General features: G+C 37.5%; 3 protein-coding genes and 2 long non-coding RNA genes across 24 annotated transcripts; 2 read left to right on the top strand and 3 right to left on the bottom strand.

Annotated features, from left to right (window-relative positions):
• Window positions 1-448: 448 nt before the first annotated feature.
• Window positions 449-2,486, bottom strand: LOC104144480 (uncharacterized). 2 transcript variants are annotated; one of them, XR_011141674.1, is made up of 4 exons: window positions 2,347-2,486; window positions 2,041-2,129; window positions 986-1,055; window positions 449-580 (listed from the first exon to the last, which is right to left on the bottom strand). It is a non-coding gene; the product is annotated as an uncharacterized lncRNA (long non-coding RNA). The 2 variants fall into 2 exon arrangements; XR_011141675.1 differs by having other exon boundaries at window positions 492-623.
• Window positions 2,334-75,316, top strand: PPP1R13B (protein phosphatase 1 regulatory subunit 13B). 9 transcript variants are annotated; one of them, XM_068947190.1, is made up of 18 exons: window positions 16,046-16,562; window positions 17,448-17,587; window positions 26,468-26,615; window positions 33,664-33,783; window positions 35,750-35,817; window positions 56,368-56,469; window positions 57,511-57,685; window positions 58,082-58,278; window positions 58,764-58,928; window positions 59,788-59,968; window positions 65,234-65,403; window positions 66,370-66,871; window positions 67,461-68,227; window positions 69,829-69,966; window positions 70,051-70,184; window positions 70,882-71,048; window positions 71,985-72,184; window positions 73,791-75,316. In XM_068947190.1, the coding sequence occupies exons 1-18, from the start codon at window positions 16,535-16,537 to the stop codon at window positions 73,830-73,832; spliced, it is 3,444 nt and encodes a 1,147-aa protein (XP_068803291.1). In that variant the 5' UTR covers window positions 16,046-16,534; the 3' UTR covers window positions 73,833-75,316. The 9 variants fall into 9 exon arrangements, with proteins under 9 accessions (XP_068803300.1, XP_068803297.1, XP_068803294.1 ...); XM_068947191.1 differs by having other exon boundaries at window positions 16,520-16,562; window positions 58,764-58,904; XM_068947199.1 differs by lacking the exons at window positions 16,046-16,562; window positions 17,448-17,587 and adding an exon at window positions 2,334-2,563 and having other exon boundaries at window positions 58,764-58,904.
• Window positions 75,317-75,794: 478 nt separating this feature from the next.
• Window positions 75,795-91,793, bottom strand: ZFYVE21 (zinc finger FYVE-type containing 21). Of its 3 annotated transcripts, none has more exons than XM_068947215.1 (8): window positions 91,654-91,793; window positions 85,608-85,658; window positions 83,511-83,679; window positions 82,371-82,446; window positions 81,468-81,559; window positions 80,586-80,639; window positions 79,008-79,150; window positions 75,795-76,532 (listed from the first exon to the last, which is right to left on the bottom strand). In XM_068947215.1, the coding sequence occupies exons 2-8, from the start codon at window positions 85,644-85,646 to the stop codon at window positions 76,497-76,499; spliced, it is 609 nt and encodes a 202-aa protein (XP_068803316.1). In that variant the 5' UTR covers window positions 85,647-85,658; window positions 91,654-91,793; the 3' UTR covers window positions 75,795-76,496. The 3 variants fall into 3 exon arrangements, with proteins under 3 accessions (XP_068803316.1, XP_068803314.1, XP_068803315.1); XM_068947213.1 differs by lacking the exon at window positions 91,654-91,793 and adding an exon at window positions 91,246-91,431; XM_068947214.1 differs by lacking the exons at window positions 80,586-80,639; window positions 91,654-91,793 and adding an exon at window positions 91,246-91,448.
• Window positions 91,659-111,406, top strand: XRCC3 (X-ray repair cross complementing 3). 9 transcript variants are annotated; one of them, XM_068947205.1, is made up of 10 exons: window positions 91,659-92,006; window positions 92,585-92,666; window positions 92,791-92,826; window positions 93,465-93,534; window positions 93,891-94,028; window positions 94,931-95,143; window positions 101,702-101,856; window positions 104,295-104,507; window positions 107,573-107,619; window positions 108,725-111,406. In XM_068947205.1, the coding sequence occupies exons 4-10, from the start codon at window positions 93,480-93,482 to the stop codon at window positions 108,981-108,983; spliced, it is 1,080 nt and encodes a 359-aa protein (XP_068803306.1). In that variant the 5' UTR covers window positions 91,659-92,006; window positions 92,585-92,666; window positions 92,791-92,826; window positions 93,465-93,479; the 3' UTR covers window positions 108,984-111,406. The 9 variants fall into 9 exon arrangements, with proteins under 9 accessions (XP_068803306.1, XP_068803307.1, XP_068803309.1 ...); XM_009675539.2 differs by lacking the exon at window positions 91,659-92,006 and adding an exon at window positions 92,042-92,471; XM_068947206.1 differs by lacking the exon at window positions 92,585-92,666 and having other exon boundaries at window positions 91,754-92,006.
• Window positions 94,022-111,753, bottom strand: LOC138067532 (uncharacterized). The gene is made up of 3 exons (XR_011141676.1): window positions 111,646-111,753; window positions 103,021-103,108; window positions 94,022-94,638 (listed from the first exon to the last, which is right to left on the bottom strand). It is a non-coding gene; the product is annotated as an uncharacterized lncRNA (long non-coding RNA).
• Between the last annotated feature and the right edge of the window lie 2,477 nt (window positions 111,754-114,230).

The raw sequence follows: 114,230 nt of genomic DNA, 5'->3' as shown, positions 1-114,230 counted from the left end.
AAAAGGCCTGCCAGTTTATTAACTGCAGCTACTTAATATTCCTTTTCCCAATAAATCTGAGTTAAATACAGAATATCTTTTGCTACATTTTACCTATATACTCATTAATTTCAAATATTTTAACAAAATATTAAGATCGTAGTTTGTATGTTTGAATCAAATTCCAACTTCTAGGTGAAGAGCTCAATACAAATAACAACTAATGCTACAATAGTAATACAATAGCAAGTCTTCATTTTTTAATATTTAGAAGTTGAATAAACGTTAACTGATAGCGGCTTAAATTTGTAAAGATAAAGGGTATTTCTTCATGGTTTAAATACCAAGTAGAACGTAATTCAGAACAACACGCGTTAGAATTCATACCAACAAAAGAGCACAAAACCTTTCGGAAATCGTCAACAGAATTAAAGCATGCTTCACAAAGACAACATATCTGGAAATAAATAATTTGGGTTCTGCATCAACTCCAAATTCTCTTCTCAGGAATTCCAAAGTCATGAGGGCTTTCACAGAACCTCACTTACCCGAGAAAGCAACTTGTAGGTACTGCTGGTCCTTTGGCCAAACAAGATAATTTCTGCAAAGTAAGACCAGAACTTTGATGTGGAAATGCATGGACACTGAAAAAAACCCCAAAAGTACATGATTAAAAGTTATGATTTTCCTGCTCGCAGTAAACAAAACATTTGTAGACATTTTAAGTTGGAACCAGAAGCCTTTATAATGGTTGCAGTGTCCCTTGCCTGGTAAAAGGGTGGTTCTCAAAAAGATTCTTCCTCAGGAGAGATGTTGACAGTTCATTTACCAGGCTGCAGGGAGAATTTTAAGTCTTATGCTTTGTAAAGATTGGTCAGAATTTTACTTTGTGCTTTTCTCATTTCTGTGGGAAAACTGAGATGGGAAGGGATGAAACATGTTTTCTTTTCCAAGGGAAGTAGAAATAGGAGTAAGACCAGGCTTGCATATAAAGTGTCTACTACACCTTTTGAAGACGTTTCTTCTTAGTTCACAGGATCCAGTCTGTCTGGTTGCAGCATTGGTTGAACTTGCACCTGCCCAAAAGGAATGCGTCTCAGAGCTTGACAGACTTTTATACTGCAGGCCATTATTCCAAAAGAGAGACTGGATGGAGGAGTGCCTTCCCTCACAACGTCAACTGTCTGCACCATATTCTCCCAGCTTTCATTTTGACAGCGTTCTTCCCATTGCAAAGGAGAAGTAATAGTGGGGAAACATTTATTGTATTTTAGCTTTTTTTAAAGCAATCACTAAAACAGGGAGAAATCAACTCTAAAGTATATCCGTAAGTAGCTTTTAGACCATCATGTAAGAATCTTGGGCAAAAAATATCACCTGGTTAATGAGGAAGGCACTAATTTTTAAGGAAGGAGTATGGCAAAGGTTCATGATTCCCCTGTTGCTAAAATTATAACTTTGCCACAAATATCAAGAAACACAATACATTTCTAGTCACTGCTATTCTTCTGTTCACTAAAGAGGTTTAATACACATTTGATGAAAATAAAAAACATTCTTTTTTTTTTAATACAAAAGCAAAATGTCTTATAGCCTGTTTATTTCAGGTTAGCCTAGTTGCAGGGTTAATAATATTATTCTGAATAAATCCGAACTTTTCTCTTTTAGGTCAGAAGTATCATAATCTTAATTGTTTCTAAAGCTGTGTGTGGGAGGTGGAATCATAGGTTAAAGAAACAGTATAATACTAGTGTTATCATCAGCTAGTAGCACTCTGAATAGTACTTGCCAAGTAAACTGACAAAGCATTATCTTGTGATGCTAATAGTTTTTTTTTCCCTGAAGGACCAATTTACTAAAAGAAACAGAAGCTTTAACCAATCACAAAGATCAAGTCAGAGCCTACAAGCGCACTGACAAGAACATATAATGAAATCCTGAATGTGCGTATTTTCAATCTAAGTTACACAATCACCTATTACAGAACGTATGAATGTAAATTCCTATCTCAAATTTAACATACAAGCTTACGTTTGAGATTAACATGCTATTACCGCTTACCCTCAGAGACTCATACAAACAGCTCTACGTAGGCTCCTGTCAAAAACTTCCTAAAACGTATCATTCTTTCCCTCCTAGCCGAGATCTGTCTAGAAATAAAGACAGGGAATCAGCCAATAAACAGCTCAAGCGTCTGGTGGAGCAACTTATCTTCTCCACGAGGCCTGAAGACCCACGGCAACATGAAATTCGTCCGGGCCGCTCGCAGCTGAGCTCGCCCCTTTCCAAGCTGCTTCCCTCCACCCCCCTCTTGCGGATCTGCCGAACGAAGCGCCACGAACCGCAGTGACAGTTTTCAGGGCTTACTCCGAAACGGGCGGGCCGCCCTCTGCGTCGCGGGCCAGCACGTGTTTTGTGTTGGTGGTGCTTTTCCAGGCGGCGAACACGGTCACCTCTCGGCGTTTTATCGGTTACCGTCTCGTTGCCATCGCTATACCCTCTTTCCGCTGTTCCTTACCGGAACGTCCCCGGCCGAGGGAAACGGGACGGGCCCGGGCCCGGAGCGGCGCCACAGAGGGAACCGGTAGGACAGGCCCGGGCCCACGCGGGACACGGAGGGCGTGGACCACCCGGGAAAAGGGTCACGGCGGGTCCGTGAGGGAAACCGCCGCCAGCGCGGCCGGACGAAGGCGGCAGGGCGGGCCGGGCCGGGCCGGGGTGGAGGGGTGGTTAGTGCGCCCGCCCGCCCGCACCGCGGGATCACCGCGAGGAGCAACGGACGAACCCGCCGCCACCTCAGCGCGGCGCGGCGCGGGGGTCACGTGAGGCGCGCGCGCGCGCGCCCGCGCAGCTTCCTAACCCTCCCCCCTCCACCGCGCGCGCCTGCCGCCGCCCCGCCCACACCGCTTCCCGCCGCGGCCAATGGGGAGGGCGCGGCTGTTAACCCCTGGCTGGGCGGCGCGGGCGGAGCGGAGCAGGAAGCGCCGAGGGAAGGAGGCAGCGAGGCCGCCGCCGCCGCGCTGAGGAGAAGGGGGGTTGGGAGGGCTCGGAGCCCAACCGCCGCCGCCGCTGCCTCCTCCTCCTGCCGCCTGCCGAGGGGAGCGAGGCGCGCAGGAGGCACCTGTCACCGCCGGCGGGGCGAGCGCGGCGTCCTCCCACCTCCGCGGTGAGCGGCGGCGGCGGCGGGCAGGAGAGGCCCGGCGCAGCGGCAGCCTCCGCGGGGCTGGCTCGGGGCGACGGCTGCGGAGATGATGCCGGTGAGTGGGGAAGGGGCCGGGTCCGCGTCCGCGTCGCCACCTTCCCGGCCTGGCGCCGCGCTGCCCGGCGGCGGGACGCCTTCCCTCTTCCTGTGGGGCCGCCGGCGGCGGATGGAGAGCGCGGCGGCGCCGCCGCCGTCCTTCCCCGCGCCGGTGCGGGGCAGAGGGCGGCGGTGCGGCGGGCAGGCCGGCCGGGGGCGCGGCTCGCCGCCCTGCCCGGCCTCGGGGGGCCGTGTCCCGGCGCCCCGCTCCTCCCCGCCGTGAGGGGCAGCCGGCCCCTCGCCGCCCGCCCGCCCGCTCTCGGCGCGGCGCAACCGGCTGCCCCCGCGCCGCCGTGACAGGTCGAGGGCCGCCGCGTCCCCCCCCCCCCCCCCGGCGCCCGCTCTGCCCGCGGTGGTTTCGGCGGGCCCTGGGGAGCGCAGGCTGCGCTCTGCGGGCTCCCCGCCGGCCGAGGCCTGATGTGGTTCGTGTGTGTGGTGTGTGGGGGGGGGGGGATATCTGTTTGTTTATTTTGGATTTCCCTCCAAATACCGTCCCCCCCCCCCCCCCCCCCCGCTGCCCCGGTGTGAGGGAGGGGTAACCGGTCCCGGGGCAGACAGCTCCGGCCTTTCGGCCGGTTGTCAGGCGAGTGCAGAAAGCAGCGTGTCGGTCTAGGCACCTTCCTGGGAAAGGCTGTCTCCTTTCTCGATTGCTGCTAGCTCTTCCATGAAACTGTCGCTTATTATTTTTTCTCCCCTCTCCCCCAGAAGATAAAACCTTTGTATCCCCCTCAAACACCCTTGATTGTCTACCGTGACACAATCTCTCTGCTTCCTTCCACTCTTTCTCCCTCCTTCCCCCCCCCCTCCCCCCCGTGGGTTGATGCAGTAGTCAAAGAGAGTTGTTCTTCATGACAGTGTTCGTTTTATGACAGGAGCCTCTGAGGTTGAATAATAAACAATTACGTTCTTTCTGTTGATTTCTTCCTAAAATCTGTTTGGTCTCAGATGTGGGTTTATGAAATACCATATATAAGGGCTGACATGTTTTCTGTAGTTCCAGTAGAAAAGAGCTCTCTTATTTAAGGTTCCTCTGCAGTGCTTGCAACCAAAGGACTGCAGCAGAATGCTTTTCGGTGGAAAAAATTAAGGGTATTTGTTTTACAGCCTTCCAGTGCTCTAATGTTGCTTCATGACTGAGAGGAGGAAATCAATCTGAAATTTTACATTTAGTTTATAGGATTTAAGAGTACAGTCTAGTGTTCAAAAACAGGTATCAAGACAAGCTTTTTAGCCTGATGTGCTTTTTAACTTCCAGCTGCTAGGTACCAAAATACTCTGTTGATACTGTAAATGGATTTCTGTGAACTGGATACACTAGAAACCAGCAACAAAGTTCACTGAACTACTGGTTTGTTTCATAAGCATATGGGTATTTTGCAGTTTATTAGATAGTAAAAACAGAAACAAGATGACTGACAACTTTTTCAGCTTCTGTTGCAATTTGGGTTAAGCTTTACATTCATAACATTCTTATTTAACAGGTGGTATGCCAATGACCGGTTAAGTCAGAACAAATGTGTTTGTTTCCCATTACCACTTAACGTGTGTTTGAGTTTCAGGTTAAGAAGCAATGTTGTAATGTCAGTAGTTCAGTGATTGACTTGTACCTATTAGATTATTTCTGCCAGTGTCTTGTGTTACCTTCATACTTGTTTAAATATGGCAGTTGCTTGTGGTTATATGAAGGTGTTATAAGCTTCAGACTTTTTATTATGCTTTTGAAATGTACTTCAAAGCATTTTTAATACTGATGGCTGAGTTTTAATAAAAACAAATTGCCTTGCTGCAATGGTAGTTATGTTGCAAATTAGAACTTACTGAATCTAAATCCTAAAATAGTAAATATTTTGCTTTTTTGAAGAGCATTTAGATGCTATTATGAACAGTCAGTCATTAGGCGGTCAGGTATATGTATATGTAAATTGACACTTTGGCAGTGCCCCTTAGTTTTCCAGGTTTTCATCCCAGCTATTTTACTTCTGGACTGTGAGGACAAAAAAAAAAAAAAAACCCATTGGCAGGAATAATCAATGTATAATGTCAAAGTAATGTGAACATAACACCTGTACAACTGAACCACATGTTTTTTTAACTCGAGAATTCACATTTTGAAAAGTGAAAAGTTAGTGCTGTAACTTGTTATGTGATGGCATTGCTTGCAATCAAATCCATAGCACCTTTTTCCTTCCTGATCCAATTTTTTTCATGGCTAACAAAAAAATATAATGGCAGGAGTAGAGACTTTAATGCTGCTAGAACTGAGTTACTGTAACAAGCAGGCATTGCTATAGTTTTGTATCAACAAATTAAATTGAAGTGCTTAGAAGGTAACACTCTTTTCTATTTTCTTGTGATTTGTATTGATCAGACTTGAAGTAATTGATTAAGGCCATTTCTTGACTGGTCATATCTTTACATTCCTGATTTTTGGGATTGAAGTTGTATCTGAAGACTAGAAAATAGGAAAAAATGGATTGTTCCTTTTCCTGCTTTTTTTTTTTTTGGTTGGTAGTGTTTTTTCAGATGGGGAGCAGGATTACCTCTGAGTGCTTTTATTGGTTATGATCTTTTTGCCATCAATATACCTCTTTCTCTGTTCCATAACATCCTGTCCACATAAGTTTGTGTGAATTATTTTATTTTGTTCTTATGAAACATAAGAATAGCTATACTGGTGACCGTGAACACATTAAATTTTCCGAGAAGAAATGAGATGTAGACTGCATTCTTATGTGTGTGTTTTTTATTTTGTTTGTTTGTTTTTGTCTGAGAAGATGCATTCATCATAAAACTTTAACTGCCTTCAGGACATAAGGGTTATGTGTAGGACATGCTTATGATGCTACACTACATGTCACCTTTAATAAATACTGTACTGAAAGAGTTGCTCTATGTAGCCTTGAACATAGTGTTCTCTTTTTTTCACTGAAAAAGAAAAGTATTTATTGCATTCTTAGAAATAGCAAACCCAGAACTGTGTGATACTCTTGCAAACAAGAAATACTTTTGACTGAAGCAGCCATGGTGGTTGTTTTTGTCGCAAAATTATTGCAGATGTATCTCCCTTTTCAACCACATAGTCTATAACCTGTTTTGGAGAGCCTCATTTTCTTTTTATTTTGTCCCATAGGATTTTTTTTTTTTTTTGGCTGTACGTTTTGGAAAAATGTTGGAAGTATTTTCCTTAGTGAGTACAATTAATGCTTTTCTCTGTGGATGGTAGTTACAAAATTGCATGCCTCTGAAGATAACTGCTAGCCTTATTCCTTGGACACTAGCGAGCAGGCAAGAAAAAGTCACTTATGGAAAGCACCCAAGAAGAAATGCAGTGGAAAAAGGAACGGCTGCAGCCAAGCAGGATGTAATACTTCCTATTTCTTGCTTAAGTTTTGGGTATTGTTCTTTTATGGCATATATGAGGATAATATTTCGTGCCAAAGGCTTAGAGCTACTTATAGTCTGTACACTGTCAATAAGATGATAGGAGAAAGGGTGATGGATGCTATATAAAAAATATTGTGATGAACTGCATCTCTGAGGAGGAATATTTTTCCCTTGCACCTGTTACTGCAGAGCTTTTCTGGTTTTGCCACAGCTGAGATCTACATTTTTGAATGCATCTAGGCAGAATCTTTTGGGGCTTCTTGTAAGGTTTAGAGTAAAAAAGCGGTTGAGCATGTGTACCTGTATGTGTAGGGTAGGGTGGTTGTTTTTTTTGTTTTAGTAGCAGGAGTGAGAATATTGAAAAGTCTGGGGAGTGCTTAGTGGTGTTTGGGGTTTTTTTTCTTTTTTTGTCTAGTTAATTTTGTGTGAAATTGCAACTCTTCTTGGAAAGTTAGCCATGACCGATGTATGCTTAATGTCTGACTAGGCAATATACAAGTCACAGTGTGGAGCTCTAATATTACAGTGTGTATTAATATCTCTTTACATGCTATATATGTTCCTGAGCTATGAAGACAGATAACATGACTGATAAAACACAGACCAAAGGTGTGTATCTGCAGTAGTTTTCTTATTCATCTGGAAGATAATTCAAAAATAATAGCATTTTTTCAAATGAGTACACATTTGTAATGTATTCAGTCTAAAACCTTTCCTAACAAGTCCAAAGTGGGCATTGTTTATTCCTAATTTAAAAGCAGAATTGATCCGCATCCTTTCCTTAGAGAGGTTGCTACTACTACAGCTCTACGTTGTATGGTCTATAGTAGTCTATATATATAGACTAGACGTAATGTCACTTTAATACTCTTAAAACGCAATTTATTTTAGGAGTTTTCAGTGACGTTGAGATGAAATATATTGCAGTGAATTCAGAGATGTATAATTATTAGCAATACTGATGTCACCCTTGTTTGCTGCATAAATCTGAACTGACTGTAGAGAATAATTTGCAAATTAATCAGCCCTTATTAATGGCGTTATTTATTGCAACAAAGCTTAAAGGACACTTCATGTTTTTTGGATGACGTCACTTTTTCTTTTTTAAGATGATAGAACGTGGCCTATTCTATGATAAAAATAAGTTCATTAGATTCAGTATGTCAAAGAAAAAGTACTATTCATATGGTACTCTGATTCTACAATATTTAAATATATGCAGTAGATCTCTGTATATTATAGGTAAGCGTATGAGAAAAATTTTGAGACAAATGATCATGTCTGTTTGTTTCTCTTTACAGATTAATATAGGTCAGATTGTTGCCTGTTGCAGACTTTAGAAAGAATAGGTATTTATTTGAAATCAAAATGCCACTCCACAGGTTCAAGTTATGTTGATCTAACAAATTAGTTTGATGTGGAATATGGGCTTTCTTCTATATTGCAGAAAACATTCTAGCTTATTTATTATTTATTTATATTAATATAGCATACAGCTGTGGAAGAGAGCCCATTATGGTAAGAGTTGTCTGTACATAGAATAAAGATAGTGCCTTTTGTGAAGAATTTGTGGTCTAATGCTTACTGTTAAAGGTCACATTTATTTCATAATCTTAAACGTTCAGGATCGAATACTCTGGGGTTTTATATGCAGTTTTTTTTCCTACTGCCTTATATGTAGATGTTCATGTCATTACAAACTCTCAATTTCAAAAAATTGAGATTGGAGGATTAAAGAATCAAGAAAACTATTGCATAATTCATGGGGGGGAAAAAAAGTGGATTCTTCCCTGTCCGTCATGACTTGCTGTTAGAGCTTACTGGTCTTACGTGTATGTCTAACTTAAAAACTTAATATTACCATACATTAATTATAAGCACAAGGTAGCTTACAATATTTCAAATTTTAACTCGGTTCTAAGAAATTGAGTTGTTTTTTTCTTAAATTGGAAAATGATATTGCTAGGTGATTTAAAAACATTTTTAACATCTTTGACACTTCTTTTATGAACATCTTTCCCATCTATCCTGAATCATCTGGTACTTACTGATTCTTAAGTTATAAGACTCTTAAGTAAATATGATAAAATACTCGCTCTTAACAGTTTGAAGTGGTACACTTTTCTGGTTGCTTGAAAGTCTTTCATTAGAATCAGTTAAACTTGGAAGCATGTAAGAATCTAATGTATGAGGCAATATATCCAATTGAATATACTCAATGTTTTGAGTCTCTCACAGCCATTTTTTATGACAGCCATAATAGAATTATATTGTGCAATAATGGACACCATCCTTCAGAAGTAGATTTGTGTGTCAAGAACAATAATGCAACAAGAGAGTAAAGTGTAAATTCCATAATAAATCACACGGCAAACAAATATATGAACTGTTTGGTCAAGGAAAAGAAAGGTCATGAACATAAATTTTCAGTCGCTTTACCTAGATTATAAATCACTCTCTTACTTTTCTTAATTCTTGCTCATAAGCAAGATTTTGTAATCTTGCTTGTATTTGAGAACGTGGGTTTATCACTGTGGTGGACTAGGATGTTGGAGCAACTGAATTCCTTTCAAGGCTGCGGTTTGACAGTGCAGATGAGCTGAATTAACCATTTCCTGTGAGCGGTGGAAGAGGCTCTCTTTCCTTCTTCCTTCTTCCTTGCTGCTGGCTGCTCATTCCCACCATTTACTTTGAACATACTGTAGTGCTTGTATCAGTGAACTGATCCAGATCACTAAAAATATAAAAAAAAAAAAAAATTGTTGTATGTATGGTATATACACACACAGAGGTTAGGGCATGAATGAGTTAAATCACAATTACATTGTGATTAGTTATTATCAGTGCTGGTACAAGAGAGAGCAGGCTGAGAGTAGTAGCAGAGAAGGGGAAAGAGAAGTGAAATCTTCCCATTTCAGTATCAGTGAGCAGTTTTTTCAGGTTAGTTGTACTGTGATGCTGTACCCAAAGCGACATGTTTAGAATTTTGTTCTGTGGCTATTTCACTGTTCTGTTCATCTAGTAAATGAAAGTGAAGACCTCTGCAGTTCAGTAGTGTTGTTACTTAAGAGGTAGGTTACGTGTCACCAATTTTTACGTCTTTATTGGGAATCCAGTAATACTTTGCATTTTTCCCTGAAACGGGAGCAAGTAAGAGATTTTGGTTTTTGGTAAAAACTTGTGGTCTTTAAGGAAGTCTTGAGAAGCAATATTGGGAGGAACTTGGGATGGCAAAAAAAAAAAACAAATTATAGGATTTAAAATAAATCAATATAATGTTTAGGCAAAGGTCACTACTTTGCTGTCACTCTTTTTGTTTTGCAGTATTGCACTCCTAATTTCTGCGCATTATTCTCTTGTCCTCTAAGACTAGTAATGTAATTCAGCCTAGTTCTTCAATAGTGGAAATGCAATTAAGATTTTTTTTAAATTTCCATTTCTTTGCTCAGCAGCAGAATTATATTTGTTTATGAGGGAATTATAGCTCTAAAACTAATATTTTATTTAATGGAATCCAACTTTAACAGGAAACAAGTTCATCTAGTCTAAACTCCTGTGTATTGCAGACACTGAATTTTACTTGCATATCTTTTCGTCTACTTTAAATTTGATGAAAGGATTTCAGTTTTCACGTGACTAAACCATTCCTTACCATAGACAGAGAATGGGGGAAACTGAGGCTTCAGTTCTGCATAGCTGAAGCTCACCTAACTGCAGAGGCTGCCATAATCCTGCCTTCCCTGCTGCTGCCTCTCTTATGTTGGCTCTGGCATTTATCTGATTCTGTGCTGAGCCATTTCAGTATGCTAACTCAGCAGGAAGCTGTTTGCTTTCTTTCTTTTTTTTCTTTCCTTTTTTTTTTTTTTTTTCTTTGCCAGAGTACTTTTTCTGTTAGCTTAGTGCACTGAAACCAACTCAGTGCAGGGTCAGATAAGCACTGGAACGAGCACAAGAATGTTGCCAGAAATGTGTAGCACAGGAAGGATGTAATCAGTTATATCAGTTTAGGTTGCTGGGACTTTCAGCCTGAAAAAACTCCAGGGTGAAGAATGAGTATGGCGAGAATGTCTAGAAATTTTAGTGTGTGATCTGTGTCCCAGGTGGTAGGGAAGAGTAATTTCCTTGCTCTCTGAAATGAAAACAAGGAAATGGAAAACCGGTGCCCAAGGTCTGTGCCAGGCTGATCGAGGAGAATTTTCCAATTCCGAATCCCATGAGTTGATGCCATGCGCGTGAGCATGGTGCATTATGTAGCATCTAATGAAGGGAATTCTTTGTTCTGTTCCTCTCCTTGGAGCCAGTTTTTGATTCCTTAAGACTGGCAAACCTTGTCTTCCCAAAAAACAAAATGCCCTTGGTCAGCTGTGTAGTTTTATTGATCGACAAAAGTGAATTGCTGAGAACAGTTGTGAGATTTCATTATAGTTATTAGACCAAAACCAGTAGACAGGGGCTGCATTATTGATATGTGGAAAAAAAATATTGCCTGCATTGCTCTCATGATCTGTAAAGGAAAAGAAAAGAGTGGTTTGAAACTAGCAAAGACTATTATAGCCATTAAGTACCTTCCTGCATATAATTTTTTTTTTCTAATTTCTCAAGCATGGTTAAATTGTAGTTTAGAGTAACAGGTATATGCTACATTGAGGAGGTGCACTTTCAATGTACATTTACCTCAGAAAATCCTCTTCCAACTCTGTTTCCTAGTGCAGTTTGTCTACTGTGCAGTGCTGCACCTGTTGGTATTCTTGTTCCTGTTCTGATAATAATACTTTGAATATGGTTGAACTTCCTTTTTTTTTGAAAGCTTACTTCTTTTAGAAATTAGGCTTCCAAAAGTGTACATGGATATTTTGTAAAATCTTAACCGATGTGTCTAATATGCATATAGGTCAAAACCTGACCTGAATCTATCCCATCTAGCCAGACCAGAGGTTTTCCAGTTATTTAAGCTCAAAACATTGTCATAAAATATCATTAATGAAATGTTAATAATACTGTTTAGCTCAGTCACTTCCTTTAAAAAGCTGCCATATTATTTGGACATACACGAAAGTAAGTGATCTGAAAGCCATCTCTAACAAATCCATTAAGGCAGTATTTATAATATGTGGGTATACTAGATATTTAGTTTTATTAGAAATAGTCAGAGAGGGTCCTTAAAGTGCAAGCTGCTATTCAGATACCTTGACAGAGAAGCGGTTAGATTTTCCTGCTCTGAATTTAAAAACAGCAAGTTCTTAAAAATAAAACCACTGTGTGTTACTCTGCAGGTATAATGAATGGGTTAACTACTCTTTAGGCTCTGAACAGTTGGACTATATGTGCACTTTGGGAGATTACTGAGTTCTTGAAACAGTGTCTTAAACTAAACTGTGAAACTCATCTCTGGATGCAGCTTCATCTCTACATGCAGCTCTGAGTGTCTCAGCGTGCCTGATGTTTAATTTCCTTACGTACTCCTTTATTATTCCCAGTTATCTAAATCTTGGAAAATTTTGGCTGCAAGTCTGAATTGTGGTTTTCCAGTAGTGGAAAAAATCTGTAATGGTGGACCTCCTTTACGCTTCTAAATCATGTCAGAATGAATGTAATTATTTTAAAACTGTATCACATGGATTGGTGTCTATTCTAGTCCATGTCACTAGGAAACATTTTCAGTTCTTTCTCTCAGTAACTTCTTAGTGTATTAATGCTAGTCTGTTTACCATTTTATTGCCATATATTACCGTTTCAGTAAAAGCTTGTTTGATATGGGAACGTGCTATGAGAATCTGATCTTTACACTTGAAACAAATTATTTTCATATCTGTTTCTTGAACAAGAAAAAAACCTCAAAAACCTAACAAGCAAAAAAGCAAAACATAAAAAGGCAATAAAACCTCAAATTCCTGACAACAACACTTTTTTTTTTGTTGTTGTGGTGAAGAGCAGTAATATTTGTTTTTGTAACACTTGATAGCAGGTAAAATCATGAATTAGGTTTAAATCGATTTAAACTCTGAAGTACAAACTACTTCATTTACCTCCGTGTGCTTTTGGGGTCCGGCTGTAATAAAGTGGTTTAATTTATGTCAGCTAGCGTGCTTTTGTTCGTTTTTAAGCTAAACACAAAGGACTTCTGAACTGATTCACTTTTTTATTCCTTTGATCTACTTTTTACAGTAGAATGTTTGTATTTACAGTTCAAAATTATAGTCGGGGAAAAATATTTTATTCTCCAACTAAGCAGAGGTGTTTCGTTGAGGGGGAGAAAAAGGCCTTCCTGAGGCTACCACCTATTCTTCATTTTGCTGCCCTGGGAGTTCTGAAGTGCTGAAAGGTCTTGGCACAAAATTACAAGCAAGCTTGATCTCGAAGTGTGCATGCACTTGCTTGTAGCTCTTCAGAAGCAGAAAAAAGCTTTTGGTCAGCTTTTTCTTATTATCTCACAAATAGTATAGAACTTTTTCAAGCAGTGAGGTCTTGGCAGCCTCTCTTCTTCCAGTGCTCAGAAAAAAAGAGTATCCTGGTTGTGACTAATTTCTTTATAATCCTTTTTTTCCTTTCCCTGCCCAGCACCAAAGTCATTCAGTCATCCTCGTTATTCTGTTAAGCATTGCAGTTTTCTTTTGAGAAAAGGTGTCTTCAAATACATGAAGGAACACAGCAATGTGAATGTAGTTTTTTAGAGGGGGGTGTGTGTGTATATTTATATTCCAGTATAACTATACACACACACACACACACACACACACACACACACACACACACACACACACACACACACACGTGTGATGAACATATACACATGCGTAGACATGTGTATGTATGTAGTTATACACAAAATCTGATATGCTGGGGACTTAGAAATGCTACTATGTTTCTAATCTCATTTGGAAAACATTTGATACAAATTCCCTCCCCCCCCCCCCCCCGAAAAAATAAAGCATGCTAAGCATAATTTCTAGCTGAAAGCACATTTTTGAATTGGAAAATATTTGATATGTTTAATGTAACTCATTCTTTTTACCCTTTACTGGAAAAAGGGAATACGCTTACCACAAATCACACTCTGTCTGCTAAGGTCATTGAGCTTACAGTTGTTACAATATGATAAAACATGTCATTTTTAGCTCGGTTAAAATAAATTTAAGAAACATGTAAAACTGAGTTGATATCACTACATGTCTCTTTGTTACACTTTCCCTAGTATGAGCGATGGATTTTTTGATTGATCATACTGAAGGAAGCGTGAAATAGACTGTATATAAATTCAGCTGATTTTTTTTGTTTGTTTTGTTTCAGTTTTAGCTCTCTTCAGGTGAAACTCAACTTATTAAAAGTTGCACTTAAAGTGGTCTTGAGGTGTCTATTTAAAATTTCCACAGATGTGAAAATCTTAACTTTGCAGGGTGCTGTGGATGCACAAATATGTTTGTGTATCGGCCTGCCTACTCAGAAGTAGTTTACCCTACACGTATTTAAGCATCTGCACGTATTGTCCGCATTGATCATAGCACATTGGTTGTGAATAATCTTCTTTAGATAAGTCATCGTGGCTCAGAAGTAGAGTCTGGGTTTCCTTTCTGTTTCTTGACTTGCATTGGAGCAAGTTATCCATGTTAACATTTCTGTATGCTCTATGTTTCCTGTCTAAACAATTGGGATTTGGATATATAATTTTAACCTTTATTACCCTTTGGAATCTCTGGAGGAAAAATAGGAGTAGGAATTTAGATATGCACGCACAACAATCTTTACTGTAAATTTGAGTGGGGGGGGGGGAAACAGGAGTCCTATTTTATTTAAGGTCTGTAATAGTTTGAATTTCACTGTGACTTATTTCCAGTTGAAATAAGCTTCTTGCCTCTAATTTTGTTTTGTAAATAATTAGAAATGCAGTTGATTGTATTGCAGGAAGTGTCTCAATATTGAAGATGAGGCAGTATAGATTTTAATGAACAAAGCAGTATGTTAGTAACAAAAGTTAGTTTAGTATGTTACTAAAAATTAAATAGCTCAAAAACTTTATGACTTATTTAGAATACATTAGCTTGTATCAAAAAAAATCACTAAACATAGTCCATACACCATAATTTCAGGCTCTAATCATTTAAATGTTACATATAATTAAGCAAATTTAATAAATTATATATTTGCATATTAGGCACTCACTGTATAGCTTACGCAGCAGGAAGAAAGTAGAGACAACAGTGAGGGGAGATAGAGCAGCAAAGTGGACAAGTTATATAAAACAGGCAAGCCTTACTTTAAAGTTAGTGATAACATACCTGTATTGTTGTGTATTAATCCTTTTGAACTTTTCCTTTTCTTTATACTTGTCTATTACTTTTCAGTGTATTCTTAATTACTTACATTCAGTAACTTTAATACAAAGCTTCATATTAAGTATTTTTCCATTTCGTGTGTGTATGTATTACGATGATAAACTATACTTTTTAACACGTTTTACTTGCAGTTTTACTTTATATTCTTCTTTTTCCTACATTATTCTCTGTTGTTTTCAGAGGTCATGAGAGTCATCCTGTTAAAATGTTTTTGTAGGACCATAGACTAGCACTTACTTTTCCACTGAGTGATTTGCATAATCTGCAGGTATAGAATTTTGCTGAATATGGGCTTTGTTACACAGGGCAAAGCCCTCTTGGATCTCACATAGTTTTTACATTTAATATAGGATCAAAATTCATGGCTGTGAAAAACTGCATGTACCTTCCCTCCTTTATTTAGAACGTTTAAAAGCTCTTTATATTTTTTAGGGGGGAAAAATCCCTTACTTCTTAAATTTAGGACTTTAGAAGATGGTAGTATATTAAGCAACCAGAGGATATGATTGTAGTATCCTTCTCTTTCTCTCCTGCATATATGTATGCATATAGTCTAAATTTATAATTACCTGCCTAGAATTAAAAACTGGAAATCCATCAGCCAAATAACTGTACTGGGTCAGGAATTCAGTTTGGAGACAGGGCATCTATGGACTATATGAAAGAAAGGGAGAGACTTGCACTATGCTTGTATTACTTTTATTATTAGTTTATTTAATTATTAATCTGATTTAACAAAGTACATATAGGTGTTTTCAGTCCTTGTTAAGAAAGGGAGGGGAAATTCAGTGGCACAAATGTTTATTTTAGTCCACGTTCTTACTTTAAGAGATACTGACGGTTCAGGAGGAATGATAGGTTTTAGATTTGGACACTCCCATATAGTTCTGCTCTGCATGTGTATGTTTTGCATTTCTATTTTAAGTAAGGCTTTTATAAGTTTTGCTTTTTGTTTGTTTTTGTTTAGAATAATTCAGCTAGTAGGAATAGTTGGAAGTGTGGCACAATCTTTCTCTCAGATATTTATTCATGTGATATTTTGTTTACCTGGCAGATATAGATATGATCTTGTTTTGAAGAACAACCAGACTGCGATTGATCGATCGATCTTTTTCCTCTCATCTTTCCAAAAGCAAAGGAACCCTTCCCTTTTAAGAAGGATTCCCAGCCTCCCAGGAAAGTGTTTGCAGTTGCTAACAAGTTAATTTTTTAAGTTGATGCATTTTAGATGTCTGAAATGTTTCTACCAACTATTTTCCCAATAAACCTATCAACAAGATACATGTCTAGTGAGGAGGAAGGAAGACTGCATGGGATCAGAGAGTGTTTTTGTTTCCAGCATAATCTGTTAAAGGAAGATGATACTATTTCTGAATGTTGAAGCAGGCTAAATACAGTTTCTTACCAGCTTTTGCTTCCTTCTGCTGCTGCTAGCTTTTTGCATATAGAGAAGATTAATGCAACAATTCTGTGGATCACAAAAGAAGCAGAGAATTCATTACTTTGCCTTCCTGCAGTTAAAGCGTAAGGTTTTACGTAGAAAATGCAGCTCTCATTCTGTGGTAAGAGAGGTAGGTTGTTCCAGTTCTGCTGATGTTTCACAGTTTTTATTTTGTTTTCTTTCTGGGTCACTTGCTCACTCTTTTCCCTCTTGTCTGTTAAGAGAATGGATTGAGCTGCGGAATATTCCTCTGGCTTTGCTTATGCGATTGTAGAGTAAGAGCTAAATGCACTGCTGGTGCTTTTTCTCTGTCTCTTCTCCGCTGTGGACCCTGTATGGTGTTGACAGGAATGATGATAAACATTCATTGTCCTTTGACATGAAGAGGCAATCATAAACATAGTTTACTATTTTATATTCTCTGCTGCTTGAATTGCATCCAGCAAGAGGAATGATTTTTGCCAAGAATGGAGTAGCGCTTGAACTATAGTATTTTTAAGGCATAAATACGTGGCTTTTTTGTTTTTAGCTGATTGGTCTTTTTCAAATGTTTTATTGGTTTAAAACAATGTATCATGGAAATGTCTTTGGTAGATGTTAGGATCATTTGCTCTTGGAACTTCTGCTCTCGTCATTGCCCCCTACAACAGAAGACTTAAGTCTCTTGTGAGGCAGATGAAGCCTTATATGTAAATTTACTTAGGATGAATACTTAATTTTTGTCATAACTTTATTATAACATCAAACAAAACTTAATATTGCACAATGGGAGGATAGCAAAACTCCCCCAGTGCAACTTTGCCTAATTAGGTGAAACTTGATCTAGCCTATCTTATTCCTGTCACAACTGTGGCCTGTCTTGTTTCTTTAGAACATCTTATCACTGCTCGTCATTACCACTTGAATTTGTATGCCAGTAGACCAAAAATACTCCATTTAAGTAGTTTTTCAGTGTAGTTGTTGCATAGAAACTGTGCTAGGTTTTAGCTCTACACAATATATTTATATTCAGTAGTATTTACAGCTATCCACATGAAGAATATTTTAAGGATGGTTCTTCAGAATGTTATCAAAACATCAAAAGAGAAATCTTGGCTACCAGAAAAGACTGGACTGAACTCCAAAAATTGGAAGGACAGAGTTATAAAAAAGAAGGTGGGATTACTTTACTTTGTGTTTATTTGCTGTAAAATAAAGCATTGTACGTTTTCTTTTTGTAAAACCTAACGATGAATCTCTCTAATGGGTTAGAGTGTTTGTATGTGGAATTTTCCCTTGAAGTTCATAGATTATCACCTCATATTGATTTGTTTTATGTTTGAAATGTCTAAAATGTGTAAACTTACCTTGTATATGTTCAGTTTGTTTTTTACTTTCTATTCAGCCAAAGTGGAGACCCGAGAACAAAACAGAACAGTTTTTAAATGTGCCGTGTAGTGATAAAACTACAGACATAGTACTGGCAGCTGTTATTTTCTATTCTGTGCAATTTCCATTCAGATGATGGGAGGAAAACTGTCTCCAAACTGCCTCTCGAATCCCAAAGGATTTATTCTCTCTTCAATTTTTACATTGCTGCCAAGTTGGGTAACACTGCATCTAAGATTGAGCAGTTGGTATTGCCTGAAAGCAATACACCAAACAATCAGTATTTTGTTAATACTTTCCACTCAGTGGGAGAAAGCTGTGGCCGTCCCTCCTTATTTTGGTCTATTGAAAAGAAAGGGGAAGAGTAGCGATGATTTCCGTTGCAACTAGACAGATGGAAATCCCTGTGTCTGTAGATTCATAAAAGTTGCTTCTGGTTTGTCAAGTACAACAATGAGAAAGCAGTGTTCCGGTCCTACAAAATTGCCTTTATTAGTTGATGAAAGGTGCAGTGTCATTAGTGAAGATACTTAGTTTAATAGTATTCTTATAGGGTCATGAATGAAAAGACACAGATGTCTGTCTCTGTGGCCTATAATTTTTTTTTTTTGATGAGATTATTTCCTATGCAGTAGTTTTGTCAGTCTTTTCTGGAATTCAGTGTGTTTTGGATGACTTTGCTGTAGCTGTTGACAAGGTCAAACACAAGACTGTAGAAACATCAGCACCTCCCTTTCCCTCACCCTGGCCAAAATATTTTTAATAATAAGAACATTTAGTTCTCTGATACAAATTCTGTTGAATATTTCCGTCTCATGCAGATTTTTGAAGACTAAGTTGTCTTTTGGGAAAATAAACTCAAAACCTCATAGTTAGCCTTGTTCTTCTTCAGCTTTGCCTCATGTTGCCAGAATGAGTGGTCTTTCAAAGCAGATTATAGTATTGCTCATCCACATATGCAAAAACTGTGGATATTACCTGTCCTCGTGCTCTTCCACAATGAAAGTACGGCGTTTTTATTTTTTAATCTGTTATCTGTTCTTGAATCTTTGAGGCAGTTGCTGTTTGTAGTGTGTTTATTTGTTTTAATTTTGATGAATACAGCTTTTTCTGAATGGGAAGCTGAGATTCTTATGCAAGCAAGTGATCTCTGAAGCTGAGTCATTTTAGAGTCATTTTCTTTTGTTTTTAATTTATTGCCAATCTATGTGAGTTTAACAGCACTACAGTTACGTTGTTCTTCAACAGCATGTCTTCCTTGCGTGCTTTGTAAAGTAAAATGTTTAGTAGTAAATACATATTCTTGACTCTCCTTAATGGAAACAATAAATGTAATAGAAAAACTCTTGAGGCTTCAGAGCTGTTTGATTTGAAGGAGATCAGTCTTCTGTTTTACCCTCTGAAATTGGTTGATAGATGGCAAAGACTCATTTGGAGTAGTCCTGTAACAAATTGGAGAATGCCAGTTTGTAAGTTTAGAATGCTTGCTTGCCTGTGCTTGAGTTGTGAACTCAGTGAGGGTGGCTGGAAAAAAGCAGGATGAACCGAGTAGAGCCCTTCAGGAGTTGCCAGTTTTCATCTTTAATAGTAGATATGTATATTATGAAAGACAGCATATGGCCCATGGTCTTTCAAACAATGAAAGAGAGTGAACTTGCAGAGGAAATTTCAAAACCTTCATCTGGAAAGAATAAACATCTCTCCCTTTGTAATGTATGTTGCCTAATTAAGAAATGTGCTCAGCAATAAGTTGTTGGTGCCTCTAGAATTATCACCACACTCTGAAGTCTCTTACATGGTAACTAGTGTCTTGGCAGTCCTTTGGTAGAATTATTTGCATCAAGGAGCAACAACAAGAACTCTTGCTGTTCCTCCAGATGTAACAATTTAGGAATCAAGCCAACAGATAATATGATGCAGGGACGTTGAATTCATTCTGTAGCAAGTGCCAAATCACGTTTTCCACTAGCAAACATCACAAGAGGCATGTTTTACAGATTTCTGTAACTTCAGGCTGTGTTCCTCTTGCTAATGACATTAAATATTGCACTTGGATGAATTTCTTTTTAAATTAATAGTTTTATTTGTACTGCAACCTCTTTTACTCTATTAACTTGTCCCTTTTCAGCTATATGCCTTTTCCCTTCTATAGCCACATGTTGTTAACTTCCCTTCTTTTAATTAATTTATCCAAATCCCAGCTGTTGCTCGGTTTTAAAGGAACCATCTGAATTTAAAAGAAGGCATTTCAATGTTGTGACAAACAACAAATAGCTTCCATAAAGACAACGTGTGACGAGCTGGCTATGGTTTAGCACTGTGGCTTGACAAAGACTTCTGATATAACAAAGTATATTCTGAAATCTAGTATAGGGTTATAATGTCTAAAGGGTCATGTCACCCTTCTTCTGTCTTAGGCATATGCTGGAAAAGGTGTTAGAGGGAAGTATCCTCCTAATGAAAATCGCTGTAAGCAATACTCAATGTTTTTTACATTTTTGAGGCTTTTACTTGCAATAAATAAGACTCATGAACATATTGCAAGAAATTCTGCAGGAAATCTGTTTTTAAAAAGAACAGTTGTGTTGTGAAGGTAAATAATTATTGGAATAAAGCATGCTGTTAGATAACTTGTTTATTAGACTGACTTAACATGCTTCATTTTTAATACATGGAAGTGGGATGGTTTAATCTTCTTATGGCAGAGTTGTTTCATTACTGTATTTCTGGGATTTAGGTGTAATCAACAGCAGAGATTTGAGATATGTTTGTCCTGAAGTCTCTTCAGTATAAAGAAACTCATGACTTGAGTTAAGAACATATCTTCAGATGCTTTTAATTAATGCGGTTTTGAGGTTGTACTTTCATTGTTTGGTTTCTTTTAAAATGTAATTGCTTAAAGCTTCGCCTAATTAAGTCAATAGTCTTGAAAACACACAGTATTCATACTGCAAATAAAGTTAAATCCTGCTTTAGTACTTGAAACAACATAACTAGAATTTCTGCAGTTGTAGCTGATAACAGATTTACATAGGGACACAAATTCCACACAAGAGAACTTGCGTGAGATAGCTGATAATTTGTAACTTTTCTCTCTGACCGCTCTGTGTGCAGCACTGTGTGTATTGGACTGTGTGTCTCATCACCAAAGGGGTAATTTTTCACCTCTTAATATTTTTTTGCATCTAATTTTTCTAGTCACTGAAAGTTTCATACCGAATCGAAGTGTGTATTTGGTTGATGGGGCTTTGCCACTTCTCTGAAATTTGGTTTTCAGTATTTCAGTTAAAATTGACTTCTAACAGCATCTAGGAAGCTCCTGGGACTCCCAGCTCGGCAAAATCAAGGGTGAAGAAGGTTTCGCATCCGAGATGGAATGCGGTAACCTTATTAAAGCTTTTTGAGAAATATGGAGGTCTATACTCTTCAAGAGTTTTGCTTTGAGGAGTCTCTTCTCCTATGCTCACTGTTCTTATCATATAATTGTAGGCAGCCATGGACTAAACCATTAAATGCTCTGAAGTAATAAAGGACAAGATTATGAATGGGTTTTTGGGACTTTACTGGGGAGAATGCATGGTGAGAAGATAATGTCTTACTCCTCAGTTAAACAGAAGGAAAGACACTGGCATTTTTATCAGAAATGTATTCTGTACTTCTAAGTCTAATGTCTATCAGCCCTTAGTAATAAACACTTGATACACATGAAAAATCTGATCACATCTCTGCTGGAAGGGAAGAGGATTGTTTGTTTATTTTTTCTCTTTACCCTTTCACACTAAAGTCTCTAGGCTGGTTTAAAAAAACAAGGGAAAAATCTAATAAGACTAAGCAGCTGTGTGTGAGTTTAGCCATATTTAATATCCAATATACCCTTAACTCGCAATCCTATGCTTGATAATTCTTAATTTGGCAGAAGTTATTAACATAAGAACAACTATTGTCAAATGTAGCTTTAATACCATGTTAGCATTCCCATATCTAGAATTAGGTAAGGAAAACAGTGTGTATGAAAAAGGGGGGAAAAAAAAAACCTGTGTTTTTTTCAGTGTTTCTGTGTGTGCGTGTGTTCTTTATCCTTGTTTTAAATCCTCATATTTCAGCATATCCTGAAGTAGTACTTGACTGATTGCTCTCTAATAGCTTAAATAATAAAAAAAATAGTTTTAAAAGGAGGATATCAGAAGGAAAGTTCTTACATGGATTGTGTTAGACCGAAACACTGGTCTTCATTGTATTAACTATCTGTGTTAGTAAATGAATGCAGCTCAGGCATAAGGCAACAAATCGATTTCATATACTAGTTTTGGGAGTACAGTCTATTTCTTCTAATAGTCCAAGATGTTTCACACCTTGGAAATATGTTATTTGCGCTAAATATATTCTATGAGAATGTACTGCTTGTCCCCATGAGAATTGTTAATAAAGAGCATCTATTTAAATGTATATCCATTCTCTTTAATTTATGAAATAACAGGTGAACATCAGAAGCATTGTATTTTTTCCAGTAAGATTGTAGAAAAAGGATGAGGAAAAAGATTTCATTCAGAACTTGGAGTTTTTAGCTTTCTGGGCTATTTTGTAATTGAGAAACAATGTGCTACGTCAGCTGCCATCTTTCTTTTTTGTGGTGGCGTTACAGCTTTATATCTGTCATTGCATTGTACTAGGGGAGTGCAACTGAAGTTTCAAAATTCGAGTAGGAAAGTCGAAATGGATTCTAGGACAGCTTGAACAAACTCATCTAGAACAAAGGAAATCATACTTACTTGAAAGTGGTTTGGTTTGGTTTGGTTTTCCTTCTTGTCCCTCCGATATTATAGCATATACAGCATTTAGTTGTGGCCTTTTGGGATCCCTGCTGTGGTAGATGAATTATGAACACGTCTCTGCTGCAGAGCTCTTGGAATCTGAATTTCAGATGAAGTAAGAAATGAACTGGACAGCTGGAGAAGTATGAGTAGACAAACAATTTTTATCGGCCTGATTGGTAGCTCTCTTCAGCACATTAGAAACTTACTCCTGTCTAATATGTTTTGTAGGCAATACAGCAGAATTCAAGGGAAATAATGAGGTTGCTTTTCAGTTGCGTGCAAGGAGGTCCACCCAGGCATGATGAACAACACAGAAGGCTTCTTCAGCATATTCTTCAGCGGCACGTTCCCAAACTCCATCGATGCTTTTGTATTTTGTCACTATGAGATACCTCTGATTCCTATTCCATCTCCACCACAAACAGGGACAGCTATGACACTGACTTGAAAATGCTAATTAATATGCAGTATATTAATAATTTTCAATATTTTGAATATTTTTTGTGTATTTCAGGCTATCTGTTTCACAGCCTGTACTTCAGCTCCTCTGGTGTTACTCAGACAAGCTACTTTTTTTTTTTTTTTTTTTGAAGTCCTTACTTAGTCAAGTTTACTTGGAGTTGTATGACCACAGTTGGCTACAGCATCTTGCTTCCTAATTGGTGTGCCTGAGATGCCTTTCTCTGGGCTCTCTAGCAGATGATATCGTGAGTGACCCCCTGCTTTGGAGAAGGCAGTGCAGGTGTGGCCTGGCCTAGGAGACAAGATGATGTGCTTGAGGTGCAGCAAATTTTGGCCTGGTCTTGCAAGGGTGGAACTGTGAATTTATATAGTGGATGAGTGTTGAATTTATACAGAATTGATTGGGATATGTGGGATAACTCACTCCTAAGTGTGTTGGGGTTTTTTTGTTTTTCTCTTTTTTTTCTTTTTCAGCCTGTCTGGGGATGCAGACAGGTAATCTTGAATACAAGTTTTCTAGTGTGTTATCATCACAATGATTAAAAAATTGGAACTTGGACACTATAGAACTGTATGATGTTAAACCACTGTATTCTTTTATAAGAAGGTAACAGATCTTTTGGATGAACGGTAAGGAGGCTCTGTGCATCGTTTCCTGACTTCAGTAAAGCCAGTGTCTCATGGCTTTCTCATGAAGTTTGGGAAACTTGGTTTAGATGAAGTTGCTATAAAGTGTTATGAGGAAACTGTATTTAGAAGACTGGCACGAATAATCCCCTGTCAAACTGGTGGTGTTTAGATTAAACAGCTGTTCCTTACTACTTATGCATTCCCTTTAATGTAACTCCAGAGAAAAAGAAAACACTGTTTTCTGTCATCCCTGTGGCTAGGTGAAGAAATGGATTTGAGTAGTGGCAAGGAAAGTTTTGACTAGATTTTAAGGAACTCGGCCTTACAACAAGAGTCCTGGGTTTTTGGGGTGTCTGGTTAAAGAAACTGTTGACATTTTCATCATGAAAGGCTTTCTAGAACAGGTTAAATGAGCATCTCCACAGAATAATGTAGGTATAGTTGATCCTGCCTGAGGCCAAGAGACTGGATTAGATGACCTCTTGAGTTTTCTTCTAAGCCTATTTTTTTTTGTATTTTCATATAAGATTTTTTTTTTTTCCTTAATGAGGTCACATTCCAATACTGGATTCCCTATCAGATACCTATTCTGCAAAGCAATCCACAGGCCCCACTGAGTATTGAAACCATGTCTGAATCTTTTCTTTTAGGAGAAAAATAATTTTATGAGCTGTAAAGAATAGGTTCTTTACAGGCATTTCCATTATTATCTGTGGCTGCGTCCTATCTGTACTATAACTCCTTTTAATACTACTGTTGGAGAATCTTGGGCTAAATTCTAGTGTATTTACAGCTCTGCATGACTACTTCCTGCTTTGAAGTGTAGTAACTTTGAAAACTTCAGGATACAGTGTACGCGACTGGCAGGCTGAGAGAGAGTGGAGACGTGGACAGAAATAGCCTGCAGGATTGAGGGAGAAGACTGAGAGCTAGCAACCTGGGCTTTTGTTGGCGTTTGTCCTGTGCTTACTTCTAAAACTTGGATAGACCGCTCTCAGTCATTATCTAGCTGCTATTAACGCAAATCTCCAATTTGGTACGTGTAATATGTCTCATGAATGAAGTGTTACATATGTAGTGTACTTTTTTTTTAAGATCTGCCTATGCAAATTGAAGCACAACTGTTTAAGTGGAGAGTGTTCATTTAATGAAGAGTTCCTAAGTAATTAGATTTAATCTTTGTGGTTCAGCATTTTTAACTTGCCGCTTTCTTTAGGGACGTATATTATGTTAGTTCTGTCTTTTAAACATCACATCTGTTCCGTCCCTGTGAGCTTATAGGACAGTATTGTGCCCCGTTTATGCGTGGGAATCTGAGGTGCAGGCAGAAAGAGTGCTTGAAAGCATCTGTTTAATTTTGAGTAGGAGGGTAGGGTCAGGTATCTTCCAGAGGATTTAGTGTTACCTAGAAGTACATATCTCTGAGTACAGCATCTACTGGTTGTCAAACCACTGAGTCTCAGGGAAGAACGAATTACACTAGCATCGTTGTATTAGGACCCTGTACCTTGGTAGAATTTGTATTTGCTTGCTTCTCTTCTTACAAGTCCCTCAGCTATTAACTACGTGTTTCCAGCTTTTGCAGTAAACTACAGGAGGGCCTACAGAACATACACATTGAGAACGCTGTATAAAGTGGAGGCCCTTAGTAGGGGAAATGTAGCAAGTGAACATATTTTTAATGATCAGATCATAATACACATGCAGCATGGAGGTAAGGTGGGTTAAGTTAATATGCACGGTTTTTGAGTGCTTGACTTCGTAGGACGCTACATCTCTTAACATGAAGAGGGATGGGAATATCTCTGGGTGTATGTATTTGTGCACACATCTAATTTCAGGTGGAGCGAGGAATTTGAACTGAAGTTTACTTCAACCTAGATTAGTACCTGGGCTTTTAGTGCTGGGCTTTGTCCTTTCCAGATCCCATCCTACTCTTTCTTCTATTTCTTATCCTTTATCTAATTTTCATTCCCTTGTCATTTGAAGTTAGTCATCCTGAGTGTTGCAAAAGAGGGGGGAAAAAACTATTTTCTCTTTTGTGGTTGTCTGCTTTCCAACTGGAGTAGCTGGGAGCAGTAACTATAGGGAAAGTCGTCTTTTGATGCTGTGACTTTAAGTGAAGAGGGAGTGCTTAGTACCTCTGTGGGAAGGATGCCCATTGCAACCTTACCAATGCTGCAAGCTATAGGGGATAAATTAGCATAGAGGGAACTGACTCTTCAGAAATTGTAAGCTCTAGCAATTTTACTAAAGAAGCGAAATGCCATGCAAAATGTGATTTTTTTTAAATTTATTTTTTCCTCCTATTTTCTAAGGCTTACAATTTAACCAAATATCTTCAGACAAATTGTGAAATCGCCTCCATCGTGTGAGGGGTAGCCCACCTGTGAAAGTTAGGTTACTATGCCAAAGCATTAATTCGTTTAACATTTAAACGCTCTGATTTCAAACATCTAATATAGCCAAAACTCATTCCTTGCCTCCCAGCCTTATTCTCAGACAGAACCAAACCATCTTGACTGAAGCTTTAAAAAAACCTAACAACAACAAAAAAACACCTGTAAATTCAATGTACTAAGGATCACAAAAATTCAGCACAAAGGACTAGAGCTTTGGCGAAGTTACAAGACACTGAAAAGTACTTCCATCAGTAGAGCTAATGAACCTCAACCATACGTTTCTGCTTAAAGGGAGATTATAAATGTTATTCATGTCACTTTTAAAAATATTCCGCTCCTTTTGTTTTGTTGTCTTTCAGATGATATTAACTGTGTTTCTGAGCAACAATGAGCAGATTTTGACAGAAGTTCCAATTACACCAGAAACAACCTGTCGTGATGTAGTAGAGTTCTGCAAAGAGCCTGGGGAAGGAAGCTGCCATCTGGCTGAAGTATGGCGTGGAAATGGTAAGAAAAATGTTTGGTGGAAATTGATTTAAATATATATACCATATATAAAAAGATAAAACTTACTTTTATAAATGAATGACTTCTAATTTTATTTTGCTTTTTTGGTAGCAAACTTTGATGCAAAAAAGTAAGACTTCTGACTGTGGAAATTCAATATCTGTAAAGATAAATGCGATTTTTGACTTTTTTTTTTCTTTTTTATTTTTCCTCAGTGTGGGATATTTGATAAACGTGCAGGTTAGTAAGTTGTCTGTGCTCTGAATCTCAGATTCTCAGCTTACATAAACAAGTCAAAGGATTCAGTATGCCCCCTCCACCCCTCCCAAAAGGTGACGGTGGAGTATTTTCAGCTCTAGAGGTCCTTTACTTCAGATAAGCACACAACATAGGTAGGATGGGGGGGGATTTAAATGACAATACGGAATCTCAGTGATCTTCTCTTATAATAAGTGGGTGCAGATCACCACCTGTATTTCTTTCTGCTTTTGCCTTCACAGTGCTTTGAAGGGTGAACTTTCTCAAATATGTGGAGAATGTTATCAGCTAGCTTCAAAGGATGCCTGGAAACTACTCAGTGATCCATAACATTTTTGAGACACTTATGCCTTGCAACCCAGGCAAATACAAGCACATATGTTCTATAATAACTTCTAAGATTGAGGAAAATATTTTACTTGTGGATGTAACACACAATTTCTCAAAATGTTGAAGATTTGAAGTTAAAAGTTTCTATAGAGTGGGTCACTACAAAGAAATAATAAATAAAAATTCTCCAGGAAGATGCAATGGAGGGACTAAGACTAAATTTAGCTATCTACCACGTGAATTACCTGTCTGTGGTCCCCTATTATAATCAATAGAGATGTAGATATTACAGTCAGTGGAACACAGAGATCACTGATTTCAGCTAGTAGTTGTCTATTTGATCTTGAGCATCAGAGCTCGCGCTGTTCTCTGAAGTAGATACCTACATGCAGACACCTAAATTTAGCTATCTTAATGTGGAGCAGAATCCTGCCAAGGCTTCTACTTGTTGAATGAGGCTGTCAGACTGTTCCAAATGAGCTGATGACTCCAAGTTTCTTTAAAATGCACGTTGAAGGTGCCTTCATAAATCTAGCTTCACGTGCTTAAGTACCCTAAGTGATAACTATATGGCTTCCAGCTCATTAGAAGTGTGGAATAGAAAGGATGAAAGAGAACGAAAGAAAAAATGAGACGTTCAGATATGGGAACTCTGATCCAATTCTTTGATATCTTCTGTTTCTTTAGCTCTCAAACAGGCCAGTGTTGCCAGCAAAAATGATGGCCTGCACACTGGCTTTGGGTCTCTCTGACATTAATTTCACTAAAAGCATTTTCATTTGCTTTTCTTAGAGGTAGGGTACTGTCATAAAGTCTGTGTGGTGGTGGCTTTAGCTTCCTGTCACATGGTTTGGGGGTATGTAAGTTTCTTGGTGAAAAAACCTGAAGAATTTTTTTTAACATGGCAAACAATCTATTTTCCTTTAGCTGTTCCTTTTCACTGAAGCTTTTAAACATAATTTTGCCTGGAGCAGAGATCTAATGTATAAAACCTGAGTCTAAAGATTTAAAAACAGCAGTAACAAACAATTCAAACCATGGTTCTGAGTGGGAAGTGTGAAGCGATTTGCGAAGGAACTGTTATATGCTGTGGAAGAAAATATATAGGGAGAAATATATTATTTCTCCATAATAATTGTTCTGTCTCTGACCCCACAGGCCTGATCCTCAGAAGAGGTATGCAAATTATTTTTCAAAAGACATTTTGGAAAGTGAAATTCAAAACGACAATAGTGAAAGTCATAGATTGAATAAACACATTGTGTTTTTTTTGTAGCACACTATAAATGATCTTCTTTCTTACTAATCTCTGCATGTTGCATAGGTGATAAATCAGAGCTTTGTCTTTTTTCATAAGACCAGAGCGTCATACTTTTCCTCTTGCTAATGTGCTTACCTTCTCTGTTCTTCAGTTAGCTCTAGCCTCTTCTTTTAAATAGTCTAACTGAATAAATAATACATGCCTAGTTGAATTCCAAGCAATTGAATTTGTAGACTGTAGTTTCTGTATTAGATATTTAAAAAGAAAAAGTTTGTGTACCCCAAATCTTGTCCATTTTCTAAATGGTATCCATCGAATAAGAATGTTTTCTCCTGATAATCTTCACTTCTTTGTTGTATGTGAATATGTGGGTGCAAACAAAGAACTGAGAAATATGTCATTTTATTTTTAGAGGGTGACAGAACAGGCCATTCCCAGAAAAATGCTGTTGCTAAAATCCATGCAACTTTGGCACCGAAGATTATGCAAAATGGCTAGAATTGAGAGGAGGAGTGAGTGCAATAGCTTGTTTGTTTATTATCTTAGGTTTTTCTATGCTTGTTTATGTGTAGCAAGGAAATGACTGAGGCGCTTCCCAAGAGTTGGAAAATGGTTGAGGTATTGTTTGTTACAGTTAAGAAACTGATTTTTCTCAGATTTGCCCACCATAAGGGGATTTTCTTTTTTTTTTTAGATTTGTGTTTAGTTTCTGTATTTGGTTCTCAGTTTCCCTTCTCTTCCAGTTTCTTGAGATGATGAACAGTTGAAAAAGACAACAGGATTTGTGCCTAATATATCAGTTCATGTTGTAGCACGTTATGCTTTGTCAGTTTGATGTTTTATATATATATCTTTTATATATGTTTCTTATGCTATAACAGGAGAAAAAAAGCACAGAATTCTCCTCCTCATTCCCCAGCTATTGCAAATGGCCATTGGTAAGGAGATCCAAAGACAGGTGTAAGGGGAGGAACTTGTAGTGCATTTCAAAAGAAAATGGGTTTCGACCTTTAAATCCACCCATTACTCAATTACCTGCTTTCATTTACATCTGTATTGCCTTCAGCAATTGGTATGGTTGGTCTTCCTGTGTTTAGTTGCAAAATGGAGGTGAATGACTGTGAAAGAAGTAAGTGTTTACTGCCAGTGTACTTCTGCAAACCTGACCCGTGGGAGGGCAGAGGTGAGGGTATGCATTCCTGAAACCTCAGTGACATTTCTGACTAGGGAGATAATCCATTACCTTGTGTTCTGGTTTCATGTACAGCAAATAAAATCTGTTTATTACAAAACAGCGGGATACTTGTAATCGGGATAAAATTAGGTTCTGAAGTTCAAAAGTTATTATAATTTAAATAGCAAATATGTAGCTTCAACAAGAAGATTTTTGCAGTTCTCTTCCATCGGTGTGGTTAGCTGTGTTTTGGTTTTTCATGGTGTTTCAGTCATTACAGAATATTTAAAACTAGCTCATTCTCAAAATCTTTGCGTAAAAAGAAAGGATTCAAATTCACTTTTCAAGGTAGTCTTCCAAAATTTTCATCTAACTTAAAATCTAAGGCAGCTTTTGTAAATAATCACAAATATGTGTATCTTATGACTTTCCAGTTAACTCTTCGTAAAAACAAATATTCTCTAGATAAACTTTTAATGTCTTTAAAAAGTACAGTGATCCAGCCTATTTATTACTACTCTGTACTCAATTCTTCTATTTCACCTTCCCTGTTTTTTCTCTTCTATTTAAACTTTAAAATGAAAATTAAAGTTTGAAACAGTATTGGGAAAACAATTACTGACAAATATGTTTGGAGCTATAACAAGTGGGAGAAGTTTAACTGCAGTATTATTGATTATTAAAGAGCATGTGTTTCTGGAAAGTGTTCTTTAATGCTGTCTTGAGTAATAGCAAGTGTAAGATGATTCTTTCTGCAACTTTTTTCATTAAAGGAGTTAAACTAAAGGAAGGAACGTGGACTTCAACTCTCATCATATCTTATGTTAAGTGTTAATGTTTATTTCCTCTTCCTCCTCATTTGCTGAATCTGTTTTGTGTAGCTAAGTTGCACAGAACAATTAGTGCTGCTGCATTTTTTTTTCAGTGACGTTGTTATTCTAACCTTGTTTTCTGTCTAATTTAGAGCAACATATTCCAAGTTGTTTTGGTGGAAGAATTGCAATAGTAGTACACAATGTCTTTCCTTTTCTCTCCATGGACATGTTAGAAAAATATTAGCCTTGATTCTTCAAGGTACTTTATGTAAACAGAACCTGGTATTTTGAATAGCTTCTAGAATCAGGGCCTTGGCTTGGAACGGGAGAGCAGCCTAACCAGCAGCCGTGCCCAGCCCTCTTGTGGGTCAGACATCAAGTTTCTTGGTACTTTGTTACCAAGCTTCAGTTTTTGCTAGGCTCAGCTAGCAATTTTTCTCTTTGGGAAAAACTCCCAAAGCTTCGGTTCTTCTGCTTCCTAAAGTCTCTGAATTCAACCATTTAGATATTTTATCCATTATGATCTTTATAAGACTCATGCCACAATTTCAGTGGATATGCTTCAAAGCACTTGAAATCTTACCTCACCTTAGGAGTTGAAAAACCTGAAAATCATGTTTTTAAAATTCCTTTTCAAGAACAGAGCTGTAACAAACCACTGACCGTATTTTTGTGTGTTTAGGTAATGTTGACAATGTTTCTTGGAGTCCACTGAAATGAGGGACAAGAAAAAGAAAAGAAAAGCATCTCTTTAAGCTTTTTTTTTCCCCTCATCCATATAATTAATCTGTGATTTAAATGACCCTTCTCTGTTGAAAGTAGCTAGAGCTAACTGTTGCTTACCTGTCTTAGTCACCACATCTATAGTGTTAAAAGCTTGTATAGTGTTATAAAGCTTTTCTTTTTAATCTAGGAAAAGATTGAGAAGCTGTGTGTGCAGTGAATAGTAAACAAATAGTAGTGGTTAATCTGTCTCCCCCCATGCTAGTCTTTTGGATGTCGTACCTGAAGGTAAATGTAAAGGGACATTTCTGTTTTACTGACGTCTAACTCTGCTGTTATGATGCTTACTGCATTCGGTATCATTTTGTCCATATTCTTGGATATTCACAGTGTATAAAACTGTGAAAACAGACCAAGAAAAAGGCATACAGAGAAAGTTTGTTATCAGATTGAGGGGGATATCTCTGCCCCAGAGACATTTCAGTTCATTTCTCTGTGCAGAATTTCCTCCTTTTTTTTTTTTCCTTTTAAAGTAACTCCAAGCTTAAAAAGAAATATCTTCTAAAGCACATACTGTGGTAGCATTAGCAGAGCTGGATTTGAGAATAAAATAATTGAAATGAAAGAAAAATGCTGTTATAATAACAATGTTATTTTAGGTTTAAACAAACATATCGGCAAACGGCAGTGCCTGTTCTTCAGTTAAATTGTTCTTCAGATCAGTGTGCTGTGGTCCTGCATTCTGCCTTCCAGATGGCCGGTAACAGCGGTGGTTTGGGTGTTGAGATGAAGGGAGAAAGCAAGGGCTGGAGGGTATTCCAATAACAATATAAATATATTAATATATTTTTCATAATGTAGGTTCTGTTATATAAATTTGTCTGATGTGGTCATCAACTCCAAATTTTGTCATAATATTGGACTTTCTGTATCTTCAGGGCATGATATTTCTTTCAGTGAAAATGTTTCTGATATTGCTCAATGTTAATAGCAAACAGCTACTCCCAGGAGGTTTAGCTGTCCTGGAATTTTGTTTGATGTGTAGGAAGTGTTTGACATGGAACAGGACACAAAACCCCAATTTTTGTACTTAATTGGTTAAAGATATAAAGCCTTGGGATGTTTTGGGAGTTGGTTATAAAGGAAAGAGGAGGTCTTACTAAGATATTGATGAGGGCAGACTACTTGACGTGACAGTTTTTGTCCAAATGTTTACTGTATTAAGTATGTTGAGAATTAAGTGATGCAAATGTATTGTTTTTTGAATAGTACAGCTGAGTATCCCAAGACTATCAAGATGTGTACGCATGTATATAGTTCATAACACTTGTAGTGTGATTTACCTAAATTTATAAAAAGGTATACGTGGGGTGTTCCCCGCTTCCCCCCAGCTTTCCCCAAGATACCTGTTATAGCTTTGAATTATTTTGTCCTCTCATGTCAAATGTGTTAAATATGAAAGGGGTAACCAATTTTTAGCGGTGCTCTGCCTGATAAGAGGTAATGTGGTTTGGAGGTAGAGGGGATTTTGCTTTTAACAAGGAAGAATGTAAACTCTACTTTCTGGGTTCCATCCAAGCCTATTTTCCTGTAATAATCTTGTTTTGGCTGCTCGGAGCTGAATCTAGCAAAACTAATTAAAATCTCTCCTAATATCAGTGTATTCTGATTAGAAGATACCTGCTAATACTATCCTTAGTATTAGGAGGATCCTAAAAGGGAGGCTTTCCTACCTTAAATGAAAATATTTCAAAATAAATGCAAGTATCGTTATGGGAACACTAAAAAATTTTGTATCTGTGAATATATCTTTATTCTGAAATCCTAAATATATGGTATGTAACCTTCTAATAGTAGTATATTTGATAGATTTAAAAGAAATACTATAAGAATGTTTTGCATTTCTTCAGGGGAAAACAGAAACTTGCTGTTGTATAGAACTTAGCCTTTATTTGCTCTAAGATTTGCCAGTCGTTCCGCATATGTTAGAAATTATTGTCCAGCCTAGTGTATAGTAGAGCAGGCATACCTGCTCAAGTGCTTAGATGATGAAATATCAATACAATGATGTGTTTTTAATCTGAGCAGAAGCTGTGAGGTTCAAACTGAATGCGTTGTTTTAATAATAGAATAAAAAATTCATCTGGGAATGGGGAGCAAAGGCGCAAAGATCAGCTGTGTGAAAAGTATTTTGATAAAGAATTCCTGACATAACTAAATTCGTGCTGTGAATGCTGATGTTTTTTCATATGGTTTTACAAACTAGTTATGAACTGCTGTTAAGCAACAAGCGATGTTACAATAACAAATTAATACTTTTATTTTTTTGGTGTCTGTCTGTCTGTCTTTGACCCTATCTAATGGAAAATGCTAGATGTATTGAGTAGCTGCAGAAAAAGACATTCTTTTTTTTTTTAAATGAGTTCTATAAAGCTTTTCTTAATTTAAAATAGTTGAGTGATAGATATTTTATTTTTGTATTTCTAGAACGTCCCATACCCTTTGATCACATGATGTATGACCACCTACAGAAATGGGGTCCCCGTAGAGAAGAGGTAAAATTTTTCCTTCGTCATGAGGAGTCACCAGCTGAAAGCAATGAACAGAGTGAGTATTCTTATCTTGTAGTGGTGGTACCTAAGCATATTTAAAATATTTTCTGGAGTGACTTTGATTATTTTTAAACTATCTGTTAACAATTTTTAAAGAACATCATAATTTTAGCATTGGTCACTAATATGATCTGATGATGCATGTCATAAATCCTAAGCATTTTCAATGTAAAAAAAAAAAAAAAAATTAAAATAGCTCTGAAAAGTTAATCAGGAAATACTGACTTTATCTTACTTAGCTACTGTATAAGTATGGGACAGCAAAGATAAGAACCAAAGAAGCTGTTTTTGAACTTTGAACTCGTAACAACTTTCTCTTCCTTGAATTTACCCATTTGCTCTTTGAACCTTCGTAACATTTTGTTACTCGCAACATCCTGTCAGCAGTTGAACTCTGTTTTATGGAGAATCACCCATAATTTTTTTTTTTTGATTCCAACTCTCTCACCTACACCTGGTGTAAAAGAATCAATGCACTACTGTCTCCTTTAGAAACTAGATTAAAAATGTGTTTTATGGGCATCACTGGCAGAGGTCCTGGTAGCTTTACTTTCTCTGTACTTCATATATGTGTGTGTGTGTATACGTAGTTATAATTCAGTTCCTGAAAAATCTCTGGTCTGCTTGTTTCTGTGGAAAAGGTTTTTGTAGAAAATAGTGCTGTATTAAGTGGAGACTTTCTTAAAAGGCTGAATAAAGAAACAAAAAAATGATGAAAATAGTATAGCCTGTACTTAATTTGTGAGAAGACTTTGAGGTTGTGCATTATATGCTTTATGGCTGTCAGACTGTCTGAAGAATAGGAAAGGAATCTTGAAGTGAGATGTATATTTGCATGCTCAGATGATCCTTACTCATCCAACTAATCCTACTACTTCTGACAACTGAACTTTAAGTTTTGACTGAGTCCTTATTGCTTTAAGCTGGGGTTTTCTTTCATATCTCTAAATGGCTGCTGGTTGCTTTGAATGCCAGATGTAGCAAGTCTGATACAAAGTATGAAGGATTTTTGTATATATTAATTCTGTACTTGTAAAATACTCATCCTTTGGGCAATGTAGGAGCAATATAAATTTAAAGTATGTTAAGAAACTTAAGATACACCTGAAAACATAGTTTCATGTGCATGGAACACATGTCCCTTCTGAATCAAGCATACAAAATTTTTTAATCAATCATTGAACTATGGTTTGATTTGTCAGTTAAAGATCTGTCTAGGGCATTGTAAAAACTCTACTATATGCTCTTATAAGCTCACTTGGAGCTACTGCTTCTCGTGGATGCGGAAATAAGAACCTTCAGTAGTCACGCTCAGTTCATTCCTTTTCATAATACGGTTGCCTAAACATGAGTCAGAAAATTGGGACCTACAGGTCTTTACTTTTAACAGAGGAAGTCTATAAAATAAATGTTTCATTTCTGTTGACTGCACTGCTTACAAAGAATAACCTAAAAAAGACTTTGAACTAGCAGAGCTAAAATTCATGGGAATAAGCTTTAGGTAATAGCAAACAGAGAGGACAGTGCAGTGTTGAAATGAATAATAAGAATGATTAAGCATCTTACTTATGTAAAGTATGTAAAATTGCTTACGTAAAATTGCTGTAGTCCTACCATAAGCAAAATGAAACTGACTGCAGTAAGTATTGTTACATGTGAAATATTACTTACAGTATTCTATCTAAATGAAATTACAGAAATAAATCTCTTTTCCTCTCAGGAGACAGACTTTTGTATTTCCAGTGCACGGATATGTCATAAATTTCCTCTCAACTCTGTATTTTTTTTTAAGACAAGTCACCAATGACAGAAAAATGAAAAGGAGAACTCTATACGTTCATAAATGTGATAACTGAATGTAAAAAAAAAAAAAAAAAAAACATTTACAAACTGCAGATTCAAGAATGAAAACCATTTGTATTGAAAACTGAATTTCTCACTAAGTGATATTTTACTTTTAGCTGGTCGTCAAGCCCAAAATCAAAGAAATGGAATAAATATACCTGTGGAGAAGCGTACAGAGAATGGGGTATGTAATAAATAATAATGATTTAATGTTGGAGTGGTCAATTCCACTCAAATATCTGATGTTTAAAAAATTCACGTGTGAAAAGCAATTCATGCTTTTCTCTTATGGTGGGAACTAGTGAAAACACAGATCTTGTTCAGTTGTGATTTTTGTTATAAATTGAATGCGAGAACATCGCTTTTTTTCATGGACTACACTAAATTTTCTCTTTAGGGGAGGGGGGAAAAAAAAACCTCTTATGTCATACGAAGTCCCCAGTATCTAACTTTTGCATTTTTTCATCGGTCTTCCTCGATCGTCTTCATCCTGCGTGAGAAAGAACCAGCTATATTACTCTTGCATACTTGTTTTGCCTGTCCAAATGTCTGTCTTGTTTGATTTGCCTCACGATATTGGTTCATGACTTAGCCTCATATGTATCAACACAAACTTATCTATGGTTTAGGATATTTTCAGACGCCAATGGAAGAAGTTAAATTTCCCCCCAGCGCCACCTCTTTGGACTGATGTAATCTTACTCGATTCTTTTCCTATGTCTGTTTTCTCCCCCCCCCCCCCCCCCCCCAAACATTATCAAGTTTTGAATTAAAAATACATATAATATAAGATAGGCTACCAGTTAGGTAGTGTTCAGTGATTTCTGGTTTGATCATCCTCTATTTTAGAAGTAAAATATAGCATATCTTTTTCAAAACTACCATGGCTTAAAAACTTTCTTCTCCAGAGCTGAAATTCACACTGCTTTCTTCTCTTCCTTCTCATCTTCAGTGCCAAAAAAGACTCTACAAGTCATGCTCTGCTTTCATTCACCCAGGGTCGTTCTGCTGCTTTTACTCAGGCACTATAGCAACATTGGTCTATTCTTTAACACTTCCCCGTTTCAGGGAAAAAACTGGACCTTGCTAATTCATAGTTGTATTGTCCCTGCAGAACTGGTTAAGTGTAGCAGTTCAGAAAGTTGTTACAATAAGCCTATCCTTTATAAATATCTATAGTTTTCTTTTTCGGGGTAAAATATCACTTAAAAAAATTAAAAGCAAACAAAACTGATTACTTTCATGTTCAGATGTCTTAAAGAACTAAAAAATAATTTTGCTGCTTAAGCAATTTTATGTTTGTATATTGCCTGATGTTTGCCATCTAAAATTCATGTGCCCATTGAACAAAGTGCTCTTTTTTCCTTTCAGCTGTTCAGCAAGTTTTCAGCTCTTACCAGCTGTTTTGTATGTGGCATGTGGGGCTAGTGGAAGGAATTTTTTTTCCCCTATTCAAAATGGTTAATCATGTATTGCTCTCTGCATTTCTTTTTCCTGCAGAGAATGCTAGCTGATATCCTGTGTTGCACAGCTCCATTTATCCTGCTGCCATTGTCTTAGTGACAATGTAGTGAGATCATAGTGGTGTAATGTGCTAGGGGAACATAACTCTTTCATGACCTCCCCAAATCTTTGCTTCCATGTAAGTCATATGTCTCAAATGAGGCAAATGAGCTAAGTATCTTTGGAAGTTCGGGCTGGCATGTGCATTATGCTTTGTAATCTCATTTCTTGGCAGCACTGAAGTTTATGAAAATGCAGGTTTGTGTCTAGTTTGGGTTGCTGTTAAATATGTGTAAAACTCAAACCTGGTAATTGGATTAACACTGCTATCAGAATGCCATTCAATGTTTATTAAAAAACAAAATGTTTGGCCAAAAAATTCTAATTTATTAGACAGCTGTTCACTTTAAAATAGACTTTCAGCAGCTTTTTGAAATTACTGAAAACACAAGAAACACTAAAACGTGAAGAGGCTATATTCATATAAGTTGCGATGTTTTTTGTGCCAAAAATAGTAAAAAAAAAAAAAAAAAAAGTTGTGAAAAGTGTATAAAACTATGATTTGCAATTGTACAAAGTTTTAAACTAGAGGGGGAGGGGGGGGGAAAAGAGGTGGCTTCAGGATCAAGGATTTAATCAGCTTATGCTTACGTAATGTATTAGGCTTATTCATTGTTACTGGCATACTAAATGTTAGACTAGCTCTAAAATCAATACAAACCAATGGAACATTGAAGACAGCTAAAATCTTACCAAATACATTCAGGTATATTTTTGCTGTGTTTTATTGCTTTAATGATGAAATGTTGGGGTTTTATTATTGTTATTATTATATCTTTTTTTTTTTTGCTAACTTAATATCTGGATAGAGCTAAAAGTGTGACATGTGTGGAGAACTTTAAGATAAATGTTTGCTTCAATATTTGAATCAATAGTCTTGGATAGAATGATGGTCAATCTATTGTACTGGAATTCAATGTAGATAATTTTATGATTTAGCAATTTGTCATATGCAATGTTTTCTCTGTTCTTTGAAACTTTATGGGCATGGTCAGCAATTATTAAAATAATGGTGAGTTTAAAATCACAAGATTATGGAAATAAATCTTTAATTTTTTATCAGATTATCTTCCAAATAAAAATTCATTGTTTAAAAATAGAGTAGGTTAACTCTCTTTAAACAGTGAAACATGCATCGTTGTAAAAAGAGTACTTCTCTGTAAGTACTCCTCTGAGGGCTTTGCATTCTGCCTATAAGGAGAAACTATGTGAGATGGTACAAAATGACTAGTTCTACTCCTGAGATGACCTTTGAGTGGGCTTGCTTTTATTGACAACTTTCTGTCTTGGAAGTGGAATTATGCTGCAATTGAGACTTGATCTATTTTCACCTCCGTCCAGAAAGTATACGTATGTGGAGAGAAGACTTACATTATCTTGTCTCCCTGGCGAAGGAGAATGTTTGGTAGTTTCTAAGGAGGGATTTTTTTCTCTGAGAATAGCTGCCTCTTCCGTGCCTTTGCACATGTAAGTGAGCCAGTTTGATCTGGACACGTTTTAACATGAGAAATTTTTATTTAGATATTGGGGGGAAAAAATGTTTTTGTAATGAGAGTAGTCAGACATTGGAACAGATTGCCCAGTGTCTGTGGAATTTCCATCCTTGTAGATATTCAGAACTTAACCGAACGAGGTCCTGAGCTTTCCAAACCACTCTGAGTGGAGGTAATTGGACCAGATGGTTTCCAGAGGTTCCTTTCTGCCTAAATATCTCCCTCCCTGAATTCTGCCTAAATATCTCCCTCCCTGAATTCTGCCTAAATATCTCCCTCCCTGAATTCTGCCTAAATATCTCCCTACCTGAATTCTGTGATCCTCAGTATTCTGATACTCCAGATGTTCTTCTACCATTTAGTCTTGTTCAGTGGCCATGAAACAGTGGTCATTCAGTGCTGCCTGTTGTTTGCCTTCCATATGTCCTAGTGTGATCCAGGCTTCAAGGGCCAGTGATATGAAAATAATGAGAGAGAGCAAGTATAGTTCTAGCCACTGGGGGTCACTGGTGCATAGAAGAGGGATCAGGAGTCACCGGCAGTGGTGCAGCTGCCAGTCATCAGTAGGAAAAGTGGATCCGAGGTTTACCTAAAGGAAGTACCAGAAAGAGGACTGATCAGATGATGACCGTTTTCCAGATGAAAAGGTAATTGGATGACCAAGAAATTTGTTGGAGATGAGACGATGGGAAAGCAAATGGACATTAGGAGGTAAAAAGGACCAGGCACAGGAACGTGAAAGGAAAGTGTATGGGACAGAATAGAAGTAGCTTAGTGTAATGAAACAGTCCTTTTCTTTTCTTTTCTTTTTTTAATGAAGACAAATACTCTTCCATGTTGCTGTAGTTGCCTGACTTAAATTATTCTTCTACTTGGTAACTTGCTTTGGGAGAATAAAATATCAGTTCACAGTCTTCAGTGCTGTTCTCTAACTTATGTTGCTCTTTGTAATATTAAATTTCCATTCCCAGTTTAGAGAGAATGATATCAATAAGCTTTTTTTTCTTGATAGATATTGATTGAAGCCTGTGTTACCAGGAACTACAAAGTAGAACCTGATTCTTACTTCTCACTATAAAATTTGTTAGCCTTAATGTAAAGGAAACTTGGGAAGACGAAGAAGACTTCGTCACCCAAACTGGAAATTACATTCTTGGGAAATTTCTTAGTCTTGAAGCTTTGACTGATAAAGTTGAAAATTAAAATTTTGTGCTAATAGGTAACAGAGGTGAACTTCAATGTTTATGTAAAGTGGATACAATCAGGCTTTCAGCACAAGTTACAATAGGTGGTTGAATGGTTTTAGGAGGAACAGAATCTTCTAACTGCAGGCTGGGGAGAACTGTTCATGGAAATTCAACTAGCAGAAGTTAAAACTTCTAGGTTTATGTATACACAAAGCAGCTATGACTAGTACTGAATTAACTGAGGAGAGCATGAGGGATAAATCTGGATCTGTCAGATAATCTCGAATAATTTATCTGTCTTTTTAACTGTCCTTGAAAGTGTAGTGCTTCTCATCTGCCTGCAAGTGGGCATCACACGGAAATGCTAGAAATTCTTGTGACTTGAGAAATCTGATGGCCAGGAGGCAATGTAGCATTTTAGAGTGCATGAACATTTTTTGTTTTATTGCGGTACTCCTTGCTCTCTATTAAATTAAACTCTATTAAATGCCATTTAATGATTTATTTTGTTGCATGGTGTGCTGAATTATTGAAGCTTCTTGTGGGATACGTGCAGCAATGTAGTTTCATAAATGACAATGAAATTCAAGTTGTTTAACACTGTTATGACAAATGAGTGAAATAATTAAACTCAGCAGCATCTGAATTCTTATCTTAATGATTAAAAAAAAAAAAAGAAATAATTTCCTGAACCGATCTTTGAAGCATTTTAACATGCAGCTTTGTAGACATATTCTTTTCTTTCTTTTTTTATGAAGGAAGAAACATCCTTGGAACAGGCTGGCATTCACAAGAGAGAGCACATATGCAATTCGTTTAAAAATGACCAAGTAGAGAAGTTGTCAGGTTTGGGAATCTAGATTCTTTCAGAAGTCTCATTCTAACCAAATAACTTCATTAAATGATCATAAAAGGTAATTTAGATGCAAGGAATTCCAAAAATTTTCAAGGAAAAATGGCTTCTTTTTGAGGCAATTTTCTTGAAAGCTTCCTGGAGCATTTTGATGACACAGAAGTCTGGTGATAAAATCAGAACCAAGTACTCCCAGTTCTCTGCTGGAGCTTTGTCTGTTCCTTTTTAAAGGAGACAAAAACAATTGTGTCTGCCATTTTTCCTAGTGTGTTCCCTGGTGTGAGACATACGTTCTTAAGATTCTTCTGCCCCTGTGAGAGAGGGGAGCCTTGCTGCACCTATGCTTCAGGTGTCGAATTCAAGCCCTGGGCCAGCTTGATACAGTTCGGGTTCTCCTCAGATTTAACAAAAAATTGCATTACTCTATCTGAAACATTTTCCAGAGATATTGCAGTGTCCTGCTCTTCAGAAAAAACTAATCCCACTGTAGAACTTTAGGAAAAAATTACATTAGCAGCTTAAAAAAATACAATCTAAAAATTAATTCTGATCCATCTAAATAGCTTTTGAATTCTAGCGGGGCTAGAAATCCCAGGCTCTGTACACTTCAGTAAAGGATAGTTTACGCAGGGTGAAATATCTGCAAGACTAACTACTACATAATCTCGTAGAAAGAACTTTTATGAAACGGTAAGGAATCCAAATGCTGGCGTGTTACTCGGAGACCTTTTGTAAGCTCTCTAGGTAGTCATGTTGTTTTTAGGTTCGGAGTGTCGTGAGCCCTATTTTGACATGTCCTGTGGTATCACAAATGTGTTTCAATCTGTAATGGACGAAGTACCCAGATGCTTATGTTTTTGGAGGATAATTTAAATTTCATCACGTTACTTATTCTGTGAACATTTTCCTGTTATAAGTTAATGCTAGCTAATTAAAGTTATAACTAATAATAACTCCTATTATAACTAATAATAACTCCTAACGAAGACAAAATAATACTCTTTTTTTTTGGTTGCTAACTCAATGAAGCATGTGGAGAATTGCCTCCAATTGCTTGGCCTTTATTTAAAAAAAAAAAAAAGTAGAATAGTTTTGAATAAATGAATGCTTCATTTGACGCGTAATATTATACACAGTAGCTCATAAAATAAACCTTACCTCAAGAGTTCATTTGTTATTTTTCAAGAGGTATGGCTGTGCTTTCACAGTCCTAAGCCTTGATATTCACTGGCACTGCAAATTTCAATAGCTGTTGTCACAGCTGTATCCCTTTGGAGTTGTCTCAATATCACTTTTAAATTAATGAAATATTTTGATGTTAAATTATTGTAAGGAAGATAAGGTGTCTCCGCTCCTTTGTTTCCGTAGCTCATTTTGGGAGACAGATAATGAATCTCACTGCTTCTGTGCTGAACTCCTCAGAGCTCATTGTTGCTTGAGTTTTCAGACTGTCCCTGTGTCTCTGCTCAGGAAAGCTTGGAAAGCTGCTCAGGAAATTCTTCTGGTACTTAGGAGGCCAACTATTCCTTTTCAGGCCACCTTTAGAGTCATCTCTTTTTGTGTAGCTTATCTGCAAGTCAGTGTTTCTTCTCATCTTTTCCACGATCTTTAGGTGTTTTTTGGTGCAGTGGTGATGTGACCTCCTTTCTCTGACACACCTATGACATGTTCACTGACTCATTCACTTAGTTTCCTGTCCATCTAGCCTTTGGGCACCTAGCATACCTACTTCCCACCCATAAGTTTTTCCCAGACAGGAGAACATTTTCATTTCTCTACTGTTGTCTCTGCAACTGTCTCCTGATCCAATTGTTAGGTTTGTTCCCCCTCCAGTCTTCCTCAGATCAAAGTGGAGAAAATGAAAGTCCCTCTGGCTAATTTAGGAGCAACAAAGTTGAACTTGTTTGTCTTCTCATATTCCTACGGGACGATCTTGCTCTGTAGCTCCTACCCTTTCTTGCTTGCTAAAAATAAGCCTGTTCTTTATGCAGCTGGAATATTCACTATATTGTGCTTGGACATAAAATCCTTCAGTGTCCTTATGGAGACCCATTTAGCTGGATCTCTTGTGTAAGTGCACTGAATCATGCTTGCATTATTTTCTTAAAAGAACAAAGGGTGAACTTGCATGTTGTTCTTGAGTTTTACAAGGTAAATTACAGCTTTTTGTGTTGGTTATCTTCCACAATATTGGAATTTTTAGAGACATAGAAAGTTGGTAATGGGGTCTAATATTTTCTTCCATGTTTAATGTTTTAAAATTACCCTTATGTCTATGTTTTGGCTTGCAGCGTGACTCTTGCTGTTACACACAAGCTTTATTTCTGGCTCGTGTCTTTGTCTTTTTGTGTGCAGGCTTTAGGAAAAAGTTGAAGTGTGTAGGAAAAGTATATAGCAAACACAGCATAGGTTATTTACATAAGCGTATCATATTTATCTTGACTGTACTGTTTGCCTTTTATATAGCCTCTATTAATAAAGGAACATTCACACAGTTACATTTCACACAGTATAGTTTTCTGTCAATTTAAACAGTAGCAATTAAATATAAAAGTAATGACTTTCTTGATCTTATGGTGTTCAATGTTTGCAGTAACTTGTTAATATTACAAAAATAAAAATGAAACAAATATTTCACGTCCTTATTATAAGCTAAACTGTCTGTAGTCTCATATTTTCAGTTTAACCTGGTAACTGTGAAAGAAATGTGTATTGCTCAACATTTTCCATTGAATATGAAAAGTGCAATGAATCAGACTGATCATAGTTGACAGCTGGCTTGATAGTGTCATGATTAGGTCTCTCACTGCTGGCAAAATCCACTAGCCTTTTCCGTTAACTGATCGTTGATGAATGTAGAGAGACAGCTTTTCATATTGATAAAGAATTTGGGGAAACCTTTATCTGATATGGAATAAGATAAAAATATCCTACCTCCTCCTGTTGATTGCACTGAGCCCAAAGCCCTCCAGGAACTCGTAAGATGTGTATGGTTGTTGATTTGGCCTGTTCACAGCAAACAGTTAAGCAATTAGCGTAGCCAGAAAGTAACAGAAACATGGAGTTGAAGCAGGCTGAAGCAATGCAAGAGTTTACAGCTGATGGGCAATGCTGCAAAATAAAGATGTGCTCTCTTACAATTACATGGGAAAGTAGCGAACAGGTAATTAATTACTCTTCAAAATTTTAGTCTTCCACTTTAGTGGACATATTATTTAAGTACTGTATTGCTTTCACAGTTGACCTTAAATGATTATGGGTTTCATTGTCAGATGACCAGACCAGTTTGTTTTTGATAACTGCTTAGCTCTGAAATGAAATTCTGAGTAAATCAGACTATTGTTTGATGGATGCATTTGCTATTGCTTTGAAGTTATAAAATCTTATTAAAAGGTGGTTACTTCAAAATATCATGCTCAACTTTTGCTTTCAACAACTTAGTTTTTGTGGGAAGTACAAGTCATATGCTAAGCTTCTGAAAGTATCTTTCAATTAAAGGTTACTTATTTTCAGTACTTCTGTATTTGGAAATGTCTTATTATACCATTGTTATGTAAACAATGTCACATCATGACAGGAAAATGTGGTATTGAAAGCATTACTTAAGGGAAGAATAAACACATGTTTGATACTAAACATGTTATTCAGGAGATTTTTATTATAAGTGCGTTTTAACCATAATGGCCTAGCATAACAGTAAGATGTTATTTTTCTTCAATATCCTGAAAAATAAAGTTTCAAAAACCTATTTTTAAAGGAACTCGGGCAGTGTGTTTTGAAAGTTTGAGGCATGCCTATTATTTGTGATTACTCTGAGTATAAGGGTTGGTATTGTAAACAGGTCTGAAGTTCTATACACAGTAGTTAATACGAACAAGTTTAAGACTCCTACGGCTGTTACAAGTGTCTGCAAGGATAAGGAAAAAAGTGATATTTTAAACAAAGACCTCCAGATATTTGTGATACTGTAGAAGCCGGTTTGGTATGATGCACTGTAACAGATGTTCATGATATGGTTAAATCCATTTGAAATTTTGAAAACCTATTTTAACTTTGTTTCGCTTTTTTATTCTGTATAATTAATTTCTGGGATTATTTTAGCTGTTTTGCCCAAAATGAAGGGCCATCTCACATCTGAGAGTTCTAAGGAAACAGTATGAGTAAACATGGACTACCTGGAGTCTGTGGCTTATGCTGGACGGGCTTTAAGCCCTTATAAAAAGAATGAGCTATTTGTATCAGCAAGCTGGAGGAACTGGTAACAGGGTAGTCTAGTTTAAGGAGAGATACTGGGCTTTTATCAAACATAAAATGAGATTTTTTTTTCCCCCTCAGAAAACTCTGATATAGTCGGAGCATATTTAGTTATTCAAAGGTATTGTTAATGTGTTTAGTAGCACAAATAAAATAACGTTTTTGTTATAAATTTGAGTAAAACAACTAGATTACATGTAAATATTAATTTCAGGATTATTAGATTGTCAGCAGAAAGCAGATGCTAACAGCTTTTTTAATTCCCAGTATTCTGGTTGCCTTTTCTGGATTTGATTAGCTTGTTCATTCCCATTAAGCTAAAAAAGGCATGTGCTGTTATCGCTGGTTTCTTTAAAATGGATTTCTGCTACCGGCATCTTTCTGACCTAATTAGGAAAATGCAAGGCAGAGCTGTGGATAAAGCCATTAAACTGGAAATAATGTCATCCATATAGAGATGTGCAAAACTCTATTTTCATTTATTTAAAGACTGATATTTCTTTTGTCTTTTCATAGTATCAAATGCAGATTTTCACACAATTTTCAGGTTGTCTTTGTTTTACATGGCACTAGGACTAGCTTTTATGTAAAGTGTGGTTAAAGTCTGTTAGAATTCTTAAATTTAGGAATCTGTTTCTAGACTGAGGCTGAATATATTTCAGAAATGTAAGGAGGTCAGAGTCGATAAACTGCGGTGGATACTCCATCCTTTGTTTTCCTTTCGTACTCCTCAGTTGGCACAAAAAGGCCACGTGCATTCTGTATAAGGCCTATTTGATACAGAACTAATATAATAGACTCCTAGGTCTTCCATCTGTTGTCCCTATCCCTACTATTGTAGGGTCCAAAAGTGTGCTGTGGCTATTGTTCTCAGCAACCTTTAAAGACCTGTTGCTGGGCAAGTTAAACATCCCCTAAACTATATTATTTTGAAGGAGGAGGAAAAGACACGCTTGACTGGTGGTCTTCTGCTGCCAGAGTTGGCACGGGAGAATTAAGAAATCTTTTCCTTGATTCTGCTGGCAAAGAAAATTTTTTCGGTCTTTCTTGCTCTGGTCGCTGGATAGTAGTAGTGCAGTCAGAGCTTTGTTCTTTCTTTCCCGTAAGTGTGGCCCTGGGGGAGGCAGTGCAGGGATGGCCCATGCAGAGCTCCCTGGCTTTGGAATGCTGAGAATGCTCGCAGCCTTGGACAAACTGGTGTTTACTGGTTGAAGAAAGCTCCAGTCTACCCCTGTTCATGTCACGGCTGACAGGCTGCTTCATTCTGGAAGCATAGTCATTTATGTAGCGTGTTTCACTTCCTTCCGTATATTCTTACAGCTAGTGCCAGACCTGTCAATTCTGTGGGTTTTTATGCAGCTGTATAGGTTTCTGGGTTTTGGCAGCTCTGCAGAGATAAATCTCTCATCTGGAATTGAGTTTTGTTTTTCCCCATTTGTCCTAGAAAGGAGCAGCTACTTAACTACTATAGATCATGGAAAATTGAGTCTTTCACCATGTGTAGCAAAATCAGAGTATTTACTTTGCATTTTTATGTAGTCGTCGTAAGCCTTCCCAGGAGCAACTTGCAGTACCTTCTGGCGTTCGCTGTCCTCCTCTATTAGGCTGATGAAGACAGTATTTCCTTTTTGCCATGGCAGAGTTTTGTGCCTTATTAGGGAATCCCACATAAGGGAGTGAATTCTTGAAATCCTGAGTCCAAAGGAATTATTACTTCTTGGATTCCTCTCTGTTCCTTTTTCAGCTGCTGATTCAGTGCCAGTCCTGTCCTCTGCCTCTGTTTATTTTTTCCTGTTATCTCTGGCTCTTGAAATGTTGCTGTTCTTTTCCCAGCATTGATTTAAAAAAAAACACTTTCTTTCCCATTTGTTCTGTCTGGAGTTATCGTTACTTTTACAATTACAGACTATCTTGAGGGGGAAGAAAAGATGACTGATTGTTTTTTTAGTTGAAAAGGCCAATGTTCTCATCTGTACTACAATTTCAGAGTGGGCAGCCTATCCTGTATAAGGAATAAACAGTATAGCTAAGTTGTGAATGGGATATACACCCCATCACCTTTGGTATCTCCTCTGTGTTGGCTTGGTATAAAATTGTAGGTGGTTGAAAGTATTGGGATACAAGCAGAAAAACATTATTGGTAGCCCTTTCGATAGCCAGCATCAGGACCAGCCGTTCTGGGGTTTAAGGCAGAGCCTAAGGTGCAGACTTTCTCATCTCCTTGCATACTGCTTGATTTTTTTTTTTTTTTTTTTTTATGTACATTATATGTGTGTTGGACCTTGGCAATTGACGATTTGTCCTCAAAATTGTCTCTGTGACAAGTGTTAAAAAGAGAGAGACGGGTGGGCTTAAGTACTAGAAAGAGCAGTAGTAAATGAGGGAATGAGGATAGAAGTGATGGAGGTGAATGATGGAAAAGAGACTAGAAACCTTACGCGGAAGAGAAATAACTCATTTTACAAGAATACTCATTGGAGAAGGTGAAGCTTGGCCAGTTTCAGGAGGCTTGAGGTACTTGAACCTACACTGTCCAGTGCAGAGCTTTGGGAAGGGAGAGCTAAGAACAACTGTATGGTAGGAAGGTGTGAGGAAGAGCGAAGGGATGGATAAGAAAAGGGAATGACGAGGTGATTCTTGGAAACCTCTAGAAAGACCTGAAGAGAGAGCGTGTAGGAAATAGTTGAAAAATTCTGGTACCATTCTGGTTTTCTTTTTCAATTAACTTGTTAAGTTATGCTTTACTGTGGCCAGTGGCTGCTAGGAGTTGCCAGACCTAAACATGAGATTGCCAGCCATTATGATGGTCTGGAAAGCTTTGGATATATGTTGTTTGTTTTTTTTTTTTAAGCTCTTTCTCCTGAAATGATAAGCATTCTCGGGTGTGAGTTTGGTAGGTGTTTTATTATTTTTTTCGAAGTAAGTTTCTGTTCTTACTTTTTGATTGCTTTTGAATGAAAATTTCATTTTGCATTGGTATCTCTATGGTTTGAACAGGGAGGCAAATAAAAGAACAAAATAAAACTGCATCCTAATCGTCATCTTTTTAAAAAATAATCTATTTCAGAAAGTCAATCTCACAGGTTTTTGTTTTTAATATTGGCATAATTAGATTCCTCTTAAACTGAAAAGATAGTTTTCTGATGGAAATAAAGGCAAAAGACCATTGGATTGTTTCCCTGTTGCTTGAATGTCTGACTACAATATGTTCTTCTGCTTGTCAAAGTGTTGAGTTCAGCTGCAATTTTTCCATTACTGTTATGGGTTGCCAGTGAGTAAGCCATTTCTTCACAGCGCAGAAGTATGTAGACTGAATAAAGAAAGAATGAGGAGGTTGTGACAACAGAAAGAACAGCCTAGTCTGAGGATAGAAATGAAGGCGGATCAAGAAAGTGAACTTTCAGAGTAACAAGACTGACATGTGGAATTAAATATTGAAGGAGGTTCCTTTTCTTAATTAAATGTCTAAGGTATGACTTGTTTTGACGCTGCCTGTAAACGGGTTTCCACAGTATTTAATTACTGTTGTACTATTCATCTCACCTTTCTCAAATTATTAATCATCAAATGGCAATGTTTTAGTCTGTAGTGGGAGAGTAACGTGTCAGAAGCTGAAACTCCAGTTGATTAGAAATTCTGTCTCTCACCATGAGCTTTTAAAATGACATACTATATAAAATAAATAGTTTTCTTTAAGATTCTTGTCAAAACTAAGAAATTAGGCAGTGCAGGTGTAAAGTATTTTTGTCCATACAAGACATCCACAATATTTTCTCAGTGTCTAGTAATGCTGTGTTTGCTCTATAGAATTTTATTTAGGAGTTCATCTCCATGTCCAAATGTTCATTGAATCAATGAAAAGAAATTTACAGGTCAGCAAAACTGTCTCCGCTGATATATCACCGTGTAGCAAATGAGTCTGTGGAGTCTGGAGGAGTAGATATTTGTAGTGGCTTTTTTCTTCCTACTTTAGAAGGCAGTTCTGTAGGAGGTAGGTTCCCCTTGCTGGAGGAGAAAGGACAAGGTCTGGACCTTAAATGTGATAGGCTCATGTTTGTTATGAAAGATGAGTGACTTCATGAATGAAACAGTTAATGACTAGTATGAACAGTATAAACTTAGGAGTCTGAGAAACCAAAAACCTCATTAAAGAGCTGAGCGAGTACATGATACTCTTTGCCTTATGTAACAGTAGGTTCTGAAGAAGGACTTTTGACTGGTTTTGGTTTTATTTTATTTTTTCCCCTCCCCCCACCAATGATTTTATTTTCATACAGTTTATTATAAGCAAACTCAGTTAAGGTGAAATGCTCTAAGGAAACTAATTGATTCAACTAGATCTTTACAAGGCAAAACTCAGTAATATTCATGATCTTTCAAAAACAATGCTGCCTGTTTTGGAGACCTGAAATCAATTGCCGTCTTTCTGAAAATAGTTGACTTGATGTTGAAGAAGAATTCTGCTTGGTCTGTTGGCCACTTTTGCCATGTGGATGAAAAAGAAGCAACTGCGAGTGAAGTTACAGGTTTAAAACTTTTTTTCCTCAGCTGCCTCTTCTTTTCATTCCTAAATACCATGTTCATTACTTTAAGTGAAAGATGCACTTACTGGTATTCAGTATGGTAATCATTAAAAGATTTCTCATAGGGAGTTTGTATTTAAATGGTTAATTATCCTGTTTCCTATGCTTTTTTGTCTTGGCCTATATAGAAATTTTTTTAAGCATTACACTTTCTAAATGGAATATTTTAGTAGTCTTATGTGCTAATATTTGCATTCATCTTATAATTCATCTTCTGTTTTACATAGAGTAATAATGCAGTATTTTTCTAAGGCATTATAAGATATGCTTTCAAATATGCTTATTTAAAGCGGTAGTAGTCTTGAACTCTTGCATTAAACTTTTTTGTTTTCTGGTGCTTTTATAAACCCAGTTTTATTGTCATTATGCACTCCATGTTTCATTTTTCATTTAGCAAGTCTGTAATTTTCACTTGATGAGATTGCTTTTTTACCTTGAAAAATGTATAACTATATGGTTACCTCTTCTTGAATCTGCATGCATTTTTAAACAAGACTTCTTCGCAGAATAAAATGTTCTTCTATTTCTTGGACAGGGTTATTCTGAAAACTTTCGGACCATATTCACTTCTGTAAACTCCTATTTGAAGTGGTTTCAAAACATCTTTCAATAGATGTTCAATAGATCCAAAATGTTTAATTCTCTTTATTTTTTCAGCAATATTGACTGTAATGGGGGTAGAAAATGATGTAAATTTAAGTTGGTTTACTTATAATGTAGTCACGTGGTTTGGTGAAGATGCTACTTTGTTTATTGAATAACTACAATGCAGTAGTCTGGCTTCTGTGTTGATCCAATCAACTGGCTGAATTACATGTAAATACTTTGTAGCAGATATTATGCTATTCTGAACTTTCCAACTTTTTTGGCACAATTTTTCAAAAGGTGGTATTCGCTTTCAGTAAAAAACAGTGCAGTTTCAAGGCTGCAGTGTTATGTCCTTCCCTCCCCTTTCCCCTCTCTTCCCCCCTCCCCCCCCCCCCCCGGAATAGCCAAGCAGATATTTGGTTTTAGCTTTTTGAATTTGTCTTGTTACACTGCATTTCTTTTCTGAGCTCATAGTTCAATACAATGGCTTTTTTTTTTTTAAAGTAATTGAATGTGTAGTTTTAAATTAGCTCTTTTTGATTTAAAAACTATGAACATATTGAAATAGTGCATTTTTTTAAATGCCTAATATATGGTTTCACATATCATCACAGCATTGTATAAATTGGAAATAGTATTCAGTAATTATTTCTCTGCACTGATTTTGTAAAATGATTTGGTAGTTTTGAAATGCAAAGGAAGTGATAAACCCCCAGTAATTTCTCCTAAATATTCCATAAAAGGCTTTAAACAATAGTAACTTACTAAAAATTATGTATTTTTTTGTATTAGTTGCAAAGAGCAATTGTGTGAAGTTTTTAAAGAACTGTATTCTTTCTAGTCTCTGTATTTTCAAGGTTCAGAACTGAATTTGTCCCTTTTTAGCAGTGCTAAGCAGTCTTTCATATGCATACTAAATATAAATTTTTCTGCTTATATAAAAGGTAAAAGACTGTATTCAAGTCGAAAATGGGACGTCTACTGTGCCAGTGCAACAGTAATAAAGGAATTAAATAATAAAAGTTGAATCTGTGCCAGGTTTATGCCTTCGTCTATATCTCTATTTTATCTGTTTCTGGTTGCCCTCCCCTGTTTTTGTTTGTACTACTTTTCCTTTTGGTATTTGTCTTTAGTCTCTATGCTGCTATATCGCAGACCTACGCAGGCTACATGGATCTCTTAAGAGATTCTAACACAAGTCTGTCAAACAGTTTCTTCTGAAGCTGCACACAAACGATATGCATCCTAGCAGTAAATGAGATGGAGCATCCCAACTGTTTCTCAATGTTTTTTAACTGGCTGCAGCAAAATTATAGTCTCTTGTATGTTCTCCTGTTCTAAGCTGTATTGTTGGTTATTGCGCTTAAACCTTCATCTCGCTTTAGGCTTTTAGCACCTAGTCCATTGGTATGAAAATAAAAGCTTTAAGTCTTTAATAGGGACTCATCAGGTCAGGAGCTTAGACTGAATCAATGAACTTTCTTGGGGCAACCAAGAATTCTGTCCCCATGAGAAAGAAGGGCTCACGCATAGTTAGTTCTTCAGACTACTTTTAACTTTCAGCACTGGTGGGGAAAAAAAGTTGGGAGAATTCATTCTTGGGATCTGATGCCACATCATCAGCTGCTCCAGTGATTGTGAAGAACTGGCGTGTAACTAATAATGCAGCACTATTAATTGTTGCCCATTGATATAGGCCAATGCCTATCTGTAGCGCAATGCATTTAGGTCCAGTGCATTATTACTTCCTTCGTTACGGGTTCTTGCTGTGTGATAGACCTCTACAAAACCTTTCTTCACTTCTGCAGCAGAGCTCAGATTTCCCAGTGTTAAATTTTCATCTAATGCTTTTCCCCCCCTCCCCCCATGACTGCTGGTTTTCTCCAAAGTTTTCTTTTGTGACAGAGCTAATGTCATTGATTTAAAAAAAAAAAAAAAAAAAAAAATTTCTCTGCTTTGTCAACCAAGAAATCTCAAAGCACTAATCTAGATTTCAGTGACTCTACCGTGGAACAGCATCTCTTGCTGTAGAACTCCCTTTATGTGAAATCTTCCTGGAGCTTTCAACAAGATTTCTTTTCTAGGATGGCTGCCACTCTTCTTGGTCTGTCGGACGGATCAGCAACAAAATACATGCTGACATCTTTACGCAAAGGTCACGCAGATGTACATTTCCTACCCTATGTGTGCTGCCATTTGGGCACAATATACAGTGCCAATTTGATGTCCAAAGCTATTACAGTCTTAAATTATGGTTTTAAACATTGCTTATTTCAAGTCCAGAAGTAGATTTGTCTGCTGGGCTTGCCTCACTGGGCAGTGGGCATATACTACAGTAACAACTGTCAAATGCAGTTTAGTAGCTTACGTTTCATCTGTGCATGCAACAGCTGCATGGTTTTAGTCATTTCAATATCTCCTTAAAAGGATGGCAGATTACTGAATGTTTTTTTAGAACTGATTTTTTAGAGAGGAGAATCAAGCAGTATATGATTTCTCTTCAATTAATCTATAATTAAATTGCTGTGACTATATATAAGCAAAAATACTTACGACTCTGAAGGACGCTAAAGGCTGCTCTATCATAAATATAAATGTTCAGACCATACATAACCAGTTCTTTCTGAAACAGCTGAATATTGTTTTAAATTCCTCTTTGTTCAAGTTCTTTGTGTACTATAATCAGCACTACAAGACTTAAACTACCTGGCTTCATCTAAATCTACACTGAAGGAAAAGAAGCTTAAAGGATTAGATCACTTTGGTAGAAAAACATATTTGTTGACTGCTTTTATCATGTTGATAAGCAAGCTGTCATGCCTTGCTAGTCAAATAGAACTTTTTGGGATATCACAAGCTTCCTATGCATCTTCAAGCAGTTCCTGTCAGTCTGTTTTGGTGTACCTAGCTGCCAGAATAATTCTTCAGCCTACTCTAGTTGCACTGGATGCAAAACATCAGTTAAAAAATTTCTTGTAACGTAGTTCTGACTACATCATTTCCCGCCCTAAAGTCAATTTTGAAGGTTCATGTTCTGTTTCGCCCTGAGGATTCATTCTTGAGTTCTAGTTTCCCCATCCTTCCACAACTGCTGATGCAATTGGTTGGGGGACTGGAACTGTAATCCAGACTAGTGAAGTGAACAGGCATTAAACGTCATCTTTCTTCTCTGCTGCCCCCCCCCCCTTTTTTTTTTTTTAATAGGAGTGTGTGTGTTTGTTTTACTTTGGGATGGGGAAGAGGTTTTAACATGCATGTAAGATTCAATTTTTGGTCCTGTTCTTAGAGTGCAACCTTGCACTCGTTGAACTGCCATAGCAAAGGGGGCAGCAGTAAGCAGCCAGTGGGAGGGAGAGTTGGAGGACTACTTAAACAAGCTCTTGTCTCTGTAGAGAAGATATGCTAGACAACCAACTCAAGCTACTGTATAAGGAGAACCAACTGACAGCCATATCTTTCCCTTTCAACAGATAAAGATGTATGTAGCTTGAAGTCTAAAGAAACTGTAAACACATCAGAAATCTTGAGTTCAGCATGTGGTCTTTGGGGTTTTGTACCTATCCTTTAGAAATTTTTTTTTGTTTCATTTGTCTAAAATTCATTATCTTTACTAGTGAGGCTTCATGAACTGTAAGAGACACAAAGGGGTATGTGTGTGTGTTTGTTTTTTTTCCTTTTCTCTTCTGCAGCTTGTTGTGATGAGGAGGGATTTCTCGTCTAATTAAAGCAAGCTATTGGTTAAAAAACACAGTGTTTAAAAATTATTTTGAAAGGCTACATTATCAAAAGAGAAAGAGTTCTTATATTTGAACTGTGAATCTTGTCCGGAGACATCAAACAATTTCGTAATCAAGAGTTTCATAATCAAGAGCTGGCAGAATCTCTTTCAGCGTATTTTATTATGTTAACACATACCATATTTTATTTGCCGCTTCCAGAAAAGCAACGGAGGTCCACGTGACCATCTTTGACACACAGGCTGTGATTTCTGTTGCACTTCTGAGCTCTCATGAATGTAATGTTGCTCAGAGGAGTACTTTTAGTGTGCTGGATAACTTTACTTCTAGAAAGTGAAAAACTCAAGCCCTAGAGGACAGTAAGGCAGCAGTTTTTACATAATGAGACAGGGAAGGTTGAGACAAAGCTTTGTCAAGAAATGATTCTTTCAGGGAAGTGATGCACTTATTCACGTTGCCCTTGGTGTGCTTCATTTGCCAAGGGAAATCAATCTAGCAGACCGTGAGAGCAGGAAAATGCTACCATTAGCACAAATGGGTTTTGAAAAACTAAGTTTAATATCAGCTATTTCAGAATTGAGAAGTTCTTCAGTAGGTCTGTATGAACTATGAGAGAAGGAAATGAAAATTTATTTTCTTAATGAGAAATAAGTCTGGTACCCACACCAAGTACTGCTGTGATGCTATGAATAGATGGTCTGCAGCGCAGCTTTCTATTCTGTTGATTCTAATCTTCCTTCAGAAGATAGTACACAGCAGAGTATAAATGTTTCTCTTAATTCCAGTATAGCTCTATTTGGTTCTTGTTTGGGGTTCTTTAGATTGGTTTGTTGAGTTGTTCTTTTGCCTGTTTACATCTTGCGTGTGATCCATTCATGACGTCTTCCATTTTTAAGACCTATATTATGTTTCTGAGAAATTTAACTTTTACGCGTTTTCTTCTCTGTGACTAATGGCCTTAGAACTACTATAGTGGCATAGTGGCATTGTGGCAGAGTTGGTTAGCGGTAGGCCAGAATGCTGCGGATAATGCAAAATGGAAGTCTGTGTCATCTGGGGTATATGCATGTGTTGTTCTTCTTGAGGGAGGGAGAGGCTTTTCAGTGTGGCACTGGTTCTTCACTTTGATACAGTTGTTTTTGCTTTGGGGATTTTTTTTTTGTTTAATCCGGGATCATCTCTTAATTAAAGTTCAGTCAGTAATACCTACTTACTAATCCAAAGTGCATCAGCTTTACATCACTTCACTTTTTACACATTCTTTGAAGGGCTTATGTCAAATGTATCAATCTTACAGGAAATTTCACCTTCTTGGGATGTGAGCTTAGTGACAACCTTCATCTAAGGATTCTCTTGTAAACTTGTCCTGCGTTAGGTAGATCACACTAACCACCAATTAAAGCAGCTAAGGTAATTACACGGAAAATGTCAGGAATGGAAAGAAGCTTAAGGATCTAAGTATTGCTTAAGATACCTGCTTGTGTTACCACGCATGCCGTACCAGCGGTGAGTGCCAGTCCTCCGAAACATCTGAACAAAGCAAGTTTAGTTGTAGTTTAGGTTCTTTTTTTTTTTATTTGTTCTTTTGGCTGTTAGTGTTTTCCTCCATTTCATCTATTTTTCTTCTTTTACTTTTTCTCCCCTTAATAGGTGTGTGGTTTTTGTCCTTCCTTTCTGCTCAGAGCTTCCTTATTCACTGATACGTATCCATCATTTTTCTTCCTCTGAGGTTTGAGGGAGGGTGTGTGTGTGTGAAATTTTTGCTGCCAATGAGACAGCAAGTTCCTCCCTCTTTTAAGCTTTTCTGATAGATGCAATGGCAGAACGGATTGGAAATAGAATACTATCAGTGGCATACAGTCTGCTGGTGGCTCTGAGAGAATTCACAATAGTTGTATCATTTGGGGGGGGTCTAGAGTGCAGGAATTTCTGTCACAAGGAGAAACTGTGAGTTTTCTGAATACGCATGAAAGAAGCTGAAGACTTCATGGGTCTGAAAAGTCCTGCATGGCTGAAAGTACAGAAGAAAAATATTGAGATATTTAAGAGAGACTGCATGCTAATTATTAGAAATAAAAATATCTTTTTATGTCTTTGATTATAGAATAGGTAAGTTTACTGTATTAAATGGAAACAGTTGCTAGAATCATGACAATCTGACACATTCAGTAAGTTGCAATGATAGTGCAAATAGAACAAGTCTTCACTAGACAAAGTGTGTTCACAGTATTGTAGAAAGAATAAATAAGTAACCTATGGGTCATGCAATTCTAAACTGGTATGTCGGAAAATCTAACTTACGATGCTTGTAATGTTTTTAATGTTGCATGATAGGTGTGGTTCAAAGGCAGAAGATTACTAATTCTAAGTAGGATTACTTTAATATGAAACGTATTAAAGACTTCTTTTTTTAGCGTCTAGCGTCAGAACGTTCAATATACATAATCACATTCATGTAACGTTTTGTGGTCTGCAGGTTGGGAATCCTCGTGTTGAGCTCACTCTTTCTGAACTTCAAGATATGGCTGCCCGACAACAGCAGCAGATTGAAAATCAACAGCAAATGTTGGTTGCTAAGGTAATAACGTTAGCAGCAAACAGAATATAGTGATCATAATAAATGCAGTTTTCCATCAACATATGCAAACCTAACTTTATCGCTACAGAAAAATGCACTAATTCATTACATGTAAGCTAAAGAAAGAGGAGAAATCCGTAGTTTTAACAAGTTTATCTTAAATTAGACAATATAAAACATGTCAGTTTAATATTATAAGAATCTATGTCAAGCCAACAGAATTACGTGTCTTTATAGAAATTTTGGTAGATTTTGTTTCTGTTGTGAGGCTCTGTGTTAGACCAGGCTTAATTCTATGCTCATACTTAGGAATTTATTCACTTCAGTATAGTAACAGCGGAGTGAGATGAGAATATGCCCATGCTGCATATATTTATACGTTTTGTTTCCATAGTGTATGAGGTGTAAGATTCCGGATATTTTCGGATCTGGGAGTGGAGTTGATGTTTTTAATGTTATTGTAGGTGTTGTAGAATATAGTATGCATTAGATGCTTGGAGTTTAACATGATATTTTTAAAAGGAATCAATCTAACAATTCTGTTGTTCTTTTGGATGGAAATAATATAGAAGAAAGAAGCACCACCTTTGTGCTATTCAAAACTGGAATATTATCTTACGTTAGGTCAGCTTGTCTGAAACAGACTACGGGGCATATTTTGTCTTCTTTGGGAAACTGGGTAACAGTGTTGGAAGCCCGTTTTGCAACAGCTGGGAAAGTGTTACTAGCAGCAGAAAACATGCTGGAGGAAGCTTCACAGATGTGTTTGAGTGTTCAGGCTAGGATTGTTTGCACGTATGTGTGTAGATTTGATGCTTGGTCTGAAACTTTGAATCTTTGTGCTCTAAAACCCATTTGTTTATGTGTAAATTAATGTTAAGAGTTTCTCTAGGAGGGCTGATACGTGTTTTAACTAGACGAAGCCTTTTCTGATTTCTGGAAAGAAAAGTCACTAATCATAGTGATGGATTTTGATAAGTCAACTTTATTTTTAAATAAATGGGTAACAGGTGCCTTTTGTCTAAAACCTTGTTTTGCCAGGAACAACGTTTACGTTATCTGAAGCAGCAAGAACGTCGTCAGCAGCAGTCTGTTTCTGAGAGTGAAAAGCTTCAAAAACTTAAGGAACGAGTTGAAACCCAGGAGACAAAGCTGAAAAAAATCCGTGCCATGAGAGGACAAGTGGATTATAGCAAGATCATGAATGGCAATCTGTGTATGTGGAATTTTTAAGTAATTTATGTAGTTTAGTTTGCTATTCAGTGCATGACTAGCAAATAACAGTACGTACTGTAGCAGGATTTTAGATCGAATGCTTATTTTGTCTTACAGAGCCTTGTTTCTAGGAAATTTGTACATTAGGTAACTTTTTTGTTTTATGTGGTCAGCTATAAGGTTAGAATAAGTGGTCGGAGTAACTATTAGGAAATATTTTTAACTGTTTGCAAATTCCCAATGCATTATAAATTTATGTAATTTATATATTGCATGTATATGCTAGATTTAAAACTAATCTGTTATACTTGTCAATATCTGTAGAACTAAAAAACTAGCAGGTAAACTGTATTTTTGCTTGATTTTTTTTTTCTTATTGTTATTTTGTTGATTATAGCAACTGAAATTGAGCATATCAGTGCCATGTTCCAGGAAAAGCAGCAAGAGCTACAGGCTGCAGTGTTAAAAGTGGATCAACTTACTCAGCAACTGGAGGACTTAAGGAAAGGAAAACTGAATGGGTTTCAGTCTTATAATGGACAAATGACAGGACCTGCAGCAGTAGAATTAAAAAAATTATATCAAGAGCTACAGGTAAGTAACTGAGAGATGCTATTTAAACTCTATTTGTAGATTAACTGAAGTAATATTACTGCCCTCATGTTGTTAGGGCAATTGATTCTGGGACATCCCGTAAAGTGGGTATATTGGAGTGTTGTTAATGTGTAAGGTCAAAGTATGTAATCCTCACAAAAGAGAGTTTCATTAGCTTTTGGAGTCCCTTTATGAAATATCCTTATGCCTAGATGCTTCAGATCAGTTGCTGTATATTGGATGGATTCTGCATACACGTTTGTGAGTGTCCACTTGCTTCTTAGGAAATACTTTTTTTCGTTGTTTTCTTTTTAAGACTTGTTCTTGGTTGTAAATGCTAATTTGACTGGTTATGTCAAAGTACAGATTTAGAGACTCAGAACATAGCTGGTCTACTTTGCTCCAGGTTTTTTAACACCATGTTAAAAATAAATTTGACAGCAGATAAAATGAAATAACTATCGTAACAACTGCATTTTTTTAAGATTCGTAACAGGCTTAACCAGGAGCAGAACTCGAAGCTTCAGCAGCAGAAAGAACTCTTAAACAAACGTAATATGGAGGTGGCTATGATGGACAAGCGAATCAATGAGCTGCGTGAACGCCTGTACAAGAAAAAAGTTGAGGCACGTCAAAAAGAAAACATTCCTGTAAGATAAACTGTTAAAAGGGCCACGCTTTAGTTTTTCAAGAGCCTATAAAAACTACATAAAGTGTCACTTTCCTCCAGCTCAGTAATACAACTTCACCTAAAGAACCTACTTTAAGAATAGCAGACTCTTAAAAAATATTTTAAGGTTTTCCTTAGACGTCAGAAAACTCTTAGACAAAATGTCCTTCCTTTTATTTTTCTTTATGGTACAGACTATGCTGTATTAAGAGATATAGCAGTTTATATTTGTAGGAAGGAAAGGCTAATAATGGGCTGGTGCTTCAGAGCATCTATTAAGTTTGGGTTATTTATAAAATAGTAATCTTCCAATGTGAACATTTTAACTTCCATTCCTGGAGCAGAAAAGTGATATAAATGTAAATGGTCTGTGAAGTTAAGTCATAATAGTTGTCTGGGACTTTAAACAGAAATCAGTTGCACAGTAGACCATTTGTCTAAGGATTAGAGAGAGCACTCCCATACGTATTCCCAGCTGGAGGTAACACTTTTTAAAAAAAAAAAAAAAAAAAAAGCTATTTGATCATTTAAGAACTCATTTTAGCCCACTTGCCTGAGAAGAGGCAATGAAAAGAGACCTTGCACAGAAAAAAAGTTTTCTTCATGAAACTTATGTGCCGTGGCTGAGAACTTTAACTTTTGAGGTTGTTTATTTTAGGGAATGAAATTTGTCCTTCTACTTCATGTTTTTGTAGAAGCACGGAGTACGGTCATTTAATTATTATGGTAACTTAGTGACAGTGCATGCTTCCAGATAATTAAATTTAAACTTCCCATTCGTGCATAACAGATGCCTAGATTAGATGGAAGTTCACATATTTTGATTTGTCTGTTTTTAGTTGAACCGTATTAATGGAACTTCATCACCTCAGTCATCCTTGAGTGCTTCAGGAAGGGTGGCAGCAGTGGGACCTTATATCCAAGTTCCAAGTGCTAGCACTTACGCTGTACCAGTAGATCCGGTTAAACCACAGTCTCTCACCATTGCTTCTAGCTCAACGCATGGAAGATCAAAATCTGGTAAGCACTTAAGTGCAGCGTTTATTAATATGCTCTGTTTGGAACCGAGCGGTAAGGAAAAGGAGATTACCCTGTGTCAGGATAATCTCTGTACTAGAGGCAAGTTTTAGATATGTTGATATTATTCTGTGAATTGGACACTAGCCATTTGATATGGAGCATTTTTGCCTCTTTCCATGAATTTTTCCTAGGATACTGTGAATATTGTCTCTGTAATTTTGCTAGCTGGTACACCACCAAAAAGGAACACATGCTTCTTCACAGATTCCAAGTCCTATCTTTAACAGCGTTTCCATTGGTTTGAGTGTTTCCATGTAATAATGGAATCAACTTTGAGGCAAACTATATTATAAACGACTGTTTATATTATGTTGCCTTTTCTTTAGTAAAACAAAGCTATTGAACTAGTAAAAACAGTACCACTTCTCAGAAGGAGACTCCAGAGAGGACAATTGGTGGCTCCAGCATAGACTATTTAGAAGTATTTCTGAGTTGGGGTAACCTTAATGTGTTCATGCTGTTTAACTGTTTCTGTCTTCATTAGTGAAGGAGCCCCTTCAGAACACTGGCCATACCTTGCTCTCTGGAATTGGCTCCTATATCACCCATAATTAAAAATTCCATCTGTTTTGTAAAATAGAAATTACCGTTTTTTATTTACATCGGAGACTGAAGGCGGCAGGTCATGCCATTTGTGCCTTGAGTTTTTTTCTAGCAAAGCTCAGTTGTCTGCTCAGTTTATCAGTAAGCGTCTTAGCAAAAACAGAACGCTAAAGAAGTGGCTGTAAGGACGAACCTGCTTAGTATAGGTTAAAATGCACAGTCCCGTGGATCTGACCATAGGGCTTGGTTTAGGTGTTCTTCTAGGACAGATTTAAAAATGGGATAAAGGATGACCACCAGAGCAAAGCTGCTGCAAATTTCACACATTTTCCGGTACTTAAAACTGAATATTCCAGCTGAGCTGGCAGAATTCTTCCAAATGGGGAAGAAGAGATGGAGGGAGGACTGCTGAACGTTTCTGTAGGATAGACCCTAACAATTTAGTAAGGTCTCTGAAGGATATGTCATCAGTCCTGCTTATTCTATATGAGCAAATACTTGCCCAAAGTTTAATTTTCAGATAGAAAATTTAAGCTAGTACCCAAGTTTTGCCTGTGTCCTGTTCTTGTAGATGCATTTGAGATGTGTAGTTCTAGTACTCCAGTACGTAATCTACCAGTCTTTTTGAAAGAACAGGGGAAAAAAACAAACAAACAAACAAACACAGTCCAGGGTCAGGAAGCAAAACCATCCAAATGGAGCTGGGGGGGAAAAAAAAAAGTTTGTGTTTGATATGAGTGATATGATACTACCTTAAGTCAAACATACAAACCCCATCACTGTGTTTTTACAGGAAAAATCTTAAGAGTATAGAATGCCTTAATTGTAGGGTAAAATGGCAGATTTGGTTTTGGACATGTGGATTCCTCTTCCACATATAGGAAAGGGCAGTTCATAACTTTGAAATTCACAGACCAAAAATAATTCATTATTTTGTAAATATCAACCTTAGAAGATATATTTGCTCACATCTAGAACTATCTCAAGAGATTACTCTGTATGAGAACTTTTGATTTTATAAAAGGGATTATTCTACCTTCACACTGAATTTATGTTTATTAATCTGAACATATTTGAAGAAAAACCCTCGAAAGAGATCTATGTGAGGAGAAGTTTATCTACTTGGAGAAAGAAAAACAATTTCGAGGATTTTTTTTTTCAACTGTCATGCTTTTATTTCTCATTGTCTGAGTTTTCCTGTTCTAATGTCTCCATTGTCATTGTTACAATTTTTCCACCACTTTTTTTCTTTCTTTTTCTGTGTAACTGGATCTGCCTTGGTGTGTCCGGTAGAGACAGACTTTGGGTGTGTGAAAAAATCTCCAGACACCTGGAAGGTTTCTGATTTAGACATAATAGTGGATCCTATTCTGTCACCTCCCACTTCTCTTCAGTCTGCTGTTCACAATGTCATCCGCCTGGCACCTACTGTCTTTGACACCCAACACTGTGAGTCCATAGAAGATCTTTGGCTAGCTAAGAACTCAGTTTTTAATATGGTCCTCTGAGCTCTTGCATACAGATGCATATTAAACAGCATCTTTAGAACTTGTGCTGTGTTCTGGTATGCAGTAGATGCTGTTGAAATGTAAAATTGTTCAGAAGTTGCTTTTCTCCTTTGAGGGAAACAGACTTGCAGCAAATTCATCCCTGGAGTACTACAGTAGACCTACACTAAGAATGAATTTTCGTCGCTGAAAAACCCTGAGAAAGGAATTACTAGAAATTTTGTGCTAATCATCAAAGCATTTTTTAGGATAACTCAGATTAAATATAATAAATACCGGTTTAGTTTGAGTTATTTTCTGTGAGAGTTTGAGAGTTTTCACGATACGTTGGCCCAGATTTGGGATAAAAACTGACTTTGGCCAAGTCGATAGCAGGAATCTTTTTGACTTCAGTAGGTCCAAAATGTTATACTTGTTTTGTGCTTTAGTTGCTACAGTAACCATCTAGGATCCAAATCTATGAAAATATTTAGGTGCAATCAGAGAAAGTATACAAAAACCTTTTTATGTGTATGTCTTTCCTCACTGCCTTATTTACGTAAGCGCAAAACGAATTGGTGAGAGATGAAATACACTGGCTGTTAGGTAGTCTTACAAGCGACAAGAAGGTACATTTGTAGGACTAAGGTTAAGAGTAGGGGCTCATTAGGGCTTGTCAGAAGGGTGTTGTCATTAGATGGATATGAGCGTCTGGGACCTGTTCAGTCTAACAAAAGATAAGCAAAAGGCAGAAGCTGTTTGGTTGCCTCCTTGTAGCACCCATCGCACCAGCTTCTGGCACCATATGCTGCAGTTGCAGATTGCAACAGCAGCTTATTTAAGCACATGACATTCAGCCCGGGTTATGGGAATACATAAAAGGTGCACCCATACAGAACGCATGACACTTAGCAGGTCTGCCGGAGCGTAATATGAAGGACACAAAGATGGGAACAGTTAATGCTCTGATGTTTACAAAAGTAGAATGAAATGGAGAAGTTGGAGAGGGAGTCTGAATTTATTTCCAACATGTCGCCTCAGAATTCAGGGATGACCAGGCTAATATTTGGAACTCTCAGGATTACAAAAAGTTTTTGTTTAACTGTCTATCTAGTAGAAGACTGTGTTTATATATGCAGGTAAGAGAATTAAGTATTTTAGGATTTTTGCTGGTGTTTCTGTAAGCTAAGCTTATGAGTAAAGATGCTTCATGTTTTGTATGAATCGGTTGTAACGGCTAGTATTGCTCTTCAAAAATAGAAATAGAAATTTTACTGAACCGTAACCTCACTAGAATTATGGAACGTCCTGTGTATTTTGTACAGTGAATGTTAATTCGATGCATACTTGGAAAACTTGCTATTATTTAGAGCTAGAGTGTTTACACGTTCATCTCTTTTGGTCTTGCTCCTGTTAACCAGATAACTAAAAACAAACAAAGAAACAAAAAATAGGATGTCCACTTCTTGGATGTTGCCAGTACTAAGGTGGGCCTCTTCACACCTCTTTCTTGGCCGTTTGCAACTGTGACTGCATACTATGTTCTCAATGTAAAATAAACAAGTGTTGACCCTATTTCAATGACCAGCCACAAAAATATTCTTGCTTCAAAGTCATCCTCTCTCAGAATTCAACCACAGTTGATCTGAATTTGAAAGGTTAATACAATACTGTGGCAAGGAATGGTCTGCACATATGTATTTCAGAAATAATTAGTAGAGCAGATCATATGCAGAGGTATAACTTTGTATTTTTTGCTCCCTCAAAAGCAAGCTTATAAATAGGTTTATGAGCTAATAGACTGAATTTGTGCTCATATTGAAAACATTAATTGTCAAGAAATCTTCAGGTTGTCACTTCTGGGGAAGAAAAAAAGGGGATACTCAGTAAAAGAGGATAAGGCTTTTGGAAGGAGAGTAGAGTGCTGATGTGAAATTCACTATAATTAGAATATTCTTGTGCAGCTTATTCTTAGATTAACTTTTATAGTAGACAGAGAATGGCAAATAATTCTAGAAATAGTCTTGCCGATCGTGTTTTCTATGGGGTTTAAAATTGAAATGAAAAGAGAAGCTTTTCCAGAAAGTACCTGTTTTTTATTTGATCTCATGTTACTTTGGGGTCTTGAAATCTCAATAAATCTTCCCTTTTTCCCCACAATACGCTTCATTTTATTTGTCATCCTCCAGTAAAGTTAGTTATCTGTTACATGCCATCTGTATTAAGCTTAAGAGCTCCACTAAGATCATTACAGAGCAGTAGGGAAGGAGAAAACCGCCTCTGGCAGATCAAAGCCTTTGGATCTAGCCAAGGATCTATCTAGTTACTATAAAGCAGTTCTGATTATCAGGCCTTTTAAATTGCTTACTTAGAAATAGAAAGTAGATAGTCTCCTCCAGTTAAAGTAACATATCAAAGCATCTAGCCATTCATTAAGGGTTTGTTGCCTCAGTTTACGTGCAGCTATGCATGATATTTTTGCACACGGTGCAGATGAAAGCTCATGACTTGTATCTTGATGTTGTCAAGTCATGTTAATGCCTTGAAATTGTCAGCTGACTTTGTACGTTTCTGTAAAATTAAATCTCTGAGGCAATGCTGATCAGGTAAGCATGTTGAGGAAAAACAAAAGGTAAGTTAAAAGCCAGTTCCAGCAAAGAAATGTATGGTTTTGTTCCACCACATTGTTCAAATGACTTTTTACTTCCTGATATGATTCAATTAATCTAGTAACAATAGTTTAAATTTGGAATAAGTCTACTCAGAGCTTATATAGAATTAACATTTAGCGTATTTTGACAGTGTTTCTGGATAGTACCAAAAGAAATATTTTGACTGGAGTTTCTATAAGGATTTTTCTTCTGAACCTAACTTTAAGTTTGCCTTTTAACAGCAGAATGTGCAACCCTTACTCCAAATTTTTAACCTTTTTTTTTTTGATTTAGCTAGTTTGTAATACAGTTTAAATATCACAGGCTAATGAACTGTGTATTATATGCAGTGATTGAGCTTTCAGTATTGATTTCTGAATCAGACATTAATGAGGATTTATCTCATTCCTGGAATCAAATTCATCCTGTTGTAACCTAAACTATTCTACTTCGTATGTTATTTTGCTTGTTTATGATGATGATGTGAATTATCTTAAATATAATTTTTTTTTTCTATTTTCAAGCAAATGACGGAAATTGGCCAATACTTAAACAGAGTTCAACTCCTGTGGTAAAACCCCCTCAGATCTCCAACACAGACTGGAAAGAATCAAGCATGGATACTGCTTTAAAACAAGGAACTATATCCAGCCAGCCTTTGCCAACTTCAGCATTAGGAAGTACTGATAAGCTGGTGCGTTTCATTTATGCTGTATTTATAAATCTAGTTTACTGAAATTGTGAACCTTTGGGTTTTGTAGCCAAACTCACTTCAGATATTTACACATTTTATTTTCCTGCTGATAATTATTAAAAGCATCACAAATAAAATTGCCATTATATTCCTCCTTTTTATTTCTGCTCCTGGACATTAGAAATTTTTTTTTCCAACTTCAGTGGTTTGTATGTGTTCCTATTCTGTTGTATCACTGGTCTCCCCCTTTCCCTCTTTGCTTTTCCTAATCATCTTCCCCACCCTCCTCTTTTTTCTTTTTCAGTTTGTTGTTACTGTTTTACTTGGCATAGATTACCACTTTTTCAACATGTGCTCTTTTTCTCACAAAAATCTTTTTTAAAAAAAAAAAAAGTCATTAAATCCATCATTCAGAGAGCCCATCCCTGCTTGAACAGGGAGGTTGGACTAGATGATCTCCAGAGGTCCCTTCCAACCTAAACGATTCTGTGATTCTGTGATCCGTGCTGTATATCTGCACTGTTGTTCTTGTACTTTATGAATTCTTTAAGACTGTTATCTTTAACAAATAAGGACCTTGTCTTTAATTTGTTTTGGTAAAGTGTCACTGTTACGATGCTATCTATTATCAAATATATTATCGAATAAGTACTGAGATCCAGAACCTAAAGCTAGTAATTCAGGTTTAGAAAGTAGGCAAATAGTTTTTTATTCATATTAATGAATAAATGAAGATACTTTAACACATTGGCCCCTGTCTATGACATATGACAATGTCTTGTGATAAATTCAGGTAGAGTCATGTCTAGTGATGAAGGAACACAAATTGTATACATTAACTCCTTCACTGGCACATAAGATTAATAGTTTGCTTTGTTCAGTGTGAAATATTCTTGCTCACAAGTATTTATTTGATGAAATAGCGTACCTAATTTTTCATATGCTAGTTTTATTGTTCTTACATAGGCTCTAGATCTGGGGAAGGTGCCACCAACAGTTCCTGGTGTAAGCAAGCAGTTGCCTCAAAACTACGGGACCTATCCAAGTCCAGTTCCCTTAGGAACAGGTTCTACAAATTCTCTGGAAAGAAGGAAGGATGGCAGTCTACCCAGACCTGGCACCAGTATAACAAATCGACAAAGACCTGTTCCGCTTCCAACGGCTAGCAATATACACCAGCCCAGTTCTTCACAACAGATCCAACAGAGAATTTCTGTACCTCCCAGCCCTACATATCAGCCGTCTGGTCCCCCCTTGTTTCCAGGAGGAGATGGCAGGCCAGAACTCCCTTTGACTGTGGCTATCAGACCTTTTCTAGCTGATAAAGGATCAAGACCTCAGTCTCCCAGAAAAGGACCACAGACAGTGAACTCCAGTTCTATCTACTCAATGTATCTTCAGCAAGCAACACCACCAAAGAACTATCAACAAGCTGTGTACAATACATTAAATAAGTCAGTAAAAGCAGGTAGAGTATATTTTGCCTTTTTTTCCCCCCTTTGAAATAGACTGTTATTTGTTAGGCCTCATTTAATTTCTGTTCTGTATCAGTATAAAACACTTGTTGCTTGCAAATCTCATCTAAATTTGTGAGAAGAGGAAGGATATTTTTATGTATGCAGCATGGCAGCAAAATGATCCCATTTATTTTTGGAGTGATAGATAAGCATATATTCAGTTACCTTTTATTTAGAGCAAGATGCTGTTAGAACAATAGACAATATAATCTGGGTACTCTACATATACTTTCAGAAATAAATTTTAAAAAGTTGTCTAGAGAGGTTTCCTCCTCTTACTATTTCCTCTTGAAAGAGTAAATACATTCTGGGCATTACTTATTGCCATTTGTAATTGTAAGAAGCATTGCCATCAATAACAGATGAGTATTTATTCCTGTTTTGATGGACTCGTAACATAATTCATTTGATTTTTTCTCTATTTTTTATATATTAGGTTTGAACAAGTAGCAACAGAGACGCATGCAGTTTATTTGCAGATATTTTTATTGGGTAATTTCACAACAGTTCTTCACTGTTTTCCTTCTTTCTTTTCTTCAGTTTATGGGAAACCTGTCTTACAGTCTGGTTCAACTTCCCCCTCGCCGTTGCCGTTCCTTCATGGTTCTTTGCCTGCGCAGACTTCTTCGCAGCCACAATCTCAGCCTCAGACTGAGCTCTCTGAAAAAGATCAGGAGCTGGAAAATGTTCCACCATCCAGTGAAAATAGTAATGTGGAAAACATTCCTCGTCCTCTCAGTCCTACTAAGCTTACACCTATTGTACATTCACCCCTACGATATCAAAGCGATGCTGACCTTGAAGCTCTGAGAAGAAAATTGGCCAATGCTCCTAGACCATTAAAGAAGCGTAGTTCTATCACTGAACCAGAAGGCCCAAGTGGACCAAATATACAAAAATTACTGTATCAGCGCTTTAATACGCTTGCTGGAGGAATAGAAAGTGCCCCTTTTTATCAGCCAAGCAATCCGCAGGACTTTATAGGTATCTTAGCAGATGTTGATAATGGTAACGCTAGTACCAATGGCAATATTGAGGAACCCATTTCTGTGCAACCTACAGTTCCTCTTCCTGATGAGCCACCACCTTCATCAGATGCCAATGATAATGAATTACCTTCTCCTGCTATTGAGGAACTGATAAGCACTGAAACCACAAATCAAACATCTGAGACAACTGAAGATAACAACAACAATCCTGCCATAGTTCCTTCTATTGAACCATCATCCACTCCCACACCTGAGGTCAGTTCTCCAGTAGATGATGAAGCTCCTTTGCCACCGGCTCTTCCTCCTCCACTTCCTCCAGTAAGTGACCAAAAAAAAGACAGTTATATGAACTTTAGAATTAGCTCTGTGTTTAAGCATCACTGGAAGATGATGAGATTTTGCTAAATGGTATGCTGCACTCTAAGCTTTATGAAACTAAAAAGAAAACCAAGAGAGCACCAAGGAAGATTCTTACACGTTAGTTTCTTTACAAGTGTGGTGGTTTAATATGGAAAATATGCACACAGGCAACAGAAGATTGTGTATATATGTTAGGCTACAGAACAAATTTTGGGATATACTCCTATTGTAGAACTAATTCTGATATCTGAGATAACCATTAAAAATTTTTCATTTCCCCAGGACTGCATATAACTATTCTGTTCTGCTATGACTATTTGTACGAGCCTATAAGTAAGTTACTGCAGTGCGGCTTTTTAATTTGCAAACAAACTGAAAGAACTACTCTGGGAGAAAGAAGTGAATTCCTCTCAGTAGAGATGTGAGACCAGAGTAGACAACGCTACCAGCAACGCAGCTGACTTGTTTTAGCAGAAGGGTTTTTCTAATTGTCTCATAATTTGAATTACTTTCAATGTTTCTCCTCTTGCTGCACCAAAAACTTTTAAATACTAGTTCGCTTTGTCATTACCAAAATCTACAGCATATGGAGGATTGAAAGTGGGGAGAAAAATTAATTTTTAGTGGTTAACATTTTTCAATTTAACATTGATTTCAGAGACTATCTCTACTTTTTGATTCATGTAAAGCTATTATAAATTCTTCAGCAAAATCCTCAGATTCCTACTGCAGTTTGATTGTGGTGCGCACTTGGCCTTGTATGCGTTTCCTGTGAGCACAAGTGTCCAGGATACTTCCTGAAGAACAGAATATGTTAGTAATGGATATTACTCATATTGTGAAAGGTTTATTTTCCAAAGTGAAACAGCCATACTAAACAGGAGTGTAAATGAAAACAGTTCTAACACAGCTACAGAATAAAGCACTACATTAATAACAGATTGTTTTTCTGGAAACTGGCAAAGACACACGTGAATGATGCAGAACATTCTCAAAACACATTTAAATGTGTTTAGATCTTGAGAACGCTTCTCCTAACAGCACCAGCTAGAATCTCACAAAAAATATTTTCATGTTCTGTAAACTTTTCTTTTCCACAGCAAAGTTCATGACTTTTTAGTTCTGACTTGCAATGAACACTTGCTAATTCAAGGCAGGAGTTCTTCTGAATAGAGATTGACACTCAGGCTTAATTGGGTCATGTTTCCTAGTCTAAGCAAAAGTTTTGATAGTGTCTCAGAAAATCCACGTTCAGCTCATGTTAAATACAATTTTAAGATTATAGTAGTCAGAAATTGTGGATTAAAGCACTTTGTCCCTTCTAATAACTACCTTTAAATAAAGCTGTCTAGAATATTTTGGCATGCTTTTTCATTTTTCAGCTGAATAAAATGTATTAAGGTATCAAGCCTTGTAGTAGACTTTATAGTAAGTGTTTGTGTAGCTCTAATTAACATTTAAGGAGGGTGGGACTTTTTTTTCTAGTTAGAAAGTGACTGAATGGTTTGTAATACTTATGCAACCTGAAATGATGCCTTCCAATTTTCACCTCCACTCAGACCAAACGTACCAACCTGAAGAAACCTAACTCAGAAAGAACTGGCCATGGTCTGAGGGTGAAGTTCAATCCATTAGCCCTCCTCCTAGATGCTTCCTTGGAGGGAGAATTTGATCTTGTGCAAAGAATCATATACGAGGTGAGCTTCTAAACAAAGGCAAATTCTTTCAATACTTTAAAAAAAAAAAAAAAAGGCTAATGAACTATTTCATATTTTCAATAGGTTGATGATCCCAGTAAACCCAATGATGAAGGAATTACACCTTTGCATAATGCAGTGTGTGCTGGTCATCACCACATTGTGAAGTTCCTGCTTGATTTTGGTGTAAATGTAAACGCAGCAGATAGTGATGGGTGGTAAGTGTCAAGATTTTTAACCTAGCATCTGAAAAAAGACCATTTTGATGCAAATTCAAAAACAAAATTCAGTGGAGACCTGTTTTGGGAACAGTTTCCTTCCCTTTTACCCACAGCAAATGAGCACTTTCTAATCTCTGGATGGTGACAAACTCAAATGCAAGGTTACGTTGTGTTGAACTCATGTGAAAGCACGTTTAAGCCATAAATTATACTATATTTTGCTTTTACTTAATAGTATAGTTGAATTTCTTGTCCACATGCCAAAATAATTAAACTGTAAATATCAAGTGACCAAAATTCATTTGTTTAAGAAGCTTCATCTTCATATAATCCATCCGCGGATTTTGGAGGGCATCTGAAAGCTTACCATGCTGATCAGTTCCTCCCTCATCTTGTTTTACCTTTCAAATTTCCTCATATTAGGGAATGGCCTTTTATATCCAGCAGCCTTGCAAGATATAAAACTTTACACTTTTGAAAACATCAGTGCTTGGCTTTAGTGGAGTCAGGAATCCACTCCAGGCTGTCTTGACAGGTTTTGCACAATGCATAAACTATAATCGATAAGAAGACAATTTCCTTTAAAAAATGTATTAAATATTAATATAGACAGACTAAACTTCATATCGCAAGACAAAATAGTTGGGATTCCTGGAACATTTTTTCTGATGTCTTCATTTCTGCTTTACTTCAGGACACCTTTGCATTGTGCTGCTTCTTGCAATAGTGTTCATCTCTGTAAGCTACTTGTTGAATCTGGGGCAGCAATTTTTGCTTCAACTATAAGTGATATAGAAACTGCTGCAGACAAGTGTGAAGAGATGGAAGAAGGTTACATTCAGTGTTCCCAGTTCTTGTATGGTAAGTTGTGATGCATGTCACAAACCTTTTTAGCTTTTCTAAAATTCAGCCCTTTTCTATCCCACAGTATGCTATCCTTCTGTTCTGTATGAAATATTTTATTATCTTCTACTTAGGCCCTTGACTTGAAGATATTGCCCTTTACCTGTACTTTCAAAATGCTAATAACAAAATAGCCTTTTGGTTATTACATAGCTTATATTGCTTCCTTTCTTTGAGTTATTTCACAGGCTCTTTCTAATGTTAAATTTTTTTAAGATGAATTTGGCTTAATGTCAATGAATGGTCCCATTGAGAGGTTTAGACAGTGAGTTGTCAAGTATCTTGATACAGATACTGCAACTTCCAGATGCACACATTTCTAGCAGATCACATGAAGAAACATGTATACTTTACGAATAATTAACTTGCAGAATGTATAAGTCTCCAAGTTACCAAGATATATTTTACCAAAACAAAAAAAAAAAACCTTTGATGCAGCCGACAGATTTTTCACTTTGCATCAGAGAAGGATGTAAGCTTTGTTAAGACTTTACGAACATGACATTGTGCACGTTTTCAGAAGCTTCAAGTGTTACTATGTAAAGTGTTCTGCAGAAAGTAGGCCTATGAGGAACACCAGAACAGCTCTATAAAGCTGCTTTGCTGAAACATATGTAAAACTATTTTGTCCTTATTTGAGTAAGATCACTAAGTTTATATTGCATATACAATAAAAGGAAAAATCTCATGCTGTAGATCAAATATTCTGCAAGATGTGGTTTTATCATGCAGTTCAATTTCTGAGAGTGTTTCATTGTAGAAGTGCTGAAATTGTTTGTGGAATCTTATTAATACGAGACTAATATATTCAGGTCACAGCATCCACACTAAAAATCCCAGAGGGAAAAACAGGATATTTACCATTTACTACGCGCTCTAATTTTCTGTTAACAGGAGTGCAGGAGAAGTTGGGAGTTATGAATAAAGGAGTAGTGTATGCTCTGTGGGACTATGAAGCCCAGAATAATGATGAGTTGTCGTTCCACGAGGGTGATGCCATTACTATTCTACGACGCAAGGATGACAACGAAACAGAGTGGTGGTGGGCCCGCCTCAATGATAAAGAAGGCTATGTGCCTAAAAATCTGCTTGGGGTAAGTTCTTTTTAGGTTACCTTCTCCCTTCTACTTTTTACTTCCTCCTGAAGTAGGAACACAGACGGACCGTTGGCCAGAACCCATCGGTGCATCATCTTGATACACTACTATGAAGTGGTGCACAGCAGGTTGTCCTTTCAGGCCTCTGTGGTGTTATTGTAAACAGAAAGGAGAGGCTGTGATTAGCCCACCTTTTAATTCAGTAACTTTAGTGTACTTAATATATTTTCAGCTTTAATCTTTAGTAAGAGTTTTCCTTTGTTTAAAAAAATAGGGTCCCTATATGAAGCGTGGTGGCTCTATTAAGCAGCCCTAAGGTTTGGCCCGGAAAAGATACTTATATTAAGAAGGTACCCATTTTTAGGCTTTAGATCATTAGTGAGCTCCAAAAATCCGGAGATCTGTCCAGAAGGCAGATGTTGCCAAAAGCACTCAGAATCCTATAGAACAGGGAAGTTTCTATGTTGAATGGTAAGAAGCTACTTCTATTCCTTAACTCTTACTTGATCAAATTATTTCTTAAAAAACAAAACCAAAAACTTTATTTAAATAATAAAAGATATGATGCTAGCTAATCAATGGTATAGGGTAGAATTCTCCAACTAGTATGCTGTATTCAGAGATAACCGTGCAACCTACTGCCACACGGGTTTCCATCCTTGTGCAGCTATGTGCAGCTTGCAACTGACAGTGAGAGCTTCTTGCAAGGGGGACATTAACACTGGCCAGGGACTGAAGAGAGGCTGGCAAAAGCAAATGGGGAAGGGGGTAACTTTGCATAGCTCTACGTTTTAGGCCACACACTAAAGATGAGCAAAGCTCTGGACCTGCCGCTGCTGCTTTGCAGCTCTTGCCAGGTGCTTGATGCCAAGGGAACAGATTAGCCTGTGTACTTGATTTCCCCTTTTTCCACTCCCTTCTCAACATTGCTCCCATGAAGGGGGAGTTTGAGTTTTTCTGAGAATTAATAGAGTTAACACCCCCCCCCCCCCGTATCCCTTTTCTGTCTCCCTCAAAGTTCTTTAGGAAGTTTTTTTAATACTTGGCACAAGATAGGCAATACGTGTATATATATACAACTTAAAAACAGGAAAAAGCCCTGAAGATGACTGAGAGCTGCTTTTGAGCAACTTGCATGGGGTTGTCAACTTATGGAACACTGCTATCACAAGGAACTTCAGGCTGCTAAGAAGAGAGAGAAGATAAAATATGTGAAAGAAAAACTTACAGCGCAGGAAATAAATAAGCTCTCTCAAAGGCTAGATTTTTCTAATAAGGAGAATTCTTTTACTTAAAAGCACGTTTGGTCTTCTCTGGGTCTTCAGCAAGCCGACTAAGTAATTTTTAGAGGGGCAATCTTGCTGCTGCTGGCAGGAATAAGTCAGCCCTGGCCTCCTGCTGTTTCTGGTTGAATTTTTCAGAGGGTACCTAGGAACACACTGTAGCTTATGAAAAAAAACAAACAAGCTATAACCCAAAACACCCTGTATGAGCCAGATCTTGTACGTATGTACCCTTTGGTTATAATTAAATTTATTTATATTTAACCTGGTAGCAGACATGCAAAACTTACTTACTTATTATTTTTATTCTGTTTTTACAGTTATATCCACGAATAAAACCTAGACAGCGAACCCTTGCTTGAAATCTGTTGTACAAGAGTGCAATACCTTGCTGGTAACTGGAAATTTAAAACGTACACTGGAGCCATCATTTTCAATCATTTCACATGGAAAAATAAAACTCTGGTATTTAGTTTTAATGGTGCTTTCTCTTGTTAAATGGACAGCATTCAAGATTTTCAGGATCTGCAGTTTGTAAGTGAGGATTGTTTTATGTGACCCACCACTGATGAGGAGAGTGATACCTCCAATACCTACAATGTTCCTTCAGCTATAGTCTAAAGCAGCCTATTAAGTTAAAGTTCCATGGTAGGAGCTTTCTTGTGTTAAATGTTCAGAGGTGTCATTTGCAAAGTGCAGACATGCTGTCCAGTCTGCTCCACTCCCACAGTAACTGTCCCATGTCAGAATCTTGGCTATTTTGTTTCATACCAGTGAATGTTGAGTTCTCTCCTTACCGATTAACTCTTTGGGTTCTAGGACACAAGATTTTCACCTGCTAAGTGCATATGTAGTCACCAAAGCTTTACAAGGGCTAGGATTTTGTGTTAACATACTACACACTTAAATCCTAGTCTAGACAACCCCAATAAAAGCTTTACATAGTCTAGCCGCTAGTATTATTATTTGCATTTAGAAACAAGCTAGAGCACTAACAAAACAACAGTGTTTGTACACTTCTCAAAACCCCTACACAGTAGTTCACTTGGTGTTTTATTTTCTTGTTATCCAACTTACAGCACCAGTGTTACCTCTACTCCTGTGAAGGTTGCCCTACTAACCACCTGAGTTTGTTTGTTCTGGACAAAACAGTTAATATTAAACTTGCAGCAGCTTAAGGGATTTGTATGTCTGCATGGATGAAAGTGCAATAGTTGAGAAGGGGTAAGAGTCTGGTTAGAGTTACACTATGTAATTTGAAGTCTGCCTGAGTCAGTCTAGAAGAAAATATGAAGGACTGAATAGAAGTAGAAGAGGGCTGTGTAGATGCTAAGTAAGTCAAGGAGAAGAAAGAAAAAAAGGTTCAGAGATGTATTTAAGAAAGGCAGTAGCTTATTTGAGGACAGTTTCTGTGGTTCTTGGCAGCCTACATCTGTTGCCAAGGCAAGTTATGCAATAAACTATTCCACTACATAGTAGTTTCAAGCAAAAAAAAAAAAAAAAAGCACTTCACTGGAATTTTAATTGTACATGATTTTATATACCAAAAGTATATTTTGACTTTCCCATTATAAGTTGTAGCCATATTTCTTGTAATTTTTCTCCCGTTAAACAGTATGCAATTTAATTCTTCATGTACAAGTTTTGTGTATTATTTATATATCCATTTCTGCAGTGCTGTAACTTGCTTTTACCACAGGTTTAGCATTAACTGTATATATTGTGGTGAAAAGTGAAAGGGTATTATTGTTGAAGACTTTGCTACATGAATGTGATGCTTTCAAGAGCCTATGAAACACTAATTCAGAGAACATGTAAATGTGCACAATAAAGTATTGCTAAGGCATGGCTGTATTCTCTAGTATTTTTATGTAAGTAGCAACAGTAGCCATACAGTTTGTCACTGTCTACATGAGAAGACTTGAACTCCAGCTTGCTAAACCCTACTTGTTAATTTGTTTCTTCACTGGTTTACAAAACCATTTTTGGACCTCCTTACACTATAAACTCCAGTGTTCCAGCTGTGACAAATTAATGTGTGCCTAGGAAAGCTCTCAAGGGTGCTTTACATGCAATCTGACAACTGAGCCTTGTGTAGCTGTTTACTCAATTTTTTACTGCTACAGGAAACTGGAGGGCAGGAAGACACTTGCTACAGCTTGCGTAGCCAGAGGATTCATCCTAATAGTTGAGCAAGTTATCCAAGCTTAAAACTAAACTTAGGGTGTTGTTTGTAAAGGAAGTCAAAGGTTTCAGAGTTTAGGTAATGGCAAACAGAGTACCTCTCATTAGAGAGGTTATATATTATGAAAATAAATATCACCTTTTTAAATAAGTGAATTAATTTATTCCATGTTTGTACATTAAAACGTATACAATTCCAGATACATTACAGTTAGATTAACAAAAGCTAGTTACCAAAAAGAAAATACAAAACTAAACATTATTCCAGAAGCTTACTTATTACAGAAGGGAATTTAAGGTCATGTTTATGAAAGTCTGATTTTTGTGGTATTTGGTTAAATATGTTTAGAAAAACCAAGAAGTAATTTCTATAAAATCATAGCTAAGGCAGATTTTATTGTACATTGATTTTAAACATTTGGATAAAGGAGAAAACCTGAGATCTATACCCAAAAGCTATTCTCTGCAGAAGAGACATAAACCTTTGTTTGCTTCTTGTGGCAAACAGTATACATAATTGTTACTATAAAAGTTGTGCTGTACATTAGCTGTAGTGCAGGTCATTTTCATATTTAGCGCTGATAAAGGTTTAACAAAATATACAAAATCTTAAAAGGTGAGGCTGTTTAAAGCATTAATTGTATACATATTGCACACTATAGTGAATACTCATGGTTCAAAAAAATACTCACATTGCATTTGCCAGTTCTTACATAATGAACCGCATTGGAATGAGAAGGGGTCAAGAATAGCAAGTGTTACCAGCTGTCAAAATAGCAAAAATGAGAGGCAGGTCCTTAGAGGTTGGTGCCTTCCTTCAATTTGCCAACAATTTGCTGTTCTTACTGGTCCCGGGACTCATAAAGAAGTTTTGTTGCCTAATATAAAAACAAAATGGGATTGTCTTAACTGAAATTTCATTTTCAGCCACTTATCTCCCTCTATCCATCCCCCCCGCAAAATTCTTTAAACCCAAAAAGCTTTAAGTTCTTCCTATGTTATTTTCATTAGCTTAAGACAGCTAGCAGCATTCAAATAGGCAAAAGTAATTTTTGAGGCTATTGAGAGGTGTTCACGTGTAGAACCTGAGGTCACTGAAGGAGGTTTTAAATAACTTGCATTTGTTTCCTCTGGGTCAGAAATGGGCATTTTTGATCAAAGCTGTCTTGGAAAAAGTTAAAACCAATATTTCTGAGATTTCAGTGATCCGATTAAGCACGTATAGAAAATAATGTATTATTCTGTTTGGTATTCCTCCTACCCCTTCTGCCCTCCACCTTGCAAAGTTTTGGTGAGGTGTTCCAATCATCTCTCAAACTATAGTATTAACCAGCATCCTATGACAGGCATAACGTGCCTACTCTAGCAACAGGTCAACAAGTCCTTTAAATAGGTCATTCATGCAACACTTACTGAAAGGAAAGGCCAAGAGCTGGCATGCAACTCGCACATTCAGTGAGACTCGCACATTCAGTGAGACAGTGACGCTCCCAGGTGGACACATAGCTTTTACTTGCTTTAAACCTAACGTTTCAATACTAATCTTCATCCATACAGTCCACATACATACTTAATCATTGGTTCTACTTCTGCAACTTACCTAACTTCCATCTATTTTTTTCCTTCAAAGAAGTCTTTCAACTTGCATTACTACATTACAACACCCTGAAAAGCTTATGAGATTTATTTCTTTTAAGGTTCTGGATATGAGCTCTATAAGCATTCGGACATACTAGGGTGGTACATTAGCAGTGGAACCATATGCTACAGAAGAACTGTCACTGTCAATCTTAAATGGTGGCCTTCCTCCAAGTTGATCTAATCCATTCAAGTCTGTCTGCACAGAATGCTTGAGCACAGGACTGTCAGCAGCTGGAAAATACCTGCTCACAAAGCCTCGGAAAGAAGATAAAGCTTTAGGTAGAAACAGGTTTTTTTTGAATTCCCATTTAATATACTCCATCTTAAAGTCTTTACATTATTCTCAGACATTCCTTAAAACAGGAATTGGTTAAGAAATCCTCCTCATAGGTCAAACACAAAACAAAAGCCAGAGGAAGTTTTAGCTGCATTGTCATGTACTGCTGTGCAAGTCTGCAAATTTATTCCTCGATCTTAGGAACTCTAGCTTGAATGCTTTCATATCAAGATCTCTATCAGTTCTGGGGTGACCTTATTAACTTGAAAGCACCATCACAAAAACATTGCAATAAAAGTCACCTCACTGAGCAGGATAACGGAAAATGCAAGCCCCATATTTGAGAAATAAGAGTATGCAGTTAACTAGGGCCTTTGAAGATCTTGTGTACTCAGCAGTTAGTTACTCAAAAAAAATGAGCTAAGCTCATATCAAAGGAGACAAATTAGAGGTTTAAGTTTATCAATAGAAACACAGTAAGAGCAATATTTAAGAGCTGCATTGCTTGTGAAAGATAATTAGAACAGGAAGAGCTAAACTACATTCATGTGGCAATACAAAGTTTGAGCGCATTTTGCTGAATATAGAAGTTAAACGGTGGGGTTCGGGGTGGTTGGGGAGCCTAAGAACAATGGTGTGAAAGGAGCAAACAGAGCCAAACAAGTGCAGACAGCTTATCAGTTACGATTCTAATTGTCAGATAAAGTTACGAACCATTTTTTTCGTCTCCCGTAACTTTGAATTGTGAAATACAAAACTTCAGTTTCATCATGCAGTTACAATAGAGTACCTAACAGCAACAGAGGGGACTCAGTCCTCCACAGTCCTGCCTACACGTCTGTCTGTTCCTGTTTTAAAACTGAACAATTTCTCTGAGCCTTCAATAAACTAGTAAATACAATTATCTGATTGTAGTTCCAGAGAATATGCTGTTGTGCACATTATTCAATGAGTAACAGAGACCTAAGAAACTGGAAAGTTGAATTCCTACTTTCTTATCACCTAATGACATAGATAAGATCTTGATAAATGCTTTGTGGTATATCTTCTTCAGCTATCTAAGCACGAGGCTAAAGTCACGTCCATAACAAGCATCCATAGCTTCTGTCTTCTTAAGCAATAAGAAGTCCTTAGAAGAGTCCTTTAGAAAAGGACTCCAAAGGCTACATACTCTATCTACTGCTACCGAGTACCCTATGTACAGACAGTCTCCTCTCTGGAACCAGAACAAGCAGGTTTTCTTCATTTATACCAAAGCCCTTTCCTCTGATGTAGATGATGCTGTGGCAAATAAGTAGCTGGGGGAAAACAAGCCTTTTCTCCTCTTTTCTGCCAAAACTTTCCCCCTGCCCTAGATTTCAGAAAAGGATTAATTTCAGGCAATGTTTTTTTAATGCTCTTCCCTGCCCACACCCTCCCCCCCTGCCCAGCTTACCTTATGCATAGCTGCCAGCCAGGTTGCTGACAGCTTCTTGTTACAGTTGAAGTCTTCGCTAGCCGTAAATTTCATCTGTGTAAGCTCTTCTGATCCTGGTACCTTATACTGCAGAATCATACCTATGGCACGAGTATTACCTCCTGGAAAAAGAGATCGAGTCCTGAACCAGCAACATATTTTACCAACTAAGTAACATTCTACAAACCAATAAGCATGTTTGAAGAAACTGTCCTATCACTTAGTTCAAAGCACTAGCACTTCTCTCACTGTGTCCCAAGACCACAGGGCTCCAACATACCTCGGTAAACCCAGAACTGCAGCATCAGAGGAGGCAGTGACAAAGAGTGTTAATGCCAGGAAACAGAACATGCAGGCTCAATATTGTTAATTCTATCTGGCAATCACTGAGGCAGAACTTGTACAAGTCATCACAAGCAACGCCCCTAGTTACACACACTGAGAAAACCCTTGTATTTTAATATTGCCATCTGTTTTCTCTTAAGTAGACACTATAGTTTCATATTGTAGCCTACGGTTTGCAAACTGAACTGCTAGTGTCCAATTCGACTGATATCGAAGAGGGCTCCTTGCTTGATAAGAAGTCTGGCAGGACTGTGAGAAGTCCATCCAAATCTAGGAGAGGTTGGGAAAGAAGCTTCCCCAGCAGGTATCTCCTGCAAGGCCAACATCATCATTTACTTCACAAGGGGAATCCATTACAAAAGTCATTCCTCTAACAGTGTGATTTGCGAACAGCGGTTGCATCTTTTCTAATCTAATTGCATACACATTTCAAGATGAACCAAAGCAAAAATACAGAAGTGAAACAGAAGTTTGGTTTAGGATAGCGTATTGATGCCTTTACGCATACACTGCACGTACCTGGCGTTCCAGAACATTTACTGATTCAGGTAGAAAATGTCTTGTGCAACAAGAGGGTATGTTTATTTTAAAGAAACGTAAAAAGAAAGCCTATTAATTAACAGTTTAAAACAGAATTTCTAATCTGTACTCAAATTTTACCATATCATACTCTCCACTTATTTAGAAACTGTACCCATATTTTCTATTGTTTGAAGCAATCCTGTGGTAAACTATGGAGAAAAATCTTTGTAAGACATTTATTTATTCAGTCCAAAGCATTACTGGACAGTACACAGGAAGTAAAGACTTATTTTATTATTTATTTCTGGTATACAAAATTAGGGACAGCTCTGTGGAAGGAGGTGATGTGTAATACCATATACCATCAAAAATACTGTTTTGTCTCTCTCTCCTTCTTTCTCCTAGCAGGGATGATAGCATATCAGGTTTAAAGGAGGTCTGGAACATTTTAGTTCTTCTCCGATAAGTTATAAAACATTCATTGTCAGTTTATTTAATAAGAAAGATGGGAAGAAAAAGTATGAGGCGAGAGTTGTGCAAGTTATACATCTAACATTTGAAGAAATTTTTCCTAAGTCGAACATCAATAGAAGATCAAGCAAACAAAACAGCACTGCAGAGGAGAGAACAGGAAAGGGGTTGTGATAGCATGCTTGGGCAAGTCATGCTCACAAACGATACTGCTGATACCTTCAGTAATATGCTGGCTCTCCAGAAGGCTGGTATAAGTGTGAATATCTTTTTCTACCATCAAGAAGAAAGGCAGGCAGGCAAAAGATAAAGCAGTCAGAAGAGTAATGAACAAGGAATTATAGGATCATTAATTCAGCAACACATCTGGTTGATTAGAATACTAAAGACAGTTCATTAAAATTAACATGTTGCACTTATGAATACTGCACAAATGAACTATTCAATTAAAAAAAAAAAAACAGCAGTGACAGAGTTGTTACTAAAGAACAATTATGAGAACTCCTGTCCTTGTTTGCTCTCATATCAGTGAAATCATACTCATCAATCACACTTCCTGAAATACTACAGAATAGTAGATGAAGCAGTAAGTAGCTGCCCTCCAGTTCAGATGTTACCAGTTTCATTTGGCCATCCCTTCATTTTGAATGAAATTAAGAGAGTCTAGTTTTAATTTTTTTTAAACAGGTTAACTCTTACTCTCTTCACAGTTGTTTGTACCAACAGAAGGTAAATCCCAGTTGGATTCTGAAATGGAAGCTAAAGACTAACAGTTCTGCTATGAGCTTTTGAATCAATAAACATTTATATCCAGCCAAGAGAAACGGTCAGAACAGGTGGTGACCAGCTTTATCTAAGCCTATTGAGAAGTTCCCACATATCAGAGCTCAGAAGCAATCTCTGAATTTTTAGATCTTCCCTGAAATCCCACTAGCCACATGGACAGGCTTCCAAGCACTACATTCTATTCTGAGAACAGTTTTAAGCACGACAGTGGAACATGAGTTGTCAATAACTTAGAAACGCACTGTCTATTAGAACAAAAATTGTAACTTTGCATATTTTTCTTAATAATAAATGCTTATTCGATGAAAGATTTACCTCCAGGAGTAAAGCCCTCCGTAAGTATCTGAACAGTTGAAATCTGTACAATTTCAATTTCATAGTGGCTGTCTCCATCCAAAACCAGGTATCTCCACAAAAAAAGAAAACACACATTTTAGTATTTCCCATCTACAACATCAAGTCTGAATTACATAAAACAGAATAACCATATCTCAGAGTTCACTGCATTTCAAACAGAATCTCTCAGTGACTAGTTTTCTGTATGTTCTTTGGGGTGGGGAGAAAAAATCAAGCAGGAAGTCTTTTTCAGTGAAGTGCTTCACTTAAAACTCCACAAACACAAACAAAAAGAAACAAAACCCTATAGATTCGTTTGCCAGGAGACCCTTTCAAACAGACATTAAAAACAGCCTTCCAAAGCTCGGAAGGAAGAAGAGAACGCGGAGTTTGAGCTATTCTAGCCAACCGAGTTCTAGGGATGCCCTAAGCAATGCTTTGTCAGTAACGTTAAACAATATGCTCAGTGTTGGAGTCAGCATTCTGAAACAAGGTTTTTTCGAGGGGTTACAGGTATTTTCCCAGCTATCCCTCCTACGATCTTCCTATTAGTCGGCAAAAAGACTGTATTCCAACAGCACTGAGATGACTTAAGAAGCGCGCAGTTCCACTGTTCCAAGGCGTTCTGGCATTTCTGCCCCTTGTTGCTTCTGGAAACGGTCTTCACAATATAAAGCAATGAGAGTTCACACCTCTTGTGAGGGCCACTGACCTACACTGTAAATTCAAACTTAGCCCAATAAAATTATAGCTATCATTACAGAATATTCTCTCCAGGATTCTCACAGCAAGTTAGTCTTATTTTTTTTTTTTTTGGTTTGGGTTCTTAGATAATATTAATCATAGTTGTGTTTACACGTACAGTTTCTATTAATTTCTCACCTCTGATTGTTAGACAGTCGACATACCATTAGCTCAGATTTATCTGATGTTCCCAGAGTTACAAAGAACGTAGCACCTGGAAAAAGAAATGTATTATTATTCTAACACAGAGTTTAGGAAGGAACATTAAAATATCGAAACTGTTAAGCAATTTTATTTACTGCACCAAATAGACTGAGTTGGGTAAATCATTAACAGATTAATTGAAACATTAAACTGACTGACATTTTTAGAGCACTCAAATGTAAAAAGCCATCTTTAATTACCATGTTCTAAATCACATGACCTTCCACAATTACTATGTAACGTGAACATTTATCCTACACGTTGTGGAAAGGCAGATGATGTATAAGCAGAAACTTTAAAAAAGAGAATGAATTGGAAGATGGTAAAAATAGGCAATTAAAGAGCCTATTTTGTCACCGTAACACATAGTAGCACTACTGAAACTATTTTTTCAGTATTCCAAATAAATCCGTGAGAAGAATCAAATAGCAGGATGTGACCTTCAGTTTAATAAACATTAGTTTTTTTACTTAATCTAATTGGAACACCAATTAGTGTACCGCATGTGGTTTTAATGCTATTTAAAACTGACAATTCATGACGACCTGCTACCCACACAGGCTTAGGCCATGGACAAGGTCAAAGCTCTCAAGTGAGGCTTGAAGCAAGCACAGTACCTTGTTAGCAGTAGAGAGTATTTTTATGTTTTCTAAGTGTTTTTCATTCTTATTCAACTTAACAGGAATATGGCTAAAAAAATTCATTAGTATAATAAAAATGGCAAGCGCACACACATACACACACACTTCTCCAAGGCACTAAAAGTTTCTTTGATTACATCACACTTTGTGAACAATATCATTGTAAGAAGTAGACTTCTCTTCGAATAAGCTGAGAAAACAGAATGATTAACTTCAAACAAGTTAATTATTTCTTCAAACAAGAAACGTGACAATAGAAGAGTCTTTACAGCAGATATCTTAAAACTGCAACTTAATAGCTTGTCTGACAAGAAGAATTAGTTTTAAATCAAATTTAACATAGCATTTGAACAAACATAAAATCAAACCAGCATATATACATACATACACACACATATATATACATATACACAAACACACATACAGTACTTACCATTCATGAGCACTTTAAGCTGTTTGTCATAAAACTCTGTTTCTTTTTGAGAAATGAGGGCACATTCAGCACACTGGCGCACAGGGTCCACAAAGCACATGCGAGGCAGAGGCACTTTTTTACTGCAGCACTTGTCACAGAAGCACTTTCCGCATCTTCGACAGTGATGCTAAGTATGAAAGAATATTTTTTTTTATTCATTTACGAAGAAAACTATTAAGGAAGAATCTGATAAAGTTACTGTATTAAACACCTCCTCCCCCAAGAAAAAGAGCACAGTTTCTCGCATCTGAAACATACAAGTCGAGGGATAGGACAGCAGTCAAGTGGTTATAGAAAATTAACGGCTGTAGCAGCGGAAGTATACCTCTGAAGATTGAATTCCAAGGATTAAGTTTACTAAGAACAGCAGCACATAAGTCTCTGCTGGCAATCTATCAACAGGCTTGTTGCCATGTCGTATTCTTCTCATGGTAAAAGGCAACAACACAAACCAACAAACAAAAAATATCAATCTTCATACTCAAAACCTAAAGCTGTTCATCAAAAATGGCAGGTGACATAGTAAGAAATCCATGGTCGTTATAATAGCAGTAAAATCAGTAACTACTATTGCAACGCATTTCACAACCACTAAATGTTCAACAAGCGCTTGTGCTCCAAATCACTACTGGGGTGTGACAGTCACGGTAGCTCTTCCTGATCCAAGTTCTCAGGGGATGACAGTAACTCATGTAAGAACAAGTATTTCCAGGCAAGCAAGAACAGATTTGTGGCTCAAAGCAAGTTTGAACAGTTTGATACAAGCAACTGATATTCTGCAGCTTCGGTCACTGTTACACTTCTCTTCTAAATATAACGGAAAATTATCTCCTGAGTACCTATTTCCTATGGCTACCTCAATTTATTGCCCAGAGTTAACACAAGTAAAAATACAGTGGAATAACGAATTATTTTTTCTTCAAGTAAAATGCTCTTACCAACCAGCATCCACGCTCTTAACCCATGCAACTACAGTGCACAATACAGACCAAGCGGCTGCACACTATCATTTAGTTACCCTAACTGATATCCTAAAGTTCTTCAGGCATCCTGAACACTTATTTATCTTTTACAATACACAGTGATGCCTATTTTAACATTTCTCCTTACCTCTCCCTCCAAAGAATAAATTTGAAAACAAACATCAACTACTTCAATGCATTACAGGTCACATACGTTTCCACATCTTTCTTCACTTTCACAAGCTGCATAGCTAACAGAGTGTCAACACAGTTATACAATGCAACATTATTTCCTGCTAAAAATCACTGCTGCCCTTTTCCGGGAGGCGGCCTTCCTTCTCCAAGTAGAACCTCCAGTTTCAGCAGAATGCTTTCTGGTAGTAGTATTCAGTAAACTAGCATGCATTCCACATAGGTCTGCTTACATTTATGAATGAACATACTTCAACTCTAATGTCAATGTTTTCTCTTTATTATACAGTCTACCTAATTGTGGTTCACAGCAGTCAAGATGGTTCATAGTTTCCCAATTTAACCAGAGATTCTCTTTTCCGATCCTGAGACAAATCTTGTTTCACTTTTAGAACAGCTTTTTTTCTTTTTTTTTCTTTTTTTTTTGGGGGGGGGCGGGGGGAGGAGGGGGTCCTTCACACTTTAATAATGAAGTTCTTCAACGTAAGATTGCAATTGGTTGTAATTCAAAAAACTTTTTGCTTGCATTTCCACAACTGACTTTTATCTCCCAAAATACAATCAAATTAGTCGATTTGGTTTGTATGTTAGTGCTGACATTAGCAGTACACTCTTGTCATGAGTTGTTCTAACGCTTCCTTTGAATGTAAATCCCATGGGTACCCAGTATTTTGGAATAACCCTAGCAATGAACCAAAACCTCATTGTATTTCATACCGAGCAAACAAGCAGAACGTCAAAGGAACAGAATTAGAGCAAAAAGGATCTCTACCCAGAAAAGAGAGAACAGAAAGAAAAACTATTTTAAAGTTATATCAGGCTTTTCCATTTTTAAATCAGAAAAAGCTCATATTAGTATTTTGCAACAGTTAAAGTTTTATGTTTTATTGATTTCTCTTACCTTTCTAGTTATGAAGTCAAATTTTGTATCGCACTGCATACATCTTGGGCACTAGGAAACAGTACAGATTAACATTAAACTACAAAATTTCTGTATCTTTAATCCTACCACCATGCACAAAGACTGAGCTTTATACTATCACCCAAGAAGAAGCAGCTCCAACAAATCTCCATCTTTTATTTTTTCCTCAATGGATGGTTTTCATTTATTTTTATATTTAAAATATTGAGGTAGCAAAATGGTGTCATCTCCACCCGTAACTCAGAAAAACGCACACTCACCTGTCCTAAGGAGTATTGCCTCTTGCTAGCGGTCAAAACCACGTTTCAGAAGTTCACATCATGCTTAATACGTTTGGCTATCCAGACAGTTTCCTGTGTTTTCATGTAAGTTATCATCCTCTCTGTATTATACTGTGATGCTCTGTGGACCTCCTAAAACACTGTTTATGTATTTTAACACTCCCAGTAGTATACACACTTTTCAGACATGCTAGATTTTGGTTTTCTTCCAAGTCACCAAGACTTAATTTTTAGGCCAGCTACAGAATGTCACTTCCTGAAACATCTCTTTCTGAAAAAACACTTACACCCACACTCCTCCCAAAAGAAAAGCCAGAAAAAAAAACTCATGAGGTTTCCGTCTCACAACTAAACAGAAGTTTAAGGGCCAAAAGCTGTGATTTCTGAACTACCAGCAGAGATCAGTGATAGTTATAATAAAATTTTCTGTATAGAAAGTCACCTACCAAAAGACTGATACTCAGCAGTAGATCACCGGATTTTCACCAAGACTTCACATAATTCTACCCACTATATCAGAAACTTACTCTCCAAAATTTACAAAGTAACCATTGCTAAATTTGTTTGCATATATTAATGCAAAATTCTGCTTGTCACCCGAATCAGGAGAACATGGTTAGATTTTGCAGTGAGTTTTATAACTCTAGAAAATTAAACTCTTCAGATTATCTTAGATTTCAGCAGAATGTCATCTTAAAAACATGTTCGAAGCCAAGTATGTGCTATTCTGTAGTATTGTGCTGTTTTTCCTTTAATTAGTACATTTCAATACTTAACCCTTAACTACAGCTTCTGTAGTGTATTTCAGGGACTTCTACTTCAGCAGATTCCCAATCACTATCACAAGTACAACTGTAGTCAAGAAAAATATTGCAGCAGATAAATTAAAAAGCACTCTAGAATTTTTGCTTTTTGTGCGTGTGTTTAAGATTGTTCATAATTGCAACAGCTTATGTGAAATGTTCTGACATGTCTAAACAAGGTTTAACAACTCAGAGAATAACTACAGTTGCTGTAACGGAACATAATTAACTACTTGCAATATTTGTTACAATAAACTGTGTTTCTAAACCTCACACAGAAGAGAACTAGAACTGTTCTTGTATTGTTTCAAGCAACAAATTAAGGCATCCAACCACCTCTTTTCACAATGGTTGTATAAAAGCACATTTTAACATTCACTGATGAATAACCTTCAGCATTTGGTCAATGCAGCATTCCGTCAATGCAGCATTCCCAAAGTCTCATCTTTATAACAAGTAATATTGTACAGATAACATCACATTTTGCTCCATGCTGACCGTGATTTAGTGCTTTACTTTCTCACGCGCATAGTTTAATACATTGCCATGGGGGCTGGGCCTGGCAAGTATTTCAGTATGCCCTTGAGCGCACTAGGAGACTAACTCATTTTCTTAACGAAAATTTGGGGTTTCGGGGGTCAGAAGTCAAAAAGTACAAGCCACAAACTAGATAAGAAAACCTCTAAACAGTGCCTTAAATAGATTTTGTACATGATGTTTTGCAAATATATAAGTTGCTTCAGCAACTTCAGCAAGTAACAGAGTTATCCCTCTTCTTCTTTTCTGCTTTATATAAACTACGGGAAAAATCTTTCTGAATTCCAGACCTATCATGATAAAAATGATCAATACACAGAGCAGTTGTAAATAACTCACAAGTAAACGGCATACGGTAGCAGACATCACAGAAGGGGCTTTTCCTGAAAGGATGTTCCGTTTCTAACCTGATCAACAAGGCACTTCTGCTTTGTAAAGACATTTACTTAATATCAGCTTCTACTTTTTGCCTGGGAAAAGAACACTATGGAGGAATACCTTGACAAGTGAATCCTTCCTGTTCATCCACATGCTGACAAATTCATGGCTCAAGCTACATGGGTGGGCAAGCAGTTCAAGCGCAGCTCTGTCACACAGCTAGTGTTAACTCTGAGAACCTGACCCGTTAGAGGCCCCAGCTACATTTAACTCAGTTCCTTCCCGCAGTGAACCAGAAGGATCCCTAAGGAACCACTAGCACCTCATCTGTAAGCTTCTCAGATGTCTTACACATCCCAGCTCCAAGGTACACAGCGTGCCTCAGCCACGAAAAGACCCAGTACGTAGCTGGACAGTCATGAGGTTTGGCCACCTCTGCAGCCTAACATACAAATTTTTTACACACTTTCTAGTCCAAGATTTCTTTAATAGGAACATCATCAGCTGAGCTCTGGTGGTGACTGTTAACAAAGAAATTTTAGTTTATACAAGGCACACGCAGTGATCAACATTTTAAGCTCTGTCTCAAGTTTAATGATGCTCAGCACAAACTTACATGATATTATCCAACTCAACTCATTCATTATTTATATTATTTCAATTCTGATACAGAACAGACTAACAAAAATAAAGTTTTCTGTAGTCCTCCTCCAGCCTTACAATTCAAAGTCCTCATAATATAACAACCAATATTTAAAGACTGGGTAATCTTGTGATTTAAATTAAAAACCTGAAATAAAATTCAGTGTTATACAGTAAGTTTAGCACAACTACTAACTAACATCATTTTGGGATTAATCTATTTTTAAACATAAAAAGAAGAAAAATACAGCTACTGAATTGGTGACTTATTCGCCATGCAGCAGAAGCTAGTACATTTGAAATGCTGAATGAACTTTTGGTAATACTAGTCTCTTCTCTTGGACAAAGACAACACGTTTTATACTTTAGTTTACTGAACTGAAGTAAATGAATGGCTGACATCGTAACAAGAACAAATAATCTTGTTTAGGTCACTAGCTGCAGATAATACTGTCTCTTTAAAGTTGATTTTATCATTACAGACATGGTTTATTATTAAAAATATGGTTTATTAGCTTTCTTGTATGTTGTGTACTTTCTTTATTTAAGAAAAAAAGATTGTAACAGGATATTTGTAAATGTTAATCAAACAAATTAGAATGTGAGCACATCCACACATAAAGAAAACTAGTAAAATAATTGTTTTTACAAAATAACAAGAAATGTAAGATTAAGAATATGAATGAATACATGTATGTAAAGTGCATGTCTATAACATACTTCCTCTCAATAGCAATTACGACCAAGTTTGATGCAAAAGCAACATGCAGTCACAAACCAACATCACCAGTCTATTGTCCAACAGACCAGAAGAAAAGCTGATTCTTCAGGGGAACACCTGAGGTACAAATGTCATATAACAGTCAGAGTAGTAATATATAGATTGATTTGAGTTACCTAAAATTTACAGGCACATTTTCAAATAAATCTAACAAGTTTAAGTAAACCCTACCATAATCCTCAAACAACCTTCGGTTGAACTAGGATAGTGCTATGTACTAGACTCAGTTAGAAGCAGTATTTTTTTTTTTTTAATGGAAGCTGCTTTACTTTAATTACTGAAATATAAAGCTACATTTTCGAATATCAAAGAGAAAAGCTACTTTCAATTTAAGGCAAATGTTACACCAACGATATCCACTGACGATGATGTCAGCAATCAGGTTTCCAGGATGCTCAGGCCAATGCGCGCCGAGCACGTTAAGTCACATACTCAGCAAAACCAGACTCCACACAACACACAGAGAAACTACCTAAAGAATAATTCCACCACGGACTTTGCTACATGCCCCCTGATCAATACGAACCACATCTGCAGCCACCCCAATGCACCACACCTGATGTTCAATGCCAACTGGGAGTCCCAAGAGCTGAGGACCTGCACCTTAAATGACACTCAGCACTTGTCACTGAATATATTTTGTCTTACCTACACTTAATGCAAGAGATGCACAGTTGCTATCAATGACAGGGTTTTTTTTTTCCTTTAAGAAAAAGGGAGACTAACTTGATAGGACTGCATCAAGTCCTATCAACTTGATAGGACACGGCATTTTCTCAGATTGCTCGTTTAAAATGAGCCAAAAAAGTCGCTTTCCAAAAAAGAGAGTTGTTATTTTGGAAAAAAACAGCAAACCAACTTAGTAGCCACGCACCATAATCCAGGAAAGGTTAATCTCAGGTGCCTGAGCCAAGTAAACTACACTAGCAGAGTGAGGCTGCTCGTATAATTATTTTTACACAGGACTTTGCCTCAAAAGACATCAGGTAGAGGCGCAATTTTTTTCTTGTACCTAATCCAGTTAGTTATGACAGAAAAACGTAGCATTCCGACATAAGACAAACCAACCATATCAGTATCTGGCAAGGAATGGGTTTGTTCAATGACTCATTGCTTGAATTCATATCAGCTTATCACCATCAAAAATAACCTCAATTCTGCATCATATTTAAAGGTATTAACATGTATCCACCCCACAGACTGGTTAAAAAAACCAATATAAACAACTGATTCTGAGTTCTGTTAGTATCTATCTGTAGGGATTAGCAAAAAATAATGTGTATGACAGAAAATTTAGTATAGCATCATGATTACACAGTCTACTTGAAAAGTATTTAAAAGCAAAGTTGGTTGAAATTGTCCAAGTTACTCGATACTCATTTAACACTAAGAACACTCACAATGAAACGCAGAAAGGGCTACCTTGGCCTTTTACTATACTTCTTCTGTAAAATCAATATGGTGTTCAAAATCAGATTTGCTGTTTTATAAGCATTTAAACAGAACAAACGCTTCATTAGTGCCACACAGTTCGCAACACTTACCTCATTAAGTTCTTCACTAACTCTTGTGACAGGGCCTTAGTTCTATGAAAAAGAGCAACCCTCCTATCCTTTTTATCCCACTAATCTAACCGAAATAAAACTGCGTGGCTTACAAAAAAAAAAAAAAAACGTAGCCGGGCAAGTCCGACGTGCTGCCTTGTCAGCTTTTGACACGAGCTGAGCCAAGCTGCCGTCCCATTGCTCCGCCGTATCTAAACACGCCGGAGAGATCAGCGGGCTCTGACCGCAGAGTCGCGCACTGCCGCTCGCCAGCAGCCCCGCGGCGGCCCGGCCCGGCCCACCCCAGCAGCCAGCCAGAGCCCCGTCCCGGCGGCTCCGCGCTCCCTCCGCTTCCAGGGGGCCGCTGCGCCCAGGCGGCGGCGAGAGACGCTGCCCCGAACGAGCCGCTTCGAGACGAAGAAAGGGGAAGAGGCGCAATCGCAGCCGCCAGGTCCCGGCCGCCCGCTTCCCCCAGGGCAGGCGGGAGCGCGGAGGGGGGCGGCAGCGACCCCGCGGGCCAACGGTCGCCGCCCGGCAGCCGTTGGGACGCGGGCAGGGCCCCTCCGGGCAGGACGCGCGGCGGCTTGAGGGGGCTTCTCCGCGTCCCTCCCCCGCCCCCCCGGCTCCTCCACACCCCGTCCGGGCTCATACCTCCTTGTCAGGCACCCAGGGCGGCTCGTCCAAGCCGAAGGGGCTGCGGGCAGAGCGGTGCTCGGGCACCATGCGCAGCCCGCTGGGCGAGCGCACCAGCTTCTTGGCGTCGCGGGCCTCGCAGCCCGACATCTTTCCCTCACAACTCCGCCACCCCCCTCCCTCCGAGACCGGCAGCGCTACCGCCCAATCACCGCCCTGACCTCTCGAAGGACACGGCCAGGGACCAATAGAGATGCGGCGAGCCGCTAATCACCGCCCACCCGCTCCTAGCACCCAGCAGAGCACTGCCTCCGGACTTCCCGGCCAACCCCGTATCGCTCGGGGCGTGGTGCTGCCATTTACTAGCCCCACCCAGCCGCCCATTGGCGTCTACAGGCGCATGCGCAACGGGAAGAGCCGCCTCACCACCCGGAAACGAAGGACGTGCGCGCTTCAGTCAGGCTCCTGTATTCGGCAGTCGAGGAAGCTTGGTAGCCAATCAGCGAGCAGGAGCGGCTAGGGGGCGGGCTCCCCTGGCCGAGGCCTCGCGGAGGTGGCGCTGGGTGGCGGAGCGGCGCCGTACAGCCGCCGTTTCGGAGCGCTCGTCGAGCGGCCGGTGCCTGCCGCGGACACTGATCAGCTCTTCACTGCTGCCGCGGAAGAGAACCGCAACCGAGAGCCTCCTAGGCCCTTCCGGGTAGCGCCCTACCCATTGGCCGCTCCGCCGGGAGCGCTCTCTTTGGGGCGTCCTGATTGGCCTATACCTAACGACGTCGCAGGCAAGCCGCTTCGCCGATTGGCTGCGGCGTTTGGCGGCGGGCCGCGCGGGCGGCGGAGCGGCGCGGGGCTCGCGGCCGGCGCTGCGTCCCGCCGCGGGGACCGTTAGGACCGTTGGGGGGGTGGGGTGGGGGGGGGAGATGCCGAGCGCTGTGAGGCCGCCAGACCGCGTCTGCCGCGACAGTCACATGCAGTCAGCTTGTGCGCGCTACTGTCTGCAGGAGAGCGGTGTTTTCCTCAGTGCCGATGGCAGTGGTCCTGCTCGGGAAGGCTCTGGCGAATGCGAATTTGCTTTGTGAGGTCGCAGCCGTCCTATCTTCGCGGTTATACCTGTAAAGTCGTGTAACTTACCTGCCCGATGAGCTTATCCATTTATGCGTTTTTCCTATGCCTCCAACCACGAATACGAATCAGTACCGAATAGATGCTTTTTCCCCCCCTCTTCTCCGACTAATGAATGTCATACAGTTAAGTGCATGAGGATCTTGAAAAAGACTTTTAAAAACAAAGGTCCTTTGTATTTTTTGCTCCAATCCTGCTCTGCTATAATCGTTTCCTGGTAATTTCCCTCTCTTCCTAGTGCCTTAAGCAGCAGTGGCTGAATTTCAATGGCTTCAGATGAGTGAAGTCGACAAAATGACTTGGAATCCTTCAAGTCAAAGGTCATTATAATAATTAATTGCAATAAGTTTGGACTTTGAAACACTTGTCAGAAAGTTGCTTTAAATAAGTATTGCTTAAAAAATAATTGATTTTTTTTTTCTCCTACGTTCATTCTGTTCTCAGGATCCATGGTAAACTTCCTTCCCCTGTGTTAAAAAGGTGAATGTTCATTAAGTCACGTATTGTTATATAACTGTTAAGTGTCTGCCGCGGTCCTTCATAAAGATGATCTGCATAGTAACAAGCATCATAGTATTTTTTTCCTAGGTAATTATAATACTAAACTGTGGTGTTTTAGATCACAGTATTAAAATAGCATGTAATGTTGTTATTACTAACAAACTGTGCTTTAGAAAAATCAAAATACGTTTGCCTTTCAGATATATGACTAGTCTTATGATTATTCTAAATTGCATGTCTGAGGGTTTTTTTTTCCTCTTTAAAAATGAACAGTTGTTGCAAAGAATGGCAAGATAGCCAGTCTATTTGCGAGCTACAGTCCAGAGCAAATACCCTACGTGGGTATGCAATTAAAATGACCAGCAATACGTAACTACTTCGTTACTAGTTGAAGTCTTTAATAGCATATATGTAAAGAACTAGCTGAGAAGACCTTGGCTAACGTGCTGAATCATTGCTGCTTTTCTAAAACAATGAATAAATATATTGTTAAAAAGTAAAAATAGAATATTCCTACAAAGTTAACACATTGAGTCATACTTATTTTTGTATTGCATGTATGTCCGATAAAAATTTTTATAATAGGTAATAATTACCTGATGCTCTGTTCACCCCAGTTGCTGTATCAGGAAATGGACTGGGACCAGTTTGACTTGAACCCTAAAGTAATTGCGGCCCTTAAAAAAGGTAACTTAATCTGTGAATGTATAGCTGATAGGTCTTCCTTTAAATAATTGCATGTTTGTGAATATAAGCATATATACATACGCCAGCATTTTGGAACTGTAATTAAATGTTTCATAAGCCAAACTTGTGAGCAATTAGAAGTGATAACTTCTTCCCGTGAACCAGTGATTCCAAACAATTTTATAGCATGCTTTGATATGTTCAGAGTAAATGTTGCCTGCTTAGATCACAAGAATCTAATCCTGCAGTGTGGATAAACTTTATGTACATGACTAGTAGGAAGTGAGAAAACTTTTACTTTGTGCATAAGACTGTAATCCAGCCAAAAGTATTTATAAGAATTCCTCTAATTTCAGCTGACATAAAATCAGTGAAAGGGATTTTAAATCTTTCTGAAGCAGACTTACAAAGATTGATGAAACTCTCCAGTGCAGATATACAGTGTTTACTGAAAACAGTCTCTCTCACGCTGAGGAAAAATAGTATGCTTACAGGTAATACAGCTAATGCAAAAAAGGCCTTCTATTTAAATCATCAAATATATTGTTACTGGGAGAAGTTATAGTTTTGGCTCCTAGTTAGTAGGATTTGATAATGATTCTGAAAATGAAAAGGCAAATGTTTTGGGTTTTGCTGTGTAAATTATTTAATGATAGCACCTGTGAGATCCTGAAGGTAGATGGAAGCAGACAGGTGTCATTCTTCAGGATCAAGGCTGTTTAAAACACGACAAAATAATTCCCCTGCCTGGAAAACTTGATTAGGGGAACGTAAGATTTCTCTTTTTCTTGCTGAACTCTGTCTCTCATTATTTTTCCTTTTGGACTGAGACTAGTTGAAAAGCTTGTCTGTTATAAGCTATGTAAATGATGTGATACAAAAACATAATTCTAAATCTGCAGGATCTGACAGCTCCTCCTGTGCAAACGCTTCATGGCAGCTCCATGCTTCAAATCTGTTTTCTTGAGGTTTACATGTATCTTCAGGTCTTGGCCAGATGCCTGCTATGCTGCTTCATAGTCTGCTGCAGCTTTTCGTTTCCATAATTGCTCTGCTTGAACCATGTTGTCAAGATGTTCCATGTGTAGCTTTCCACAGAGACTCCTTAGAGGCAGAGAAAGGAAAAAGATCGAGAGGAGGAAAGGATACAGTGTAAATTATTTGTTTTTGAACATGGCATATAATTAATAGATTGTGCATGGGGAGGTGGGGAAAACCAGGCTAAATTAGGAAAATCTCCCATCAACAAAGAAAGTATCTTTTGGAGATAAAAAGCTGGTGTATGGCCTTTATATTCTATCGTTGTGTATTAGAAAGATATTGAATGGAACTTCTTTTTTTTTCCCCTCTTTCCCCTTCCCCCCCCCGCCCGCCCCTTAAAAATAATATCCTTCAGCACTTCAGCTCTACCAAGATAAACATCATCTCACCTCCCAAAGCCAGAAACTAAGCCTGGGATGTTCAGTACTAGATAACTTGTTAAAAGGTGGCATTCCTTTAGTGGGAGTCACAGAACTTGCCGGCGAAAGTTCTGCTGGGAAAACTCAGATTAGTTTGCAGCTGTGTCTTTGTGTGCAGTATCCTTACAAATATGGTGGATTAGAGTCTGGTAAGTACTGAAATGTATACGTTCATTTATTTGCCGTTTGCAGGAATATGCTCTCTTTAAGAGCATCATCTCCGTGTTGAAGTAAATGTTTTTATTCACTGAATGTCTTACCCTTCTGCAATAGCATTAGTGGTAAGCTAATTGGTAATGCAGCATTATGGAGCTAAAAGCATACTGTGTACAAGCCCTGCATTGCAACATAATGTGATATAAAATTGCTGTTGGTTGTTGTTTACCCACCTACCAATGTGAATAAAGTGAGACGCGCATGCAAACAACATAGGAAAAGCGTTGCTGTCATAAGTACTTATTGTCTCCTCAAGTAACAACCACAGCAAAATAGCTTGTCAAACAGGTAATTTTCCACAAACATCTCTGGTATGTGGTATATATTCCCTAGTCAGAGGTTTCAGATTTCAAATAATATTTAATCTGATTACACTAAAATGATTTACAGAGAAAAATTAATGGAAACTAGTTGAAAAAAAGCATTGTTTTGTACCTGCGATTTTCCAATTTTTGCAAAAATAAGTAGGTTTATTCTTTGAATATGGCTATTAACTGTCTTTATCACCTTAATCTAACTTCTGATACTTTCTTTTGAGTTTTCTTATGTCTTTTTAGAAAGAGAAAAATCTGTCTCACTTCCAAGAATTCACTGTCCTGGTGGTTTACTTTGGTTGTTTTTTGGCTGTGATCCTGCTCTTCTTTCTATATACCACGGGATTTAATTTGGCAGCCCAGAGGTTTGTTGTGGGGAAACTTCTTCGATCATTTCATGTACCATATCTACCCATGTGGAAAAATCCTGGACTGTCTAAAGGAAGATGCTGCTTAAAGGGCAGAAACGAGCCTTTGACTTGCCTTACCTTGCTTTAAATTACGTTATTAATCAGAGCAGGAGCAAATACATGCTGTTCAGTTCCTTCCTGTGTTGCTGTTAACTGCCACAGATAGCGTGAGTGAAAATATATTTTCATTCATGGCCGAGTGCTTCTCCTTTTTTTATGTTGGAAGAAAGGAACAAACTAGAACAGATTCAAAGTACAGAGAAAAGGGGCCAGCGTCCTACTGGCATTTTTCTCTCTTCAGTCTTCCTTTTAGGGCCACAGAATAGCAAGTCTGTTATTTGTGTGTGAAGATAGTGGCTGTTCCTTAGCACTTGGCTTCATTGGAGTTGCATTCCCCATTTACCTACTGCCAAGTGTTTCATGGAACAGCAGTAGGTAGGATGGTCATCCTATCAATTTTCCTGTGGGAGAACCAGAGCATTTTTGAAGGGCTGAGAGGACAGAACTTTTGAGGATCTTGATTAGACTACTGTACAAGTACATCAATAAATCCTTGTTTTTAGGAACAGGTAATGAATGGTACCTATCTTTATGAGATGTGTTAGTAAGAGCTGCAACGTAGCAGGTCATCATCATAGTATGTCAGAGCAGATCTATTTCAAGGTAAAATTTAAAATTCTAAACTGTGGTCACAGTATTACAACCAATATGTTGGATTTATTGAACTGTTTTGTAAAATTAGAATACCCCAAAATGAAGGGGGGGGAAATGATACAAAGTTAAAGGGTATTGCACAGCCTTGATTCTTTTACAGTCTATCAGTAAGAAATGTTCGGTTGCATATGAAGAAATACAGGAAATAAAGTAACGAAGAGCTTTTTTCTTTACAAAACTTGGAGGAAGGAGAACAATTATGCCTATTAATCATCACAGAAGTCTAGCTCGACCAACAGAAAAAGATAAAACTTCTTGCTCAAAGTTTACTAAACGTTTAAATTTTTATGGAGTTACTTTTTTAGTGCTAGAAACTTTTGCTGCCTCTTTGGTGGTGATGTTGAAATACATTTCTTGAGACAGTAAAGATTTATTGTGTATTTACTTCATTTGACTTTGTGCTATTCTTGTTTACAGTTTTCAGTGCTAGAAGGTTGGCAGCAAACCAAAAAACTGGGACATCCTTTGCCTCAAGGTTGTCTTTGTGCCATTCAATAGACCATAACTGACATTCTTAGAATATTGGCTGAATTTATATGCCCATATTTATGAGTAATAAATGAATATAGCATGACAAACTACTTTAGAATTCTGAATTAGAAAAGATATTTGCTACTGATTCTTGTTAAAAAAGTCAGTTTGGTGCATGGCAGATTATGTTTCTAGGACTGAAAACTCTTCTATTCCCTTATCTGAAGATCATTTACAACTTCTGAGATTTTTTTTTTTTTTGGTCAACAACCAGTATAGTACTCTCATCAGCCTAAATGACAGTGAAGCATTGAGATCTGATAAAATAGCTAGTTTCTATTTGCTTGTTGTAGAACTGTGGGGAAGGATGCTTATGTGGTCATTCAGGACAACTTCCTAAGCGTCTCCCAGCTTCTCTCTCAAAAGTGGTAAATGTCCATACTCTTGAATTGCTGCTAGTGTTGACAGCTTCCTAATAAACTGCAAATAGCATGATGCCACAGGCTTTCTTCTTTGTGTTGTCCTGATCTCTTATTTTTATTTAGGTTAGGACAATCCACCTATCATTAAGGTATTTGAGTACTGTTAAGTGCTTTGGCTTCATGATAAAACATCTGCCTTTACTGTTGGGTTTGCTTATCTGTCAGTCCCTTATAACTTGAACTCCTGTAACTGTACTACAGAGCACCTCTTGTATTTTTAATGCATGGGTGTGTGTTCTTGCTAATCAAATGTTTTTGTTGTAGCTCAAACTGAAGGTCCTAAACAGAAGCTGAAGAGTCTTTACAAAGGATAGAACAGAGTGCTACTCTCCTTTTACTGTGAAGCTTGAATTTTAGGCCAAAACAAAGTTCATCCACTCTATTTTGTGTGGATCAACTCAGGAAAGATCAGGATGAAAATTACATTACTGTCTCCTGAAATGAGCAGCATTTTGAGGAAGAAAGGACGTTGTCTAACTGTATACTTTGGAGAAAGCACAAATGGACCAGTTATGTACTCAGAGTACAGTATCTGCTCTGTTAGGTTTAACTGGTGTCATAGAAGTGTTGCAGCAGAGTAGAAGGTTGGCAGGTAACTGATTGGTATTTGCAAAACTGAATTGAGGCAGGAAATGCCAGTCAGTCTGTGCACTGACACTGTTCTTAAGAAGTAAATAATCTCTTTTGATTCTTCAACACAAATGTTTGCATAAAACAATTATTTAGCATGAGTAAATGTGATCATTCAAACTTTAAAATCCCTGTTGTGATTTTACAAGGGGTATAAAGTGTATATATTGGGCAGGTATTTTAAAACCAGGTTGCTGGACCAGTAGCTCAGAGAGGACCAGATTTTTGCTTCTCCAGCCTCTTTTTCTTCCCTAGAAGTATTACAGCTGCAGGATTACCTTGCTTGCCTTAATTTACTTGTTCATCACATACAAATATGAAATTGAGACTCAACTCAGTATGTTTGTGGTACAGTAGGGCTGGTTGATACTTTTGGTCGTCGTCTTTCACGCCGTGATTGTTCCTATCACTGTTCTTACTAATGTACTGAAGTTATCTATGAGGAAGGTCTTCATCTTCAGTAGAACTTTACATTTCTTTGTCTCCAGATAAGTTAGTTATACATCCCTACATACATACATACATGTACACACACACACACACACACACACACACACACTTTTCTCCAGCAAGAACGCTGTATTCTTTGTTTTGAAATGTATTGAATGGTGCAATACCTCTGGATTGAAATGCAAATAGCTAAACAATATAGTATTGCTCTATCTAGAAATATGAGTTTGCGTTTGAAAAGACATAAAACAGTCTCAAATAACAAACATTCCACCCTTTATGTAAACTGAGGAGTGTACAAAGGACATACTGCTTAAGGCAGGTCTGACTTTAAAAAGCACATATTCTCTCTGTAAACCAGTATTTGTGATAAAGAAATCCCCGTATTAGGCCGCGTTGTGCAAAAGCCAATCCATTGTGAATAAGAACGGTAGCTGAGAGGTCCAGAATGTTGTGCATGGGAACTCTTCTAGCCTTAAGACATTTCAACACAAGTTAGCATGGCTTTTGTTAGTATGAATTCAGAAGCACACTGGCGTAAGGCAGCTGCGTATCTTTTTTTCCCCTGCCCCCACCAAGTTTATCCAAAGCTGTGGATTTGCACCATAATGATTCAAGTTTTGTGACTCAAATGTTGCAAGAGATAATTGGCTTACCTGAGCAAATATTGATGCTAGATATACGTAACATGAATCAAATTCATGATTAGAAATTTGTCTCGACTCTCTGTTTTTTTAGAAATGATGAAACTGAAAAATCTGATTAGGAACGCATGGAACTGCTTTCAGTCAAGTTACACGCCTGCCTATTCGATATTTATCACTACTCAACTTGACAGTGACTGCTGTGAGAAACGATCCAGTTAAGAGAAAATAACCTAGGAAAATAGTCAAGAAAGTTAAAATTCACTTAATGAGCTGTTTAGTAGTTAGCTGTTTAACGAATTGTAGCAGTTACATGCCTACAATTTATTAAATAACTTACTGTGCTTTTCTCATCCTGATATACATACAAGTTAGTATTCAGCAAGCTGTGGATGTCACTGTAAACAATGTATTCAAGTACTGATGGACTTGTTTTCTGTTTTGATTTTCTTCTGTGCTGTGCTGGTGAAAATTTGCATGTATGCTCATTTGCGTCTACAAGTATTGCATATGAGTTCAAGTATTGTAATTATCAAATACGTTGTTTATGCCTACAGTTTCAAATTCAGAATTGCATCCACTCAAATAATATTTGAAATAGGAAGTGGGAGAAAAGTACAGAAACCATTTGTGGTTCAATTGTGTACTGTTTTTTTGTGTTACAGTACAGGAATCATGATCAGGTCATGGCTGCCCTGATCAGTAATGCTTTATTTTAGTGCTCGTTCAATGTCAAACGTTGTAAGCTGCTAAAAAAACCTGAGCTTACTCTGACATCAGTAGCGGTATATAATGCAATGTGGGAAATCGATAGAGACTGAATACATTAGTGAGAAAGGCTAGGGCTGGCAGAGCCACGGGAAGTGAAAAGATGCTGAAGTATACTTTGAAACTGTGCCTAGGTAGAATAGAAGGGTTGTCCATGATGAATTTAGAAATTGTGGAAATGTTCCTTTGGAAGGAGTGGATAATGAAGAAGTATTTTCCCTTCTGTTAATAGCTGAGGAAGACTTTTAAATCTCATCTGTCAAAGATTAACATTTTTTATAAATCAGTGGGCATGCGTGAACTTAATTGCTCTAGCTGATATTTTTTGCGTATTTGAAAACAAGACTCTCTGGGCTTTGGAAAAATAATGATTTTTTTTTTTTTTGATGCTTCAAAAAGGAAGTAGGATGATTTGTGAAAGAATTAATGGTGAAAGGATGGGGAAGGTTAAGCTGAAGAAGCAAGTTTAGTCTTCAAGAAAATTAGGCTTATAGTCATGCTTGTCTGTTCTAGAAGAGTACTCAAAATTCAGTAGCCTGTCTTATGCAGGTGTCCGTCAGCAAAATATTTTTATTTGGAATGGAAATCTGTTAATATTTCCTCAGTCCAGTCCTGTGCTCTTCCGCTTTCTAATATTGGGTATAGTTTCATACTTTTTCTGCGGAATATGTAGTGTATTTGGAGTTTGCAACTGGGAATGGGACTTTCTGCTCCCTGGAGAGGCAGTGTAGAAAATGGACCACTGGGGTGGGAATATCGAGGATATCTAATAATGCTAAGCACATCTGCTGCCGAGCTCTATTAGCAGCTTGAACCATTTCAGTGAGTGGGCTTAATCCTTAGATGTAATCCTATAATTATTAAGTGTTATTTTCAGACAATATTGGCTAACTCTACAATAATGGCAACATTTTTCTTATAAAGAAAATACTGCACATAATCCTTTTATTCCCCAAGAATTTGACATGTATAGTTAACTTTCTCTGAAATAATGCATAGTTGTTAACCAGAACCTGCAGTAAAAATATATAGGCACCACTCACAATAAGGTGATGAAGTATGATACTTTTTAATCTAATGTACCATTTTCAGGAAGAGTTAGTTGGAATGAGAATGGATGACTGATTCTCTTTAAACTGTTTTCCAAGTTATGACAAAGAGTACCCCTCCGTATATAAATGTGGTATCAAGAAGGTTCAGAAGGGTGAGGGAAATTAATCAGAATTTCTAGTCTAAGGCAAACTATGCAGTATCAGTATTATTCTGTTTGTGGTTGGATACGTTACAGTTACAATTCTCAATCATCCCGGTTAGGCAAGCGGCTATTCTGCAGCCATGCAAGAAGAGCGGCACCTAGTGGACCCCTGGGGAGTGCAAAAATGCAGTTGCGTCAGCAGGGACTAAAAAGGCATCTGGCAGCTACAGGAAAGTCATAGCAGCGTTTTCTTTTGGTTGTTCATCATTGATTCAGTAGGGATGTAGAAATTTCCGGTTCAATATGCTTAGCTTTTGAGTGCATAATGCATTGTTTTGTCTCTGCGCTGTTAACAAAATTGTGTCTACGTAAGAGCTGTGATGTAATAACAGAGGTTGTTTTCTGTATTGTAGGGGCTGTCTACATTTGTACAGAAGATGTATTCCCAAGTAAACGTTTGCAGCAACTCATAGATCAACAGCATAAGCTGCGTGCAGATGTTCCAACTGAAATCATTCAGAAAATAAAATTTGGAAACAGTATTTTCATTGAGCATGCAGCAGACCTAGTAAGTAGTAGCACAACTTACAAATACATCATTATAACACCATAATCCAGTTACCACAGGAGTCATCTTGATGTAGAAGAGCTTGCAAAAGACTACAAGTGACCTAAGATTTACATCTCTGCTTCTTTATCTCTGCAAATTATTAGTAGAAAACTGAGTCAGGTCTTCAGGAGCTAAGTCTTTTACTTTGTTTCATTGTGAAAGCTCAGGAGATATACAAAGATGAATATTCATCTTTTTTAGAATGAATAACGTGGCAGGTTTTATAAATAATTATGTTTATTAAAATGTAGTAGAGGTATTGCTACTGGTTTTACTACAGCTCCTAGAGAGCTCTTGACTGGGTTTGCAGAGAGGATACAAATACATATGCAGAGGGTGGTCCATACTTGCAATATAAGACTAGAGTTAATAAGTTGAAAATCAAGTGGATGGGAGGGAAGGATACAAAAAATGATGTCCAGAATAAGTAGTGGCACAGCATAACAGCTGTAGTGCTGCTATCTTTCTGCTTCTCTCGTTGTTAGACAACTTAGTAGAGCTGAGGGAAAAAGATAATAACTTCAGTTCCTTGTTCTTGCCTTGTAAAGACACATCTGTGTGCTTTCTGATTTCTTAAATGGCCATGAATGTGCAGTTTATCTATTAGAACATTAGAAGTTCTGTTTTCTGTAAGGTTCAGAAGTAGCACTTGTTAACGTATTCTGATTGCTGGGGCTTTGTTAATCTTAGTTTATAAGTGTAAGAAAATATTGTACGTTAGTATGATATATTTGCCACTTATTCACTGCAAAGTCCAGACAGGAGCTAAGTTACCTTTTCCATGTACCTTCCATTGGAAACATTAATTAAAGTTCCTACTGCAGTCTCTTGGAGCTATGGAGTATGTTTTGGTAAAAAGTCTGCACAATAACTGGAAAAGATCAGCTTAAAATAGTATGTACATTTCTCTAAAATGCCCTTAAAACATACTCACTAGTAAGTCAAGCAACTGCACAATAGATTTTTCACAACTTATGTATTTTTTTATATAGATTGTGTTCTCGCTTGCTCACTCTCTCACTCCATATAGATTACACATACATAGCAATATACACAGAATTGTATTATATATAGAGAGAGAGAGATTATAGCAGTTGAAGTAGACACTCAAATTATAATTACCTTCTGTATTTTCTTCCACATCAAAATTTTGAAATGCTTAATTCTGAAGAATCCGGTTCTTCATGTATTCATTTGAAAGGAATGAGTCCTGTGTGAACAGAAAGTTCCCATACGTTTAGAAACTGAAATGTTTGAAGTGAAGCATAGTTGCCTGTAGACATACCGGCAAGTGGACACCAAAAAAAATTCCGTTTTCCAGAACCCGAAGGTCGTATATTCTACTGAGTAATTTTTACTTTATTTAAAAAAAATGACTTTGAAATTATAATACTGTTGCTTTTGTCAGAAGCAGCGAGTTTTATAGAATAGATCTTACTGTAACTCAGACTTGAGAATTACAATCTAGTTTTAATAGCTGTGGAATGTTGAAAGATATTACATGTAATTTTGGATGCATGTAAGCTTTTAGCTGTGAGCCCCTATTTCTTTGTAAAGAATGGCACCAAGCAAAAGAACTGTAACTGTCTGGTTATTGCTTTTTCTTTTCTCCTCCCCGCCCCAAGTTGTCCCCGAATCATTGATATCTAGAAGGTAAGATTATCGTATACTTGCTCTGCTTTGTACTCAGCTGTTCTAGACCACTGCTAACGACAAGATGCAGCCTAGAAGGACCTTTGGCCTGACTAGTATGACTATTACGATACGATAAAAGTTACGCTCTGCAAAGTATTTGCTAGTAAAACTTCCTGCAATTGGAAAGTTTGGGAAACTTCAAAATATTCAATTGATAAAACTCTTTTTCACAAAAAGGAAGGAAATAAGTGGCAGATACTAACATTAATAGGACTTTTGATCAAGGCATGTTTGATACAGTACCTGTATGTTTTATTACCAAAATGTCATTAGTGGAACAGCAGTATAGTCTTTAACTTCTATTTTGAATGTTTCATGCTAGTGTTGAGTTCTCAGTGTTTCAGTGGAACCACTGCTGTAAAATAGGAGTGGTTCAGGACTGTACTATTGCTTTCCTGAGATCTGGAAACATCCATACATAGTTGATTTTAAGCAAGTACAGCTGCAAATAAGTTCAGTAGATTCCACATGATATACAAAGATTGCATTTAGTTTCCTTTGTTTGTTTGTTGGCTTTATTTAAAAGCATGAGGCACCTATTAAAAATTTTTACCAGCAAAACTTACAGATCCACAAACTCATTCTATGATTAGAAACCCCATCAGCTTACATTTAAGTGATGAGAACTGTAATTACTATCTTAATCTTAAAATATTGTTATGCGAATCATTTCAAAGTCAGATATTTCAATTTTGTGATAGGACACCTTCCACAACTGCATTACTAAAAGGATTTCTTTACTGCTCACAAGAGGCATGGTACGGCTGGTGGTCATCGACTCTATTGCCGCTTTGTTTCGATGTGAATTTGGAGTTTCAGATTCTGTTAGGAAAGCTCGGTATTTGCAGACGTTTGGAGCACAGCTTCACAGTTTAAGCACTAGATTCAGGACTCCAATAATGTGCGTTAATCAGGTATGACATCTAAATTACTTCTTACTTTCTATGGCAATTAAATTAATGGGGGAGGAGATTTGTGCAGACAGATTTGTTAGTGTTGCTTTTAAAGTGACACTATCAACTGAATCTTAATGACAGATAGAAACTTCCAGTTTCTTTAAACTAGTTTACTTTAAACCAGTAAATTTTAACTTTTTCAGAATTTAAGAATATCGTTTAAGCTTTTATAGACTGTTAATGTTCTCAAAAGTGGTTTTCATTAAAGCTAATGAAAATGGATATGCATAGTAACTGTAAAACCCATCAAACTGAAATAACAGAATTCTTTCTTCCTTTAGCTTCAGACGCTCTTATCAGCAGTGCTCTGGGTTGCTCTGGGAATGCTTCACGCACAAATATATTCGCTATATACAAGAGACAGTGAAACACTGGGGGCGTTGCTGCCAGATCAGTGCTTTCTGTATGCTCTCACCTGATAAAACTGCTGACTCTACTAAAGCATTAGCATGCATGCAAGAAATTAAAAATCTAAACTTCATACTAAAGTTATCTCTAATTTTAATAATCAACTTTCTCTCACATAGTCATTTCATAGCATCAGCTAACTTTTGAGGAAAATTGGAGTTTCCTTTAACTGCTTTCTGAAATTTCCTATTATTAGAAGCAACTTGCACCTCTTAGGAAGCACGGTTTGGATTTTGCTATTTGGTACGCAAAGGTTTGTGTGCTTCAGCATTTGCACTGTGAACTCAACCAATGGCATGAAATTCCTTGGCTAGTTTATGGGATCCTCTTTAGCGTATAGGCTTGTGGAAACGCTGTCTGCCTTTTTCCAAGGGTTTTTTGAGGGCTGCCACGTAGCAGGCAAAAGATCATCTGATTTAAGGGCAAGACAAGTTTATACTTACAGATCTCTGCGTTGGAAAGATTCTCCATGGAAAAAAAAGATTTAAGAGACCTTCTTAGAATTGCCTTGCCACAATGGGAGTTTTAAATGAAGTTGCTGATTGATGCTAGATCACAATAATCTGACCATATGCCAACTAAAGTAAGCTCCTTCAGAACTGTATTCTGATAGGTGTGGAGTTTGAAAACTAATACAGGTGCCAGTAGGTTTCTAAACTAGGTATGAGCATCCTCGAAGGAGATGACAAACTGAAGGAGCAGTGGTACTATGTTAGTGGAAGGATGCAAAGCTCTTGAGCAGCCTTGACAAAAACTAGAGTTGCAAAATGGAAAAAAGAAAAAAGAAAAAAAAACCCCAAACTCCAACAGCACACCGAAATGCTAATAAATGGTATCAGGTGCCTTCAGGCTACCTTAAGCAAGGATTCTGCCTTCCCAAGTGAGTACCTTAACCATTAAGCTGTAGAATCTGTTCATTCTTTCTGTGGCTGGCGGAGTATGCTGTGCAGTATTAGCACTTTTGGTTCACAACATTGGTTCTTCTCAAGTCTGAATCTGCCTTGCATCCAAACCTGAAGTTATGTGAGCACTTTAGCCCACCATTAGTGCACATGATTTAAGAAGGAACGGTGTTTACCTCAGAATATCCCTGGTGGCTTCACTGTTTGCTTAGCAGGAGGGACATGCAAGTTCAAATGTCATCAGGTAGGGAAAAATCCAGGAGTGCTATGCTCTGATAAATGAGCATTTAAATAAGATCTTTCTTCTGTTGTGTGTTACATGGAGTCAGAGTTAATAAACAGGCTCCAAGGATTTTCTACTAGATATAGCTCTACAGATAGGTAACTGAGTGCCTTGGCACCTGAGCTTTCTGGATTATAACTTGCTTCTGGTCATGGCTAGCTGTTCAGAGTGCTATTGAAACATCAGGAAGGAAAACTTACTTAAATGCCCGTGAATGTAAGGCTTTCTCCTGAGTTGGGCGAAAGCAGGGTTTATGAGACTTTGCATTTTAGGTATATATAGCAACACGTCTAAGTAGGAGGATTTGGGGGGATGCTAGCCCCAAATTTCTTTTCCTATCAGAAAAAGGCCTGCAGGTATCTTTGCCGTTATTATCCTCTCTTTGGGTTTCTGGAGAGTCGTTCCAGTCTGTCTGTTCCTGAGCTTTTGGCTTGTTGCACTTGGACTCTCTTTCTGTAATGAGGTGGGGCACTGGTATCATTTGGAGATTAAATTTTAAAATTTTGTATCTCCAGGGGATAGAGCAGCTGGGTTTGGAGACTGGTTGTATAGCCTCTAAATCATCTGAAACTGGAATGCTAAGCAGTGGAACTAAAATTTTAATTATAAAACTGAAGATAGAATCCACGCATAAGTTAAAAGCAAATCTTTTGGATAATGCATAAATACCTTTGGTATAGGCAGAAAGAGGAATAAGCTCAAGTTTTTGACTAGAGGATGTTCAAAATCATAGAATGCTGTGTTAAGAATAATTGTCTCCACTCCTTTTAAGTACATTACATTGTCTGTAGTTACAGGAATAAACTCTGAGTACAGTAACAGTGAAGAAGATTATGGCTGGAAAGTAATCTTTCCTGTACATTACCTTTAGAAAAGAAGTGCCTACAATTAAATTTGCTGTGGTTTTTTTTTTTTTTTAGTTTATGAAAAACTGGCATTGAAAAATGATACTAAAAGACAATATAGGGGAGTTGAGAGGTGTGGATTTTATTTCTGTCTTTAGCTTGTAGTCAAAAGCAAACTGCTTCATTAGGCAAGGACAGGCCTTCAAAAGTAGTAAATTCATTGGGAATTAAGACACCTTTTGGAGATTTGGGTGTCAGTGCCTTTTACACTCACATACAAAAGAGATATGGTTAACAGCTTAAGAATGGCGTGTGTGGTTTGTTTTTTTTTTTCCCTTGTGTTTTGTTTTAACAGATTCAGCATCTAATAGTTACATTCATATACACTTCAGCTAGCTAAATTGTTGAAGCACTGTAAACTAAGGTACTACTTCACAATTCCGTTTTAGTTTGCCTTGAACGAATACGAGTTTTATATATGTGGTTCAATAATTTGGATTTTATTGGCTTCATTCCCTTTCTTTCTGTTTGTCAAAAGGCAAACGCCTAACTAAGTCAACTTCAAATGTTACTTTTCTGATTTAGGTGACTGATGCAGTGAGTGAATCAGAAGCTGCTCAGTGCAATTGTAGGTAAGTCATCTTATGCAAAATGAAATGTAACAGTGTCATATGTAGAAGCGCTTAACCAGCATATTTTTCTTTAATTCCCATATAAACTATAGGAACATATTAAGAGCATCAGTGCATCTACCCAACACGTTGTATTTGCTGAAAAGCAGTAATAGCTACTATGCTGTAAATTGGAAAAAAAAACATAGTATACAGTTATGTGGTAATCCCTTACCACAGGGAGTAGGTTAGGGAAAAAATTCCCTGGAGTTGATGGCTGCTGTACTTGCTAACACAGGAGGATTTGTATCTCCTCTTGTCTCTGATATAACTGAATGTGTTTGCTGTCTGTTTAGAAAAATACAGCAACCCAACCTTGTGGGAGGGAGTGGTGGCTGTTGCTGTTTTAAGAAAAAATACTGAGCAACAAGAAAAACTGTCTTTTGACACCAAAAGGTTAATAGGATTCAAATAAATATATATTTTTGTTTGTATCTTAATGATAATTTATTACATAAGCTAGAAGTTAAATATATGTATTTTTTGAGAAGTTAACAGGTCCTCCTGATTCAGAACTTGAGAAGGAATAAGATAATTGTAACTCTTCACTGGAGAGGTTGCATATTCTCCAGGAAAAAGATTGTTTTAAGCTTGGATGAATTGAAAATTATTTATCTATATATACATACACCATATATATGTGTGTGTGTATGTATGTATAAATGTATATATATGATGTTCTATCTATTCAGCATCTTTAAATGTAGTTTATAATGGAATTCAGGGCCAAAAGTATTTTAAGTTCAAACATTTTTCTATTACTATTTTCCTGCCACAAGAGGGGATCCTTTGAGACAGGCAGGTATTCACCATGGCTAAGTTCGAAGAATGACTGAATTATTTTGTATAAAAGCACTCTTCCAGTTCTCAGCTGACTAGAGAGGAAGCTTAGCATTTAGTGTTGTGAGTTCTCCCCCCGTAATCTCTGTTTCTGAAGACCTACAGCTTTAATTAGAGCAAATGGTAGCAAATATGTAAGACCGTAGATGATTTTTAGTTATAACCGAACTCAGGATGTTTCATATTAAATTCATACATGTGGAAATCTGTAATGCTTTCTTTATAGTATAGCGGATAACAGAGTTTCTCCAGCACTTGGAATAACCTGGGCAAATCAACTGCTAATGAGACTGATGGTCAGTCGAGTATCACAACCCGAACAGTCATCTGGAGTTGTATTACACCATGCTGGAAGCGTGAGGACTTTAAGAGTAGCTTTTGCTCCTCATCTCCCTCCATCCTTTTGCTACTATACAGTAAAATTGGAAGGTGTGAAAGGAATAAATCGGTTGCATAGTACATTATCCTGCTTCAAAAATATATAGAATTTCCTGTGCTACAGGAAGAATTATTAATAACCTGAGGTTGTTCACAGATGAGATAAATGGATGCTGAAATACATAAAAGGTGGTATGACAATACATTTTGGAACCTCTTCTCCATTGTAAAAAGATGATGTTTCTATATTTGGATACATTATCAGCTTTTCATCTTAAGATAAGTATTCTGAAGGAGAGTAAAGCTCTGGGCAGGTAGACAGCATAATGTAGTATGATGTGGAGATCCCTATGTTAAAGGGACCTGACTTAATTTTTTTAATAGCACACTACCCTGGAAACAGCATAACTGCAATCACATATACCTTTTTTGCTTCCAGATCCGAAAGGGACTCAAATTCAACCAGTTAATGCTGCCTACTTGTATTTCTAGTCCTCATGTTGGCATTCAGTGTAGCCATTTTTCTATCTATCTGTCAGGCCTCAGAAATAACCTTTGTCACAAATCAGCTGGCCTCTTTTTAATAAAAACACATGTTCTTAATGTGAGTACAAACATGAAGAACTTACTTACTTAAACTACTTTAAAAAGTAATTTGATTAAAATTATACTGCTTTTGGACTGTGTAGGCATATCTGACTTCCATGTAACTTCTACAAGTTATTTGGAAATTTAAAGTATTAAAGGGTCACATGAGCGATGGTAGCTATTGAGAGGCAAAACAGACCTGAAAGGACTCGTTCTCATAGTCATAGATCCAGAACTTCCACTAATGATGTTGTTCATCTCAGCCTGCTCTTTTTCCACTTTTTCTGCTTTCATCTCTCTCCTCATAGCAGAAGTCTGTTCCGCCTCTTCCATTTAAATAAACAAACTAACCCCCCCCCACCACCACCCCTTGTTCTGTTTGCCTATGTCTAAAGCTCCCTGAGGGGTAACCAGATGGTCTCAGAGCATGCCCTCTGTTCGTGTTCTTGACTGTGTGGTTGCCTGTGTTTTGTTAGCTGTATGGAGTGTTCTTGACCGTCTTCTGGTTCTCTTTCTAATATCTGTCTCTTTTCTGAAGGACTTCTGCCATTGCTGCTCAACGCAGGGTGGTGTTCTTTTTGTCCTACTGTTCCTAAGCTTGCCCCAAAACACCAGCAACTCACTGGTAAGCGCTGTACTGTAGACCAATGCTCTGTCTCCACAAATCAAGATACTAGCTGTCCAGCATTTTTCTTTGAGTCTCCAACTATGGTTATCAGGCCTAAAACAGCTTTCATTCCTCTTCCTGCTACTCCCTTTTTCAAGTGCAGTAGACCATACTGTTGTCTTCTCTGCCATTTATGCCTATGCATAGTCAATGATTACTGCATGTCCTTACAGCTAGGCTCTATCTAACTCTTGCTATGTTTCCGAATAGCACCATTAGCTGTTTTCAGCCATTCACACAGCTACAACTCTTTCCAGGGTGGTTTTTTTTTTTTTTTTAATCTTTACATGGTTTTTCTTTAAATCTTTTTTTTATTACTGTTCAGCACATCTTTTTCTGTCCTCTGCTAGTTTGCTTTTTCTAGCCATCACTACATTATATTCACTGTGAAAGAAAGCGAGATGAAAAGAAGTTACTTATGCACATTTTCCAAAGCCAATAGACCTCCTTCTGCCTATGTTACTTAGGTGCCTGCTCACTTGTATCATGTACTTGTTAAGCTTTCAGACAGATACTTTTCTCGTCTCTCTCTGCATTCCTAGGATGCCCAGACAAAGGCAATGCCTGTCTCGTTCTGGTCTTTTGTTTTCCTTTAGAAATTACATAGCAGAAAGACTGAACTGAGCAAATGAGACCATTTAGTTCTCCATAGTCTTAAATAATAAAAAATCCATTCTAGGGTAAGGACAAGGGGGCTGGTTCTGTATTCCTAAAGCTAAGTAGTGTGAGGTTCCAGTCCATGGTTAAAGCTTGAGCATCTTCCCTCAATACCAGAAGTCCAGAATTGTACCTTTTACATTTGTCAAGGACATCACGTTAATGAAGCAATCATTTTCTGGTAGAAATCTTCCCTTCCCCATGCCCTAGTAATAATCCTGAAGGCTGGATTTGTGCCTTGTCAAAGCACACAGCTGAGCAGCAGAAAGGAAGTTTTGACCAGCTGTTACGTAAGTCAGCTGGAACTCCCTGACAGCAGACTCCTCCAAGGACAACCGAGTATGATGCAAAGAAGTGAGGCATAAGATGAGATGGACAGCATGACTGCCTCAGGGAAGTTCTTCAGAAGAAGAGATAAAGCAAGCCTTGGCACTGAAAGAAGGAAACTCCAAGCAGGACTCCTGAGACCCTGTCTGTTGTGTAAAGATCTTGTGCAATAGCATAAACTGAAATTGGCTTTAAAGCCCTTTTTTAAAATGTCTTGTTCAGCTCTGCGTATTCAAAAATGACCATGGTGTCGTATGTTTTTTAAATAAAATCCAACCATAAAAATTAGAAGTCGTTCTGTGTACTCCGTCTAAGGAAGAAGTGAGCTTGCTGAAACTCAGAGCCTTGGGTACCTCTGTATGGTCCATCCCTCCTTGAAACAAATTTTAATGAAGAGAAACAAATGCAGCATTGGTAACTCACATTACTGTCTTCCCTTCCTGGCCTATTTATCTGGGACAAGGACTTTTAAACAGTATGTTGCACATCTTACCATAATAATAATTCTTTAAAAAAAAAAAAAAAGGCACCTGTGGCTGTAGCTGATTTATGAATGTGTAAGAATGCATTGGCTGATTCCTATTACAGTGCCTCATTAAAGCCCAAGCCAGGATCCCTAGGGGTTGCCTCATTATGAGCCACTCTGTTTTCCCTTCGTGATGTGTCTTGTGTCTCAGTTTTGCAATAGTGTGGTAGCTCTGTTTGAAGCCTCACTGCTCTCTGGAATGAGACAGAAGCAGTAAGAAACCACAGTTAATTCTATTAAGTCTCAGTTTACTTAATGATGGGGGGGAGGGGGAGGGAGAAACACTAACCGATTTGAATAGCTTACTTGAGCAAATCCTTGTCATTGTCCATTTTGGTCCACATTTGACTCTGCAGCTGCATTCCTGAATCTGTGTTAGAACACTTTGCAGTACATTTCCCAGTATATCATCACACAAAACCTGAATCTCTAGAACATAATAGACCCCCCCCAAATTTATAGTGCCACAGTCCATCCACTAGCTGAATTTTCATCTGCAGTTTTACTGAAAATAATTTAGAGTCTATCCCTTTCCTGAGATAAACTCGGGAAGTAAGTGTATGAACCCATGAAGAGTGAATGGCCCAAGTTATGTTGAAAAGCACCTGCCCTGTGCAAAGTCTTGCATCAACAAGTGTTAAAACACTCTCCATTTTAAAACCACCGCTTTTGCGGTAGTAGTTTTAAGTAATAAATGCACTCTATTTACAAACCTTCCCTTTATACAGCTTTATTCATCTTTGGATTTTACAACTGAAATTTGCTTTTATACAAGAAAAATCCAAATAAGTAATTTTTACATGCAAGATTTACATTCTAGAATGTGTAAGTATACCCAACCCATCTTTATCCTGTAAAACTGTTTATTTTCGACACATCAAAAATAAATGCTAAGTGACACTTTAGAAACTTTTAAACACCTTCATATTAATCTACAGCTCTGTAATGTAACAAAAAAAAAAAACAAAAGAAAGGAGGCCTTTTTCAGCAGAAACATGATATGCAGTTCTGGAAACCCTGCTTTTGAAAAGTAAAATGGTAAAACCAAGTTTTTTTCTGCAGAGATAAAGAATTTACACAACTGAAGTATTAACAAAACGGAGTAAAACAGATCAAGTTTAATTTCATTACAAGTTCCTTGATTGAATCACTGAGAATTACTACTATTTGGTTACAAGAAACATTTCTGGAAATTTATTTTCAAAGTTTATGGGGTAAGAACAAACAGGTAAACTCTGAATTCTGTTTCTTTCATAGCTGTGAGAAACAGTAAATACACACGGAAATCAAACTGCAGCATGTTAGAGACAAGTGTGGAAGGTTTTTTTTTTTTTTTTTTTTTTTTTAAATCAAACATGAAATTCACATATCTTAAAAAAATCCATTTTTCAAGAAGGATAAATTGACATTACTAAAAGATGGTTTGCTGGTTGTGTTGGATTTTTTTTTGTTTAAACCTTGTCCCAGAAAACACAAAATATTACTGATTGCATAGAATCCAAGCTCCACGGTTTAATTATATTACAGCCTACAAACACCACAGTATAACAAACACTTTTACATGATTTAAATTGAAGACTCAACTTTCCACGCTTGAATTGTGACTTGACTGCATCTGATGAATGAATACAGAGAGCCTAAGGATTGCTCTTGTTCTAAAAGCATTTTATTATGCATATTCCACACTATATACTATTTTTAGTCTATTTTAACTTCACTGCATATGCCTGTACAGCCCTAAAGTAGCTTGAAGAGCTTTTAGATGTAGCTGGAGTGTTAAATTAACTTCAGCTATAATTCTCTAAATACTTCTTATTCAAAAGCAGCCATAACCAAAGAACAGAATATAAACTCATTTTGCTACTTCACTATCAGAATAAACCTTTATTTTCTCAAAAACTGGGATGTTCTGAACTCAACTAGACGGTGACACAGTGGGTTTTTTTTTTTTTTTTTTTTTTGCTTTGCTGCTGTGGGCTTCTGTTTTTTTTAAATTATCGATCTTAACTATTCAACATACTGAGACTGTTGTAAATAATTTGAAATAATCAAGCATCGATTTTCAAAATTTCCCTCAAATTAATTTTTAAGAGCCAACATTTATACCCATACCTTTTAAAAGTACATCTGTGATAATGTAAAGTCATTACAATAGAACTGTAAACTTCACATCACATCTTTCTAACATTTGTTCTCTCAGTACAGGCTGACATTATTACCAAAAATGCAATTCTCTTAGCAGCTTTCGGACAAAATATGTGACCTGCATAATGAAAGCTAAATTAACTTGAACTTATCAAGTATTGTAAACACACCTTAGATGAAGCACTGCATATCCCTTTTGCTTTACATTCACAACACAACCACACTATTTTCTAAATTGCTGGAATCAAACTATATCATTTAACCACAAATACTTCTCAAGCTTGAAACCATTTTAAATTACTACCGTTCAGGAGGGCTTTGAGGTTTGTTTTGTTTTGTTTTTAAACAAAGACACAAACTCTAGAAATCATGTCCAGTGGTTATTTCACTCCATTAACTGCTATCTTCTATCATCATGGTGCTATGATATAAATATTACAGCAT

This window comes from Struthio camelus, chromosome 5 (genome assembly GCF_040807025.1).
Source record: "Struthio camelus isolate bStrCam1 chromosome 5, bStrCam1.hap1, whole genome shotgun sequence".
Classification (NCBI taxonomy): domain Eukaryota; kingdom Metazoa; phylum Chordata; class Aves; order Struthioniformes; family Struthionidae; genus Struthio; species Struthio camelus.
Note: the sequence above shows the minus strand (reverse complement) of the source record. Positions and strands in the feature narration are given on the sequence as shown.

What these genes read in the sequence shown, in the direction of transcription:
- PPP1R13B (XM_068947190.1), top strand. Translation starts at nt 16,535, where the DNA reads ATGCAGCTCTCATTCTGTGGTAAGAGAG. An exon ending in GTCAAAAAGAAAACATTCCT is followed by an intron (nt 58,929 to 59,787) that starts GTAAGATAAACT and finishes GTCTGTTTTTAG; the next exon opens with TTGAACCGTATTAATGGAAC. An exon ending in AAATAAGTCAGTAAAAGCAG is followed by an intron (nt 66,872 to 67,460) that starts GTAGAGTATATT and finishes TCTTTTCTTCAG; the next exon opens with TTTATGGGAAACCTGTCTTA.
- ZFYVE21 (XM_068947213.1), bottom strand. Translation starts at nt 91,377, where the DNA reads ATGTCGGGCTGCGAGGCCCGCGACGCCAAGAAGCTGGTGCGCTCGCCC. An exon ending in TTGACTTCATAACTAGAAAG is followed by an intron (nt 83,680 to 85,607) that starts GTAAGAGAAATC and finishes TTTCATACTTAG; the next exon opens with CATCACTGTCGAAGATGCGG. An exon ending in CGACTGTCTAACAATCAGAG is followed by an intron (nt 81,560 to 82,370) that starts GTGAGAAATTAA and finishes TTTTTTGTGGAG; the next exon opens with ATACCTGGTTTTGGATGGAG.
- XRCC3 (XM_068947205.1), top strand. Translation starts at nt 93,480, where the DNA reads ATGGACTGGGACCAGTTTGACTTGAACCCTAAAGTAATTGCGGCCCTT. An exon ending in AATTGCGGCCCTTAAAAAAG is followed by an intron (nt 93,535 to 93,890) that starts GTAACTTAATCT and finishes CTCTAATTTCAG; the next exon opens with CTGACATAAAATCAGTGAAA. An exon ending in GCTGCTCAGTGCAATTGTAG is followed by an intron (nt 107,620 to 108,724) that starts GTAAGTCATCTT and finishes CTTTCTTTATAG; the next exon opens with TATAGCGGATAACAGAGTTT.